Source organism: Mauremys mutica, chromosome 8 (genome assembly GCF_020497125.1).
Source record: "Mauremys mutica isolate MM-2020 ecotype Southern chromosome 8, ASM2049712v1, whole genome shotgun sequence".
Taxonomy (NCBI): Eukaryota; Metazoa; Chordata; order Testudines; family Geoemydidae; genus Mauremys; species Mauremys mutica.
The window spans coordinates 96,964,238-97,086,133 of record NC_059079.1 but is presented as its reverse complement, the minus strand read 5'-3'; the positions used below and the strand labels follow the sequence as shown (position 1 = coordinate 97,086,133).

Here is a 121,896-nt window from a genome sequence, read left to right as displayed (position 1 = left end):
CCCTTAGCCTGCACTGAGGAATCCTGCCTTGTCCAGCAGGGAGGGATCCTTTTGAAGAGAACAGTCTGGACAGCATCTCTGTTCCACTTCACTGTTCTTGGTTCATAAATTCATATGCATATAGGCTTAGCCTTGTAATTTCACTGCTTGGAATTCTTATGAGCCAGTTGAGTGCTACTTGAATCCAAGTTTTTATGTTACAATACTTTTCTGATCAAAATGTGTTAGTTTAACAGAGCACTCTGATTATATTTAGCTAGATACATTTCATTTTACTAACTTTTGCAACAATTTTTTTGAATTCTTTGAAGCTGTAATATTAAGTGTATACATGCACACAAAAATTGGAATGAGACTGAATAATTTTAAAATTTATTGTTTTAAGCACAAGTTCTGAAAAAATACTATGCATTCCCAATAGTTAATTCTATTAAACAAGCTTACACATTTGGTTATTTTATTGTTTGTTTTAAAACAACAGTGAGCTGAAACCATTACAGAAAGGCTGTTGTATGGCCATCTCTTGGAGAAATTTGAAACATCCAGTTCATTGAAGATTGCTAATATTTATCTCGGGTTCCAATATTCCCTTGCTCACTGTTTTTTCTTTCCTTCTGTATGTTTAGTATAGGCACACATTCTGAATGACTAGTTTCTGATCATGTGGACAGAGTGTTGGAATAAGATTTTATAAAAGATTTTATTGTAAGTCAATGCACAAGAATGTTTTATGAGCAATTTTGAGAAATGTGACAGTTTAGTTCTTTACAAAAGTTTACATAGATGCCTTTTATATTTTTGATATACATGCTATTATACCAAAACTGAAAAATCTTTCATTACAGTTAAGATGCCTTTTTACACATATTTATAAGTCATAGATTTTAATCCCTTCACTTCAGTTGAAAATTGAATAAGCAACATGTAAGAAAAAGTCTGATTTGTGTGTTTGTTGCAGTTATGTTTTTTAAACACATAACAAAATAGTATACTAAAGTGAAGGGGTTAAAGAGGCTCTGATGTCTCATGGAAAACATTCTGTTTGGGAACAGTTCCACTTAGGTACAATTTTCTGGTGTTCTCCCCTGACTGTTGAATGTTAAAGGCTTTTGCTTAAAGACAGGAATGAAATCCTGGCTTCACTGAAGTCAGTGTTAAAACTCCCATTGATTTCAGTGAGGCCAGAATTTCATCTGGGATTTTATTCCTTAAAAATTAATCTCTTCTTGTTAATTCCTCATTTTAAGATACAACGATCTGTGTGACATCATAATTATAGCAACTAATTGAGATTCACAGACATTCCCTTGGCTCAAATTACTGCTGGTGTAATGCACAATTTCACTGGAGTCAGTGGAGTTGTGCCCATTTATGCCAGTAATAATTTTTTAATTTAAGGAGCATGGGCCTGATAGAGCTTTAGTTCTTTAGTACCTTCTCCAAAATGAGTGGTGAGTGCCCTCAATTTCCAGACAGGAGCAAAGTCATCTTAGCAACTGACAGTAGATACTCTACTTCTTGCAAGAATGGAACCCTAGGAAAAGAGGAACAGAACTCCAAAAAGCAACAAAGATCCTGTTTTCATATATCTGTTCCCTTATAATAACAGAACAAGAGAACAAGAGAAATGCAGAATTTTGATAGAGTTGCCCCTCAAAATGTTTTTTTAAAGTTTTCTGTGAGACATCAACACATCTTTAAGTGGCCTGTTGTCATGCAAAAATAGTATATTCTTTCTGAGTTTACATTCATCTTATAGTAGTTTATTTACATATAGATCACAAGATTGTGCTTTTCACACATGGAAAAGAAATGAACTCAATTTGATTCATTCTAGAAGAATTATTAAAGACAAATTTCTTTGTTATATGCAGCAAAATCATACCCAAGGCAGTAATGACACTGGACCTTACTATTGCTGAGATAGTAGCAATTGCATAATGTACTGTAAAAGCCTACTTGAGCAGCAAAGGGATTACCACTTTTTCTCTATAATGTACACTATAGAATCAAATATTTTACCCTGAACATTTGCCTTTCAGTACCGCATTACTTAATTACACATATTGCCAGTTCTGTAAGGTTAGGACTCAATGCTGTGCGAGTTCTATCGTGTATCTTCTTTGATGGTTTCTGGGGCAGGGGAGGTATGTTGGCTATGAAATATACTGAGTGAAGATCATCATATATAACTATATATAACTATGCATCATTCTCTCAAGGGGATTGGGCTTGAAGGTATGTTTGAATCTGGTTTTCTCATATGAGCAAAGGAGGCAATCTTTTCAGTGGACATAGTATCAGGCCCAAGGAAACTTTTTTTTGACTATATAAAGGGGAAGAGCACATCATATTATGAAGGAAAATGAATTGTAGAACGACCTCAACATACTAGTCTGCTCAAAGAGATGCCATCTTTGGGGGACCAGACAATCGGCGCACCACAGGGGCCCTATTCTCATCTGACCCTGATTTCACACCAGTGTAACTCCATTGACTTCAGTGGAGTTAACTACTTTTTCTTCTCGCTGGTTTGTATAAGAATCAGCCCCTATACCTTCAAGTGATAAGATGAAAATACTTATTTTTAAGCCATCCAGAGGAGAAATGTTTCTGGAGAAGAGCAGTACATACTATCATTTATTTGATGGCACTTGAGTTTTTAAGGGGAATTCTCAAATAAGATAAAGATACACAACACACTGCGTAAATTATTACCCTGAGATACTATAAAGAGGTCACAGGGAACTCAAACCTAATGAACACTGGGATTTTCCTTGCAGTGAAAATAAATATTTTCACTTAAGGGAAAAACAAAACATGCAAAAGGAAGACAGGTGTGCCAGATATTTAAGGAAAGCATGTTAGTGCTTATCACGTTAAAGAACATATTTAGGCACATATTCATTTGAGGTTTTAATCCTTTCTAATGTTTCCGAGGTTATTGAGGCTGAGGGTGATCTGCAGAGGAAGTTCTAATTACGCAAGATAAAATTACCGGGGGGGTGAGGGTGGCTTTAGTTCATGTACCCAGGGTTTTCCCCAAGATTTAAAAATTGACACACTTTTGGGATGTGGCTGTAGAAAAATATTCATTTGAGCCAATTCTTTCCAAATTTGACATCACCTTGGTGTGGTCATGTACATATTTTTTTCTTCCAACTCCTACTCCCACCCCCTCTAGTATTAAAATTAACAAGCATAAATAAATTCAAATTAGGATCCTCAGTTGTCTGGACAGGTCAGATGGACTGAATCATTTTAGAGGAAAAGGCAAGTAAATTCAATTCATGCTGTAGAGAAAGGTTAGTGGAAAATAGCTTCTTTTACACATCTGTTTATTTAAGGAACTAGTCACTGGTTCCTAAAATAGCTCATATTTGCTTAAAGGAGAAAAAAGGTATTGCACCTGATGCTCTGATGCTTTGCACTGTGGATAGTCATTTATATCAGTGTAACATGAGTGTAAAACACTACCAGATCGCAATGGTAGTGTTTTACACCAATTTTCTACTGATGGAAATGACTACACAAGATGCAGGGCAATGAAGAATCAGGCCCATAGAATGCACATTTGATAAATCAAATAAACACGTGCTGTACAAGCGAGATTATGTAACAGACGCAGTCTCCTGTGTATTTTTAGCTGTTTGTTCTGAAATGACTTTAATAAAACAGACTGAATAAACCTACCTCATTAGTTCAATTCATTTCATTTCTTTTAAAGCATGCAATGGAATTTCAGAGGGAAGATATAGATTAATAGTTTAATTAATAGGCTTTTTAGTATGAAAACTATTGATGGACTCCAGTCTCATACAGAAAAATAAGTTTGTAGTCACAGCCCTAGCAAACCAGGTCATCTAGCAGCCTCATGCTAGTGTGTGGATTGGTATAACTAATAGCAGCTATTAAAAAAATAAGTTCAGCTGAAAGAAACCACCAAGGCTGTTGACTCATGGAGTGTCCTCAAGTTCCTTGAATTGTTTAGGCCTGCAGCTTTTAACACCATGCTGTTTGAGCATGTAGTTCCAGAGTCTGCTCCTATTCCACTGGGGAGATACTGCCTTTCTAGTGGCTTCCCCTTTGCCACAGTGAAGGCTAAGGCTTTATCCAGACTAACTGCTTTATATGGTAATTGGGGTCATGGACTTGTATTAGAGCTTTGCAAATGTCCAAAATACAGGGAAGGGTTCTTCTTTGATAGATCTTGATTCAGTCAAGGAAAAAAATTTAAGTGGTTGTAGCACAAAGATCAGTCTTTCCCTAGCTGTAAGCTCAATTTTAAAGACCCATCAGAAAGAAACCTGTGCCCCCTCCCACTAGGGTTACCACTTTTGAAACGCAAAAAAACGCAGTACCTTCCCTCTCCGCCCACCACCCCGCCCCAAGCCTGCTGCAACTCCAACCCCCAACCACAAGGTAACTTGATCAGTTGGCAAGAGCAATCAGGACAAATGCCCACTTTTGCAAAAGAGCAGGATGCGATGTGGAGGAAAGGGAAGCGAGTAGAGATGCCAGCCCTGTGCAAGAGGGAGGTAGGGCTGGGGCGGGGGAAGGAAACTTTCCAGCATGCAGAGATCCGGCAGGGTTCCAGCGACCGGCCAACAACCTTGTGGAGGTGGGCAGGGTTCAGGTGACCAGCAACAGCCTTGCATGGGGAGGGGAGGGGGAAGTGGCAGGGTTCCAGTGACTGAACGGCCTTGTACCGGGGGGGTGGCAGTTCGGGCGAGCAGCTGGGGGTATCCCATTTTCCCCTTGGGAAATATGGTCACCCAAGAGATAACACGTGATGGTATCACTCTCGCATGACTCAAACCCTCTCTCACACACACGCATGTTGCTACTGTATTTTCAAACACGTTTAAGCAGTTATCGCTTAAACTGCAGAAGTGGGAACACTGCAGCATCTTTAGCTGCACAGAGACTTTTGACATTAGATATCCAAGTGTATTATGATCATAATGCAAATCCTTAGGCAAATCCTTAAAAAAGATAACCTGGCAGACTAAATTATTTTTCTGGTAAATCCATAAAAAACCCAGCCAGGCTGGTCAAATACCTGCCAGGTGGTAACCGTACCTCACACCATGCCATCTCACAATGGTGGTGGGAAGGCAAATCATCAAGGAAGCTTCCCCCTCAGCAACATGGGCACTCAGGAGTAACATCTTCGGCAACACAAGAGAGGCCCTTCACTGTTGCGCTACAGCAATGGGAATATGATGTCACCATTTCTAGCAAGTAAATTTGTTTTACTGAACATTGTTCACCATTATAGTTCATACATTGGGGCAGAGCTCCATTCCTCTACCTGCAGCTGTGCCAGGGAGTTAATCTGATGGGACTGCACAGCACTAGCAGCATGTGAAGCAATAAATTAAGAATCAGGAGTGTATAGGATGGTGAGGGTTCATTTACACTAGTTATCCTCCTCTTGTGAAGCTTTTTATTTTGTAGCTCCCACAGAAAGTTGACCCTTATGAATAGATCAGTCTGCCAAAGAGCCACCAATCCTTCCACAGCCTTCCCAGCTTGTGCATGTATGAACCCATGGGCATATTGTGCTGAATCAGCATCTCAAGGAAGATCTATCTGCCATTCTATAAACTGAGTTCAGATGCACTGAAAAAAGAAATACAGGGAATTCTATAACTTCCTAAAATATTTTTGCAATTACGAAGTGGTATTAATCTGGGTTTTTCCATTAGGCCTAATATGCTGATGGGTATATTACATACAAATGAAATCAGGAGATTTATTTCCTCGTTCTCTGTTAGTCAGATCATTGATGATTACATAAAGTCAATGGAATTTGTCTTGCAGAGTATAAAAGCTGTCACTTAAAAAACCAAAACAAAACGACCAAAGATCTAGCTTGAAGTTCTAGGTTAGGGAAAACAGACTTAGTTGTGATTTTAATTATCAGTCTTTGAATGTTTGAGGTAGACCACATTATTGAATTATCCAGGATTTCAGTCACTAATCTATAATGTTATATACAATCATATCAACAGATATATCACATACCTTTTTCCTGATGTGTAATCAATAGTATTTGGGGACATTAATAATAATGTAACCTTCCATGATATACTTTAAGATGTGCTGGAATTTATGTATCTTTCTATGGATATGTAGTGTAGTTTTCAGTAGTCTCCTACAGCGTACATACTGTAAAAAGATAAGGTACTACAGCTGATGAAAAAGGAAGATTACTGTTATATCAGTGGTGAGGTCTTGGAACAACAAAAGGTTCAGACACAAGGTCAGGTGCTTATTCATTTCAACTGTGTCATTCTGGCTCTGTACTTTTGAGTACGTACTTTAATATTGCTACAAAGTCCATTATTCAGAAGAATTTCCTGCCGCTTCATACGGAGACACTTGAATAAAGCTCTTCTATTTGTTTTTTGAAGTAATCTCTTAGCTCTCGTCTCCTAGCCTTTAGTGTTGGTGTCAGCAAGCCATTTTGTATTGAGAACATATCAGAGTGGATGTAAATGGCTTTGACCTGAAATAGAAAATGAATATATTTATGGCAAAACTAAACTAACATCATCCACTATTAATTAATTGATTAATTAGTACTAATCAAATCTCCTGAAATCGTAACTATCCTGCTTAGGTTATCAGCAAAAATGACTTTGCTGGGTCCATCTTCATTCCTACTGGTTGTCTGTCCATATCACAAAGCATCCACACACTCTTCTTGTTTAACGGAACTCTCAGGACTGATACAATATTTGTGTTTCAGGTTGGAATTAAGAATCACTAACAGAGTGAAGTGGTGAAGTATGAACACCACCTGTCTATACTATAGCTGTATCTCACCACTTCTCAATCAGTCCCTCATATTTTTATTAGCACTAGCTTCTTCCTGCACCATAAACCTTTGTCCACATGCTCCCCTCAAAATATTACCCCGTCCCTAAAAGAAATACGCATCCAGTCTGCTGTGCTCTTGTTCCACTGTGTGGTCTGCAACGGAGCATATGCCCAAAAAACTCAAGAGTGGCTCAAGCAGAGGGGAAATGTAGCTATGCATGATGTTGCCCCATCCACAAAATTTCCACATAGCTGAAGGGTCACAGAGTCAGGAGAAGGAGAAATCATACTAAGGGCATAAAAGTCTTCTGATTCAAAGTTAACATGATGATGATCATGGAAAAAAAGAATGATGTTTTAGTGACCAGTTACAGTGATAAAAACCACTCAGCCCAGGCAAATAGAATTTTACAAGACTGTCCTTACTAATCCTCGGTGTCTGAGCACAGCAGAAAGCTTGGTGGCACAGATCGAGTGGGTTGTGTTTCCATTATAATTATTGTGGTGCTGGTGGTGGGAGACAGTAGAAAACTACTCTGTATGGTTGGCCACAATCCACATGGTTCAGACAGGACTCCTTAGCCATCTTTTGCTTTTTTTGGCCGGCACCAACCCACTTCACATTTTGACAGACTAGGAGGTGTAGGAAATGTGGTTTAAGAGTGACCTTTTTATTCCATGAAATCCTGTGGCTCTCTTTTCCCTGTGTGCATTTTATTCCAGGGGCAAAATGTAGGGACCACAAATAATTTCTTTATATACTGTGGCCAAGTGACTTTTAAAAGGGACTAGTGATTTTGAGTGCTGTAATTTTTGGGTGCTTAATTTAAGACGCACTAAGGGGACATGATTTTGGAACACCCATCCTCTAAATTGTCTCTGAGTTGAGCACTCAAAAACTGTGGCACCTTTTGAAAGTCTTGAATTATATGTAATTATATACAAAATGTTTACATAAAAGAACAACATAGAGGTACAGCAATTATTTTTAAAGTTATTAAAATGGTAAACTTTGTGCATTAATGTTATAGCTAGTTAAAAAATTATGAAAGAGTCTGATTAAAATTACAAGACCGCTCAAATTAACAGTGTCCTGTCTGGATCCAAGAAAAGCGTTAGAGGAAAATTAGACTGGGTGGCAAAGGGTTCTGCAGTACAGCATAATATATAGTCCCAAACCAAAAGGAAGAGTTTCTGGTAAATTCGCATCTACTTGTGATTGTCTTCTTAAAAAAAACCCAATCCTATGACAAACATCCAGAATATATTGGCCTGGATCCACTACAGATTTTTATATATCAGAAATTCAGGTCTTTTCTGCTCAGAAGTGCTTTGGGGTTACTGGAGAACTAGTGAAATGGTGACATCACAAGAATCAAGGTAGTGAAAGTGGAGCAATTGTGAGGAGAAAGGATTTTTAATTGGACTTGTTTAAAAACTCTTGGGTTTGCTTGTTTTAGTTAATGCCTATTTAAATAGTCATTAGACCAGAGACAGAGTGTGAGAATGACTCTATAGTTTAGGTCACTCACCTGGAGGTGACCAAAGGTCATGTCTAATTATTTATACTTAGTGGAACAGCTTAAATAGGAGAGAATGAGAAAGATCTACCCAAGAACATCCCATTGCTCAATGACTGGAGCAATCTCCAAATTTAAATGCCTTCTCCACATCAGGTAGAGGGGTCAAAGAGTGAATAGTTTTGGGTTGACTGAAACTACATTTTTTTGCAAATAAACTTATTAGTCTGAAAAAATTCATTCAACTCTATCTATGGGGAAGGTGGACCCATGCAAAGGGACATCTCTGTATGGTCCATACTGATCAGATAATCTGGCCCAATGTTAGGTCATAAGAATCACATACTGCTTTACACACGAGGCTTTACAAAACAGGTCCTTGTTTTCGAACTGCAATACATTCAGGTATTTCCATTTCATATTGTTTCTCCCTAGATTTTTAGCATTGCAGCAGAGTTCTCCTCATAACCTCACAGTTTATTTAATACATGTCAGTAGAACTGGTGAGTTAAAGGTATTCATATTGTGAAGATTAGGCAGGAACAACCCAGGGTAATTACTAGACAGCCAATTTCATGTATTATAATCCACGCTCCATGTGGAATTTCTTTTATCAATTATGGAACTGTCAGAAAAATGGAGACAAGGAGATTTAAAGTTTCTGGAGCTTCTGCAAACTCTTTAACACACTGGATTTTCATTGGACTTCTCAAGCAAAAACAAACAAATAAATGAAGACTATTAGTGATGTTTAAATAATGTCTTAGATATTCACTTTTATATTACTATTTTAAATAACAGATATGCAATAAAACATTAACTTTTAAAGAAACATTTCATGTCAGCCTTTTTATGTGTTTTGATCTATATTATTGCTACCATGAAATACTGCATCAGTTTCAGAATTTTCCTGCTTGAATGTTTGTAATTCTGTTGCAGAAAATATTTAGGCAAGCGTCAGAAAAGGATTAGTGCATGCACTGAAAATAAACAGAGCAGCTGTATTTTCTAGGTCAGTTACATGAATGGTACTGTAATTACAGACCTGATCCTACTTTGCAACATTGCTTTCAATGGGAGTAGGATCAGGCTCCTAAAAATACTGTTCTTGACCTCTGGTGATTATATCAAGGATTATATAGGGCCTGCTCTTGTATTCCCTATGCACCCATAACTCCCACTGAATCTGCTCTGACTCCTGCTGTGTGCAGAAAATGGGATCAGGGACTGTAGTCCTTATTTAATCAAAAACGATAAAAATAATTTTCAATGGTATAGTGGTGCTTTCACAAAATTCCTGCATGGAACCATCAAAATAATAATGAGGCTTTTATTGCTGTAGACTTTTGTGGCAATATTCATGCATTCTTAAGGGGCCAAAGAGTTTAAGAAAGACACAAATGCAAGCTATAATTACTTTCAGAAACAACATAATCAGACATTTAGGCTTTATATGATGCATACTAACAACTGCCTCTTCATCGTAAAGGGGCGAGTTATCTGGCCATAAGGAATAATGTTATCATACCTGCTCAAAAGAATGAAGTCCACCTTCCTTCCCTAGCCGCACCATATCTTCCATTATTGCTTGTGTCAGTTCCTGGGTTAGAACACATAATTTTCCGTTACCCTTCAAGAGACATCTTTACATCCAGTGATATTATTCAGCAGGAAATAAAGTTTACTGATCAAAGCACAAATACACTGTTGATTCTGGCAGTTCATACATCAGTTAGCAAATGTTGCTTTAAAATAAATTCCTTTATAAATAGAAAATTAATGAATGCTTTATAAATGAGTAATGTAATATTTTTATACAGCAGAAAATGTAAGGCTAACATTTTCAAACTTTGGTGGTGAAGGATAGACATTTAAAGCCTTAATCCTTCAAACTCTTAGGTAAACTCTTAAGTGCCCGAATAGTCCCATTGACTTCAGTGGTATTCATGTGCTTTTAAAGTTAAGTGTGGGTGTAAATGGATTGTGGCTTAAATCATCTATGTTTCATGACAGTAGTAGGTGCTCAGTACTTCTTAAAAACCACTCTGTTTATTAAGGTGCCTAAATATTAATATAAGTGCCACACTTTAGTCACCAAGGTAGAATATTCTCACTTAAACTTTGCATCTTGCCATTATTTATAACAACTACTATTAATTTTTTAGCTGAGTTAAACATTAATTGGAGAGAAAAAGTGTTACCTTCCATACGAGTCTAAAAAGAGATTGCATAGGTTTAATTATAGAAAAAGAACTGTATGATATATATTCACAGAAACATTCAGAAGAGTGATCATAATGACAGACAAATGATTCATCTAGTTCGGTTTTCTGTCTATGACAGCAGGCGATGCTCAATGCTTGGGGGAAAAAAGGTGGAATATGCAGGTGTAAGATTACTGAAGACCTTGTCTTCTTACATATTTGGAAAGTACCATTAGTAGTGCTACTAAATAAGAATGATGTTAAGGAGCTTAAGGGCTTGGTTTGCCTATTCTCTTTTATGTGAGCATACCTTTATTTCAGTGCTATCATTTCCTAGTGCTGCATATTACAGATCACTGTTAATTAAACGCACACACATATGTATTTTTAAGGACACACCGTATTTTTACAGAGCTCTGCATATGTTCCCTCAAACCCTCTTTTTCTTGCCCAGCCTGGCATGACTTCAGAATCAGGTACAACAATTCCCACCAAGAAGGCCTGTATCAGAAAAAAAAATGTATCAGCCAAGGAAAGAACCATATTTAAAATATAATATTCCAGTACATAAATAATCTCTCTTAGTTTGCCAGGTTTAATCATTTCAATACAGCACTGTATTTGGCTAACATTTCATGATGAAGTATTTGTGATAACTTTTATCTGAGGAGAAGAAATGTTCAATATATTTGCCAGAAAAATATAATACATTAGCCCAGATTCTGCAATTTGAATTCTACTTTGCACTAAAGCTAACAAAGTTACTTTGCTTTTACGCTGGTAGAAACGAGAGCAGAACTTGGTCCATTTTGTTTATCACTATTCCATTCATGGATCTCTGACCATCCAGGGAAATCATATTGATATCAAAGAGAAATATGTGTTTGGCTCCAGGGCACGATTAGTGGGTAAGAGTTAGTTGTTATGGTGTCTGAAATTGTACCTGTTGCTATGTAAAACACCAACCATTGCATATGTAAACTATATGCAATGTAAACTGGATGCTTACATATGCAGCTATCTCCACTGTGTGCGCAAAAGCAGATTTTTCACACATAAAACTTTAATGAGCAGAATTTTGTGGGCAGAATTTCAGAAGCCACTTTTGAAAACATGTCCCTAATTATTCTGTTTTAATACAGAGACTAGTTCTGCCCACCTGCGTAAGCACTTGGCAGACAGACCTCTGACATGCAGGTCCTATGCAGGACATAAGTGATGAAGGGTCCTGCACTTGTCCTCCACTTGTAAATTAAAGTGCAGCTCTAGCATCTGCTCTGCTGTTCTCTGTTTCTAAAAGTTGATGCCAATAGTCTCAGCGCCCCAGCAGCCTAACCTTTGTCGAGTTTTTTTGTAGGCATCATGGCACAGGAGAGTTTTAAGGAGGGATCTGAAGGAGGATAATGAGGTAGCTTCAAAGGCTAGATTGTCACCCATTCCCCAAGATGTAAATAGTCACTCGAGTGGTTGGGGGCCTAACTAGCTATGAGCCAATTCCAGAATTGAGGAGGAGGATGGTGAGGGGTAGAAAGGTCACCTTTACTGACCCCTTGGTGCCAGGCACAGAACCTGTCAAGCAGAGGGTCTGGCTCTAAAATTATTTTGAAGTGTTACATTTTACCTGTAAGCTGTCTCCATGCACATATATCTGGGCAATAGGCTCACTGCGGATGTAGATATTCTCAATCTTTTCAGGCGCAATATATTCTCCCTGAGCAAGTTTAAATATATGCTTTTTCCGATCAATAATTTTAAGTGTCCCAGTCTGTTGGGAAAGAGAGATGATGGTTACCAAAACTGTTATTTGAATATAGAGGCCCAATAAACAATGTATTTTTTGCACTTGACTCTACATTTCATTAAAGAGCGAACAGTAAAACTGGGAGGAGGTGCACAATCCCCTAGCTACCAGCAAGAGTGGACCATCCAGGCACAGCAAAGATCAGAGCATGAGTGTCTGAACCCAGGAAACTGGCTCTACCCAGGGTTTATTGGTGGTGAACTGCCCAGGAGAAAAGGTTGAATTTAATCAGTCTTGCAGTCCTCACTTGGAAAAGAGATTTTTCAGGATCAGGAGGACATTTTTGATAAATATAGTCTCTTAAACACAGGTTGTATTTTCAGCCCATCAGCCATGATAGAGTCTCTTTAAGGGCCTGTCCAAACTTCCATTATAATAAACTCAACCATCATCATGCAGGGAAGGAAAGTGCTATTCTGGTAGTCAGAAGAACTGTTTAAAAATACCAAAAAATACTTCATGACCATATTTGTCGTTTTGTCCCAGGCCATCATGCTGCCCAGAAATTTTGCATTTTGTGACATTTCTGCCAAATGCCTATTTATACATCGAAACCAACAAGTTTTTGATAGACATTGTCTTTCTTCTGAAAGACAGATTAAAATAAGAAATTTCATTAAAAACAAACAAACAAACAAAAAGGTCTTTTCTCCCCACTTTTCAGTCTGAAAAAATGCTCTGTGCACCTGCATTTGTATGTGTAAAACAGGGTCCAGAATAATGGTGTTTAAAAAACTCAAAAAATAATGGAAATGCTTTGGTATTCGGAGGTTTCCCCGTTCTGTTTTGAGTTTGTCCTCCCACCTCTTGTTCCAGGTAGGACATTTTTTTCACCTGATAATTTTTAAAAAGTATTTTTTAATGTAGATGTTGCTGTTTAGACAAATTCTTTATCAAATACTATTAGAGTTTAAATATGAAAAAAAATTGCAGAAAGTAGTAACTTTATTTTCAAAAGTGCTGAGAACTTGCAGTTCTCATGGACTTGAATGTTATTTGAGAGCATTCAGTACTTCTAAAAACAAAAATCAAGGTGTTTGATCTTCAAACAAGTGAGTTGATTTCAGCATGCCACTGTGGAGGTGGCTCGATTTCAGAAGCAGTTGAACTGATTTCTGTCTCCCCAGTGTCGTCTCTTCCAAAGATTAATTAAAGTTTGAGTGATTGGCTTTGGATATTAAAATAGCCTCTGGGGAGAGGCAAATCTGCTTGATACATTACATGAACTAATGAGATATCAAAGAAACTTTTCTTTATGCTTTGCTTAAAACTTGGGATGCTGAGGCATGAAGCGGACCCGTAACTGGGACCCAGGTGCATGGACATGACTCTGAGGACGCATGAACTTCTGGTGGTTGACATAGGGTTATTCCACAAAAAACAGTCAAACACAGATTTGCTTGAAAATACAAGTGTTCTACCTTAGAATTTACATAGGAATATACAATTTACACAAGAACTGAGAATCTGATCAGTACATACAGGTAACCATTTCCCAATGTCTCCAGTATGAAGCCATCCTTCTTTATCCAGAGCTTCAGCTGTCTTCTCGCCATCTTTTAGATAACCTTTAAAAACATTGGGTCCTTTCACACATATCTGCAAAAGAGTCATGGTTGCTGACAAAGTCTCGAGCTTTTGTTATGGAATCATACCAAAATGTTAATGGGTAGATGCTTTCCCATACGAGTGCTCCAATAAAATAAAATATTTCAAACTATGATACCACCAGCCATATATTTTTTAAACTAATGTAGGTGTAAAGTAGGAAAACAAGACTGTGCAAAACTTCGGTCAATTTGTGTGTGAAATTTTCTGGACTTTTCTTGTTTGTTTTTCTCAGCCCTAAAATGTCTTTTAACAATATTTCATGAGAACAGAAAAACTGACTGCTAATGCATGTGATATCACAGCCTTCCACATAGTTTTCATAAAGACAACAATTTTGCTGAAAAATGTGATCATTTTCACTAAAAATGAACTAGCTTTAGTGCAGATATTTTGCACTGAAAATTGGGTCATATTTTTCATTTACAGTGAAAATAGGAAAACACTTAGATTTTGAACATTTTGAATGTTGTTGTGAACATTTCACTCACCTCTAGTTTAAAACCTAAATGCACTAGCAAGAATAAAGTGTCAAAGCTTTCAGGGTAAGCTGTGAACATAATTAGGGAGTATAGAGTACACTGTGGTGAATCATATCACTGCATGCTGTACATCCAGATGCTGGATGAAATCTTGGCTCCACTGAAGTCAATGGGAGTGTTACCATTGACTTCAGTGGGGATGGGATTTCACCCATCAGGTTCGTGAGCTAAACTGTACATATGGGGCATTGGGGACAGAACTCAGGACTTGTCCTAAAATATGAACCCTTTACCTCTGGAGCCTAAGGAGTCCTCATTAGCTAAAGAGTCCTCATGAGCATTAAAAGTATTAGCAGGTATATTCTTTGAGAGGCTCCAGCTGCTAATTTAGGCCTCAGTCCTCCACTGTGATCCACTAGCACAACTACGTGTGCCTGCAAAGAGTCCTGCTAAAAATCAGTGGGACTCTGCAAGGATCCATGCTACCAGATCCCTATGTAGGCTCAGAGCCATAGACACAGACACGTGAGCACGGTGACATTCTATGGTATTAAGCACTCGCCAGTAAATTACAGTGTGCTGGGATTTTGTTGCTGAAGGAAAACTGGAAATGCAGAACTCTGGGATAATACAAAATTACATTTATTTCTCTTTAATGTAGCGTGCGTGATATTATGTTATGTTATGATATTATGTTATGAAATGGGCAGACAATCATTGACATTAAAGGGAAAATGTAAATATAATCCTCAGCTTTGATTTTATTCTGTGAATCAATGGCCTTTCATTGAACTTGAAAATATAAATGGAAAAAAGAAAAATAGTTATGTTAAAAAGTAAATAAATTCATTCCAGTGCATTATAAAAATAACTAAGCTTGATCCCACAAAGTTCTGAGTGCCTATTGCAAGCTGTTGAAAGCCCTCAGTGGGACAGGATAACAGTCAATATCTACCAGGACCAGAATTTAGGCCCTGATTCAACAAGCCATCCCTATTCAGCGAACTACATAAGCATCTGCTTAACTTTAATGTGACTTAAACACATGCTTAAAGTGAGGCTTGAGGTTAAATGCTTTGCTGAATTGGGACCTTAAACATGTAGATTCAAGTCTTACAATCCTAGTGCTGTTCTTACTCAGAGGAAAGTCCTATTGAGTTCATTGTTTATTTCAATAAGAGTTTTCACTGTACTAGGGATGCATAAGGACTGGATGAGTTGATCCTTATAACCCTAGGCCCTAATCTTGTGAAGGGGTCCGCTTAGGTGACCCCTTATGCCTCTATGGGATCCCATTGGAATCAATGGGATTCTCTGAGAGTGTAAGGTCTGCCTGTGTGGAACCCTCAGCCCCTTCAAAAGTAATTAGCTGTAGCACTTGCTGGAGGTTCTGTAATACCCTGTATTTGTAATTAACATTATGATGCTCTATTGCTGCCTGATGTGTTCCTCCATTCTGCTTTTTTCCTTTCATTTCTCAATCTATGACAAGGGGCACTTAAAAAGGATTCTCAGATACAAGCAGTAACAAATGGCTCACAGAGTTTTATAATGACAGCCTGCCTTAAAGGGTTAACTACCGAGGTGCTGTATATAATGTTTGAGATGATACCTCTCCTTCTCCTTTCGAAGCAAAATAATTCATCTCTTCCACATCCATCAGTTTGATTAAATTGCAGGGCAGAGGGGCTCCTACGTGACCTGCAAATTAAAGTCATTTGTCATTTCTTTCTATAAATGGTGCTCATTAGGTTATTATTAGCACATCACTCATTTCTAGCTGAACTTCTTGAAGTTCAGTGTTCTTGAAGCATATGTGTCTGTGTGCAGAATCCTTTAACCTGTCTGGATAGGATTCCTATTTTTAAGTGTAACAATACAGGACCCTTTTGCCTTACCATCTTCCTCTGACCAACAGGAAATTAAATCAACCCCTCTTTTAAAGACCTAACTCAGAGTAACTTGTTAATAACAGAGCCCAAAGTTCTGTTTTGTGTATCATCTAGAAAAGTCAAAGGCTTTGAGTTACAATGGCTTTAAATTCAACCTTTTTCCAATTTTTCCAAAGTAAACTATAACTGCTTAAACGACTCTGAATTATGTTAACTGTCAGTGACCCAAATGGAATGTTCTGGTAGACAGAGATCACAGGAGCACAAAGGTGTTCAGGAATGGCCACTCTGCAAGGCAAGGTACACTGGTTCTCTGCCACCCAGGGTTTTATCCACACTAGGGGAATCCTTCACAGATCTGCCCAGGTTTAAGTCTGCTTAGGGCCAGCAGATTTAACAAAGTGAGGATCCAGTCCTTAATATATATTTGTGAATGTGTGTTCAGTAATTATGTGCTGGGTAGGACACCAAAATGAAGACAGTGTGAGACAAACATAGTGAAAGTTTAACTGGAAAAATGTATTATGGCAGTACATCTCGTAGTAGGTAATTGGCCTTTTCTGCTGTGCAGAAAAACAAGCTGATATACAGCAATCTGTACTGGAAATCACATTCTGTGCCCTACTCCAATCACAGAAAATTAGTGTTGAAAAGGGAGGTTTGTAGATAATTAATGGGACTAATAAATTATGTCCAATTTTTGTACAGGTATTCATTTGAATGAATTTGATCATACCTGTTCCAAAGCTATTCTATAAATATTAATAATTAATACTGCATGACTCCTCTTATTTATTATTTGCTGAGCACTGATAACATGCTGGGTGCTGATTGAAATTTTCATCTGATTATATTAACCATCATAAGGTCTGAAAGGTTTGAAAGTGTAATAGTCTAGAATCCTTAAACCAGACTAACCTTAAACCTCTAAGCATTCCCTCCCCCCCCCCCCCATTATCTGGCATTGGATCTGTGCTCAAAGCCTGATTTTGGTCATAAGTGAATATGAATTTGTTAGCCTAATCTTTGTTCCAGTGTTACATCTGACAAACACAATTCAATAGCACTAGTAATCTCTGCCCAAGGCAGGCCAGAAGTGGAAAGGACAGGAGATTTTTGCAGATCAGGACCTAGGCATGGTTCTAGATCTCTCATGGGAAACTTGCATAGCATCTGATCAAATTCTACCTTTCTTTGGCTAGTGCCATTAATACCTCACTTTCATAAATACTGAATTCACCAAAATTATTCAGCACAATGATAAAGTGTTGCATAGTATCCTGTAGGTATTACAGCCCAAAAAAGTATTCCAAATACACTAAGAGTTCTGTCCTTTTTGGAGAGACTATCATATTTACCTGAAGTCCAGTCACCCGGAGTGGTAAAGGTACATCCTGCTGTGCACTCTGTTTGACCGTAACCTTCATAAACCTGACAAAGAGATATATAGCTTTGAACCTGATGATAGATTAACACTTACATATGATTTGAACATTGTTCAGTTTCCTTCTTGTTGCACAATGCTGTGAATTTAAACCATAATGCAGTACACTGATTAGAGAGACAAGCTGGGTGAAGTAATATTTAGATATGACCTCCTCACCCACCTTGTCGCTCTAATATCCTGGGACCAACATGGCTACAATTACACTATATATAGTGTACAGATTCACAGGGAAAGTTACTCTGGTCTTCATTGTATGGGAAACATGGTTATATATTATTCTGAATGAACATCACTGTAAGGATCTGAAAATAATGGGAAGAGAGGACAGTTGTACCGATCGCAGTTGGTTGAATAAAGTACTTCTGTGAGAGAAACCAGATTCTTTGCACTAATATGAAATACATTTTTGAAAGGGTCTTTTTGGAAACTTTTTGCTGGCAAGCTTCAGGCATCTGAGAAGGGTGAGGCTTGTTTGCCACTTACTTCTAGAGGCCACTAGCTTTGCCAACCACCTGAGCAGAATTCTAGGAGCATGCAAGCTATGTGTCCTCAGCCTCCCTGGATTCTACAGTAAGTGGTTTGGCCCACACCTTCTTCCCAGGGCACTAGGCAGGTCCCTTCACTATGTGTCTGGTCTTCAATGACCTAGGAAATAGGCATCTCCAAAGTCCCTCTCTATGCCTGGGTATTATGCTAGTTCTTAATCAATGTGACTTTTGAAAATTGACAAGTTGCACCATCTTATTGTTGCTGATCTTTTCCCCTCTCTAGATGTGGGTGCAAACCCTAGATCCAAATATTCCTGAACTTGCATCCAGATCTGAACTTTGTCATTGGCTGCCTCTCTCTATAAAGCACTGAAAGTCCTGGATCCAAACTCCTCTCAACTTTGGGAGAGTTTGGAGCCATGTCTGACCTATGTGGTTTGAGCCCACTATTTATATCTTTGACCATCAGAAAAAAACAATTTCTATTGTGATTTATGTTGGTAAATGTTATTTTAAATATAGGGTTCCCTAGATTTCCTAACAACTCGAATACCTAGTACAACAATGCATCTGAATAACTGTGTAGGTGAAGTGTACCTGACATCCAAGTGCTGCCCGAAGGAACCCCAGAACAGTTGGAGAAGCAGGGGCAGCTCCCGTTACAATCATCCTAACACACCCACCAAGGCTTGCCTGTTAGATAATAAGAGAAAATAAAACTCTTAGCCTCCCATATGAGCATACATATTCAGTCAAATCTTGAAAGAAAAAGCACTAACTGCATATAACTGAAGTAGCCCAAGAGAAACAGCCCTTCTTCCATTAGAAAATTATAATAATCACCACAGTGCCTATAATCAGCACCATAGGAGCCACATCATGGACCAGGAACCCATTGTACTAGGCATTGTACAAACAGAACAAAAAGTTCATGTGCTTTGGCTAGTCCCTGTTCATATAAATTCCATAGTTTTCCTTAAGATTATTACACTGTCTTGGATTCCAGTCCTGCAACTGACTCTGCATGGGCAGACCTTTCTGCCCAAATAGAGCCCCTTTGAAGTCAGCACTGCCTGGCACAGATGCAAGGGTGTGCCTGCATAGAATCACAGAAATGTAGGGCTGGAAGGGACCCCAAGAAGTCATCTAGTCCATTTTTCCATGCTGAGGCAGGCATGAATCCATCTGGCTCTATTGGACTTCATGGTTAGGACAAAAAAAAATCACCACCCTAATGTCCTGCCTCCATTCTTTTCTTGCTCATTTTCATCCCATTGCTTTGGTAATTCCTCCCTGAACAACCTCAAACAATTCTGCCTCCTTTTTAAGGTTGATGTCCTTCAAGTATCTGTAGATGATAACACATCAACCCCTTTGTCACCTTTCAGCTATGCTGTAAGTCAAAAAAAGGAAGACAAAGAATTTCTTGTAAGTTTTACGCTTTGAGGTTAGAAGGTCATGGTCACAGATCCTGAATCAATGCAGAGCCAGATCTGCCTTACATCTGTGAAGGACACATGCCTAGTCTGCATCATTTGAACTCATATCTTTGCAGACTGAGGATAAGCAGTTCACAAATGAAAGGAGCGATCAGTTTCGCTGGCTAAACATAAAGTGAGGTGACTGGATAAGTCATCCAGTTAAGAAAAGTAATTAACCAGACCTTGCTGGAGTGATACAGCATATCAGTGATTTAGTTGACCTAGGAATGGTTTACTGCGGGACCCTGTGGCACATAGCAGGACCATTCAGATTGCACCCAAGAGGCCCTCAGATATTCTGTTTTCCTTTCCCTCTTGTTCAATTGCATGTTAAATGCACAGGCTTTCCTTTATGGCCTTGTATGCTTTTTCCTAGGGATATGTACTGACTAAGGCCCTAATCCAAAAGCTACTGAAATCAATGGGAACATTTCAGTGGACTTTGGAACAGGCCTAAATGTCTTCAGCAAAAATACTTCTCCCCCCTTCTCTTTCTATCTTCCCCTCCACCTTCTTTTATTTATTTCAGCATGGCTGGTGGGGAGCCAGAGGAGTATTGCCACAAATACATATAGTACTTGCTGCTGGGGTTCAGTGGAAAAACCACAATTCTATCTGATTAACAGACCGAATTCACAGGAGCAAGACCCTGTAAACCTGAGAGAGGCTGGATGATTAAGGAGGCAGAAAGGCCCAAAGAAAATAAGTGTGTTAAACCCATTTGTGTGTGAGTTTAGCTACTATTTTTGTGCCATTCCTTCTTTCATGCTCAGTATTTTATTCATTGTTCTATAGTGGCCCACCTAGGACATTTAGATATATGGTGTATGTATTGTATTTCAATACAACTAAACTTCTGGGTGAAATTCTCTGCTGCCTTAACTCCTGTGAAGCAGAGAGTTTGGCCCTTATGCCCGATACCTAATAATACATAGAAATTTGCTCAGATTCCTGAGATTTTACATGAAACAGCAAAGTGTTCTGCTGCCTCTTCACCATCTTGGATTTCATGTTATGCACCCCTTAAGTCCATAAAACAGTGCTTAAGCAATACTTGAGTGATGCCTATACCTTGTGCTGACCCTCAGCACAGGGACGGATTGCACCCATATACCCAAAGTGAATAGCAAAAATAAGCAGATTGAACAAATGCCTCTATTAAAAGAGAAATAAAAATGGTGCTCTCTCCTCCCTAGGTTCCTTTTTTCAGTTCCACTGTTTCTAAATCAGCCAAGCTGACTTCACTGATTATTTCTCGAGCAACAGCTATACAGTCACTTTCCCCAAGTTCTTACCTGGATTTTATTAAAAAATAGTTTATCCCACAAACTGTCATTTCTAATGATTCCACTTTGAACTTCAGCCTTTTTACGCTTTGCAGCAAATTCCAGAAGCCAACGTTTCAATGGAGTATCTGCTTGGCTAAAGATCTAAGAGAATGCAGGATGGCATGAAAGATTACACAGCTAAGAAAGAAAACAGAGTGTATTACTATCCTTATGATAACAGTCACAGGATCAAATTTACCACTGGGCAAAGCAGACACCAATCTACTGAGGTCAATGAAGTTACTGTTATGTCGGCAGTATAATTAAGACTACTACACTACAGTTGTAGGTGTGCAAATTATGTTTTGTTGCAATCTGTTCTGAAATATACTTACTTTTCCCTTAGACAAAAGAGGGGAGGAGTCAAGAGAATAGAGTCATTGACTACATTTATTTGATCAGCGTTTCTGTATGATTCCTATTATATGCACCATTAGGTGAAACTATGATAAAGTTCTAGGGTTGAGCAACTTGAATGAGAGTATTTGGCAGCTATCACAAATATTGCTATTTGTTGAGGTGATGATGGCCATCTTTATCTATGTTTTATCAGAGAGCAACCCGAACTGGCTCTCCGTATCAGTACCCCCTAGTATCTGTCTCAATAATGAGGAACCAGATCCAAACAGACCTGAACTTGCAGAAAGTTTACATCAGTAGTTTGTGCCTTTAGATCCATCTCTTACTTTTAGGATAAATAGTCTACACATACTGAACATGGCTACTAAATATGCTATACTCTTAAATATCTTCCATGGAATTCTCACATGACCTTCTCTTAGTATGAAGGATCTTTAACCACTAAATCAGCCTTGATCTTTCAATATTTAAACCCTTTTAAGACTGCTCATCATATCTCTCCTGTCACTGCCAGCAGTGAGTAAGAACCAAGCTCCAGCACTGGCTCAAAAGCAGAGAAAGCATTAGCACATCCAAGTTTGATTCATGCTTCTCTTGGGTTCAGATCCTGGACTAATGAAATAACTGGGAATGTCACCACTGACTGTAGTGAGAGCAGGAACAGGACCTACACACACAGAAATTCACTTTAAGGTATTTAGGTATCAAGTGAGTGACCAGTTTTATTTATCTCTGAAATTGCTGAATTTTACATACATTTAACATACAACGGGCCAGGTCCTCAACTGGTATAAGCTGATATAACTCCATTGACTTCAGAAAGGCTACTCAGATTTACACTAGCCAAGGATCTGGTCTAATGTATTTGCAGTAAGGAAAAAGGTGTACGAGAGAGTTAGGGCTGGTCCACACTAAGAAGCGGGGTCGAACTAGGGTACGCAAATTCAGCTACGTGAATAGCGTAGCTGAATTCGAAGTACCCTAGTTCGAACTACTCACCCGTCCAGACGCTGCGGAATCGAAGTCCGCGGCTCCAAGGTCGACTCCGCCACCGCCTTTTGCAGTGGTGGAGTACTGGAGTCGACCGCGGCGCTTCCGGAGTTCGAACTATCGCGTCCAGATTAGACGCGATAGTTCGAACTCCGAGAAGTCGAACTCACCGCGTCGACCCGGCTGGTAAGTGTAGACTAGCCCTTAGTGAAAAAGGCCAAACCTACGGGAAGTCTCTAAGTTAACTTCTAGACAATTATTGACTTTATTACTAGAAACAGAATAAATGAAGCATACCTTATCATACATTCTATTTAATAATCGTGGTACAACAGGGAAAATGGTTGGACGCAGTGCTTTCATATCATCCGATAAGAGACGGATATCTCCTTGAAAGAATCCAATTCGCCCACCATGGCAATATACGACAGACTGTGATGGGGGGGAGAGGGGGAAGGAGAAACAGAATACTTATTTCCTTGCATTTAATCACTGTGGCAAAGCACCCCCATCCCTGTTTTAAAGACACATTCCTGAAATTTTATTTACCATTGTGGCTAATGGGTTTTTTAAAAAACAACTAAACCACATAGTAAATTGGGTAGAAACACACTGATTTTGTATGGACCTTGATCATAGATCCTTTACTTGGCATTCATGTTTAGAAAACAAAATTTAGTACAATTTGTGGGAGAAAAAGGAATCAAAGCTGAAAGGTGCAATTTTCAAAAGCACTTGAGTACCCTAGGAACACAAAGTCCCACTGAACTCCATGGAGCTTGTGCTCTTAAGCCACTTTTGAAATTCCCACCCTAAATTCCTAATTTCTACTTTATTTTTACCATATGACTCCTTATGCAACTTTTCTGACTTCACAATTAAATCTTTTTCGTAGGTTGTTGTGTAATCAGATCACACAGTTCTCTTACATGGTCACTACAGGACTACTATATCAGACTGGGGGCAAACTGTCTTGCAGTGGAGCATACTTCAGAGAGAGCTCTTTGCATGGCTGTGGGATTACACTGGATTCTGGAAAGACTGAGGTGAATGGTAGGTTGACCAGCCTGTGATTCCATGTTCTGTTTGACATCATTTTCTTTAGACTCACCTTTGATTCTGGGGACTAGGAAAACATTTAGTCTTTCATGTATAATTCCTCATGAAATCTCTATGCTAGCCCTTTTGTGGTTAACAGAGGTTTCTTCATGTCTTTTTATGTCTTCTGAGACAAGGGGTGAAAGTAACTCGAAGGACTTACAGGTACACCAGAGTCCTGAGCAGGGGGCGGGGCCTCAACTGGAAGAAGTGTGATCTCACCCGGAAGAGGCGAGGCTTTTAAATCCCTGGGCCCTTTAAATCACTGACGGAGCCCCAGGGGCTCCTGGCTGCTGTCGCTACCCCAGGCTCGGGGCTCTGGCGGAGATTTAAAGGGCCGGAGCCCCACTGCCACTACTCCCAATGCTCCGGCAGCGGGGTTTGGGCAGCGATTTAAAGGGCCTGGGGCTCCCCGCAGCAGCCGGAGTCCCAGGCCCTTTAAATCACTGCAGGAGCTCCTGGGGTAGCGGCAGCAGCCAGGGGCTCTGGCAGTGATTTAAAGAGCCCTTTAAATCACCACCTGAGCCACCTCCGCCACCCATGGGCTCTGGTAGCGGAGCTCTGGTGGCAATTTAAAGGGCCCAGGGCTTCAGCCACTGCTGGGAGCCCCAGGCCCTTTAAATAGCCAGCCTGGGGAAGCCGGTCCGGCATACCGTACCATACCGGTTTACTTTCACCTCTTCATGCAGCTGTTAGAACATCCTATAACCCAATATGCATTTCCTTTGAGGAGAGGATGTACCTGTTCTAAACCCAATGACAAATGGGAGATCCAAGTGTGATTTCCAGCACATGGACGTGCATTCCACTGTTGCTGAGGCTGGGAGCACTGTGAATGTATCTACTCTGCCCTGGGACGCAAGCATTAAGCCATTTTTGAGCCTTCTGGCCTACAAAAGATTCCTTGTCTGGGTGCAATTTGGAGCCATGAGGGCCTCAGGAGGGAAAAAGGGAGTTTCAGGTAGTGAGCAAAGAGGGAAAAATAATCTGAGCTCCCAGTGTGTCACATACCATATACACAGTTATTTGCATACTCTTGTTTTGGTGAAAAGAAGCATTCCTTTGTGAAAAACCTTAGAGCATATTTAAAATGAAATTATTGGCTAGCAATAAAGGCTGTTCTGAGTCAAGTGTGGAGAGTTAATTCTTAACTCCCCCGGTACATTTTAGGCATTGCAAAAAATTCAGTATCTAATATCAGAGCCCTGCCATATTTAGGTATCAGTGAGTGACCAGTTTTATTTATCTCTGAAATTGCTGAATTTTTGTTGGCATGGAGGGGAAATTTTCAGGACACAAAGGACAATAAGGAATAGGCACTCAACTCCCATTGGAAGTCATGGGGAGTTGACTACCTAACTCTCTTATGTACTTGTGAAAAATCTTCCCCCATCTTAAATCTTACATTTCCAAAGCCTTGAGGGAGTAGCCATATAACTCCTACTGAGTTAATGGGATTTATGCAGCTACACCACATTTAAGAGCTTGGCGTAAGCTTGTCTCTCATCAGCATTCGTTGGTTCAATCAAAGATGTTACCTCACCCACCTTGTCTCTCTAATATCCTGAGATGAGCATGGCTACAACAACATGGCTAATACTTACTCTCCAGGAACTGACTATAAAACCACAGGAATTTAATCAATAGACACTTGTGAATTTAAGAAATATCATCCTATCAAATCCACATACAGTACTTCACATATGTAGCAGGTTCCTGGCTAAATAATTAAAGATCCATATGGAAAAAAATAGTCACTGTATATGCACAGAGAGCATTTAAAAAAATTAAGTAGTCGAGATACTGAGGTTTAAAGAGTAATCCCAGGAGCCTGCAGGTTTCTTAACATGGTGAAAAGTAATTTAAGCCTGGTATAACTGTTACTAGAGTTAGGCCCAAAGCAGAACTCCAAATCTAAAATCCCACCCAAAAAAAAAAAAAAAAAGGAAAGCTTGGATTCTGATTAAAAAAAAAGCCATGGTGTCAGCCCAAATCTGACCACAGAATCTGAGCCCCCACTACATTTTGGGAAATCTGAGTCAGAACTGAATCCAGATCCAAACTTCACAGTTCTGGCCAATCTCTAGTTCATGGATTTTCAGACCGGCAGCTATCATCTGCCTTGTTTGGAAAGAAAGTGAAGTCACTTATATGGGCTGGCATGAGTCAGTACTTCTACTTGTCATTATTTCCAAGAGACGATGGCTTCCACTTATTGTGCATTATACACTGATCTTCCAGGAAGACTGCATGTGTCACCACTGTGGGGTTTTTTCCTGCTTTTCAGTTTTTGCAAATCTAATTTATTTACACCATAAAAAGTGTGGAGTTGATAAAGAATACGTGCAATGTTATTTTAACCACCATGATTGCTGGTCCTATAATACTTTGAAAAGCTGCCCCCCAAAATAATAGATATATTTTGCCCCCAAAAGATAATAATTTCTGTACATATGCCATTTTCTGATCTCAGTTACACTCCAGAGACTATGTTAGAGTTGCGCCAGATTTACCTGTGCAAATGAGATCAGAATCTGCACCCTGGAGCTGCACCCATGACACTTTTGGAGTACAATCTGTTTTAGCTCCACAGTATATTGTAGAGTATTTTGCCATGTTTACCATTTTACTTAGTTATTTTTTAGTGCGGAAACAGGACTTCCACTGACACCATGACCTTACCTGTACCATTCTCTCAAACATGTGTGCTAAAGGCAAATAGGAAATGTGTACATCCTCACAAGTAGGAGCCCACTGACTCTGGAAGAAAACACAAGGAGCCCGACAAGGCCTAGTCAGTTCAAACAGGTTTCTTACCTGTATAACTCTTTCAAACATGTGAGCCAGAGGCAGGAAGGAGATGAGCACATCGTCCTGTCTCGGAAAGATCACTTTCTGCAGGTGAAGGGCATGGGAGACAGAAAGGAAAGAAACACTGACAGGAAGACAACAAGAGAGTCATAAAACAATAAAAAGAAAAATGGCACCAGAGGAGCAAAAGGGTAAAGATTATCAAGAAAGAGCGAGCGAGCGAGAGAGAGAGAGAGCGAGCAGCATACGAAGCGAAGCGTTAGGCCACAACATCAATGAAACTAAGTTAGCAGGAGTAGTAAAGAGCGCAAGGATGTACATAGAGAGCAATGGAGAACTCTCCCCACTGCAAGAGTGTATTTTTCAAGAAACTCTGCAGTTCATATGGCAAACAGGTGCTGACACCGAGGAACCAAATTTTCCTACATAGGCTTTGGTGACCAAATAAAGATTTGCACACTCAAATTGGCATTTGCCTCAAAATGGGTGTCTGGGCATTTCAAGCGCTGAGATTCAGGAATTTGACTATTACGGCACGGTGTTCAGCTGCACTGAGTACACACACACTTCCACTCAGCCTCAGTGCAGCTGAGGTAGGGAGGAGCTCTGTCAATATTGGGACTGGCCAGGGGACAAAATGGCCCCCAATGTAAGTTTGAATGGTGCCCCAGGGCTGCTCTGCTGGCTGGGGATTGGTGGAATACATTCTGTTCTGTCTTCAACTTTCTTTTGCTCCTGGAATACCTCCTTCTTCATCCAACCGACCCCGACATGCCCCTGAACCAAGGGTTAGCAGGGGGATTGCATAAAGCTGGCCACCCCAGCTTTACACTAGCCCAGCATTCCTCCATCTTGGTGGGATCTTCAAGATGTCCCATTAGGGCAGCTTTAAAGTTGCTTTTTGCAACTCCGCCAGTGTGGAGTGAGTTTAACACAGCTGACAGTCTGGCTCCTAGCCATGAAGTCCAGGTTTGAAGATTTGGGCTTATTAAGCAGAAAATTTGTATCAAAAGTTTAATCCTGCACAGAGATGGGTTCTTTCCTCCTAATTATAACCCTGATCCTGCAATTGGATTCGAACAGATGGCCCCTTCAGCCCACGTGCATCCCCATTGAAGTCAGTGGAGCTCTGCAGAGGCACAAGGGTCCCCTATGCAGATCCAAGTGCAGATTCAGACCATTAGATTGAAAGATGCAGGATTTTTTTGCGGAGGTTAATTATTGATTTTAATCAGAATAATGTGTTGGATTATCGAGCTGCAAAATATTAATTCTTTTTGGTTAGTGTTTCTTCCATTTTTAAGCAACTACATTATTGGTGCCCCAGAGACAGATGTGGGGGAAGAAAGAGGCTAAATAAATAATAAAAAGAAAAAAAAACTGTTTGGTTTGCTAAGATTTCTTATTTTATCTTATTGGGCTGGAATTTAACAAAGGCCCCTGGCCTCACATATTCCATACATGGGAAGGAAAGCTAAAAAACAAAAAAGTAACTTCTCTACATAAAACAGTTTCCCGAGGTATAGAGATAGCCATATTATAGTGATTACAGAAACTGATGGCTTGATTATATCCATTACGCTGCACCTTGTAAACCAGTGCAAAACCCTGCTCAATCAGAATGGTATCACCCACTTTGCACTCCCATTACTCTGCTGTATCTGTCAAAATAATGGAGTGTAATAGAAGCCCTTGAGTTGCTTTCCCATGGAAAGGAATATTGAGATTGACTCTCTTTGGGGGATGTTTTCCTGTCATCTCCTGAGGTCAGGTGTGATCAGAATTTAGTGTTTTCAGTGTCTTGTTTTATCTGGCAGTCTGAATATTCTTGTTTACAGGAGACTTAAGATACTGAGATCCGCCAGTCTACCTGCAAGTGTCTCTTCAAACTGGTCTTATCCATAGGTACAGCTGCGAAAAACCAGTCTCACCACTGGAGAAAAAAGTAATATTTTTCCAGTTTTGATAAAAAGAAAATATTTTGTGCCTTTGATGCAATATTTTTCTATTTTTTCCAAAAAATGAAAATCTGTTTTTTCTCCCCCAAACCAGCAATTGGACAAATACTTTTTAGGAAAAAAAATTCAGTTCATTTTTAATTTGCAGCCAATGGGAGCTGCGGGGGGCGGTGCCTGCACGCGAAGGCAGAGCCTAACCCTAGGAGCTGAGGAACATGTCGCCACTTCCATGGAGCCCCCCAAACTAAACGCCGCCTGGAGCCCGCACCCCCTTCTGCATTCCAACCCCCTGCTCCAGCCTGGAGCTCCCTCCCAGAGCTCGCACTCCACATCCCCTCCCACACCTCTGCCTCAGCTTGAGCCCCTCCCGGTACCCAAACTCCCTCCTGGAGCCCACACCCCTTCCCACATCCCTGCCCCAGCCCTGACCCCCCCCTCCCACACCCAAACTCCCTCCCGGAGGCCACTCCCCCTGCTGCAACTTGAACTCCTTGTTTCTGACCCCAACTCAGAACCCGCACCCCCAGCCCAGGGCCGCACCCCCTGCTTCAGCCCGGAGCCCCTTCCCACACTCCGAACCCCTCGGCTCCACCCCTCAGCCCAGAGCCCCCTCCTGCATCCCAAACCCCTCATCCCCAGCCCCACCCCAGAGCCTGCACCCCAACCCCCTGCCTCAGCCTGGATCCCCCTCCCACACCCTGAACCCATTTCTAGCCCTTCCCCAGAGTCCGCACCCCCAGCCAGAGCCCTTGCCCCCTCCTGCACCCCAACCCCCTACCCCAGCCTGGTAAAAATGAGCAAGAGGGTGAGGATGGGGGAGAGCAAGCGACAGAGGGGGGGGATGGAGTGAGTAGGGGTGGGGCCTCAGAGATGGAGCAAGGCGGGGCGGGGCAACGGTGTTTGGTTTTGTGCGATTAGAAAGTTGGCAACTCTATTAATGGCAGTCTTAGGTCTTGAGCCAATACCCTTTGAAATCAATGGAAAAAATCCTATTTCCTGCAATGGACATTGGATCAGGCTTTTGGGGCTTGATTCTGCAAAATTCTGAGTAGCCTCAAACTCCCTTGATGCTGAGGGTGCTAAGCATCTTGCAGGGTCAAGCTCTTAGTGTTTACTACTGTGAACTGTCCCATTGACACTTTATGGTGATCATTAATGAGGCCCCAATCCTGCAGACACTTAACCAAGTTCAGTGGGATTACTCTCATCACATGCATGAGTATTTGCAGGATTGGGACCTACACCAGGGAACCTTTACAGATTCAAGCCCGAAAACAGGAATATTTACAGCATTGGCCAGGAATAGATATCAGATTTATTTTGATAAGGTGGGTGTTTTATCAGTACATTGTTCCTGTAACTGTAATGGTTCAGCCAAAGGTCCTTTCACTGTGTATCAGTTGATTCTTTCCACCACTTAAGTATTAGCAGTCTATTAACATGATTAATTTCTGCATCAGCAATGCTGTTTCCCAGACAGGAAGTATGGTCTCCAAATGCATGTTTATACATTCTTTTAAATGCACTGCACATATAAAATCTGGCCAGTTTTCTTTTATGTCACAGTATCACATATATCATATTCAAAATACAGGATGTAACAAGGTGTGTTTTAATATGAATACAATGATTTTGTAGTATTTTAAATATGTTGCGTAGGTTGTCGTATACTTTATATACATTGTGTGCAGAATGATGGCTATCAAACAAATAATGAACATGTCAGAAATGAATTTTCTCTAGGGGATTGGTTTATTGTATGGGCATCACTGGGAAGCTTCTGGTCATTTTTTTAAGTTCTAAGCACTGGTCACAATTTTACTGGGTTCTTTGGCCTTCACCTGGGACCCAGGACTGCAAGATCAACTCATTGATTTAATGAGAGTTGAGGGTGCTCCCCAAAAGGACTCAGCATCTTGCAGGAGCAGGACCCAAATGCATGTGCTGTAGTTGAGGGGGAAATCTACTGTCATTCACCACTAAGGGCTTAACCTTGCTCCCATTTCAATGACTTGCGCCCCAAGAGTGAGATTTCACTTATCTCCTTGAGCATATTTCCACATCTTGGATAGATGAAATAACCCACAAATTCAAACTGAAAAAGTCACAGTATGCGGTAACACTCTCTAGGTAGGGGTATTCACCTCTGTCACCTTCAGAAAGCCAGAAAAATCAGCAACCACGTTCCTGTGAGTCAGCATAGCACCTTTGGGGTTCCCTGAAAAAAAAGAAAAAAGAAACAGCACAGCGTTAATAAAAGACCCTGTAGTAAATTTTCAAAGGCTTCTAAGACCTGGAGATGTTAAAATTCTTTTCAATGTCCCTTCCTGAATTCTAAAATAGCAATTTTCACAAATGAGTTGTTTCTATGCAATAAAATATACAAAGACGTTTGAACTGTTTCAATATAAACACACAGAAGACCAATAGCATGATTTTATTGCCCATTCTCTGGGCCAGATACTGTGAATCAGCGGATTTAAGAATGATGGGCAACTTTTTACGAAGTATTACTGTAAAATGAGCATAGCGTGTTTTAACTGAAGGTTTTCCTCTCTGTTTGCAGCTACTCAAGATACCATTTGACATAGAGACCAGTCACCTAGATTTTGGCTAAGAATGAGCTCTAGAACTATTGTACTTAACTTGAAGGTTTCTTTGCCAGATCACTGATATTACCATCATTGTCTTTTTATTCTGAGTTTTGGCTTCCTCATGGCCACTTGAATAATGTTTTTGATGTTCACACCTTTCAATACACCGAAGTGTGGAGATTACTGGGTGACACACATGGCCACAGGGCTATTGATAAAACTGCAGCACTCTTACCCCTGGGCAAACAGAACACAGTCAGCACAGCACATTAAATACTTCTGAGCATGTAAACAATAGAAAACACCTAGCATCGATCCATTCTCAGGACCATGGTCAGTGCTAGTGACTAGGACTTGACATATCTTCCTTTGCCTCAGCACCAACCCTCTTCATCACTCTTAAAAGGGACTAGCCACAGAATAAGTTGCTACTCAGTGTGAGTACAATTGGCAGAAGTGGGCCCTATTCTCCCCAGCCCCCATAATGGCAAGTAGATTAGTTTTAAAATCAGACTGAGCCACTGTACTGTAGTTCCTGGGACTAGCTGGGTGGACCTGGCTCTCAAAGAAGCCTTCCTTCTTTAGTGTAAAGTAGATGGAGCTGTTTGTCATACTACAGGTGCATAATGAATGAAACCATGCCCTGTGGAACCCACCGAAGTAAATGGGCCTGCCCAAACTGTACATCCAGGCAGAATTTGCCCCCTGGATAGTCATGCCCCTGGACTTTGGAAGGGGTCACAGTGGCTTGGGGGGTTAATGTATAACTCTATCTTTTAGGGACTGAGGTTCAATTCCTCTTCAGTTCACAAACTTTGCAGGTACTATGCCAGTCCCTCTGTGAATACTGCTTCAGAACAAAGACCATGCGGAGGTCAGCACTATCAGCAGTTACTGCCCAGGAACAGGATGGGTGTTGAGCTCAGTTAGCAGAGCCGCATGGGCAAGACTGCGTGTTTTCTTAGTTCTCCCTTCATTGCATGAACACCAAATTCATCCAACCATTCAGACTAATTAAGTGAACCCTGAACACAAACATTTGCCACTGCACATATTTATTGGAACAAACGGGACATTTATAACATATAGAGTATTTTAGAACATGTCTTTAGAACATAAGAGTGGCTACTCTGGGTCAGACCAAAGGTCCATCCATCCCAGTATCCTGTCTACCGAAAGTGACCAATGCCAGGTGCCCCAGAGGGAGTGAACCTAGCAGGTAACGATCAAGTGATCTCTCTCCTGCCATCCATCTCTACCCTCTGACAAACAGAGACTAGGGACAGCATTCCTTACCCATTGTTGCTAGTAGCCATTAATGGACTTAACCTCCATGAATTTATCTAGTTCTCTTTTAAACCCTGTTATAGTCCTAGCCTTCACAATCTCCTCAGGCAAGGAGTTCCACAAGTTGACTGTGCGCTGTGTGAAGAACTTCCTTTTATTTGTTTTAAACCTGCTGCCTATTAATTTCATTTGATGGCCCCTATTTCTTATATTATGGGAACAAGTAAATAACTTTTCCTTATTCACTTTCTCCACATCATTAATGATTTTATATACCTCTATCACAGTGGTTCTCAAACTTGTTCCGTCGCTTGTGCAGGGAAAGCCACTGGCTGGCTGGGCCGGTTTGTTTACCTGCCGCGTCCACAGGTTCGGCCGATCGCAGCTCCCAGTGGCCATGGTTTGCTGCTTGGGAACCACTGCTTTATCATATCCCCCCCTTAGTCTCCTCTTTTCCAAGCTGAAAAGTCCTAGCCTCTTTAATCTCTCCTCATATGGGACCCGTTCCAAACCCCTAATCATTTTAGTTGCCCTTCTCTGAACCTTTTCTAATGCCAGTACAGTACAGACCCGTTTACGCGCAAATCCGCTTGACGGGCGGTAGCGCCATGCCTCCCAGTGCTACCTATATGGCTGTTAAAAAAGCTAATGCAGTTTTAGGATGCATCAGGCGAGATATTTCCAGTAGAGATAAGGAGGTGTTAGTACCGTTATATAAGGCACTGATGAGACCTCATCTGGAATACTGTGTGCAGTTCTGGTCTCCCATGTTTAAGAAGGATGAATTCAAACTGGAACAGGTTCAGAGACGGGCTACTAGGATGATCCGAGGAATGGAAAACCTGTCTTATGAAAGGAGACTCAGAGAGCTTGGCTTGTTTAGCCTAACCAAAAGAAGGTTGAGGGAGGATATGATTGCTCTTTATAAATATATCAGAGGGATTAATATTAGGGAGGGAGAGGAATTATTTAAGCTTAGTACCAATGTGGACACAAGAACAAATGGATATAAACTGGACATTAGGAAGTTTAGACTTGAAATTAGACGAAGGTTTCTAACCATCAGAGGAGTGAAGTTCTGGAACAGCCTTCCAAGGGGAGTAGTGGGGGCAAAAGACATATCTGGCTTTAAGACTAAGCTTGATAAGTTTATGGAGGGGATGGTATGATGGGATAGCCTAATTTTGGCAATTAATTTAGCAACTGATCTTTGATTATCAGCAGGTAAGTATGCCCAGTGGTCTGTGATGGGATGTTAGATGGGTTGGGATCTGAGTTACTATAGAGAATTCTTTCCTGGGTGCTGGCTGGTGAGTCTTGCCCACATGCTCAGGGTTTAACTGATCGCCATATTTGGGGTTGGGAAGGAATTTTCCTTCAGGGCAGATTGACAGAGGTCCTGGAGGTTTTTCGCCTTCCTCTGCAGCGTGGGGCATGAGTCACTTGCTGGAGGATTCTCTGCAGCTTGAGGTCTTCAAACCACAATTTGAAGACTTCAATAACTCAGACATAGGTTAGAGGTTTGTTATAGAAGTGGATGGATGAGATTCTGTGGCCTGCATTGTGCAGGAGGTCAGACTAGATGATCATAATGGTCCCTTCTGACCTTAAAGTCTATGAGTCTATTTAACACGCGAGACTCGTTAACACGCAGTATAGGAACTTGCTATGTAGCGCTACAGATTTGCTCACTAACTCACTGACATAGAAATTTACAGGCAGTGTGGAGCAGAAACACAAAGTGCCATTAACAGATAGGCCTGCAGTATTTGGGACGCTGTGAATACATATGTAATCCTAGATAATTATACATGTATATATAGATATCTTAAGATATTTCAGCATGGCCCTCTTAACCCATGGTCTGTTAACACGTGGTCGAGACAGCTTGACATCCACGCATAAACGGGTCTGTACTGTATATCTTTTTTGAGATGAGATCACCACATCTGTACGCAGTATTCAGGATGTGGGCGTACCATATATAAGGGCAATAATATATTCTGGGTCTTATTCTCTATCCGCTTTTTAATGATTCCTAATATCCTGTTTGCTTTTTTGACTGCCACTGCACACTGGATGGACGTCTTCAGAGAACTATCCACGATGACTCCAAGATCTCTTTCCTGATTAACTGTAGCTAAATTAGCCTCTATCATATTGTATGTATAGTTGGGGTTATTTTTTCAAATGTGCATTACTTTTCATTTATCCACATTAAATTTCATTTGCGATTTTGTTGCCCAATCACTTAGTTTTGTGAGATCTTCTTGAAATTCTTCACAGTCTACTTTGGTCTTAACTATCTTGAGCAGTTTAGTGTTATCTGCAAACTTTGCCACCTTACTATTTACCCCTTTCTCCAGATCATTTATGAATAAGTTGAATAGGATTGGTCCTAGGACTGACCCTTGGGGAACACCACTAATTACCCCTCTCCATTCTGAAAATTTACCATTTATTCCTTCCCTTTGTACCCTATCTTTTAACCAGTTCTCAATCCATGAAAGGATCTTCCCTCTTATCCCATGACAACTTAATTTATGTAAGAGCCTTTGGTGAGGGACCTTGTCAAAGGCTTTCTGGAAATCTAAGTACACTATGTTCACTGGATCCCCCTTGTCCACGTGTTTGTTGACCTCTTCAAAGAACTCTAATAGATTAGTAAGACATGATTTCCCTTTACAGAAACCATGTTGACTTTTGCCCAACAATTTATGTTCTTCTAGGTGTCTGACAATTTTATTCTTTACTGTTGTTTCAACTAATTTGCCCGGTACTGACGTTAGACTTACTGGTCTGTAATTGCAGGGATCCCCTCTAGAGCCCTTTTTAAATATTGGCGTTACGTTAGCTATCTTCTAGTCATTGGGTACAGAAGCTGTTTTAAAGGACAGGTTACAAACTATAGTTAATAGTTCTGCATTTTCACATTTGAGTTCTTTCAGAACTCTTGGGTGAATGCCATCTGGCTGGTGACTTGTTACTGTTAAGTTTATCAATTAATTCCAAAACCTCCTCTAGTGACACTTCAATCTGTGACAATTCCTCAGATTTGTCACCTACAAAGGATGGCTCAAGTTTGGGAATCTCCCTAACATCCTTAGTTGTGAAGACCAAAGCAAAGAATTCATTTAGTTTCTCTGCAATGACTTTATCGTCTTTAAGCGCTCCTTTTGTATCTCGATCATCCAGGGGCCCCACTGGTTGTTTATCAGGCTTCCTGCTTCTGATGTACTTAAAAAACATTTTGTTATTACCTTTGGAGTTTTTTGGCTAGGTGTTCAAACTCCTTTTTGGCTTTTCTTATTACATTTTTACACTTAATTTGGCAGTGTTTATGCTCCTTTCTATTTACCTCACTAGGATTTGACTTCCACTTTTTAAAGGATGCTTTTTTATCTCTCACTGCTTCTTTTACATGGTTGTTAAGCCACGGTGGCTCTTTTTTAGTTCGTTTACTGTGTTTTTTAATTTGGGATATACATTTGGGACTCTACTATGGTGTCTTTGAAAAGTGTCCATGCAGCTTGCAGGGATTTTCACTTTAAACAGTGTTCCAAGCACTTTAATCCCATCTTTAAAACCTTGGCAAAATCATTATATTACACAGAAAGAGTTCTAAAATGTTGCACTATTGCGGTGTAACGTACATGCATGCCGTTCTGTTTCATAACCCATAGTCAGGGAGAGAGCAACTGTTCTGCCGCCGGCAACAGTTTCAGTGCTACATGTGGTACAGGCCGACGGTCAGATGGTTGCTTGCTAAGGCAGGTTTTCTTATAAAGTACAAATGTATTCTTAGGTGAGGGAAAAAACAGCCTCACAGGCATGGGAATCCAGACAAAAAGAGAATTCTGTGAGCCAAGCTAAAAAGTAGATGTGCATAGGAGACCAAGAAATTTCTTATCTTTTATTGTGTGTCTTGCCAAAAAAAATTCTCAAATCAGCCTATACAATTCAGAGGGTAGCTGTACTTCTACAGAGTTGACTTCAGGAGAAACTTATGAATGCACCATTCACTTCATCAGATGCATAGAATGGAACATATAGTAAGAATATACACACACACACACACACGGAACATGAAAAGGTGGAAGTTGCCATACCAACTCTAAGAGGCTAATTAATTAAGATGAGCTATTATCAGCGGCTCATCTTTATTATTATTAGGCTCATCTTAATTAATTAGCCTCTTAGAGTTGGTATGGCAACTTCCACCTTTTCATGTTCTCTGTGTGTGTGTGTGTGTGTGTGTGTGTGTGTGTATATATTCTTACTATATATAAACACACACACACACACACATCTTACTATATGTTCCATTCTATGCATCTGATGAAGTGGGCTATAGCCCACAAAATCTTATGCTCAAATAAATTTGTTAGTCTCTAAGGTGCCACAAGTACTCCTGTTCTTTTTGCGGATACAGACTAACACGGCTGCTACTCTGAAACCTGGTGAATTCTGCTGAACCATGGAAAGCTTTCATCAACATCCAATTGTCTCTGCTGGAGATTAATCTTCCAAGGAAACCTGTCACTGGTCTGTACTTTGAAGGGTGTTTTTTCAGAGCAATCAGTACACAGATGCATAACAATGTTTCATGTACATTTCCACTCTTAGCAACCACCATTGCCTCATGCTCATTTAGGAGTTGTGTTGACAATCAGTTAAAAAAAATGAAGGTGAGTCCAAACATCTCAGAGTCAACCTCTCTCTTCCCTCTGTGTAGGCATTTTGTATATCTGATCCTATGAATCACATACAAAAATTAAAATCCATTCCTGAGTTTACTAATATACAGCCAAAAATAGATATAAATTTGCAAGTTATTAACCCAAATTTTCATTATAGAATTCAAGTCATAATAGATACTTTCAAAGCTTTAACCTACTGACATTGGCTCCATTTCAAAATAATTCTAAATCTGGTAATTCAAAATAAATGAATATGGGGCCCAATCCAGGCCAGGCACTTTCCGCCCCATTGGGTGGTGCACCTTAAAGCTGCAAAAGCCCAAGAGTGTCATGACAACCTCCACAAAAGCCCTCATGCAGATTAACCAGGCAAAGAAACCAGACTTATTCCAGCAGAGGAGGATACATAGGTGATAAGATGGTAGGTACTAAAACACAAGGACCATGCCCCTGGAAGAGCTCTGACTGTTGATGACCTGCAGAGTTTGAAATCTTATGTTTCGGGGGAACCAGAAGGTGGGCCGTGAACTTCACCTCCTAGCTGTGGTTTTTCAGGCATAGTCCTAAGCATAGCCCAACGCCTGACTCTAGCCCAAGCGCTATGTGAGCTTTCCACAAGTTTTCTTTTCCTTATCTGTCCTGAATAAAGAGCTATTTAGAAAAACAGAACACGCTGAAAGTAGTAAAGAAGAACAAAACTTTAAAGGAAACACTGACCCTAGATTTTCTATACATTTTAAAATCTCAAACAAACCAAAAGTGCAGCCAATTTTTGGACTAATTCTTCCCCATAAGAGACTTTTGAGAACCTCTCTGAGCATGGAGAGGCCACTTTTAGGTCTGTGATTGAGTGACCAGGGAGATTAACAGACCTAAAAGTGGCAATTCTTCAACAAAAAAACCTTCAAAAACAGACTCCAGCGTGAAAACATATACACAGAAGAATGAGGAAAAGAGATACACACAGAACATTTTCATACACTTGCAAAATCATATTGCCAAAATATATTATTTAAAGAGTTGCAGAAAAAGTATTATTTGTATTTTTATACCAGTGTAATCTAAGTTTTTAATTCGATTATAACTTTATATATGTGTGTATGTATCTCTCTCTCTCACACACATACACACGTGTATTTAATAGACATAAAACAAACACAATTGTTCTATATATGACAGTGCTAGATTGTGTTTATACACAGTGAGCCGTTATTCAGAGTGATTTTGGTAGTCTAATGTAATGCATTAAGTTTAAAATGCCTGTTCTGTTACCTGTAGTGCCACTAGTAAAACAGACAATCGACAGATCTTCTGGTTGAGGAGGCTAGAAATACACAAAGAAAACAGGAAAGTTATAGAGTCACAGGTTAGCATCATTAGCCTTTGTGCTCACTTCTTTATTGAACCAATCATGTCTCAACTCTGTCATTTCAATTTTTTCCTGGAGCATCATGTAATTCTTCCTCTAGTATGTTTGTCCATTTGGTCTAGTTTCCTTCTTTCCCCTTAGGTTTAGGTGCATTAAAGGAGTGTGCTTTAGAGTGACTGGTCCATCACTCAAGATCCTTGCCTATTTATAATATGCTATATTCCCTAATGAAAGAAAACCACAGCCTCAAGCTTCTGCATGACAGGCTGTTTGAACTACTTGTTAAAAATAATACTTAAGCATTTGGCCCCTTTGGGAGTTAGGAAATAATTTGCTAACAGATCCTGATTTTCTTCATCTGTATTTGTTATTCATGAGTGTCTCACATTTGGGATTAATAATAGATGAGTTGTTTGAAAACAGCTATTTTCTATTTGTTATTCATGTCATGTGTTGGGTCCCCTAAATCACATGGCATTTTTTTCCTGGTCCCTAACTGGATGATAAACTTTTTATTAAGAAGAACAAATATTGTTCTAATTTCTGGCTGAATGCTCATTCATTCTAAAAATTAGGGACATTTTTGGAATGCACAGGCATTTTCACGAATACTCACAAGCACCAAATAGATGCAAGTAACAAATAATAAGACTGTGGGAAATGAAACTCAGCATTTTTACTTGTAAAATATTTGGAAGTCAGGTTTCTGTCTATTATGCATTCAGCCTTAATCTGACAATGTAGGTAATATGTTTAAATGTTTGGGTGTCTTAGTTTTTGGAAGCCCAGTTTGAGACATCTTGGGCCTACCTTTCACTGCTGAGTGCTGCTATCTGCAACTGAAGTCAGTAAGATCCGTGAGTGCTCAGCAGTTATGAATATCAAGCCCTGTGTATGTCAAGTTGGGCCACCAAAAAGTAACACACCCAGAATTACAAGCCTCTTTTGAATAATTGGCAGTGAGTGCATCCCGCAGTACCACAGTCATTCTTAGTAAAACCATACCTAATTCAACAGCTTTCAAAAGGCTCCCAACTGGTGCTGCTGTGGTGCATTTTTCAGTTACAGAAACCCCAACAAGTCTCCAAAGGTGGCGGTAGTAGAGGAATCCACTCATATGCATTGGGTAAGCTTTGCTAATTACCATTTAAATAAATTTGACTTAATGTTATAATTGAATCAGGCTACACACAGCTGGCTCTGCAGGGATGAAGCACGTCATCTTCCACTTGATCAGAAGATAACTCATGACTGTGCCGTGGCCACCCATTGTGATTTGTCTTTTCTGGTTATTGTTTTGTTTCCTAAGGAACATTTACTGTGAGTTGACGTGCTATGGAGTTTAAAATTAGACACAGTGTCACCAAGACCATGAAGATGACTTGTGTCGGCACAGAATCCTATTCTGTAATTATGTAACTGCTGTTTTAGGGTCCAGTCCTACAATGTATCAAGTTCAATAGGGTAGACCTCTAAAAGAAATGTACACATGTAAGTGTTTGCAAGGCCTGTCTCCTTTTTACTCTATGAGAACATGCCCTCCTCCTCCCAACATGAATGAAACAGCTGTAATACAAACAAAGCCCTTTGGTTCCTAGCCTGGCTAGTGACAGTATGCTGAGCACTTTAAATGGTAGTATCAGGGAAACAGGGGGTTTCAGTGCAGTCAGCACATGTTTTCCTTGTGGGGAGATTGTCTTGGAAACAAGGACAGGAGGTGACTAAAGGGATTTCTGCTACTAGAGATTACATCAGAGTAATAGCTCTTAGTCTGATTTGCAGGACTGAGTGCTCAGGAACCATACAGGAACAAAATAAGGTAGGAAGAGAAAAAGGAAGATAAAAGGATTAGGTGATACAACTAATAAAGGGCTGTGGGTTTTGACCACTAGGCTCTGCTGTAAAGGGCCACTCTCATAAAAGAATGAAAGTTATCCCTTATCCTCAAATACATCACAAGTCTCCTCTGAAACAGAGAGAGGAGGTAATTCACAGATAACAGTAACTTGTCTTTTATAATTACAAGATTTAGAGATGTCCATATGCAAACCCCAAAGGCTGAGTTAATAATTTCAGGGTACAGTCCTGTTGTACACACAGGCAAAACCACTGGGAGTTTTGCCTGAGTAAGGATTGATGGTATGGACCCTTAATGTCCATCACAATTTTTTTTAACACCACAAAACTAATACCAGCCCCAGCTGTTATTCTGTTCTTTGCTTTAGAATGGAGTAAACGAACATGACAGATTGACCAATCCAAGTCCAGCTCTAAAAAGGTGGAATAATGAAAGGGGCAATGCTAATGGGGAACAGCTGGATTGCATTGTGCACATCTCATAAATAGTCTCTTCTCTAGTGAAAGGTGCTTAGGGTCCAATCCAAACTCAGTGAAGTCAACAGTAGAGCCTCTTGAAATTTTTTCCCTTCACAAAAGTTTTTTCCAGAGAAAATGCTTTTCAAATGAACCTAGAGTATACATTTCCAGCCACAAATTTAGCGTGAGGCAGCCACCCAGTTCCAATACTAAACTTATTCCAAACTAGCCAACTGGGATGCACCCTACCAAAGCTAGCAAACAAGCCTCAAAGCCAAAGGTAGATTTTGCTGGCCAGCGCATCTCAACCCTATCATAGCCAGAACCTGCCAGCTACCCCAAACACCAAATGTCACAACCTCAGCGCCTATAACCACCAAAAGCCAGGATGGCCAAAAGGCACAAACTCTAAAAACAGAATGTCAACCAGCCTCAAGCCTAACTCTGGTCAGAAGCCATTACCACACACCATCACTAGCTCTGCCTAGGAAAAGCAAGAAGGCCCAACCATAATATCCAACCAGACTTCTTGCCCCAAACAAGCTTTGATCAAGGTAGCTCACTAAAGACAGCAACATAGCCGTTGTAGCAAGGGCAGGAGCCCTGGATAGCGGGCTGAGTACATAACAAGAGACTGTACTTGGATTGTTAGACTTTAGCCCAGGGCCCCCTGGCGGGCCCAGCCCTAGCCTGGGCCTCCCTGCAGGCCTTTACTATTATAGCCTGCTCTCCCATTCCCATCACACCCAGTCCTACTCAGAGCCCTTTTGCTGCCCTACTCCTAATTGTCATCTGGGTCCATGTGCTGGTTCTGAACCCTCATCTGTGCCCGTATACCCAGCCCAGGCCAGCGTTTGAACCCCATTTGTGTAAAGTCAGACTCCAAAAATCCCGAGATTGGGTTAAAAATCCTGGGATTATAATTTTTAAAAGAGTGTGGTTTTTATTTGCTGCTGGGGTTTAAACCTTTAGGATACACTCAGGACATGTTTTGCATTCAGAAAGACTAAAATTTGCTTTTTAAAAAAAAGGAAAAATGGAGATGATGAAATAACATGACTCCAGGAGCTGAGGCTTTATTAAAATCACCAGAAATGAGATTTGCAATAAAAGCCATCTCTCCCCTAACATTAACCCACATTTAATTCCAATGCTGGCTCACCCCTTTATGTTTACCATAACCCATGACTCCCTACTAGCCCCAATCTTATGTCTGGAGCTATTTGGTGGGCAAAAGTGAGACAGAAGATTGAGGTGAGTCGGTGACCTGAGGTCCACGGCGCAGGATCACACTGCAGGTGAAGGTTTATGAGTTCATACCAGTTGACAGGCATCAGTTAGGTTAGGATAGAGGGCTGGTTGGAGAGCCTTGTCTAGTGTTATTGTTGGGATAGTACAGGGGTCGGCAACCTTCGGCACGCAGCCCATCAGGGTAAGCCATTGGCGGGCTGCCAGATATTTTGTTTACATTGACCGTCCACAGGCACGGCCCCCTGCAACTCCCAGTGGCCGCGGTTCACCATTCCCGGCCAATGGGAGCTGCAGGAAGCTGCGGGCCAAAGGGACAGGCTGGCTGCTGCTTCCTGCAGCTCCCACTGGCTGGAAATGGTAAACCGCAACCACTGGGAGTTGCAGGGGGCCGTGCCGGCGGACGGTCAACACAAACAAAATGTCTCGTGGCCTGCCAGCGGATTACCCTGATGGGCCGCATGCCAAAGGTTCCCAACCCCTGGGATAGTAGGTGGGTCCATATTATGATTAGGGTTTGAGTTAGGATTCCGGCTGGTTAGCAGGCTGGGGCAAGAGGTAAGGATGGGATCAGTTAGCAGATGTGAACAAGGATTAGGATTGGGGACGGATGGAGCTCTCAAACTAGGGTTAGGGATTGGGTTTGTATGTGGACCCAGATGAACCTACAGGAATCTAGTCTGAGATGTTTCCTGGGTTTTCTGACTGGTAATCGACATGTATTAACTGGAGCCATTAATTATTATTACATTGTTTTTATGCTGCCTTTTCATTGAATTGTAGCTCATTTGCCTTTCATAAAAGACACTATTAAGTTGATGTAGTTTGAAATCTATTCTAAAGTCAGGAATTTTCTTTAGCAGTTTTTTGAAGATGGTTCGTTTAATTTGTCCTACTTATTCTCAAACTTAGCATTCACAAAGCTCTTTAAAGAACACTGTAGAATCTCATCCTCTATCAGTCTTTCCTTGGGTTTATGTCCTGAAGTTCCATTTAAGGATTCAGGGGATATAATTTATGAAGCAAATAACATACATCTCAGCAAATGAGATCCACACTCAGACCATTAGTGGAAGATAATGGAGCATAGTTAGGATTCTTCATTGTCAGTCACCTCCTACTGAGAAATATACCAGACACCACATTTAATGAACACACAAACACAGTGCAGGCTTTGTGCACACTCTGGCAAATTATTTTCTCTTTCATTTGTGAAATTTGTTTAAAGTAACTACATGCGATTAAAGGTTGGAGGAAAAAAAATGATTGGACTCACCACAGGGACATGCCAACTCTCACGGCCACAAGCCTGAAAGAATATTAACAAAAATCATTTCCATTCTAACATATGCAGATTAACATGCTTGTTAATAAACTGCAAATGACCGAGGAAGCTGGAGATAGAAAGGAAGAGAAAGAAGAGCAGGAAAATCCTGCCCTGACATTGCTACAGGATCCAGTTTAAAACAAAGTTTAGTTGCAGTAAAACCTCTGAGAAAAATACATAAAACAGAAGAATCCAGCATAAAAGAGAAAAAGTAGCTGATCAATGTGCCTACTAATAATAATGTAACTTTATCCATGAGAAGCAGCTTCTTGCTTTAACTGAACAGCCATCTCCTGGAGTTCATCAAATAATATCTGAGCGGATTATTTCTGAGTCTAACATTAAACAAGGGGGATAGGAACATCACCTCTACTTCCTGCATGGACTGGACGTGAACACCACATCTTTTCCCTCTTTCCTGTAGGTCCTTCTCAAAAGGGTCCATCAGAATAACAGACTTTAAGCCTGGCGTTTCTCTTTTCTCCACATGATCCAGGAGGATTCTGGCCTTTTCTGGTTTGTCACAGATTACTGTGGAAATATCAGCTAAAAAACAAAAACAAAATAATTTTTTTTACTTAAAATGTAACACTAGCTGAAGCTTCACATTAATCTCTCTGAATCTCTGCTAATCAGTTTTTGACAGTGATTTTATATTTATACCATGAGATCCTGGAATATAATATATATTTTCTCTTAGGAAACAAGTACATTTTGGTATTTAACCTAGTGACCATAAATCAACACTGAACAGAGCACACTACTATATCTGAAACTGAATGAGTGGCAAGGCAAATGTTTGTTTGCAGCACAAAGTGCATCAGACCGACAGCTACAATTATTTTAGGATTCAATTAAAAATATTAAAACTGCAGAAAAAAAATAAACCTGAATGGTCTGAAGTAGTTGTTAGAAACTCAAAGCCAAAATGATAAAAGGACCAGCTAGTAGCACTGAGCTAATGCTCCTCACTGGAATGATCTTGTCAGTGGCTGGTTGCTATTATGATCCTGAGCTATCCTGCAGCCACAGAAATCACAGCAAAGCTCCCCTTGAGCCAAGTTGAAATGCACACTGAGCGAAATCCTGGTCCCACTGAAGTCAATAAAAAAAAGCTCTTGCTGTCCTCAATTGGAATTGGCCATCTGTGCAACATGTAAGATGCAGTGGAAAGAAAGGGCATAAAAAGAGAAAGGCCATTTAAAAAAAGGAATAAATACATCCTCAGCTTGTGTCTGCGGTTAATCGTAAATTGACAGTTTGCACCTGCTGAGGATCTGGCCCATTCTTTAAAAATATACATCAACCGAGTCTCCAGAAGTCTCGAGGAACGGGATTTTAGAACAAAGAAACCTCCCTTCTGAGAAAGCAGTGTGTGTTCAGGATTCTCATTTTCATATGAGATACAAAGTTAGATGCCACTAAAAATCTGCCCTGCTTTTGCATTAGTACAGCTCAGACCAGTCCCTGCAAAACAACTGTACAGCCTTGTGTTCGGCTTTTGGGCACAAGACAGAGTCTTTAGATTTTGCTCTTACAGTCCTAAGCCCTGATCTTGCAAAGTTTGAAGAAGGGGCTTAACTTGAAGCTTGTGAGTTGTCCCATTGACTCCGATGCTTAAAGTTAAGCATGTGCTTACGTGCTTTGCAGGACTGGGACCCTAGAACCTTAAAATTCTATTTGTAGGGAGAGAGTCTCATTTTTTATGGGAAGTCTATTACATAATAGAATTTACCCTGCCAGGCAGAAATCCCAGTAAGACAGGTGCAATGTTAAGGCTCAAGACTCATAATGTTCAAAGTAAAATACATGCATAAAGTGAGGTTACTAAATGATAGATTAATTGTTAGCACTTGTCATTGGAACAAAATAAGCAGTAATGGGCTAATGTTGTTGCAGGGAAAATGTATTACATATTAGGGAAAACTTATAAACACTACACTCAGTTCAGCAGTAGAACAAGCTACAAGACAATGCCTGGCTGGAAATATACAAAGCTTATCCATTAGGGGTAATTTCAGAATAATAAAGCCAATCCTGCCGTGATACATAGAGGTACACTATATAACCCAGCTAAGGTTACTTCCAGCCAAAACGATTCACTGAGCCAAAACATCTGCCTTTAGGAAAGCAGAAGAGAAATCAGTCATTCTGCATAACAAGAGTGATTTTTTGAGAACCTCCATGATATTTATGCATGTCTGTTTTTACCTGTGTTGATAATGTAACGAATGGCTCCATGACCTAATGTGTCATACAGGGGGACCACCACCATAGAATAGGTATAACAAGCCAGCTCAGAAATGATCCACTGGAAGGAGATTTTACAAAGAGAAAAGGGGTAAGAGAAGGGGAGTGATTAAAACACTTAATGAGATTAAAATTTAAAGTGAGATCAAAACTCAAGAATATTGTTAACACTGCATGAGGTTACAGCAACATCTCACCTCTGGACGGTTTTGTGCGAAGACCCCAATAAACTGACTTGTTGATGGTTTACATCCCTGTTGGAGTAACCCAGATCCTAAAGCTTCTGCTCTTTCAGAGACCTAGAAGTGGGAGAAAAATGGATAAGAGAGAGGAATGTAAGCAGCAGACACAAATGAAACCTAGTGGGCTCTAATATTAGTTTGTTGGATAACACATAAAACAGACTCCAGTCGCCTGTAGCCATTAAAGAATTCATGACACTTTTGGCATTCACCCTAGTGCCCTGGCTAAATTCCAACTTGAACAATTAAATTCTGCTTACTTAAAACTCCCCCATCACGTGAAATTGTTATTGTGCTCTTTATTTCTGGTCTTCGAGCTAATCGGTAGTTTATTTATTTCAGTGTGCATAATGCTTTGGTGCTATTACATGGCTGCCCCACCCAGAAGTGGCTGCGTTTCAGTGGTGAGTGAGGCAAAGTAATGATATTTGAATGAATCTGTACACCTTGCACATGAGAATGCCCAGTGAAGTCAGTGGAACTACTTCCACGAGTGAAGCCATCAGGATTAAAACCCAGGGTTTGTAATTCCCCAAAGCTTTGGCTTGAGAAAGATGCTCTGTAAATCAATACTACTAGTAGTAGTCAACACTAAGATCCCAATCCTGCTGAGACAGCTCAATGGAAGTGAACAGTGCTTATAGCAGCTGCCAGAAGGTGTGCAGCATCTGAGAGGATCCTGGCTCAAATGAAAACTAGCAGGTAATTGAAAGTGGTAAAATAATACATGATCATACCCCTCCACCCAGGATAGCACTAGGCGCTTTCTTTTAAAAACAGCTACGTTTAGACAGTAAGGATAAGAATTCTTTGCTGAAAGAAAGATTCATGATAACCTCACCTCTTTATACGACAACCATTGGTAAGGCTGCTTGGGCTTTCTGAATCCTAGACAGGGACCATTCTCTAAACGAAATAAACAGATTACAAAGTTACGGGGATCTTAGAGCCAAGTGCTAATGAATTATAGGACCCTGAGCACCTAAACAGTAGGAGGTTGCTCTAAAAGTACATCCATTGTTATTATCAAGGTCAATCCATGTTTCTCTGAGGCAGAGTTCACACAGAGTGCTACCAGATTAGAAAGGAAGACAGCCCTGTAAAATGGGGCACTGGATTATGGACCGTTTTGAGCCTTCATTCAAAATCGCAGAGGTGGTGGTGATGTTGAGCAGGCCCAGTGCCCTGTTAAACCAGCTTTTCCTTAAGACAGTGTGAACATCATTATCTGATAATGGCTTTCATCCTAAATGTCATCTCCCACAGGTCTGGCTGCCCTTTCATTGAAGCCCTAGGAAGTCAAAATTATTCCAAATAAAAATGCACTTCTCTGGAGGAGGAGTGAAGAACATAAGCATCTCACTGTAGAAAAGAGGACAGCAATACTTGGAATGTTAAATTGCCTTTTTTCCCATACCTCACCACACATAACCCATCTGTCCACCAAGGTACTCACATGTGCCTCATCACCAGAGTAGCATGCTGCATCATATAAAGCAGTTATTCTGTTGAGGGTTCTGGTGGCATTAAAACACCAACCATTTCAGAACAAAGCTCATGTGTTTTGTTCAAGTCCAAATAGGATCACGGCAAGGGCCCCAGTAAATCTGTGGCCAGGAGCCTAGATACTCAGACCGTAAGCTTTTTGTTCTGTGTTTGCACAGCACCTAGCACAAGGGGTCCCGGTCCATAACTAGGGCTCCTAAGGACTATGGAAATACAAATAATAATAAAAAATAATGACCCTTCAGGGTACCAGACAGGAAACGCCCAGAAAGCTTCAAATACATGCTAAATATGAAGGTTTTTACTGCATTTAATGTAGAACCGATACAGTATTCCAGGTGTCATTTAATTTTATACTGGATGTAATTAAATTTATCCTGTCTGTACATTTAATTTTCAATGTACTGCAAAATTTTGTATTAAAAACTCATAACTGCTTTGTAAAAATTGTCAAGGCTGGGGGGTTGGCATCTGGGAAGGCGTGGGAGGCAATTGAGAACTAAGGGACTCATTACTGGGTGTTCCTACTAAACAATCAGTTACCAATTTTGCCACTTAAACCGTCATCATTAGGTTTCAAAGTTAACATCTCACAGAGATGAGGGCAAGATCACACACCTCTCAAAGCTATTGTTTCAGGCTGTCTGCAGACTCAGGCAGGCATTGCTATGCTGGTTTATACTTGGTTCAAGTTTGGAAGGCCCCGCCTCCCCCCCAACCAGGAAAGCTAGAAACCTTTTTTCTTGATATTAGTGCTTAGATTCTGAGGCACAATTCTGCAACATGAGACAGAGTGTGAGGCAAATTCCATCGTGCAGTTCACAGGGCTCTGACTAGAACCTGTACTTGCATGCATTCCTCTCACTTAGTCCATACATTACATCCTCTTCACCTCCCTCTCTCTCACCCCTCTTCTCCTCAGCTTATCATTTCAAACGTTATTTATGTACACCTCTACCCCGATATAACGCGACCCGATATAACATAAATTAGGATATAACGCGGTAAACTCCGGGGGGGCGGGGCTGCGCACTCCAGTGGATCAAAGCAAGTTCGATATAATGCGGTTTCACCTATAACGCAGTAAGATTTTTTGGCTCCCGAGGACAGCGTTATATCGGGGTAGAGGTATATTTACATTTTTAAGATTTTTCACCTTAAACTTCAGGTGCAGTAAAAAAGAACAAAAAGGTGTCAAGACCAGTTTATTTATATAAAGACGGGGAAACTGAGAAACAGAATTTAAGAATTCCGGCTGCCTGTGGTCGATGTTATAGCTGGCATTAGGACTCTGGAATTCACTGCTTCCAGTTCAAGACCTCTCTGACTCAAAAAACCCATCTTATCAGGACCTGTGTTTGCAAAGTCGTCATTAATAAAAGGTCAAACCCTTTTCAGGGACTTTCCCTCTCCCTGCACCTTTTGTGCAAGGCTCTGATAGGAAAAGCTGGTACTTAGAAGGGACTTTAAGAGTCATCATCTTGGAGCTACTCAGACTCTCCCCTGCTCCTGGTTCCTCATGCCCTATCCACTGGACCAGTCCTGCCATACCAAAATCACAGTTCAAATAAATGAATGCAGACAAAAAATGTTTAATAATTCTATCCATCTAAACCAGCACTTGGCAGAGTCTGTATCAACTGTAATTTTTAATAGCACTAGCATGATGCTTTCTTGAGGACATTTCAAGCTACAAAATTAGTGTCAGCCTAGGCCAGAGAGAGATTTATTGCTTGCTCCCTTTAGTTTAATTACTGCAAGAGAAATATATTGTTTCTGCTTTCTGCTCCCTGTATGCTGTAGCCACTGTTTTATCCCTAGACAATGAAAACAGCACTTTTTACAGTGTGTCAGATGTAGGTCAACTGAGAAAGATCAGCTGTGGAAGGGGTGTAGTTCATTTGCTAAGCTATGCAGATGGGTCCTTGCAAAACTTCTGCCATTTACCCAAGCAGAGTCTAATGCAAGCCTGCATGTGGAACTCCACAGTCATTGCCAGGGTAGCTGCAGGTGCTCAGCAGCTCTGGAAACCAAACTACTTATTCAGGTGCTTAAATATGAATGTAGGTGCCCAAGATTAAAAATGATGGCCACAGGATAACATCTTCTAAAGTGCCAAAGTGATTTAAGTGGTTATGAAAGCCAATGGGATTTAGGGGCCTAAGCCATTTTGCCACTTTTGGAGATTCACCCACACGTCCCACTTCAGTAAAAATACCATGTCTTCCATGCTTGCTGTAGCCTGTGAAGCTCTTCCATGGCTGTATGCTGGTTTTTGCAGTTAAGAAGCTGACTATGGCCTGAATTTGCTTCACTTGTGCACTCAAAACTCCTACAGGCCCATATTTTTTGGGCCAGTTGTTCCCCTAGCCAGCAAGGCCCAATCTTGGTCAACTGCAGAGCTCTTATTGACTTCACTTGGAGCAGGGTTAAGCCCCAATCTGTACAGCTGTTTTCTCCAAAGACAACAGACTCAGTTCTGCTCTCTGACCAGCGCTGAGATAGCAGCATTGAAGCCCAGTGGGGTTTTAGTCAACATAATGATCTTTACATATCACCACCACTTACCAGATATGTTAAATCCCCTTCTAAATACTTCATACATTGTCCTTGCATCATCATAGTAGTGAGTTAACAATTCTGTGCTGTCACCTATCACGGACCGCCGAGCTCCTTCCCAGCCCTATGGAAACCAAAACAACATAGAATGATCGGATCAGAACCTTTTGAAAGAGAGAGACTATAAAACCAAACAAACCCAGCACAACCATCTTTGGAACTGTCCCATAGTGCAGTACTTAGGCTGTGACAGCCTGAGCATAACATGCAGGATCAGGCAAGGTGGCATCATAAACCTAGAGGCGGATAGAATTTAATCATGAATCTGCCATAAGCTTATATTATAACCTGCATGATGAATTAGCCTGCAAATTACAGGTGCTCTCATATTTTTTGTGGGAAAACACTGAATTATATTCCTGTGTTAGCCTTGACATAAATATTTGCTTTTGTCTAAAACTGTATAAAAGTCAGACAGGCAGGTTTGTTGTGATTTTCCTTAACCCACCAAAAAAATCCCCGCTCTTCTGTTTCTGTAAAAATAAAAAAGCAAAGCCAAGTCATAAGGGCTTTATAAAATGAAACACAAAACACAGCCTATGTGATTCACTTTGTAAGCACGTTTATGCTTCACTCATAAATGCATTTCTTTAAGTAAAAACAAAGGAAAACAACAACTGAGCCCCAAGCCTACTGACTAGTTAGACGACTGGGCTTTTGTGTTTACCCAGAGATATTAATGTAATTGCACCAGCTTCAGCGCTGATTTTGCTCTCTAGCCTCGCCCCAAGGATTTAGCCCATTCCTTCCCTTCAAGGCTCTAGACCAGGGGTTGGCAACCTTTCAGAAGTGGTGTGCTGAGTCTTCATTTATTCACTTTAAATTTAAGGTTTCGCGTGCCGGTAATACATTTTAATGTTTTTTAGAAGGTTACTCTCTATAAGTCTATATATTATATAACTAAACTATTGTTGTATTGTAAAATAAACAAGGTTTTCAAAATGTTTAAGAAGCTTCATTTAAAATTAAATTAAAATGTTGATCTTATGCCAGCCTGCTGCTGGACTGGGATTCTGTTCACCTAGGCTGGCAGCGGGCTGACCAGGGCCTGCGGCTGGGACCCCGGCTGGCAAAGGGCCGGCAGCCAGAACCCCAGACCGGCAGCGGGCTGTGCGGGGCCGGTGGCCAGAACCCCAGACCGGCAGCGGGCTGTGCGGGGCCGGTGGCCGGGACCCCAGACCTGGGGGGGTGTGGGGCTGCAGGGCTCAGGGCAGAGGGCTGGGTGTGTGTGGGAGGGGGGTCAGGTCAGAGGGCTGGGTGTGTGTGAGGGGGGTCAGGGCTCAGGGCGGAGGGCTGGGGCGTGTGTGTGTGGGGGTCAGGGCAGGGGGCTGGAGGGGATATGCCCCTATTCTACCACCCGCCTTCCCCAAGGCCCTGCTCCCACTTCTTCTCTGCCTCCGCCGGGAGCAGCGAGCACGCTTACTCTGCTCCTTCCCGACCCCCTCCCTCACAAGGGCCATCAGCTGATCAGCCAGCAGGGAGGGAGGGAGGGAGAGAGAGGCGGAGGAGGGGCAGGAACCCAGCACACTACGGGAAGAGGCAGGGGAGCCAGCAGGACCAAGCTTCTGCCCCCTGCCCCCGCGGGGAGAGGAGGCACAGGGGAGCAGAGGGCGGAGAAGAGTGAGCCGGGCCGGGCAGGATTTTTAATGGCACGCTGCTGCCTGCTGGGACTCCGGCAGGCAGCAGCGTGCCATTAAAAATTGGCTCGCGTGCCATCTTTGGCACGTGTGCGGCGTGTGCCATAGGTTGCCGACCCCTGCTCTAGACGATTGTATAGCTTTCTTACTCTCTCCTAGTACATGGAACAAGACTCTTTATATGCTCATCATTTAGAGCAGTCATAGGTTTTATTCACGGATTGAAATTAGAGACTAATGTTTCTAGTCTCAAATATCATTTAAATAGCTCTTACGTTAATGGAAATATTTTAGGCTGATTTAGAAGGAACAAACTAGAAAACAAATCCCCTCAAATTGCACTGAATCTCCCTTACACCTCCCAACCCCCAAAGAGAAATCTCCTGGTTTTTCATGATAGGGAGCAAATTTCCATTTCATGTCTCTCGTTGCTTTAAACAGAGTTTGATTCAAACTGATTTGACATGTTTTAGTTAGAGGATGAAAAAAATGTCATCACTTTGGTTGGTTTCAGCCTAGCTTTGCTCTCCTTTAAGAATGCTACATTTTTAAAATGACGAATTGAAGGCTTTCAGGACATTATTTATTTAAAAAAAATAATTCAGTAACATAAATGTTGTGCATTTATATTCCATCCATCAGTCAGAAGGCGTTCAGAATGCTTTTTTATGAACTTTACACCAGAATTCACCACTAACATGCAGCCATTTCTATTCAGCAGCTGCTGTATTCCATCCCAGAAACATTATACAAGAATTAATTATCCAAAACATCTTATCTATTTAAAAATGGAGAGGAAATGCAAGTAGGCAAAATGTAATTAATTAATCAGTCTAAAATCTGGTCAGCTCCCTGGCGTTATCATACCATACTCTTGTAAAAGTTGCCATGAGATTTTTTTTTTAAATGGTCTGACTTAATTGCACATCTTGGCCTTATGAAATTCAGTGGTAGTTTTGTGATTAGCTTCAGGAGGGCGAGGATTTCACCCTTTATCTAGAAGACTTCATTGGCATCAGCACTAGGGTGACCAGATAGCAAGTGTGAAAAATCGGGACAGGGATGGGGCATAATAGGCGGCTATATAAGAAAAAGCCTAAAATATCGGGACTGTCCCCATAAAATCGTGACATCTGGTCACCCTAATCAGCACAGCACCTGCTAATGCAATGGGTTGAGCACTGGCTCTAGGCTGACCAGATAGCAAGTATAAAAAAATTGAGGTGGAGGTGGGGGTTAATAGGTGCCTATATAAGAAAAAGTCCCAAATACTGGGACTGTCCCTATAAAATCGGGACATCTGGTCACCCTAACTGGCTCAGTACTGACTCAGAAAGAAAAATGACAGCTGCTGAATCAGCAACATCCTTACAGAAGACTGCTTTTACTTTGGGAGTTTCCTATCCAAGCACATTAGTCTTAACTCTGCTTAACTTGCACCATCTGGCTGTAGGTACAGTCATATCTTTAAAACCGGCTAGTCCATATTTTTGGAAACATTGCACCAGCTCTGTCCTAATGTATAGATATAATCAATCCACAGGAGCAACTCACAGATCTCTGGTTTGACACAGTTCTCTAAACATCAGTAGTAAAAATTCAACCCCTAGTCAGACTACTGGGACATACATTCGTTTACAGGGCAATGCTGTGATGTGTTTACTGTTTGAATAATTCATAGATTCATATACTTGAAGATCAGAAGGGACCATTTTGATGATCTAGTCTGACTCCCACTTAGCACAGGCCAAAGAACCTCACCCAATGATATCTGTGTCAAGCCCATAGCTTGTGTGTGAGCTATAAGCTATCGTTAAAATAAGATAGGATCTCTTTCTAAAAGTCTACAAGTGATGAAGAACCCGCCACACTCCTCAGTACATTGTTTTAGTGATTAATTACCCTCACTGGTAAAATGTTGTGCTATATTTCCAGTCTGAATTAGAAATTCTAAGTTCAGCTTTCAGCCATTGGATAGCGTTGAATTCAAGACCAACTCCCACAAGGAGCATTGCTATAGCTAGTGAACACACAAAGTACAAAATAGTAACTGACAAAATTAATAAAGCCAAACTGAAGTTTTGAGAGGTTCTATTTATCTATTCTACACTAATAAGCTATTCTAGTGTCGATGAAGCTTGCAGAAGAAAGAACATCTTTTTATTCTTGTACTTGATTTTGGACTTCAAAACAGCATTGATGGTAACTATGGGACAGAAAATAGTCCGGTCTTTCTGGAATAGGTATCTTTAAAAAAAAAATTAATAGAACTAAGGAACTGATTTTAGTGCTGATCAAAACAGGCTAGTTGTTTTTTGTGGGAAATTTTAATGATTTTGTTTGTTTTCAGGAAATTTCCCTCACGAAATTTCCGTTTTTCCATTAACAACCAAAAGTCAAATATTTTTTAGTTTACAGTAAAAATGTTCAGTTAGTAAAACCCAACTTTTCTTTATACAAAAACAAACAAAGCTCCCGACCCCCCATTTTTACAATTTTTTTCCATGAAAACTTTTCTTTTGGGCAAAAGCTGTTTTTCATTAAAAAAAATGTTTTGATCAACTCAAATAATTGACTATAAAGGCCTTGATTCTGCAAACACTTACAGATGTGCTTAGCTTTACTACCATGAGCAGTGCCACTGAAGTCAGTGGAACTACTCATGATAGTAACATTAAGTACACGCATAGGTGCCTGCAAGACCAGGGCCGTAGTTTGGACCTATCTGTCAAGTTCAGTCCCAGCATAAGAACACATAGCTCCTACTGACTCCAAATGGAGGTGCACCTGTTATCCCAAAACTGAATTTTATCCCAAAAGTTCAAAGAAACAGTCTGATTCAAATTCCACCCTCATACAAGAAAAAGGTACATCAGCATGCTATCACTGGCCACCTCTGCTTTTGTTTGCTTGGTTGTTTTAATTAGTGCAGTAAAAATGAATAGCTCTAGTAGAATCATTACCTTCCTATGACACCACTCAGAGGAGTTTAAAGTCCCAAAAGAAACTGTGTAATGAACTTTAGAATTCTTGTAATATAGTCATTATCTAAAGCCAGAAGGGATCATCTAGTCTGACCTCCTGTGTGAAAACTGCTTTCAGAACAACCTTGGGACAACTCCCACAAAAAATACATGACACTGCATGATTCTTGTGGAGGTAGTTTATGTTTCTCAAAGACTTTTGAAGATGGATTGCTATAAATCTGTAGATGGCATAGGGAAAAATATTTCTGAAAGCTCATTTTACTACTAATGAAAAAAAAAAGCAAAAAGGACACCTGCTTGTAGCCAAGAATTCATAGCTGGAGAGCCCAAGGGATATTGATAATACTGTAAAAGTGGAGTTTAATGCAGGTTCATCACCGTAGCTCTGTTCTGCAGCGGGAAAGGTGAAAAAACACAGTGGCGCTGAAGCTGAAGGGGCAAATGCTGACCCCAGACTTGGTGGGCACAGAGGTCAGTAGATGCAGCAGGGTTAGGAACAAGTTTTGGGGAGCCCAGGGAGACAGTGTTTATCCACCGGTGTACTGTGGCGTCTAGCTTCCTGGGAGTTGCCTGCATAGCATTACATGCAGGGAGAGGTAGTTAGAACAACATGGGAATAGTGGATTTGCTACTATGTGGCTCTACTTCACGCCCTCTTTCAGAGAGGCACTGACAAGGCAGCTTGTGGGTTTGGGCTCCACTGGAATCAGTGGAAGTTTTGCCATTGACTACAATGTGATCAGGAGCTAGGCCTTAGTATGGCTCATGCTTCTGTTACTCTAGGGAAGTTTACTAGCCTTCCTGATTCACAAAAAAATACCATCTCAGCTCCACAGACATGCCAAGCTCTTGGGAAGATAAGGCGGTTTCCCCATTAAATAACACACTTCCCAGAATGTTCAGCAAAAGTTTTGGACTCTGGATTTTTTTTGTCCCCCATCTCACCTTTTGGTCTTTCTAGCTTTCCTGTGCCTTTGCCTAATGATAGTCTTTGATAGAGAAAAGATGTTGCTGCATCAGTGATTAAGTTTCCACATGACTCAGATTCCTATTAAAGCCCTCAAGGACTCAGGTGATGCAAATCAGCTCAACACACATAGTGTCTTCAATGAGGTTGTTCCTCTCATCTGGTGATTACTAATGTGGATAACCCTGGATTAATCCTTACAACATCCAATTTCTCTCTCCTTACATCAGTGAGTACATATAAAAGAAAAATACACGGTAGCAGACATTTTAGATAGGGAATCTCATGGGAATATTATTAGTTTGCCATGTCAATTTCATAACAACTATAACCTGCTTTTTGCAAAGTACTTTCCAAATACTAATTATTCACACAACACCTTAGTACGTTAGGCAGGTTTTACTCACTATATGGTACAAGGGTTTAAACAAGGGATCTCAAACTCAAATCACCACGAGGGCCAAATGAGGACTAGTACATTGGCCCAAGGGCCGCATCACTGACACCTTTTCATATAAAGATACAAAAGCCCCTCCTCTGCCACCGGCCCTGCCACCACTCCACCCCTTCTATGAGGCCCTGTCCCTTCCCCGACCCCATTCCAACTCTTTCCCCAAAGTCCCCACCCCTCCCTGCCCCTATTCCAACCCCTTCCCCAAATCCCCACCCCGTTCCGCCTCTTCTCCACCTCCTCCCCTGAGCGCCGACTACCCGCTCTTCCCCCTCCCTCCTGGAAAGTGCTAAGTGCCGCCAAACAGCTGTTTGGCAGCAGGAAGCGCCTGGAGGTAGGCAGAGGAGTGAGGACACAGTGCGCTGGGGCGGCAGGTGAGGGGAGCTTGGCGGCTGCATGAAATAACTCCGGGGGTGCGGGGAGCTTGGCGGGCTGCAGCAAATAACTCAGCGGGCTGCGTGTTTGAGACCCCTGGATTAAACTGAAGCAGAGAGCAGTTAAGTGACTTGCCCAAGGTCATACAGTGAGTCAGAAACATGGCTGTGGAGAGAACCCCAGAGTCCTGATTCTAATCAGAAGAAAATGCTTCCATGGGAAATGTAAACTTTTGCCTATTTTTTTTAATAAGTAAGGACAGCAAAGTTCTCTTAAAGGGGAACCTGCTAGATGGACAAACCTGTCATTAACCTTTAGATTCTTATTATATGTCTCAATTTTGAATACAAGTTCGACTTGAGATGCTTTTCTTGCACTTTAACATGGGGTAGTTTCTTTAGCCCTCAAGGCTCTTTAACAGCATAGATGAATAAATACTCAGCCTCAGGTTTGGGTTAAAGCATAATTTTTTACAGTATCACTGAGCATACAGCAGCCACCGTTACAGAGTTAGCATTGCACAGTCGTATGTGAGATTATAATTACCATCTGTGGGAACAGTAAACCTTGGCTTTTTAGTGGCTTGTATGTAATTTTTCAGTGCTTCATGGTCAAGCCAGGCTAAAACTGGAGGAATTAAGTAGGGATTAAATTCATGGCTTGGATGTTAGTTTTCCAGGAGTTTAAAAGGAAGGAACAAAGTGGGTCAAATTAATTCATGGTGTAACAGACTGTGAACCATTGTTCAGGATGGAACAATACAGCACCCACAACAAATAGCTAGGGCCTGATTCTCAACAGCCTTGCAGCCATGTACACCCATGCAAAGGGGGCATAAAAAGGTAGGCTTCAGATTTAGTAGCCCTCTGCCTGGGTGTGAATTACTGTACAAGGGACCCGGCAGTGGAGACTCAGCCCATGGAATCTAGCCAGCCCAGCCAAACCTCTGCATTCATAAGGGTTAATTTTTTATTCGTTGAAGGGTATAAATAATGCTAGCCTTACCTCAACTTCTTCTGACTGCATCAAGAGGTCACATGGTGGCTTCAAAGCCTTTGGCCGGCTAGCAAACCAGTATGCGATCACAGCTGCAAAGGCACCAATGCCAACTAAGGTGGTAGCTGGCAAGCTGTGGAAAAACTGGCTGAAGTTGTCAAACTCAGGCAGCCGCAGGCTCCTCAGGATTTCCTGTGCTTGCATCTTTTCAAAGATTGAAAGGGCAAATTCTGCAGGATCCAAAGGAAAAGAATGAGTTAATGTGACAGGATTAACAGACATAGGCCATAACATTTGCCATACTTCTAAGGGAACGAAGGCAAGGAAAGGCCGTTCTCTCTTTACCTTTTATAAACATACTGCTATGCTGACCCAGAAACAGAGCTGTCTACAAAAAAAGAAGAAAAAAGTCACAGCTACAAAAGAATGGCACAGAGCAAAAAGCGTAATTAGCATCACAGCAAGAGGAACTGTGTATATTTAGAATGTTCTGTGTCTGAAACATGTATCGAAAGCCCCCTGGCTCTGCTTGAAACCAGACCCTTACTTACAGAGGCAGAGAGACTGAGGCCCGGTAGGCAGCTGACTGCTAGAAGAGATGCCTTTAACGTGCATGGATTTTTTCCATTTCAAATATGCTTAGCACTGGTGATAATCACATGATAACTTAAAGTGGCAGTGTACACTCTGCAAAAGGATGCGTCGCTTCCGTCAGCAAGAGGATCATTGAATATTCCACACTTCATAGTCATTACAGAGACGCAGAGTTTTTTAAAATGACTATCAGAATTTAGCAGCAGCAGCTATTTAAAGCTGCAGCTTTTTCTTTTACTTTGTGAGCCAACATCTTTCAGGAAGCCTGTAATTTTTCTCCCACCTCTAACCCAAGGTGCTGACATCTGTGGGCCCCTGATTACTGTGCTGTCATAAGTAAAATAGAAATAAAATTAGCAATCTCTCCATTTCTTCTTTCCCAGCCAGGCTGCAGGAGAAATGACCTGATTAGTTTGTGTGTTGGTTTTTGTATGTATCTGAAGAACAAATTGAAAGGAAGTTGAGTCGAAGAGAAGAGTTCTGCATTTAGTTTTGACGTGGTGCATTCTAATCTCTTGTAGGAGGGAGTTCCAGAGTCTAGCTCCAATTCCTGTGAAAGTTCTAGTTCCTGTGCTCTTGAGCTATCCCCTGATTGGTCAACACTTTCATTGTTTGGGTGGAAGATAGCGCCTGTCATGGGAGGTCCTGGCTGCAGTGGCGGAGGTGATTTCTCAGGTAGCTAGGGCTGATCTAACAGTGAGCTTTGAATATCAAGAGACAGACCTTGAACTGGACTCTGCATGCTTTGGGGAACAAGTGCAAGGAACAGAGCACCAAAGTTATGTGTTTATGCATCCCATGCTGCTCAGCCAATGGGCTATTGTGCTTTGTACCACCGGGAGCTTTTACGGGCTCTTTGGCTTCATTTCTATGTGTAATGAGATGCAATAATCAAGCCTGAAGGTCAGGAATGTGAACATAAGAACAGTCATAGTGGGTCAGACCAATGGTCCATCAAGCCCAGTATCCTGTCTTCTGACAGAGGCTGGTGCCAGATGCTTCAGAGAAAATGAACAGAATAGGGCAATGTATCGAGTGATCCATCCCCTGTTGTCCAGTCTTAGCTTCTGGTAGTCAGCGGTTTAGGGAAACCCAGAGCATAAAGTTGCATCCCTGACCATCCTGGCCATTGATAGACCTACCCTCCAAGAACTTGTCAAATTCTTTTTTGAACCTGGTTATAGTTTTGGCCTTCACAACATCCCCTGTGAATGAGTTCCAGAGGCTGACTGTGCGTTAAGTGAAGGACAACTTCCTTTTGTTTGTTTTAAACCTGCTGCCTATTAATTTCATTGGTGACTCCTGGTTCTTGTGTTCTGTGAAGGGATAAATAACACTCCTCTATTCTCTTGACCATTCAGGATTTTACAGACCTCTATCATATCCCCCCCTGCCAATCATCTCTTTTCTAAGCTGAATAATCTCAGTCTTTTTAACCTCTCCTCATTTAGAAGCTGTTCCATACCCTTAATCATTTTTTGTTGGCCTTCTCACTACTTTTCCCAATTCTAATATATCTTTTCTGAGATAGGGCGACAAGAACTGCATGCAGTATTCAAGGTGTGGGCATACCACAGATGAATATAGTGGCATTATCTATCCCTTTCCTAACTGTTCCTCCCATTGTTCACTTTTTCGACTGCCGCTGCACACTGAGCAGATGTTGTCAGAGAACTATCCACGATGACTCCAAGATCTCTTTCTCGAGTGTGGCTCATCATGGCCTGATCCGTGTCCGATAGGAGGGGGTACAATCTTTAGGTCACTGGCAGGTGAAAGTGCAGCTTCTATGCCCCCTTGACCATTTGGGCATTAATCAGCCCTCAGGAGCCTAAAAGGACACTATGGCTGCCTGCTGAATGAACGATGTGAAGGCAGAAGCCCTTGATAGTGGGGATGCTATAGAGGCGGCAATTTTTTTCAAAATCCTTCCTTATTCCTACCAGCATCCCTTTATATGAGTTCAGGTTTATCCAGCTGCAGATTTCAGCAAATCTTTGTGAACAGTGGGAAATAGTGCCTGCTAAATGGGTTTTTGATCTCAAGGAATTTAAAGTATTATCACAGGTTGGTGCAAACTTCCCCTGTTACATTTTACTAGTATTTGTATTTTAATATTTTGCATTAATTTAATTCCTTTGGTCCTAAAGGAGTTTATAGACTAACATACCTAGTGAGCACACTGTCCACCATTAAAATGCAGTGGCTGCTGAAGCAAAACACAGCAGCAATACCCAATCCTTCAGAACTGGTGTACCTCATCCAGCTGAAACTGACGGAGGGGGGAGGGGTTGGTAAATAGAATGAATTCACTCAAGTTGGTGTTTTGGCCAGGATGCCAAGACTAACATCTCTGGTCTTATGGATCGATCCATTAGAACTTTAATGCAAGATACTATGATCTAGTCAGGGCCGGCTCCAGGCACCAGCAAAGAAAGCAGGTGCTTGGGGCAGCCAATGGAAAGGGGCAGCACGTCCGGGTCTTCGGCAGCAATTTGGCGGCGGGTCCCTCAGTGCCTCTCAGAGTGAAGGACTTGCTGCTGAAGAATGAAGCGGCGCAGTAGAGCTGCCGCCCAAGTGCCACCGATCATGGCTTTATCTTTTTTTTTCCCCTCCACTTCGCTGCTTGGGGCACCAAAAGAGCTGGATTTATCAGCGTCCCATGGCCACTCTACACCCACTATGCTGTCAAAGTGGCTGCAAACCACCCGCACAACACCTCTCCCCCTGAAATAGCTACGTCAAAGTAGGCAACCCTAGTGCAGGAGGAGTTCCAGGGTGGACGGAGCCATGGCCAGGGCATTTCTGTAGCTTGGCTATTCCTTGGCTGCTGCAAAGCCCATGATGCTGAGGCAATGGGAGTGCAACCCTCAACTACTCTCTGACAGGGTAAGTGCAAGAGTAAGATGCCTCCCCCTGGTCCCACATCTCTGCACCAGTAGGAGGTGGAATCAGACTCCTAAAGTTTACATCTCATCTAAAAGACGGCACTTCCAGCAACGCATCTATGGCACATAACATCCTTCTGGTCTGGCTGCTGACAATTATCCATTCCATTCCTATGCATTTACATGTGTTGTTGTGACTAGTCCTGTGTGTGTTGCCATCCCTAGTGTAAGATATTTTACTTAATTAGTCCATTTAAATGTATCTAATTAATTATTTTTTGAAGATGTAAAGTGCCACATATGTGCTAAGTCTGAGGTTTACTTGTTTCCTGGAGGGTGGTGGTGGAGGTGGTGAAGGCATTTTCTTTAGTGAACTGTTGAGTCATTTGATCTTTATCAGGCCTTTCTTTAACTTACTGCTGGATCTTTACAGCCAAGCACTCCCACTGAGTCCCTGACCATATTATATGTCAACTTTGGGCACCTATGGGTATACTCTTTGCAGACAGCAGCAGAGCAGCTGCCGCCTGGGGCCTGATCCTGCAGCTCTTACACATGTGAGCAGTGCCAGTGAAGTCAATGGGATTATTCTTGTGAATACAGGCTGCAGAAGCAAAGAGGGGGCTGTCAAAGTGCTGATTCTATGCTAATGGAGGAACTGCTATGCAGGAGGGATCCTCAGCTGGCCATCAGGCCACCTTTAAGTCCACTGTCTTCTTGAGAGTTACAGAAGAACTGGGTTAAGGAGAAGAAACCTAAGACAGAGCCATAGACATGTAAATGGTCAGATCATGATAATGTACCAGTAGATGGTGCTCAAAAATATGCAGTATATGTACACTGCAACTGGCTCCTAGGACTCAGCTCTTTACGTTTCAACTCTTAACAGTGGGAGACAGATCAAGTACAGATGCTTTATGCTGCGTAACTGATCACAGTGTAATAGGTTTTAGCTGCAGAGGGAACGTGCTATTGTGTGGACTGGCCAGTACAATTCCAGCAAAGACGACTAGATCTGACTTCCCTCACTTTTACATGACTGATTTCAATGAAGTTACTCCTCATTTACACCATTGAGAGGAGAATCAGGCCAGAAGGGCATCATTTCATCACTGTGCTAGGACCCCTTGCCTCAAAGGAGCTACAGGGCAGGCCTATGTCCCCCTTGGAAATACGCCCGGTACAGGGAAGCCCAATGGCCATGTGCTATGCTCGCACGGCTATCTCTGCTCTACTTCTGCAGCACTCCCAGCTGCAAGGGGGGTTCAGGGGAGGAGCAGAAATGAACCAATGAAGGCAGAGGGTGCGAGACATATGCCTGGAGCATTCTCACAACTTGGCAGTTCTGAACCCCAGTAGGCTCCACAAGGGTCAGTGAAGCAGGGGCTCAACTTAGGGAAGCTCCGAGGACCGCCCTAGCCTGCTCCATCTGTGCAGTCCCTGAACAGGGGAAGTCCAAGGTACCGCTGCTGTGTCCTGTGCTGGCACCAGTGCAGGCATGACCCTGCTGCAGAGTGATTAGGACTCTTCCTCTGCAGAGGAAGAAGAACCTCTTCCAGAGCAAATGCTCACTCATTGGCCCAGTCCTGAACCGGGGTATCCTACATAATTATGCAATTCTCTGTTACCAGAGGAGCTGAATATTTTCCCCTGGAGTACAAATGGGGAGGGGAGACAAGAAAAAACGAGAGGAAAAATCCTTTTAGGTGTAGATCCTTAGCTACGTAAAGGGACGCTGTCAAAGTTGTTAGGCATTGACCTACCTTGGCAATTGCCACATGTTGTAGGTCTGGCCTCTACAGACTCTAGCAATGGAGTTTTTTTAAAAACTGATATTTCTTCAACACTAAAATCAAAGGAAAGAGAGGGGAAAAGAGACCCTCAACTTATCTGATTCCTTCTGTAAGGAAATATAGGGAGCCAGGAGAGTTGACATGTCACGTGACCCGTCACAGTAATAGCAAGTGACACCTAGCAGCCCCCGGATCACTCCCTTTCGAATTCAGGAATTGTTTTGTCTTTGGCAATATGAAGAGGCATATTATCTCCGTCCTCAGTGGATCAGTGCAGTGGGGCTCATTCATACACAAAACAGAGACAAGTCATTGAATTGGGATCTTTCTGAATACAAATTCTGTTGGAAGTGGTACACAGAGTGCCAGCCTCGTGTATAGAGACTATGAAGGCAGGTATGACAGGTAGTGAATGTGGAAGAGCTGCTGCATGGCTGCCACTGCTGTCTCAAGGCTGGAATAGCCCCCAAGGCTGCTGCTCCCACTTCATTCCACTCCTCAGGAATTTATTTTGGAGAACCCCATATATATTGCCTCTGGCCTCAGCCCCTCAAAATCCCTAGGTGCAGGGAACCCACAAGGAGCTGTGCCTTATGTGACACACGGGGCGTGTCCTGCTTCCTGTCCTGTACAGATGAAGCACCCTACCAGTTCAGCTCAGATCAGGAGTCTCAGGACTCTATCTGCCAGCAGCTGGAGGGATAGATCTTCAGTGGGTGTACGTCAGTGCATTTTCATTGCCTTCAATGGCGTAATGCCTACTTATAGCACTGAGGATCAGGCCCTATGGTTCTGCTGCACATTAGCAATGACGAATCTCCTTGCTTTTTTCTTTTATGTACAAAGCTGTGATCATTGGTACAAAGGCCATATCCCCCATCCCATAATCAATGGCTTGCTTGCCTCCAGAAATCTGGGCCTGATTCCTCGCCCACAGGGTGACAACCCGGAGCAACTCCATCGAAGTTGATGGAGCTGCACTGGTGTGAGGGAGATTTGTTTGTGTGTTGAATATACAAGAAGGCACAGCCTGTGTTTTAAATACCTGCCTCATATTTACTGAGGCAAGCAAGCTCACAAGGGAACCCCCATTAGCTTTGAAACTATGAGGGGAAAATACCCTGGGTAAATTAGTTGGGAGGGAGAAGATCTAAATGGTTAATGGTGTCCCTTTAAATTGCCAGAGCACACTTTAAGGCTGCACCAGCAGTTGGGCTTTGAGAGACAAATCTTTTATGTTCCGGGGGTGGTGGGAGCACAAGTATTTAACAAACAAACAATGTATGCACTGAAATTAATAGAAAACAATATGGTGTTTCTTCCTGGGAGTCATTGAACATGATGTATTCAAGGTCAGGCTCATTATCTCTCAAGTTTTCTGTCATTTCATGCCCAATATGCTCTAGAGAACATATTTAGCCGCTTTTAGTAAGTAATTTTTAATAGTACGTGTGCTGAAAGCTACACATATAATAAATAGCTAGACTCTGTCCCAAAGAAAGAGCTTGCAGCCTTAGCGTACAGTGAGAGAAAACAAACCAAGCAGGATGAGGGTAGGGAAGACAGGATGACAATGAAACAAATTATATTCGGTGAAATAAACGGTCTTGTCAGCCCAAAGCCCAGCCATTGTCTAGTGTTTTATAGGCATCAGAGCAGAGCTGACTTGGAGGACAATGGAGCGAGTGTACAGATTTTTAGGGAGAGCTCCTCCTATGGATAAGGGGTTTGTCAGTTTGTCAATAGTCCCTGAGTGTATTTAATAAAAATGATCCTTCATGAAAAAATACTAAAACCAAGTTATTTTCAGATCCCAGATTGGAGCCTTTAGGTTCTACTACAATAATTAAACATTCGCCCTGTGTTTCCATTTGGAAATATCTTCCTATCTAGGAATGAATCCCAGGCCTCTGGCCACCTTTACAGAGTTCTGATTATTTAACATAGTGTCTAATTACATTATTCTGACAATTTAGATCTATGTTACAAAACCACAGCATGTGCTGGATCAGTTAACAAAGTGGAGCAACAGGCTGAGGTTATATCCTAAAGTGTTGATTGTCCCTTTATCTCAAGCAGTATTTCTTCAACACCATATCGGCCATGGTTTTAAAATCAATGTGTAAATCAGCAGGTTTTCACTATCTGACCACAAAGAAAGGGGAGCTCATAGACTCATAGACTTTAAGGTCAGAAGGGACCATTATGATCATCTAGTCTGACCTCCTGCACAATGCAAGCCACACAATCTCACCCATACACTTCAGTAACAAACCTCTAACCTAAGCAATTCTTAAGGAGTAGAGATCGCGTTGCACAACTGTGTTACTTAAATTTTCTGATGCTTACAGAAGAGCAGTCAGTCTTAATAAGGTTATTTGGCCAAGTTTGCAAATTGGTGCCAGTAACTAAGCAGTGAATCTGACTCGCTTTCTGATTAAACTGTCTGTGGTCCCTGTAATTTTGAAACAACCCTCCCAATGCTGTAACCACCTATGCAAGCAAGCACTGGACAACACACTAGAAAAGGTGTTAAAGAGGTGGAGAAATGGAGGAGAGCTTTGCAACCTATGCAGTGGGGGAGGTCAAGCTTTCTCAGCTGCAGCCATTGCTTTTAATGTTTGCACCTAACATCAGAAACCATTCCTTGAGGGACATCTAAGGGAGGAATTAGTGATCAGGTTGAAGTTCAGCATTGGGATCACCACTAAGAGCAGGGTGTACTGGGGCACTAGACCTTGTTTTGGGTAAGGTAACAATAAGGGCAAGTCTTGACTTGGAAGCGAAGGGTGAAGCCTCCCGTGGCACAGGACAGAGGCCTGTAGGTTAAGGTACGGGTAGCATTTCTGGCGTGCTGTACAGGATGGAGAGAGCCTAACTGCCCCTTCAGACAGGTCTCAGGAGAGTGGATTATTATTGCACACATGATTGCTTTGTAGCCTAGTAACACACTTTAAGGCCAGAAGGGACCATCAGATCGTCCAGTGTGACCTGCATATCACAGGCCATTAAATTTCGCAAACAGCCCTCTGTTGAGTCCAATGACTGCAGCTGAATGAAAGCCAACTACGTCCTTAGGAGACTGAACTGTTACACTGTGCTCTTTGCTACGTTAGCATGGTGTAAATTGTGTGAAATGTCTAGATTTTGTAAGTTGTTGATTGGTTTTAAAAAACTCAAAGCTGTGGTGTGGGAGAAGGATAACTCAGTGGTTTGAGCATTGGCTTTGCTAAACCCAGAGTTGTGAGTTCAATCCTTGAAGGGGCCACTTAGGGATCTGGGGCAAAATCAGTACTTGGTCCTGCTAGTGAAGGCAGGGGGCTGGACTCAATAACCCTTCAGGGTCCCTTCCAGTTCTAGGAGATGGGTATATCTCCATTATTATTTTTAATATATTTTGTGTCCTTTACCTTCCAAAAGAGTATGGTGTTTTCATTTAAAATTTGACCTGTATGGCATTATTTATTCTTGCATATAATACATTCCCATTATATAAGAGCAATGTTAAGAGGTCCATGAGATTGCAAATACAGTAAGCAGAATGTCGTTGGTAGCATCTACCGATGAACAATACATTATAAAATATACAGCAATAGGCAAGGTTTCCACATGACTCCTAGGGGAAATTATTTTCAGTTGGACTCATTCCATCTGCTACAGTAAATACTCCAGGGAAAATCCAAATATTAAAATCATTTAAAGTATTAGGTACATGTAGGATTCTTGATTACTGGTGGTCATTCAAGATCCCATGACCCAACCTAACCCCAGTGTCCTGCTAAATTCCCACTTGGGCAATTACTTTCTGCTTACCTGAAAGTTTCCTCTGTAGTTTCATATAGCTAAAATAAATGCCTAGGTACTTCGACAAAAGGTACTTTACATATATTACATTCAAAAAGTAGGCTTGAGTGGAGGACAGTCCCCCTTCACCTCGGTTGCATCATGCTAATGAGCACTGTTAAACAGCTCCTGTATTCCTCCTCAGAAAGGACTATATTTCAGGGGCAAGTTTAGTGATTCCTGTCTTTGTGAAGTTTGTAAAGATTCTCAAATCCTTTGTGATGAAAGGAGTTATAACTATGTTATTATTATTAGTAACTCAGTCTAAAATATGCTGCAAAGCATCATGGAGGATTCCATATTGATGGAAATAACACAAACAAATGGGAAATCAGACCTGCACACTCTGCATTCCAACACATGAATCAACTCAGCCATCCGAACAATTCAATGGCAGGATTGCTGGAATTCTTGCATACACTAACTTGCAGCTGCAGTAAGTAAAATTTTACGGGGAGTGTTGCATAATATTTTCCTGGTTAAACTTACATGTTTTCATGGTTTAAAAGCCATGATTTGAATGGAGATTTTAGGTGTGTAATTTGAAATCACATTTCTTTCCCATCCTCACTAATGAGGATAAAGAATTTCTCAGTTTCTCATTTCTCATATTCAGAATCTATAGTTTCTTGGCTAACTCAGTCATTGGTCCCTATTTCTGATTACATATGATTTTAGTATTATTGTGCTGCAGATCTTATCTGGCTTGTCTCTTACAACAGTCAATCTTGATATTGCATCCAAAAGTGGCTTGGCAATGACCCTGTCCTTAACTACGTTTGAGTAAGCAGCCCTGCTTTTGGAACATAGCCCATACTTACAATGTTGAAATAACTCAGACAGCAGCAGCGTCTGGACATATGGGAAAGGCACGGGTTGCTCTGCGCTGACCACAGCAAGAAGGATTTTGTAATGGCCTGACTGCATAGTTTGTGTGTGTGTGTGTGTGTGTGTGTGTGTGTGTGTGTGTGTGTGTGTGTGTGTGTGTGTGTGTGTGTGTGTGTGTGTGTGTGTGTGTGTATAGAGAGAGATGGGTAATGTATCTTCTGTGGAAGATCTTCCACTTTTGCTCATACAACCAGGACAAACAGAACTCAAATCTCTCGTGTGTCCTTGTCCTTGTGAAAGGCACCATGCTCTCTCAACAAGTTACCTTGCTCTCACAACAAGATCAAACTGATGCTGTTCGAATCACTCCTCTGTGATTCTATTTTGTCCCCTGTTCCATTGCCTGCAATTGGCATAGTTTCATGGAACAAATTCCTGTCATATAAACCACTGACAGTAAGTTCCCTCTAAGCTGTACAGCTGCCCACTAAGCCCCATGCAGGGGCTCAGGACTGCAGTGGGGAGAGATGCCTCTCCCCCAGTGTGGACCTGCCCCAAACTTCCTGCTACTGGGGGGAGAGGAGCCCCTCTCCCAGCCTGGCCCAGGCCCATTGGAACTGCCAGGGAGAGGAGCCCCTCCCTCAGCCCAGCTCAGCCCTGCCGGAGCTGCCACCAGGCGGAAGCACCTCTCCCCTGGCCCCAAGCTTCGGTGATGAGAGAGGGCTCGAGGAGTCCTCTCTCCCCGCTGCAGCCCTGGGACAACCTGCACCCCCAAACCCCTCATCCCTAGCCACACTCCAGAGCCTGCACCCCTCTCACCCCCTCTGCGCCAGTCCTGAGCTCCCTCCCACTCCCCAAACCCCTTATTCCTGGCCCCACCCCTGAGGCTTCACCCCTAGCCTGACCCCTCACCCCCTCCCATACTCCAAACACCTCGACCCCACCCCCACCACATGAATGTTGTTATGTGCACCAATATGGAGGTGCTGTGTCACACATTACCTCCATATTGGTGCACATAACAAATTTCATTCTGCACACGGACATAAGAAAATGGGAGGGAACACTGCCTATAGTAAATGAAAGTTTTCTGGTGTGTGCCTACTGCAATAAATACCTTCCTGGCATTCAGTGGACTCTGTCTACCTTGCCTTCACCATTCAGGTATGCAAGACTCTACTAATATGAAAACGTTGACGTTACAATTTATTGTATATTGAAGTTGAAGCTTCAACGTTTTCACTTGATTTCTAAATTATTCTTATGAAGGGAGAGATGAGGCAGGAGAAAGGAAGCAGGAAAGGGGTGGGGGTGAGAGTAAAAATATGTGCAAGTAAGAAGAGAAGAGAAATGGACCAGAGAAAAGGCTGGTTAACTATCAGGAGGGAATAAATATAGATCAGATGTCCTGAGGTGGCCAGAACTGAGCACAATGTCTCAAGTCTCTGGAGCATGTGCTGGTTTAGGGTGAAGATGCCTTCTGCAGTAGTGTACATTTACTCTCCATCTATAGATGGTTCGGTGGCTTGAATTACCTGCCAGGCTCTCGTAATAACTAATACTCACTTCGATTATTCTAATATTCCAAATGTTCCGTACTTGAACTCAGGACATGAAAAAGGTGTTGAAAAGGGCAGGGAGATAATCCCTTTTATAGTTCTTATAAGGGGCGATAATCCATTCATGTAACTTTGAACATATTCACTATTTTCACTTGTGGTAAGAACACCTTAGCTTAATACTCTAAACCATTTTATACAGTTAGCTGCATAGAAGATGCCCTATTACCATCTTTAACAGATCAATTACAGCTAAAAAATTCCAGTAAGCATATCTTAAAGTAGCACCACATGAAAGCAAAACTATATCAATGAGCCAACATTATTCTGACAATCACTCAAATATGCTTCACATTTTTAAATCTCTAATTTATCATTCTCATTTCCAGTGTCACAAATACAGTCTATAAAAAGGCATATCCCAGAGGTTTTTTCTGGACCTGGATTCGCACACTGTGCTGGACAATAACTTAATACTCAACAGTGCCATCAGTTGGTGGATCACTATAATGCTTAATTTAAAGTAAGCTACTATAAGTATGCCCTTTTGAAGCTTTTTTTTTAAAATAGTTTATACTGTGCTGGAAGTATAAAATTATACTGCAACTGGATAGCATCATGCTACACCACAGTGATCTCCGACACACAGAATCTCCTCTTGGTTGCTGTAGGTAGCTGGCATAAGTTAGAGCAACCCATACACTCCTCTAGTTTACACTGTGGTTCTGGACCACCAAATATTGCTCCCCCACCTCACACCCAGAGGCTACAAAGATAGTGTAAAGCTATTTCCAATCTTGCATTGAGCATAGCTTGGCCAGACCAGAGGATCTGCCTTCTAGTTTACATACATCATTAATCAAAATGTAGACTATAACTGCACTATTAGTTTATATTTAGGTATATCATTCAAGGAGACTGATTGATCTTACACTGGTATAAACTGTAACTCCAGTGAAGTCAATGGAGTTAATGGGTGTAACTCCAGTGTGAGAGCAGAATCAGTCCCATGGTATGTCTATGATGCAATTTAAACTTTACTGAATGTCCAATTTGGTTACACGATGACAATATTCCTATAATTACTTTATAGATTTAATCCCTGTTCTGGAGGTCAGAAGTCCCACAGAGTTCAGGAGACTAAAATTTGCATGTCTAGCATCCATGTAAAACTTCTCATCATTATATCTATATCCAAGCACAAAAGAGTATCTGAAATCAGATGCCCAATTTTCTGAGGTGCACTAAAGACTGTTAGTTATAGCTATGAACTAGCAAATGTAAGTAAGCTCTTATTTGGATTAACGCTGTGAAGCAATAAAAAAAATTAATTGCACAATAAAAAAAATAATCGCAATTAATTGCACTGTTAAACTATAATAGAATACCATTTAAATATTTTTGATGTTTTCTACATTTTTCAAATATATTGATTTCAATTACAACATGGAATACAAAATGTATAGTGCTCACTTTATATTTAATGTTGATTACAAATATTTGCACTGTAAAAAAAAAAAATAGTATTTTTCAATTCACCTAATACAAGTACTGTAGTGCAATCTCTTTATTATAAAAATTGGACTTACAAATGTAGAATTATGTAAAATAAAAACTGCATTAAAAAATAAAACAAAATTTTAGAGCCTACAAGTCCACTCAGTCCTACTTCTTGTTCAGCCAATTGCTTAAACCAACCTGTTTACATTTTCAGGAGATAATGCTGCTTGCTTCTTGTTTATGTCACCTGAAAGTGAGAACAGGCATTCGCATGGCACGGTTGTAGCTGGCGTTGCAAGATATTTACATGCCAGATGCTCTAAAGATTCATATGTCCCTTCATGATTTAAACACCAATCGAGGGGACAGGTGTCCATGCTGATGACAGGTTCTTCTCAACAACAATCCAAAGCAGTGCAGACCGATGCATGTTCTCTTTCATCATTTGAGTCAGATGCCAAAAGCAGAAGGTTGATTTTCTTTTTTGGTGGTTCGGGTTCTGTAGTTTCTGCATCGGAGTGTTGCTCTTTTAAGATTCCTGAAAGCATGCTCCACACCTTATCCCTCTCAGATTTTGGAAGACACTTCAGATTCTTAAACCTTGAGTCGAATGCTGTAGCTATCTTTAGAAATATCACATTGGTACTTTCTTTGTGTTGTCAAATCTGCAGCGAAAGTGTTCTTAAATCAAACAACAAGTGCTTGGTCATTATCTGAGATTGCCATAACATGAAATATGTGGTAGAATGTGGGTAAAACAGAGCAGGAGACATACAATTCTCCCCCCAAGGAGTTTAGTCAAATTTAATTAATGCATTATTTTTTTAATGAGCCTCATCAGCATGAAACATGTCCTCTGGAATGGTGGCTGAAGCATGAAGGGGCATACGACTGTTTAGCATATCTGGCACGTAAATACCTTGCAATGCCTGTTCTCACTTTCAGGTGACATTGTAAATAAAAAGCAAGCAGCAGTATCTCTGGGAAATGTGAACAAACTTGTTTGTCTTAGCGAAGAAGTAGGACTGAGTGGACGGGAAGCTCTAAAGATTTACAATGTTTTGTTTTTGAGTGCAGTTATATAACACCCCCCCCCATCTACATTTGTAAATTGCACTTTCACGATAAAGAGATTGAACTACGGTACCTGTATGAGGGGAATAGGAAAATACTATTTCTTTTGTTTATCATTTTTACAGTGTAAATATTTGTAATAAAAATAATATAAAGTGAGCAATGTACACTTTGTATTCTGTGTTATAACTGAAATCAATATATTTGAAAATGTAGAAAAACATCCAAAAATATTTAATACATTTCAATTGGTATTCTATTGTTTAACAGTGCGATTAAAACTGCAATTAATCATGATTAATTTTTTTGAGTTAATCACGTGAGTTAATGGCGATTAATCAATTAAATTGGCTAGAATGACCCTCAGGCTACACTCTTTAAAGATTCTCAACAGTTGCCCAGATTCTTTAGCACTACTGTCTCCTCAGTCATAATAAGGCAAACTCCCCTTGCCATACAGTATTTGCTGCAGAAGCAACATACTCCTCCTCCATAAAGGTGCCCTTGACCACAATACTGTTTTTTCATTCGTATTTGAATTGACAAGAGATGGGGAAACAAAGCTTATTGGACCTGAAACATCTCATTCTAAAGGGTGAGATGCAGAGGTATGTCACTCAATGAAAAAATTATTCTACAGTATAAGCTTTTGGAGCCTTTAAAGCTGCATCTTAATACCCTTTTGCTAAATATTGATTGCCCCAACCTCATAAGCCCACAAAATATTATTTGGGCTTGTGGCTACATTGGTGAGTAACATTGTAGAGTTTCAGAGTAGCAGCCGTGTTAGTCTGTATCCGCAAAAAGAACAGGAGTACTTGTGGCACCTTAAAGACTAACAAATTTATTGAAGCATGAGCTTTCGTGAGCTACAGCTCACTTCTTCGGATGCATAGAATGGAACACACAGACAGGAGATATTTATACATACAGAGAACATGAAATGGTGGAAGTATGCATACCAACAGGAAGAGTCTAATCAATTGAGATGAGCTATCGTCAGCAGGAGGAAAAAAACTGTTTGAAGTGATAATTAAGATGGCCCATAGAAGGTGTGAGGAGAACTTAACATAGGGAAATAGATTCAATTAATGTAATGACCCAACCATTCCCAGTCTTTGTTTAGACCACAGGTAATTGTGTCTAGTTTGCATATTAATTCGAGTTCAGCAGTTTCTCTTTGGAGTCTGTTTTTGAAGTTTTACAACCTATCCTTAAAGATGATCCCTCACTCTCACAGATCTTGGGAGACAGGCCAGTCCTCGCTTATAGACAGCCTCCCAACCTGAAGCAAATACTCACCAGCAACCGCACACCATACAACATAAACACTAACCCAGGAACCTATCCTTGCAACAAAGCCCGATGCCAGCTCTGTCCACATATCCATTCCAGTGACACCATCATAGGACCTAATCACATCAGGCACGCCATCAGGGGCTCGTACACCTGCACATCTACCAACGTGATATATGCCATCATGTGCCAGCAATGCCCCTCTGCCATGTACATTGGCCAAACTGGACAGTCTCTACGCAAAAGAATAAATGGACACAAATCTGACATCAGGAATCATAACATTCAAAAACCAGTGGGAGAACACTTCAACCTCTCTAACCACTCAGTGACAGACTTGAAGGTGGCAATTTTGCAACAAAAAAACTTCAAAAACAGACTCCAAAGAGAAACTGCTGAACTCGAATTAATATGCAAACTAGACACAATTACCTGTGGTCTAAACAAAGACTGGGAATGGTTGGGTCATTACATTAATTGAATCTATTTCCCTATGTTAAGTTCTCCTCACACCTTCTATGGGCCATCTTAATTATCACTTCAAACAGTTTTTTTCCTCCTGCTGACGATAGCTCATCTCAATTGATTAGACTCTTCCTGTTGGTATGCATACTTCCACCATTTCATGTTCTCTGTATGTATAAATATCTCCTGTCTGTGTGTTCCATTCTATGCATCCGAAGAAGTGAGCTGTAGCTCACGAAAGCTCATGCTTCAATAAATTTGTTAGTCTTTAAGGTGCCACAAGTACTCCTGTTCTTATTGTAGAGTTTGCAACTCTACTGACCTCAGCAGAATCACACCAATGTGCAACGAGCAGAATTTGTTGTGATAATTTCAGCTCACCCTCCCTGCCCTGCCCTGCCCCCGGCCCAAGTGGAAGTAAAGTCTTCCTGCATGTATATTTCTTTACACTTAAATTAGTGCAAATTAAAGTTACTAGTTAGTTTAATTAATACCTGTTGCAGTGCTGGAAGATCTTATTTTAGACCTGAGTACTTTAGACTGTATCTTTTTCCTTCAGGACAAATACCAGGTATTTAAAAATCAAATATACTGTATATCATTGAAATTCAAATGATTTCCATTAGACGGTATAACATTTGACAGTCAGCAGGAGATGTCTAGTTATCCAGTTATTGTTTTTAACACCCTGGCCCCAGTATTTGTGAACAACAAGCACAATCCTGTGTTTAGTACAAGAACTCCACATCATCTCCTAGGGATTAACACAGGTTTTTCTGGTAAAAAAAAAAAAGTTTATGTATTGCAAAAAAGAGAACAGACTTTTTATTTACTATCTTTCGCTAACAGTTTACTACATTTCTTGCCTCCAATGAGGTTTCTAGGTTTTTTTTTGCAAAGCAGCATCTGAGGCATTCAAGTGCAGACTTTCCCTAGTTTGAGCATTTGATAAGGGGGGGCTTCCTCTGCCCGAGCACTGAATCAAAGTTTAGTTACTTACTTGGTCCATGTGAGGATTCTAAGATTCTCATGCGAACACACCCTTTGATTCAGGATTGTCTGTCTGTCCCTTCCCTTCCCTTCCCTTCCAGGAGCAGCAGCTGACAGGCAACCTCCTCCAAGATGGGGAAGTCATTCCAAACCAGCTGCCAGGATTCAAAAGCACAATGCAAGCTCCACCCTCTCTGAGAAACCAACTGGATCAACTCCTTTATACTTCCAGTTCTCGCTAGATGCAGGAGTCATGAGACCCCTCTCAAAACCACAGCTCCCTTGAGACACAGCACTGTGCTAACCCCTCATGATCTGATTCAAAGCCCAATGAAATCAATTAAAAGACTTCACTGGGCTTTGCAGCAGATTCTGAATCTTTAGGCAGGGGAGTGGAGTGTTATTTACCATGCACACCCCTGCCCCCCATATACGGCTCATAACCATAGAAATGTGTGTTATCAACTTTGTTGTGGTTGAATTGTTATTTATATGACCCTTTAAAGAGAGGCTCGCAAATTCCTCACTCTAAATTACAGTAGGTATTCTAGTGTGTATGACACTGTGGACAAGATCATTACTTTGGTGTCACATAATGAGAAAACAAACAGGAGAAAGTTGTTTTTAGAGTCTGACTAAGTATTTTTGACTTACTAATATTTCCCAGGGACCCAGCAGGCTAGTCATTTGGTATTAAAGCCTCACTGCTTTCAGGAACAGCAATTAATAGAGACCACACTGGGGAAATAATCATGTCAGATACCACTGAGTCCTTTTTCCAAATCTTAAAATGGCATAATTCAGAAAGCATTTCTATAGAGACAGAGTGTATTTCCACTGCTGCACTAGTGTATAAAAATTCGGTTATTCACTATATATTTGAAGACTTATTATCATTGCTTATAATTGATATTAATTTCTCTGAGACTCATAACAGCAGAAAGAGTTACTGTGTAGCAATACTGACAGTAAACATTTGTAAATTTTGTCTGTAGCCAGCACGATATAATCATACATGGCTGATGAAAGCACACATAGGGAAAGCAATTCTAGTAACAACTAGTGTCATTAAATGCTGTTTAGCTATTGTTGACTTACAATAACTCAGATGAAGGAACCTGGACCGTAGGAGATTACAGCCCATGAATTCATAATAATTGCTGTAATTAAAAAATTAGAGATAGTCCAAAATAGACTTTTGATCGTGAACCTCTCTAACAAATTTCAGGTAGGGGGAACTAAATGTCAATCAGTTCAGAAGCTGCTTCTGTGGATTTAGTTTGGTTCAGATCCCAACTAGAAGAGTTTTGCAATTCTGGTTTGGATGCAGCTCAAGTCTCACCAGGCCAGTCACTCATAAGATTTTAGCCCTAACTGGCAAAAACTCTGAGAATAGCTGATCTCCTGGCATGCCCACCACTTTCGGCCAATAACTTGGGAGATTTCAGAGCTGGACCTGAACCCCAGCTCTGATTTGGCCTCAAATACAATACCTGAACCCTAGAGTAATCAGAATCTGAACATGTTCTCCTTGGCTCACCTCTAATTAATGAAATAAATGGGGCGGCATCAGAGCATTCAAAATGCCACATTTTTATCTGCAGCTAATTGAAAACTGATGCAACCTCATCCTTTGTTTTGATTTATGTAAAATCCTCGCAGTTAAGGAAATGACACTATGATACCTTCCAGTAGGCACAGAACCATTTGTAATGCCATTAATATGGAGGAGGAAATCTATGGCAACACTTAGACGTCAACTGTAAAACGCAGTAGCAAAACTCCTAGGAGACTGAAGATACTGAAAAGGATTACCTGCAACAAGACAGTAGGTAACAAAACCAGCAAGTCCCGTGAAGGGTAAGAAAAGTAGCATGTCTTAACTGACATTGGAGCAGGGAGATTGGACTCTGTCATCTCCCATTAGGATAGCTGCCCTAATCACCAGGCTATAGAGTAATTCTTACACTCGCGCTCTTTTTCTCTGGCCCAGTGACTCGAAGTGCTTATCAAAGGAGAGACTGGGGGAGCTCTCACATCAGACTATCCCATAGCCCACTGGTCAGAGCAGTCTCCTGGGAGGATCCTGTTCAAATCCTTCCTCTGAACCTGGGAGAGGGGCTCCCAACTGTGGATCGCAAGCACCTCCCTGCAGCCTGGAGGTAGGCACCTAACTCTGAGGACTCACCTCTTTTGTTAGCATCTCTCATTGGCTAGGTTAGGTGGCTCCCTGTCTAGCATGCTGGCTTTTGCAGATCCCAGTCTTAGGCCTATCTTTCCCCATGCATCATATAGAGACTCTAGAAACTTAACTTAATCTTTGTGGATCCAATGGTTGTTCCAGTGATTTTCTAGGAACCCAAAAGTTAAGTGTCCCTATGTGGATCTGCGCCCTAAATCCTTTTACACTTGCATATGAACATAAATTTCAATGGAATTTAGTACCTAATTCCTCAAGGCTCCTTTGAAAATCCCAGCGTTGCTCTTCTATTTGGTGAGACACCAACAAGCAATGTAGCCACTAAGGGATGGATGCATCATTTAGTTTCCTGCTCATGGCCAGTTATCAACTGGCATCCAATTCTCTATGTAGGCTAGGGTGACCAGATGTCCCGAATTTTGGGTCTTTTTCTCACATAGGCACATATTACCCGCCACCTCCTGTCCCAATTTTTAACACTTGCTATCTGGTCAGCCTAATGTAGTCATTTACGGTATGCAAATCTATTACATTTCGCCCACTGCTGGTGAATAAGGAGAAGCAGAATTAATTTCCCCTGTAGGAAGAGGGTGATTAAAATGTGGTATGGAAAAAAAAAGTTCCCTTTTGCATGCATGCTCAACTAGAGCCCACCTACACATCCATATTGTTATCTGACTAACCTTTGCTTTAGGTATCATATTTGGGCAACTAGTAAATTGTAACTTGGCTGATTAATGAGGGACACTCTGTACCTCAAAGTAGCACCCTGGAACCCCCACATTCACCACTGTGATATGATTCGGATATATTTTGTACAAAGTATACCTTGTGAGGTATCATTTTGTAAGTCGTGATCTGTTGATCAATAATATCCTGTTGAATTATAGGTACTGTCATTGTATGTGAAGTTATGAAGGATTGCTATATGAGCGTTACTGAAATATATTATGAGGTTGGGAACGCCCACGACTAGTCTTTCAATCGCAACAAAGGAGTAGCCAACACCAGCCAGATGGTCGTTAATGGCTCATCAGTACACAATCTATTATCCCAGAGGCTTCTTTGAGAAGGCAGTCTGCCCCCATGGCGTATGTAACACACATCACAGCAATGATCTTTCTAGCAGCTGGAAAAAAGTGTAAGAGAGGGAGAATGACATCACTTGACCTGACCCCCTTTCCCTCCCTGCACCCATCTCGACACCTGGAAGAACATCTGGAAGAAAAAGGACTTTGAACTGGGGAAGAGTGGTCCCAGGGTATCATAACATTCAAAAACCAGTGGGAAAACACTTCAACCTCTCTAACCACTCAGTGACAGACTTGAGGCTGGCAATTTTGCAACAAAAAAAATTCAAAAACAGACTCCAAAGAGAGACTGGTGAACTTGAATTAATATGCAAATTTGATACAATTAACTTAGGTTTAAACAGAGACTGGGAATGGTTGGGTCATTACACTAATTGAATCTATTTCTCTATGTTAAGTTCTCCTCACACCTTCTATGGGTCATCTCAATTATCACTTCAAAGGTTTTTTTTTTCTCCTGCTGACGATAGCTCATCTCAATTGATTGGACTCTTCCAGTTGGTATGCATACTTCCACCTTTTCATATTCTCTGTATGTATAAATATCTCCTGTCTGTGTGTTCCAGTCTATGCATCCGATGAAGTGGGCTGTAGCCCACGAAAGCTTAAGCTGAAATAAATTTGTTAGTCTCTAAGGTGCCACAGGTACTCCTGTTCTTTTTGCAGATACAGACTAACACAGTTGCTATTCTGAAACCAGTCTGTATAGTAATAATTGGAGCTATACCAATCTCCTAGAACTGGAAGGGACCTCAAAAGGTCATTCAGTCCAGCCCCCTGCCTTCACTAGCAGGACCAATTTTTGCCCCAGATCCCTAAGTGGCCTCCTCAAGGATTGAACTCACAACCCTGGGTTTAGCAGGCCAATGCTCAAACCACTGAGCTATCCCTCCCCCCATTCCTGTATTGAGGAACTGTAATCTGCTTGTACCATGTGTTAGGGTGAGCTACTACTTGATTCAAATCTTGCTTAGTCTGTTGAAGTTAGAATTTAGATTTTATTTCGTAGGTAACCAACTTTGATCTGTATGCCTGCTACTTATAATCACTTAAAATCGGTCTTTCTGTAGTTAATAAATGCTTTCTATTTTACCTAAAACATCGTGTTTTGGTGCAAGTGCATGGGGAATCTTAGCTCAGATAACAAAGGCTGGTGCATGTCCACTTTCCTATGAAGAAGTGGCGAACTAACACTGGTCAGGCTTCTGACCAGTGCAAGATGGTACATTTAAGGGGTGCAAGGCTGGAGAGGGGGAATTGGCTGGAGCCTCTCTATTGATGGTTCTTGAGTGGCTGGGAGATTATTCATGTAACTCAGTTAGGAATGTCCCTGCCTGTGGATGGCTGTGTAAGTGCAGTGCCTGTCAGAGGCTTAGGGCTTGGCTACACTTACGGTTTGCAGCACTGGTAGTTTGCAGCGCTGGTCATCCAGCTGTGTAGGAACAGCGCTGGTGTGTGGCCACACTCACAGCTACCAGCGCTGGTGTGTGGCCACATTTGCAGCATTTCCAGCGCTGTTGGGAGTGATGCATTATGGGCAGCTATCCCAGCATTCAAGTGGCCGCAACGTGCTTTTCAAAAGAGGGGGGTGGAGTGGGGTCTAGTGTGACAGGGAGCGGGGGGAAAGAGAGAGGGGATTTTTGGAGCCAACACTGTGTGTTAGCTTCCTGACTTGAAAAATCAGAACATTTTTCCGACCCCTTAGTCTTAACTCTTAATTGCAAACAGCCTGCAGGCAACACGACTCCCCACTGTTTCCCTGCCTGCCTCTCATTTGATTGTTTACAGCCAGGTACAGATGATCACAGCAAACAGGAGCTTTGTTTGTTTTTTAGATAGCAGCAGCGGCAACGGAGGAGCTCCACAGAGCTCGTTCACAACAGGGAGGAGGATCTCATTTGATTGTTCACAGATTGATCACAGCAAACAGGAGCTGATAACCAGCTCCGGTAGAAACGGGAGCTCCGGAGGTTCACAACAAAACAAAGAGAGGCTGCATAACAAAACAAAGGGAGTAATTTAGTTAAAAGCATTCTGGGATATCTCCTTATTCCCTGGAGGCCAATAAAAGCGCTGGTGTGTGTCCACACTTGATGAGCAGCGCTGGATCACCAGCGCTGCAATCGCTACACCCCAACCCGGCCAGGTGTACAGCCAGCGCTGCAGCCAGGGAGTTGCAGCGCTGGATGTGCCTTGCAGGTGTGGACGGTTACTAATTGCAGCGCTGGAAAGCCTCTACCAGCGCTGCAACTTGCAAGTGTAGCCAAGCCCTTAGAGTTTAACTCTCACAGACTGGAGGGAATTATGTTCATCACGCAGCTTCAGAGGATAACAATTAGGGCCTCATTCCTGCAAAGAATTCACACGTGCTTAATTTTATGCACTGTGAGTACTCTCACTGACTGGAATGCGAGCGTTCACAGTACATAAAATTAAGCACATGCATAAATATTTGCAAGATCAGAATCTAATATAGTTCTTATAGGACACAAAAGAAAGCACTAGTGCTGCTTGAGTCTGGGGCTGGGATATTTCTAGGAGACAGTAAAGAGGGATAAAAATGAAAATAAAGCTCAGAATGGAAGTTGCTTGTTTTGATTACTATACAGTAAATGAAGATTTAAACAATGTAAGAAGCTGCCGCATGTGACCAAGGGAGAATTTAGAACCACAGGTCTTGCAGATTCACACAGAACCTGGGGGTGGGGGGAACTATGCAGTTATAGTGACCAAGAATGGAGATGAACATAGCAGCTGGAATGGCTTTGAAATATCAAGAAGCAGGTATGTTTTTTATTTTTAATTATCAGTGCTCAAAAACAAAACACCCCCCCCCCCTTTTCCCTTTAGAAATTAAACCAGCTGAATCTGGTAAGCTGGCTACAGGCCTGGGGGACTATTCAAGAACTAGCTTTCAACAAGTACATAAGCCTCTTTAGCATGAATCTCTTTTGTGCCCCCAGAGCTGGATCTCAATTCAGTGAGCCTTGAACTGAATGTTTGGAACTCAAGAAGTAAAACCAGAACTCTGGTGAAGCAGCCAGTTACTGTTCCCCTCCACTGCCATTGTTCCCAGCATCCTATATTGCATCCTTAGCAATGTTCTGCAGTGGTGATCTATGAGGACCTAGTATCAGAGGGGTAGCCGTGTTAGTCTGGATCTGTAAAAGCAGCAAAGAGGCTTGTGGCACCTTATAGACTAACAGACGTTTTGGAGCATGAGCTTTCGTGGGTGAATACATCCGACGAAGTGGGTATTCACCCACGAAAGCTCATGCTCCAAAACATCTGTTAGTCTATAAGGTGCCACAAGACTCTTTGCTGCTTCTATGAGGACCTAACTTCAGTGGAAAAGGGGTTACATCCAGTTCAAACCTCTCTGAGCAGGAGATCTGCTAAAGAGGAATAAGGCAAGTAGTGTTCATATTGAGTAAGCCTTCGATATTTTCTTATGACCTTTAGTTACCTTCTGGAGGGAGGAGGAAAACAGATCATGTGAGTTCCACCGGGCCACATTTACCCCTAGTATCAATAAATTTGGCCCACTGATGTAGATGGACCGATTTGGATGAGAGAAGCAAGAGGATCTGGCCCCAAATGGAGAAAAAACTGTCTTGTAGTGAAGAGGAATGTAAGAGAAACGAATCAGGAAGATTATATAGATGTATTTTCCTTATGTACAAAATTATTGACAGATACTCTTTCTGTACATGGCAGTTCCTCACAGAGAAGATAGGGTGAAAATACTGATCAGCGCTCTCTGGAGATATTTTTATTACAGTGAAGCATTAATCAATTTAATTTATACAGCACTCAATTTTCCCAGCCCCAAGAGCCAAAACGCTTGTGCCTTGATATTCAGAGTCCCTGACCACCACAAATCCTATTGCAGTTAATAGAGGCTAGAAGTGCTTCGCATCTTTGAAAAAAAAAATAGGCCATTAGTGCACAGTACAACAGTTGTAAACAATTATAAGCCACACTAAAATTGCCACCCTGTTAATATAGATGGCTTGTTAACTCGTCACCAGCTGTGCTGATCGCTCCTCAAACATTTTGCTAAGAAGGTGAGACCAAAGGAAATTCATAAACCAAAGATGTGGATCTCTAAGCAATCCATAAGGAATGGGACTGGCCTCCACCCAGCTGCACTGAGAGATGCATTTATAAAACTGAAAGATTTTTGCAATATATAAACAAATAACAATGGATCTGAATGTCCTAGAAGTCCCAACTGTACTGAAAAGAGCATGAAGATCTCACTATACCCACCTTACAAGGATGTTTTCCAATCACATCTAAAAACCAAGTACAGTATATCAATTATTTGCCATGTTAAATGATTAAAAATATTCAATGGCTGTATAGAAATCTTACTGTTTTGACCCTTGTAACATTTCAAGGAGAACCCCAGTACCCTGATTTGCATCAGCTAAGGATCTCTATCTTCACTTACCCAGAGCAATGCCAATTTACACCAGCTGAGGATCTGGCTCATTACGTTTTATATATATATATTCAGTTATTCATTTCAAAACCCACGATGAACGCATTCTCTCCCCCTCTCCCTGAAAGCAATCAATAAGTAGCCTATAGACGTACATTAATCTAAAAATACCTGTCCCACAACCGAGTACAGCAGACACACAGAGGAGTTGATGACTCATCTTAGAAGGAAAATGTGATTTGTATGCTCAATTGAACTATTGAAGACCTGCCTTTGACCTGGATAAGGAAGGTGAAGTAAATGTATAACCAAGTATTTTAAGAATTCTACTTGTGGGAGAAACTGTACTGGTCAGTGCTGTGCTATCTCTCAAATGCATCACTGAGTCCTGTCAGTGACTGACTCATCCAACTGCAGACAAGCCCATTAAACACTTGTTACCATGGGTAGTGGTGTGAATGCATCAAAGTTTTATTGACAGGGCCTAACAAAGTCTCAAGCCTGATTTTTCGCTGTCCTGCACCTTGTGTGCTCCCTTACACCTGTGCAAGGTGGGTGTAAAAGGCTATCATTCTGATTCCCCACTTTGTACAGGCGTAAGGCAGCAGAAAAGCAGGCCCTTAGTCCAACACAGGGAGAACTCTCCCCGGTCTGTATTCGGTGGAGTTCATACCCCAAGTGCCACGGGCGCTGCACATCCCATGCATTTTCATAAGCCTGCCTCCCTCCTTTTCCTTTCCATCCTTCTTAGGACTTGGGTGTTTTGAGTGATGACGTTTTCTACTGTACGATTCATAGATGCCTGGTGACAGGCACTCTATAAATAGCTTGAATACATACATACACATAGTTACCTGGGACAGAGTATAAAAAGAAGCAGTAAATTGAGAGGAAAAAGGTGCACACACACCCGTTACAGCTAGGTTTTACAGGCAGAGTAAGATGCAGGTACACATAGCTTGATGGCATGTGGCGAGGCAGCATTCAACTTTGGCCTGTAAAACGTTTAAGCCTCCCTCCCAATGTATTTGAAGGTTACGTACCAGCTAGAGATCTCAGTTATCTGATTATGCAGTCTTCAAGAAATGGGACTCTACGCCTGGCATCGCTCATAAAAATCTTAGCCGACACGTGCTCAGGGCTTTGACGACATAAAGCAGAACTATGTTATTGTATTATTAGAGGTGGGCCTGGACCATGCCTCAGGACTGGCACACTGATGAAGTTCGGATCCAAATCTGAACTCCGCTGCTTGGGCCCATTTTTACTATACTATTATTATTCACTTTGATGATGATGCTGTAAGAAAACAAGGATTTTTGTAGCTGTAATAACTCAGCAATATTGTCCCTTCTCTATACAAGCCCTCATTTGTTAGTCTGTCTTTTCATTCATATTAAGACTGTTCAAACCTTGCAGCATTCACTTTATAAAGGAGTCTGATAACTACACTCCGCAATTTGAATTGCAAAGGTTGTAAGTGACCTGATCGCTGCAGGTTGCTTGAAGGTATCCCCAGATCCAGTCCCTCCCAAGCCCACCAATCACCCGTCTCCAAAACACACACTGCCTCTTCTACCTTGTGGTGTTCCTTGAGCTTGTTTGGGGAGCGAGGCCGGTCTGTTTGAGGGAGGAGACTCACTATTGGCTCAGCTGTGTCAATACACTCAACATGCTGACCCAACTATCCTGAACATGGGCTGAGGTTCGCAGGGGCATCAAGTGTTTCAGTTTAAGTAGGTTTGAAGTTCAAGGCATGCATTTTACATAGCTGCACCTCACATGTTATGCACATAAATTTAGTTAGGCGTTGATCAGTATGGAAGCAAAAGCTAAACCAAGGCTTTACCCTCTAAAGACTCCAGCTTAGTTTGCCAGGTCTTCTGTAAAGTTCTGTGGTGCTCCGTTTGTGGCTACATTTTTCTGGGGTTGGGGGCAGGGGGGAGTTTAAAAAAAACAAAAGCTTTTTGTATCATGTTTTCCAGTTATATGGCTTGAGATAGACGTTTATATTTAGGCCCGCATAAAGCAGGCTGGAGGCTATACTGCCCTGAGAGAGACAGTGCCCAGGCAAACTCAAATGTACATGCCCTCTATAAAAGGGTTTCTCAAAGGGTCGGGACCCGTCAGGAGGTCATGAGTCTATTACATGGGGGGAGGGAGGAAGCTGTCAGCCTCCACCTCAAAGCCCGCTTTGCCTCCAGCATTTATAATGGTGTTAAATATATTTTAAAATGTTTTTAATTTATAAGGGGAGGTCACACTCAGAGGCTTGCTATGTGAAAGGAGTCACCAGTACAAAAGTTTGAAAACCACTGCTCTATAATATTAACCACGAAGCTCAACAGTACACCTAGAACTGATCTAGCAAAGGAAAAGAATGGTGCAAAGTTTGTACGCTATTTTCCTATTTATCTTTTTCTTCACAATTCTTTTTATTAGCCTGAAACACCTGATTGAAAACCCAATGACTGGACGGATGTTTGGAGGAAGCCCTTATTCAGTCAAGTCTTAATTTAGTGATGCCTTCTGGGAGTTTTAAAAATCACTTGGGTCCAAACACCTACCTCCAGATGTCTTTAATGCGAGTTAGGCACCTAACTACCTTTGAGGATCTGGGCGTTAGGGAGCACCTGTAGCTCCCACCAACTTCAGCTGGGGCAGTATGTGTGCTGAGCAGGTCTGAAAGTCAGGCCCTTTGTGATTTGCAGGCTGCTAAAACTCTTGATATTATGGCTCTTCGTCTACAATTGCATGAGCTACGGATGGAGGGTCAGATCTTCCTTTCCGATCCATTAGCCAAGCACCTCTACTTGCTAGCATTAAGATCAATGTACAGCTTTTACTACTCAGGAATTATTAACAAATTGTAGACCAGTAGGAACATTTCAGTTGTGATAATTTTATACTGAATGACTCCTCATCATGGGATAATTACTGATGAAGCCAGCTAAGAACAAAAACTTTAGGCATTCAGAAGTGGAACATAGCGAACTGTAGCCAGCCATGGTGGCATGTCTGCTGGCCTTTCCTGCCCATTTTAGTTTTCATTCAAATGATGTTTGCTATAAGACTGCCAAAGTTCTAAGCCACTAATTTTACTAGTGGTCTTTTACCACTTTCACTAGAGATACAATGACTTACAAAGCCATGTACACAAATATAGTGGAACAGATAAGAAATTAACTGCAACTTACATTTAGCGTGTGGGGGATTATATTTGTGAAATGTTTGCTTAGCAAAGTGCCTGTGGGTTCACTTAATCAGGCCAAGTATCCGTATACAACCAGACTGCATAGTGACAAGCATTAAACAAATAAGAGAGAGAGAGAGAGAGAGAGAGAGTGTGTGTGTGCGCGCGTGCATGCGTTAGGTCTGTGTTGAACCTACAACATTTTAATTTGCAAACTAAATCCTGCAGTTTGCTTTGGAGGGGTTAGAAGGAAATCAAACCCCACAAGTCCACTTGGGCATTCAAGTTCAGCATATTTAAATCTCCAAAGTGACAGGAGATATTCATATCAAACATAGTCAATAAGAGTTTGGGATTTGATATCCAATGTGCCTGTGACCATCGTCCTCTGCTTGTGAATCTTTGGCCAACACAGACTGGTTATTAGCACTGCTGGGAAGCCAGTGAACCTTCCTCCCCTTAACTGGCCTCCTGTGCTCCATCATCCCCTCAGCGGTGGGGAAATATCTGTGGGGCATGAGGGGGCTAAGAAGGGAGGACATCCTGGGACCGCTTCGGGGAGGGATAGGTCTAGGAGCATGTGTACGTGCGCGTACACAAACACACACACACACACACACTTTCCCATAGGCAAGAAGCAGGTTTTGAACCTAGGTGGACATGTCTCATAAAATGCCATTTAAATAGTTAGCCAGTCTCCGGTTCTATAAAACACCCTCATGCTTAATCCCAAGTAAGAACCATGGTTAAAACCAGAATGCAAGATGCTAGGGCCAAAACTTGAGATCCTTGCTTCATTTTTTTACACTGTCATTATCCAGGAAAACTCCAACTCATTTCTATGTGCGTTTGCCTAAGGGCTAAATAAAATCAGAGTAGTGAGGACCTCAGGATTTGGCCCTTAGAAAATAAAGTTCAATCATCATGGGCTGGGTTCTCACAGTGACACAATTAGCATTAGTAAGTTTGCACTGATCAAATATCCTGGGTAAGCAGAAGAAAACTCTACCTACATCTGGAGGCTTCTATCATCTCAGCCTGACAAACACGTCTCAGAAAGGCTGTTTCAGAAGAATTCTGCACAGCCTTACACTGGGGAACCGACTACTTTTATATACCTATTCCCAATGCAACTCATTCAAAAGCCTTGCTGGGCTGCTCTGTATATGCAACCTAGAGCTCTAGCAATAGCCGGAACCATTTTATGCAGAAGGATTTTAGAATCACAACTAGACAATTCTTACATGAAGAGCAAATGCCTTAAATTTGATAAAACTCTCATTGTTTTTGCAGCTGAGCTTCTCATCCCTTTGCATAGCCATATTCACATCGTCAGCCACCTGTGGAATTACTGCCTTCAGGAATTTGAGCCTTCATCACAGCATGATGTTAGAAGACATCTGAAAAAACAGGAACACTTCACAACCCACAAACAATTTTTGTGGCTAATATTTTATCCTTATAAAGCTACCGTATGAAGGTTTTTAAAGGGTTCCTCCCTCCCACCCCTAATTAAAAATTAACAGAAATGCATTAGAAATTATTCTTTTTTACAGTGAAAAAAGGTCTCGAGTTACATTATATATAAGCTTCCATTCACTATTATGCAGTCCCTCTTCTTGCTCAGCTTGCGCCCTGCCTTTCGTCAAACAGGATGTGCCTAGAAGGTTGTAAAACGTATGCCCTACCTTTCCGGAGCCACTTAGAGAGCCTACTGCTTGTGCGATTTCACAGCTAGTAACTAGCTAAAGCTTTCCTCCTTTTATAAGAGACCTACCGCCAATGCAAGAGTCCTTGCTCTGTTCTGCAGTAGGGCAGAAATTACAACACTTGAGTACTGAAGCAATCAACAGATTCTGCAACAAGTCCTACCTCTATGCAAGTCCAAGATAAACAGACTTTCAGTGCTGGGGTGAACTGATTAGGCTCTTAGAACATATATTTTGCCTTTGATCCAATTAGCTCATTGTTGAGAATAAATATGCCAAGATCTTGGGCAGAAATACTTGTTAGGGAACTGCTGCTAACTCCTGAATGTCTCACCCCCTCCCCATCTGCAAACTGTGGAAAGTAGTTAAGCTAGGCTAATATCAGCTTAGTCTGCATTAGAGACATCACCACTATTCAGAAAGTAACCCTTGATGTACCAAATATTTTAGTTCATGAAGGCAGATTGCTCTATTTCAGTATAGCTTTCAGTGACTTATAACACTATGCTTAAGTCTAGACAATACGCAACATTGATCGCTTAATGATTCTGACACAAATGTATGTGAAACAGATTTTGAAAGCTTTGTAACTCCTGGCCATATGAAATGAGGACAAAGGTTTTTGGTTGTAAATCTGTAACAATAAACAGAGTTTTTAGAAGGCAGAAGGGAGGGTCCTTTTTTGCTAGGTAATGACCAGAAAATGAAGACAAACTGAAGCTTCTGACACTAAGTAAATCAGTGGAGTTTTTGTATGTTGAAAAAATTGTTGTACTTTGATTAGAATGAACACAAACTAAAAACTTATTCCAAAAATATCTTAATAAAATGCTTCAAGAACAAACCTACTTACGCAGACTATTGCCAACACAGTTATTACGTTCAAAGGGCTGCAGATAAACATTGTGTTAGCCAGAGTGGCTTTTTGTCAAGGGTACGCTTGTCACCAATAACATCTCTACAAAAGCTTTTGCAATTCATTAATGCTACTTCTCCAAAGAATTCTACAGTAAGAGTCTCTATGGAGGCAGAGTGGTAGAGACATAATAGTAACAAATATATGCAAAAATTTGAGTCAACAGTCACTAATTTGACTCAAATATAGATAGTGTGCAATCAAACTTAAAGAATTGCCTTGGCAACAATGATGTAAGTAGAACATTTTATTTTCAAGGACCGTCGGGCCAGATCCTCTGCTGGTGTACATCAGCATCACTCTAGTGATTTAAATGAGGCTATGTCAATTTACATAAGCTAAGGATCTGGCCCCTTATTTCAAACTGGCTATAAAATGGCAGATGCTCTTAAAGCTAGTTTAAAAATATATTTATCAGGTGTCCTCAGGGTCAAACCCAACTCTAGGAAAGGATACTCCAATAGTATGAGACAGTTGCTTTTTCCTAATTGAGGTGTTGGCTTGCACAGCAGAATCTTCATAGTCAGAGAGGCAGACAAAAGCAGCATGTGGGGCATTGCACAAGAGCAGTAGCTCAAAGGAGAGGTACAAATATATATTTTTAAACTTGTCTCTGTTTAAAAAGAAATTTACTTTCCAATAATACATGGTCGCCATCTTTTTCAGCAGGGTTTTATGGGTGAATATATTTATGGGTAAATATATTTATTTACTGGGGTACCTCTTGAAGAGAGCACTCTCAGTTACTGTCTGGGCAGCTCACCTGCACTTTGCAGTACTTGGTATTGCCTACACAGAGCAAGAAAGTGCTTTAGAATTTATTATTAGAAATCCCGTGCCACTTTGTGGTGAAGTGTTCTGCCTTTTAGAAGGGTAGTAGTGCCTAGTGGTCTGCCCACCCCTTCACATAGCAGGCTCTTTAAGCATCTGAAAGGTCTGATTATATATAAGAGGACTTGGGAGAGAGGAAGTGATCCCAGCAGTAAATAGAGTACAGGAGGAAATCCCATTACTATTGCTTAATGGGCCCGAGGCCAGGAGCCTTGCAGAATGGGAGGGGAAAGGTTTTCCTCTCCCCAGCCAATTGAGGATGAGCTGGGAGAAGGGGATCAGCACAAAGGCTGCCTCCTCCCACTCCTGGCAGTGTAGCTACCAGTAGGAGAAAGTTGCCAACCCTCTGAGCCTAGAGAATAAGTGGGGACAGCTGAGAGAGAAACTGGCTAAGGCCCTACTGCAGACTAACTCACAACCCCGCTCCAGGAGGAGAGCTGGGTATTCCTGCTTTAAAGAGAGGGATAGAAAGTGCTTGAATTACCCAGATCCAGGAAGAGGGCTGGTGCTCCTGCCACAGAGAGAGACAGTGCCTGAAAGGTAGTCCTGAGAATACTGGGAACAGGACTCTGACTACAGGCTTCAGAGGAAACCCAAAAACCAGAGAAGCTTTTGTTTATTTGGGACTTTTGTTATGGACTGTTTTGCATGAGGTTTAATAATAAACCAACCCCAAGTAGGGTATTATTGAATCAGGAGGGCCTTGAGTGGAGTTATTGGGTTTCTAAGTGGGGGAACTGAGGCAGAGTGTAGCTATACCAGCAAATCCTCCTAGTATAGATGTAGCTTATACCAGCAAAAAGTGCCAGAATAGCTTATACTTGTTACCTGAGCAAAATAAGCTATATCAGCAAACTCACTTTAATGCCCATATGGCTGAATCTACACTAGGGCTTTTACCAGTATAAGATTGCTGTACCCCCCCATCCTCTCCCCAAACACTAACCAACATTGCTATACCAGTAAAAGCTTCTAATGCAGACCTGACCTTAACAAGCAAGACAGACAAAGGGTGGGAGAAAAGAATTATCACCCTCATTTCACAAATGGTAACCAACATACAGAGAAAGGGCAAGTCATTTTGGCCAGTGTCACATTAGAAGTCTCTAGCAAAACCAGGAATTTAACTCTGACCTTTTCAATCCTCACCCATTGCCTTAATCATAACACCAATCTTTCTTCACTGAAATATGACACTGCCCAAACCAGGGTTTCTCAAACAGGGGTCGCCGCTTGTGTAGGGAAAGCCCCTGGTGGGCCAGACCAGTGTATTTACCTGTCCCGTCCGCAGGTCCGGCCGATCATGGCTCCCACTGGCCGCGGATCGCTGCTCTGGGACAATGGGGGCGGCGGGAAGCGGCACGGGCCGAAGGATGTACTGGCCACCCTTCCTGCAGCCCCCATTGGCCTGGAGCAGTGAACCGCGGCCAGTGGGAGCCGTGATCGGCCGAACCTGTGGACGTGGCAGGTAAACGAACCGGCCTGGCCCGCTAGGGGCTTTTCCTGAACAAGCGGCAGCCCTAGTTTGAGAACCACTGATCTAGGGAACAGCACTAGCCCTCTTACTCTCTGTTACAGTAGCTACAGACTTGCCAACCTTCTAAATCCAGAAAGAGGTTTACATGCAGATACTGAAAAATGTTTAGGCTATCTATGGGCACCCTCAGAGAGGGCAAATTCTTTTGCACGACTTCAAGGGGTTTGAAAGCACGGCAAGTAACATAAATAATAACAGTTTTCTATAAGAGCACTTAGCTTCAGACCTCAAAGGGTGTTTCAAGTACCAATAATATAAATGAAGTAAATAATGTGAAATTGAGGTATGGAAAAGACAAAGGCCTTATTTTTGGAAGTGCTGAGCACCCAAAACTCCAGCTGAAGTCAATGGGAGTTGCAGATGCTCAGCACCTCAGACAGGTTCTAAGGCCCAGATTTTTAAAAGTATTTAGGCATTGTGGTGCTCAACACTGCAACACCTAAATGATTTAGGAGCCTAAATCTCATTTTCAGAAGGGATGTAGGCACTTAGGAGTCTAAATCCCATTTACTGCTCCTAAATACCTTTAAAATTCTGGTCCTAACTTTAATATAAATACGTACTGAGGCCTAAGCATGTTAAATGAGCTAGAATTTATCTTAATACAGTCCACAAATACAAAGAATGCTACCTCTACATTTTGTGCTGACTATTCCTCATTAAAGGCCTGATGCAAAGCCCAGAGGTCAATGGAAAGCCGCCAATTTTTCTTCACTGGGCTTTGATTTAAGCCATAATTCTCCAGACAGAAAACAGTTATATCAGTAAGTGAAAATATTTTTTAAATTTCTCCAGTCAAACAAAAAACTTTTTGACAGAAATACATAAATATACCAACTGGGCTTCTCTTATGTACATCCCACCTTATTATGCCATACCAAGTTGTATGCAGAACACCAAGTTTGCTTTGAAATTAAATTTAAATGGTCTCACTCAAACCTATGGGGATAAGTATCTTGTCCCAACAATAAAGTGATACTAGACTCCAGGGGACTGATCTTAAGCTTCTGGTAGTCAGCAGAAAGACACCTAGTGACTTCAGTGTGTACTGGATTGGGTCCTTGGTGTCATTTCATTCTTCCCCTATTTTACAATCCCATATTAAGTTAAACATTAGGATTAGCACTTTTAGGTTATGCAGCTGATTTAGAGAATGGTTGCTCATACTGCTTTTTACAACACTGCTTTTCAACCTAGCAAAGTGGCTATAATCACTGACTAGAAACCTCAAAGCAACAACCCTATTAATAAGTGGCTTAATAATCATATTGAAAAACCTGTCACTATTAGAAATGATAAATATGGAAAACATCCATTTCTTACATTAATGGAAGTCACACAAAAACTATGTAAGCATTAAATCTTAACTTTTCCCTTATAATAAGGCCATCTTTGTCTGTATTACTCTTATTTATTATTATTTTATATTTGTATTGATTATGCTGTATATATTTTTGACCATTTATGAAAAATGGCAGAAGGAAATGTGTGTTATGAATGGAGTGTTAACTTAATAAACGGATACTAATGTGAGACCTGCAGATTATCATTCCCCTCCAGATTTCCTTATTCTGCAAATACATGAGAGAATGAGGGAATAGATCTTCAAAGTGCTTTACAAAGGAGGTAAGGTGAATGAGGTAATAGCTTTTAATGGACCAACTTCTTTCACCAGCAGAAGTTGGTCCAATAAACGATACAACCTCACCCATTTGTCTCTCTCATGTTTTAATTGATATTTCAAAATAGTCATGAGAACTTTTCTATTCATATCAGGTTTGGTAAATTTTCCTCATACCTCTATGTGAGCACACACACACATACACTTTTAGTTTCTACAAAACTTCATTTTGCAGCTTATATTTCTTCCATTATTTCTTTGTTCAGAAAAGTCCCTATAACTAGGCTACAGCTCACATAAAAGATCTTCCCTTTTCCTGTTGCAAAAGGCAGCCCCTAAAATCTACTCTCTAGATATTTTTCATGGTCTCTAAAGCATTCTGCTTGCTCAGATCTCTTCTTGGCAAAATAAGTAAAGTTTTCAAAGTGTTAAAGTACAGAGCTAAGTGCTCAGACAGCTTATTCTTCAGTCTCAATGGCTGAGAACTTTGCCTTTTCAATCGTGTTTGAGCAAATAAAGCGAATAGAGAATATGCAAATAGCCTTTCCTAAATGAAACACAAGACTGAATTGTTGTTGGCAGGTCACAGTATCACACCACCCTCACCAGCCTGTCAACTGAAAGGATTTTTTAAAACATTATCATCATCATTCAGATAGCTGGCTGGAAAGTCCAGTCAGAATAAGGCTGTTCTTAATACACAACAAAAAAATCCTTTCAGGCAAAATAAAATTAGGACACAAGCATTACACTGAACTGCAGTTGGAAGGTTATTTTTGTTCACTCAGCCTGGATATGGAGGCTTTGGGGTTTTTTTGTTTTTTTTTTACTGGAAGACTATTCCAGGCCATTCCCAATCTGCTGTCTTGTCAGAGCAAACTGGGAAGGCCAATTACAAAACTCCAACCATTATCAAAGGGACAAAATGTGCCAAATAGCTGACAAGTTGCATTGCTGCTATCTTCTAAAACGAAAGGAAAGCCAGTTCATACTGAAAGCCCTTATGGAAAAGTCAGGGATAAAACCAATAGGTAAAAATTAAAAGGATTCGTGGATATTACTCTAAAACTCCCCCAGTAATATAATAGGGAATGAGGTCATTTGGACAGAATTTGTGAGCCAATCTACAGAATTCAACAGACAGCTACAATCCAAGCTGTACAATTCTAAAGGCTGGTCTAAATATTCTGTAAAGTGCTGATAATTATCAACTGAGTTCTGTAGGACTTTTCCATAATTACTGAATAGAGAAGTTCACCTAAAAGTTATCTCCTTGGTGTAGCATTGAATCCTGTTTTGTACAGGAACAATTAGCCAGGGCCGGCTCTAGGTTTTTTGTGGCCCCAAGCAAAAAATCCTGCCTCGCCGCCCTGGGCTCTCTCTCTCCCCCACCACCCATACCCTCTGCCACCCCAGCGCTGGGCTCTCTCTTCCCCTCCCACCGCACCCCCTGCCACCCCAGCCCTGGGCTCCCCACTCCCCACTCTGACTCTGCCCACTCCCCCCTTGCCTCCAGCTGGTCTGGCGCTGGCAGGGTCAGGGTAAGCAGCAGGGATCCGGGGCTGCACCTCAGCCCAGGGTCCCTCCAGCCAGGGCTCCAGCCTCTAGGACTGGCCAGGACCCGGGAGGGCAGAGCTGGGGGACCGCCCCAGCAGGGGGCTGAGGAGCCGGGGCAGGGTAGCCCCAGAGGGAGCGGAGCCCCGGAGAGCAGGACACGGGCCCTGCAGGGCAGAGCCCCGCCCTCTATGGCCCTGCTGCTGCTGCTGTTTCTGGCTGCCCTGCTGCACCCCCTGGGCGGCTCAGGCCGCTTTGCCCAGCCCCGGCTGCGGCGCTAGGGGGGCGGCCATGCTGCAGCACCTGCAAGTAGCTCCATGTGCCTCGTGGGGCGGCCCCCAGCCCGAGTGTCCCCCGCAAGGAGCCTGCCCGGCCCAGCCACCAGGTGCGGTGCTGCTCCCCCGCGGTGCGAACCACAGCGGCCCCAGGGCACTCCCTGCTCAAGACGTGCTGCTGCTGCCAGGGCCGGCTCTAGGCTTTTGCCGCCATAAGCAAAAACATAAAAAGATGGCCAGAATGCCGTCCTTGAAAATGTGCCGCCCCAAGCACGTGCTTGGTTTGCGGGTGCCTAGAGCCGGCCCTGCACTTAGCTCCCAGTATAGCACATTTCAGATGTCTAAAATTTGGGAGAGATGTATTAGTGTTTTTGTTTTCTTTTTTCTTTACTAATTTAAGATGGGATTTTTTTTAAAGTGTCAATGATTTAAGAGCACAAATCCCATTGACTTTCAATGAGATTTTCACTCCGAAGGGCTGGTCTCCACCATTAACTTGCACTGAAATGACTAAATCAGTTATTATTTTATTATTTCAGTGCAAGTCTGTTTGTGGACAGTTATTTCAGATTCAGATTAGCTGAAATTGTTAAGCAATTGATTTAGTCTACATCAAAATAGGATACTTTTATTCTGAAATGAGTGTCCACACGCAGACTTGCACCAAAAAACCCAAAAGGGGTGAATTAAAATTGATTTAGTTATGTCAGTACCAGTTTGTATGTACACTCGCCCTTAGGTGCTTTTGGAAAATCCCATCCCAGGAAGACAAATTGCGGCAATGAATACTCTCATTCAAATTTTCTGATGCAGTCTGTCAGGAGGACTTAAGGAAACCAGTCCTAACTTAGAAAGACTGCCCTCTAGCTTCAAAATAAGTTATTTTAATTCACATTGTGTATAGCATCAGACACAAGTATTGGAAGTAACTGGAAGATATTAAAAATCGACAACAAGGAGGCAGACTGGGTACTGGCTTGTTTAATTATTGGATTACAGCTGGATTTTGCTATTTTTGGGGTTAGCCTAATTTGCGCGTATTTTCTTGTACTGCATAATTTTGTGGGGGATTTTAAGTAATTGCTGGCAGCACAGAACAAGTGGCTTTTTGTTTCGGATGTCAAAATAAACATGGCTCTAATCCTGCCCAGGCAGAGTCATTTGCAAGACTGAGCCTAAATAAACAAAAACACAATAAACAATGACCCCAAATGATAATAAACGAATAACAATATATTTAGCCAGAACTGGAGGAAGAAATGAAATGAATATTTAGTGTAATTATAAATTCTCAAAGCAAACCCAGATGGCAACTAGTCCATCATTCAGAAAACAACTCAAGTGTCAAGAATCTCAGATGGCACCAGTAAAAACCTAAATGAAATAACACAGTAGACTAAAAATATTACTCCAAAGGGGATACACTCTTTTACTACTCTAACTCGTGCCATTGTCTTGAGACATTTGCAATAGTTTGTACTGTGGGGTAGAGTGCACTGAGCGGAAAGCTGCCATACCCAGTCCTAATTTGGAAATCTTGCCTCTTTCCAGCATTTCTAGCGTCTGTGTGAGCTGAGTGGTTATTTCTTGAGGGAAAAGGCCATTAGCATTGCCAGAGACTCCCCAAGGGATCCTTACCAGCCAGCACACAGCAGAGCAGCCCTGAGGCTACAACAAGTTGCAGTGAGGACCTGTGTGGTCCCCATTTGCCTCCAGGATTGTTTTGGGAGGGAAAGGCGGTGTATCACCACCTGGAGCTCTCTTCCTTGGTCAATTGCTAGGGCCCTCCCATATTCATGTTCCATTTTGGTCAATTTCACGGGCATAGGATTTTAAAAAATCATAAATTTCATGATTTCAGCTACTTAAATCTGAAATTTCATGGTGGTGTAATTGTAGGGGTCCTGACCCAAAAAGGAGTTGTGGGGGTGGGGGGGAAGTCCCATTACTGCTGCCCGTACTTCTGCGCTGCTGATGGTGGGGCACTGCCTTCAGAGCTGGGCACCTGGCCAACAGCTGTTGCTCTCCGGCCGCCAGCTCTGAAGACAGTGCAGAAGTAAGGGTGGCCATAGGCACCAACTCCATGGCTGCTTCCGGGCTGGAGCACCCCCGGGGAAAAAAAAAAGGTGGGGGCTGAGCACCCACTGGCAACCCCCCTATCAACGCCTCTCCCTCCCCCCAGCACCTCCTGCTTGCCGGTGGGCCCCGTCGATCAGCACCTCCCCCTCCCTGCCAGCGCCTACTGCCTGCCATGGATCAGCTGTTTTGCAGCATCAGGAGGCTCTTGGGGGGGGATAGGGGAGGAGTGAGGGTGCCGCGCACTCGGGGGAGAGGGCGGAACTGGCTGGGAAAGAGGCAAGGCAGGGGCGGGAAGAGGCAGGGAAGAGGTGGGGCGGGGGCAGGGCAGGGATGGGAAGAAGCAGGGCAGGAGTGGGGCATTGGGGAAGGGGTGGAGTGGGGGAGGGGCCTGGGTGAAGCTAGGGAGGGGCATTCTTCAGCAGATTAGAAACTTGGCGCCTATGAGGGTGGCGACCCCCTTTAAATAATATTGTGACCCCTCCTGCAACTCCCTTTTGGATCAGGACCCCCAATTTGAGAAAGACTCGTCTCCCCCGTGAAATATGTATAATATAGTATACATACAAAAGAGCAGATTGGGGGAAGACCAGTTTTCACGGTCCGTGACACGTTCTTCATGGCTGTGAATTTGGTAGGGCCCTATCAATTGCCAAGCCCAGCTTGCCTGGACCCAACGGTCTGGCCCATAAAGTGAAGACAGTCTGATGATTGCTGATGGACTAGCAGCTCTAAAGACCGAACTCCATGATTTCTGAAAGCACAGTCCTGGTCTAACTTGGGTCATTCTGGCAGCTGAGGATTGTCAGAAAGTAGAGGTACTTTGGACACACCCCTCTCTGCCAGCGACACTCCCTACACTGGGGCTGGGTGGACAGCGGTGGCACAGTGCCACCCTATATCTATGCTGGGGGAATCCTCAGGTGGCCATGTAAGCTACCTTTGGGTTGCATTGCACCCAGGGACAGGCTCAGAGAGGCTGCAGTGGGTGCCAGGATAGGGCCCAATTAATTGCAATAATCAAGCCTGTTGATCTGCATGGCTCGCCTTGGCTGGGCCTGTGTCTGATAGGATGGGGAGCAACCTCCTGACCAGTCACAGAAAATGAAGAGGAACTTTTCTGCTGACAAGGTATTTGTGCATCTGAAGACTGATTTACCATTGTGAAGACAGATGCTCTTGATGGTGGGACATGCTATAAAGAAGGCAAATTCTTCAAAGTGCTTCCCTCTACCTACCAGCATCCCTCAAGTCCTGCTTGGGCTCAGCTCTGGTCAGCTGCAAGTCATCCAGGTGTTGGTTTCAGCAAAGCATCGAGAAAGGGAAGAGATGATGCTGTTTGCTGCAGAGGCTCTCTCAACGACATCATACAGCTGCTCAATAGTATGAAGAATGGTTTAAAGCTTGTGATGCAGGGTTTGGAAGAGGAGGATTAATAATCAATGGTAATACTTTTACTGTTACATGGTTGTAGTTCTGTGTTCCTGGCTTGAGCCCAAGTCAGCTTTGAGCTTTCAGTGGTATTCAGTTAATTCAGTTTCCCATCTGTCTCCTAATCTCTTCCCCTCTTTTCATTACTTGAACAGATTTATAATATCAATAGAAGAGGCAAAAACATTGAAACATCCATCAAATCTGTCGAGAAATCGGCACCTCCCACATATGCAGTGAGAACACCTTGGATCTTTCACAATGTTTCTTCCTCAGATGATCCTTCCACTCCCAGAGAATAACCAGAGAATAAACCTTAATTTGTAACAGCGGCTTGACAACACTGGGATGGGTCTGCACATTTTCTAACGCTTGTCCCAGAGCCGAGGCCAACACATCAGAAGAGGCTGCAGCCCTCAGGATTGGGGCTGCTGGGTTAAGGCCCAACAAACCCAGCATATCAGCTAGAGTCTTTCCCTCTGTCCTTAAGAAAGCCAACATTTTCTTTAAAACTCTTTATTGGGTGCAGGAGGTGGTGAGGGCTGGCTCCCAGAGGCTACTGATTTCCACTGCCATCCACCCACTGCTTATCTCACTTGGAACTTGTGAGGGTTCCGGTGCCACTGGCAGCTCGCACAGTTCTGCACATCTTGCTCATAAACATGCGGCCAGAAACTCTGCACTTGCTCAAGCATTCTGTGGCTGCAGAGTCAATAGACCCCTCATCAAATGCTTGAGCTGCCTCTGTTACTAGAAGGCATTTCTTAGGGTCAATATTCATCCTCTCGCACCACTGCTCCAACATGGGTATAGCCTTTATACAAACTGTAATTTCCTCCATATATAGCAAAATTGCTTTCCCAAATTAATGGTTTTACTCAAGATGTTCTAGGGAGGGGTGCTGACCCAGGATCTCAGACGAGCCCCTCCAAATGTAATCCTTCTGCCCGGTGATGTAGGCAGCATCAAGGGCCAGTTTCTATATCCAGGGGTCCTCTTAAAATTACAAAACAAAGCCTGCTCAAGCTCCCACCCAGAAATCAGGGAAAATTAAACACTACTTCTGGCAGTAATATTCCCCTCTTGCAAACACTGAGTCTGTGTATAACAATTGAAAATTTTCCTTAAGGAGGGAGGAACACTGAATTTGTTGGGAAATCACAGCGGCAATGACTGAAAAGTATGAAAACAATAAGTAAACACCTACCCCACAGTGCAGTGTCCTTTCCCTCAGTTTCCCGCTTTGTGGTGTGAAAGTCCAATGGACGACTGCCCCTTTCACATGCCACTCCCATTTTCCCTCTGCTGCACCCCACTTACGGGTTGTTGTTCCAGGTCAGTGAAGGCCCAGAGGCTAGAGGCGTGTTCAGGTGGGTTCACCTCTAGCTCCTGGGGATGGGGAGGTGAGTGCATGCTGCCTCCACCACTGCTGCTGTCCTCCTGTTGGTTCTGTTGCTTTTCAGCACTGTCATTGCCATCTCTTCTGCTGCCTGCCATGGCCTTTGCTCACTGCTGCCTGCTATCACCTCTGCTGTATCTTGGTCTGGTCCAGACCTACAGCCCAGCTATTTGTAACCACACCTCAAGGATTTGCTGGGAAGGGAGGGGCACCTTTGATGCTGCTGCTACATCTCTCACCATGCTGCCTCTAGCTGCGATGCCGTGTTCTGAGGTTCCACCACCTAGCCCAATTCTTAGTGATTTCAGTGGGTAGCGGAGAACCTCACTACTGCTGCTGCCTCCTTTACAGTAGCTTTTACCAGCACAGACAAGACAGAAAAGACAAGGACTCTTAACTGAATCTAACCAGCCCTATCTTTAAACTCTGGAGGGGAAGAGTCAAATAGCATCTAGGAGCCTTAAAACACCTATCCCGCCCCCTCTGACCTTCGCTTGGATTTACTTTACTACCCCTCCTTCAGTTAGGTCCTCGGAAGTACAGATTAGTCACGCAGTAAGGGTAACTACATTTCATTACCCCAGCATCCACAACTTAAGAGAATTTTAACCCAAAGCAGCCAAATTTGATCACTTTGATAAAGCAGATATGCCAATTGATCACCGTAGGCAGATTAGGTGTGTTTATGCAAATACTGTTTGCTTATGCGGTCTCTTCCCCCAGGTCAATAGACGGCTGGAGAGAATTCATTCAGACCGATGGCTTACATACAGAGGCGGCTAAATAATCTAAAGCAAGTGAGGCATACAGTGATATTAACCCTTTTTTCTGCTTTCCAGTTTTTCCATGAAGAACCATCTAATTAACCCAAATGCATTCATTATTCAGTTACCCAATAATTTCAATACATATTGGACTATAGATGGTCCATGAGCAACCTAGGTTTATTACATTTCTGTTCAGTATGGGTCAGTTTTTCTAAAGCGCCTAAGTGCTTTAGGAGGCTAATCCAGGAATAACTAGCACAAATAGCAAGAAGCTCCAACCCCACAAATTCAAATTCAAAATTAGGCAGTTATTTTTTTAAAACAGTGATGGTGATTCGGCATTGGAACAAACTACCAAGTGTTGGGTTCTCTTTCTCTTGGTATCTTCAGATCTAGACTGGAAGCCTTTCTGGAGGGTATGAGTTCATGAAACATACATTATTGGACTTGATACAGGGGTGATTGGGTGAAATTTAATTGCCTGTGAGACACAGAAGGTCAGACTAGATGACCTATTGTCCTGTGTGGCCTTAAAATCTATGACCCCATGTGATCTTCACGCATCACCTGTGACAGAGAAATTCTAAGAGAATGTTTGTGTGTGTTTTGTTTCCCAACTAAATGAGGTTTTTCTGATGAATTGTCTGACATAGCTATTTCATGTGAAGATGCTGTAAATTGCTTGCTCACACATCAACGTCTGAAATGTGGTTTTACTGTGAATGATGACTCTACAAAAAAATGGAGCAGCTTTCCCCAACCCCTCTGCCCTTATCCGGTATCCATTCTACAGTCAGCTTTGCTCCCTTAAGTGATACAAGTGCAACTGTCATCAGTAGTGGGTTTACAGGGGTGCCATGGCACCGGGCCCACACTCAAAAAGGGCCCCAGCCTGGCCCACTCCAGTTGTGCTGCGCCCCAAGCCACTGGCTCCTCTCCATCCCCCATCCACCCCCACCACTCGCTCCTCTCTGTAGGGCTTCTCTCTGCCGCCTGGCTCCACTCACCGGCTCCCGCTCACTCCTCTTGGCTGGCGGCCAGCTGGCTGCATGTCAGTGCCGGGGCAGAGAGGAGCCCTCAGCCACTGCTGCTCCAGGCCAGTGACCTGAACGTCTGCTTCAAGCTCCCTGGGGGCAGGACTCACCTCTCCCTGCCACTTAGGATGACCAGATGTCCCGATTTTATAGGGACAGTTCCAATTTTTGGGTCTTTTTCTTATATAGGCTCCTATTACCCCCCACCCCCGTCCCGATTTTTCACATTTGCTGTCTGGTCACCCTACAGCCACTCTGCGGAAGTGGCGGACTGGGGAAGTTGGTGGCTGTCCCTCCTCCCACCAGCCTCTGCAAGGAAACTCCTCCTCCGCTGCAGGCACCAGCACCAATTGGGTAAGGCTGGGTGGGGCTCCGGGAGATGGGGCTGCTCTCTGCTCCCAGGCTTCAGCTGTCCTGCCCCCTAGCACTGTGCTGGGCTGGAGGATCCCTGCTCTGCGCTGGCTCAGCAGGGCTGATGAGTAAGGCTATGTTTCAGTGACAGGTATTTTTAGTAAAAGTCATGGACAGGTCACGGACAGTAAACAAAAAGTCATGGCCTGTGACCTGTCCATGACTTGTACTATATACCCCGACTGAATCTTGGGGGTGAGTGGCCCAGGGGGCATTGTGGGTGCTCTGGGGGGGCCGTGGGCAGTGCGCAGCCTGGGACCGCCGCTGGTGCTTGGAGCAGATGTTGGCAGGGCTGGCAGGCTCCCTACCCTAACCCAGCTCCGCATGGCTTCCCAGAAATGGCAATATGTGTCCCTCCCTCTGGTCCTGGTGGAGGCACGGCCAGATGGCTCCGTGCGCTGCCTCCGCCTGGAGCACCAGCTCCGCAGCTCCCCTTGGCTGGGAACCTCAGTCAATGGGATCTGCAGGGGCAGTACCTGCCAGTGGAGGCCGCATGCAGCCTCTGCCTATGAGCTGAGGGAGGGAGCCCCCCACGGTAAGCGCTGCCCACAGCCTTCATCCCCTCCCTTGCCCCAACCCCCAGGCCCCACCCCCACCCAAACTCACTCCCCCACGCCATGCTCCAATGCCCTATGGAGGCCCACTAGTATGTTTGGCATTGGGTCCACGAATCCGGCCCTGACTGTCATTACTGTTTGCCCTGCAGTGCCAAGGGAGGATTTGTGGCATAAACCCCGCACCTGATAGGAGAGAATATTGGAGTACAGGCAAATAGCATTAAGGGGGGTTGTTTTGTATTCCTCTAAATTATAATCTTATTTTTTTTAAATATCCGCCCCTCCCCCAGATAAAGAGAAAATAGCAAAAAGAACAAAAATGTAAAGGAGCTGGATGGATTTAATCAAAGGTTTCTAAAAAGTTACACCGAATCTTTTCAAATTTGTTTGAGGTCCCTCTTCTGAGAAATGTTATTTGCTCTCTGAGTCTATTTTCAAGACCTGAAGAAGAGCTCTGAGTTAGCTTGAAAGCTTGTCTCTCTCACCCACAGAAGTTGGTCCCATAAATGCATTGCCTCACCCACCCTGTCTCACCTGTTCTCTAGGTCAGTCAAGCTGAGCAAAGCTTCTGTCTCTGGAGCCAGTCTGCTATTCCATCTAAGCAATATGAGTCGTTTGGCTACAAGCTCTGCTCTAGAGGACCAAGCTTCCCGTGAGTTTCCCAAATGATGGGATAGATCCCAAAACACAGTTCTGAGGAGTACTTTTTAAGGAGGCATCCATTATCATATTAATCCTCCTGCCTACTTCAAGCCAAAAGGATTGTCTCTTGGGACAGTCCCAAAACAGGTGAGCCAGCGTGGCTCCATATTTCCAGCAGCAGTCTCTTTTGTAGGATGATAGGGAGCCAAGAGCCTGGAAGTCCTGGGAGCCCTGGTTCTCAGGCTCATGGCTCCTCAGTGGCCCAGGCTTTCAGACTCCAGCTCCTCAGCATCCCACCACGCAGGCTTCCCTGGATCCAGGGAAAGCATGCTGCTCCAGAACAAGGCTCCACTCCCTTTCATGGAGAATTTTGAAATTGGGAGAGGGAGGGTTATGCTGAATCAGAACACCACCAAATTGTGAAATATCAGAATCCTCTGCCAGACAGAATTCCCTTTCTCCACCCGGCTCCAGAAACTGCAGGAAGTCCACTGCAGGGTGGATGGGATGGGAGATGTTTGCTGAGAGTAGATTTCTGCACACAGGGTAGTTCAGTGTGTGGGAGATGGTTCACGTGAGGCTTGTTCCAAAGTAAAGAGTGCCAGCAAAAAAGGCAGTATCACAGTTATGGGGAAAACTGTACCTCTTTTCCCATGCTGGTCTCTTGGAGAGCATCTACCTCACGTTCTGGGCTTCTGTTCTTGGAGTGGAATCTCATGCATGAGCAATTCTTCCCCTCTTAGACCAGAAGCAGATACACTACCCTGTGTGCAGAAATCACTGATCACCCTGCAGGCTGTTGAGGATCCAAGGGGTAGATTCACAAATGGTTTAGGCACCTAACTGCCACTTCAATAGGCGAAGTCTCTGATTTAGACACCATTGGTATTCACAAAAGCCCCACTCAGATGCTACCGAATGCTGTAGGCGCCCATCCTTACTTGGCACCCAAGTTTTTGCAGCGAAAGTTCCCTATGTGCCTAAGTGTTAGCCTCTGGGCATGAGCACTGCTGCCTCACTCTAGCTGTCTGGATGCCTAAGCCACAGTGTGAGTCACAAAATGGTGGACGATAGGTGTTCCTTTGCCTAACTCACCAGCAGGGCCTGATCCAGCAGGGAAGCTCGGAGTATGCCTATATTCACACAAAATACCCATGTGGGGGAGGGGGATGACCTCCCTTGCAACTTTTAGCCCAATGGTTAGGGTCCTCACCTGGGATGTGGGAAATCCCCAGTTCAAGTGCCTGCTCTGCCTGAGAGGGAGAAGGGATTTGAACAGGGCTAAGGGATATTCTGATGTGGGGCTCCCTCAGTCTCGCCTGTTGAAGGCGTTCCTCCATTAGCTCTGTAGTTTGAACACTCACCTGTGAAATGGCAGAGATCTGTTCATATCCCCTATCATCCAGTAGAGGGGGGACATGAACGGGGGTCTCCCACAAGCCAGGTGAGTACCCCAGCATTGGGGCTAAAAGTGCTAAGGGAGGTCCTCCCCGCACTCCATTGGATTGTTGCAAGAAATGCCTTAGGTGCCTAACTCCAGGAGAGGATTTCACAGCTGAGAATTCCAAGCAGAGGCAGGCACCACCCTCCATCTTGGATTTAGGTGTCAAACTCCCTCACAGGGGCGCTGGGGCGGGACTTAGCATACACCCCTTTTCTGGGCATCTACCATTGGCTATCTTAGGTGGGAAGCAACCTTGCATACTGGCTTTTGTGAATCCCATTCTTCGGGCCTATCTCCCCTCAGCTTCCCCTAGCTCAGGCTTTGTGAATGCCAGTGGTGTGGTAGGTGCCTAGAGTTAGGTGTTGCAACGCTGACCATGGGAATGCCCAAGTCCCTTTGTGAATCTAACTCCAGGAAACTGAAGGCCCAAGCTCCACAGCAGCCAACCAGGCAGACTGTTGAGGAACCACACCCACCTCAAATGACAAGAGAGTTTTCTTTAAAAAGCAGCATAAGTTTAAAAAAATTGCCAACAGAAGTGATCATACAAGGTATCATTTCATCACTTAATCTGAACGACCTCAGGCGGCCACCAAGCTTCAATCCCAAAGGTATATCAGAAAATATTTCTTAACCAGGGGACTAAGCTTTAAGGCGTCATCATGGCTCATCCCCACAAGCTACTCTATTCTGGTAAGCTGGGCGATTTCCAAACTGTGCTACAGAGCTTAATTGCAGCATTAACCTTCTGACTCCTTTGCAAATAAGAACTGAAAAATATTTTAGGACATCTTGTGGCTGGCTTTGGAAGAGAGGGACAAGCCACAGGAAGAATTCCATCTATCTTGTGCCCCTGCACAGGGGCTAGCCATAATCCCAGTCCTTATGCTCAGTGACTCCCAAGGAGCAGAGAATATAATACTGTAATGCTAAATTCTTCAAAGGGGGTAGGGACATGGACTTATCCCCATTCTCCAATGGCTCACAAAGCTGGGCCGGTATAGAGAGAGTACATGTGCTACCGGTTTTTTTGGAGGAAGTTGTGGCCCAGTTATGGTGATTGATTGACCATCACCCCCATGGTATTCTGGCAGGGCAGCCCCAACCCCACCAACCCAACAACTAAAACATATGTCCAAGCTCTGGCTATTCTCATTGATTTATTTTCCTCCTATCTAGTCTCCTCAAATCTCACGGTACCATTCAAAACACAAATGATAAAATTAGCATCTTGCCCATGTCAATTCTTTATCCTCGCTTCCAAGGCCCTACATAACCCACCTGGGCCTCCAAAACCAATCTTAATTCTTATGAGCCCCTTGCCCTCCTTCTCTCGATCTTTGATGCCAGGCTTGCAATCTGTTTGGTTTCCTTCCCCCACTCTCATCTTTGTGACTTCTTCTAGGCGTGGACTGACTCTAGATTTATTCCCAAGATGCCCCTGGACACTAACCCACATTAAGCAAAGGCTTTCGCTACCCAAATATGACTTAGGATTTTGCTGTTACGGAAGAGTCAGCATTTCCTCAGAGTCTGCCAGAATGTCTGGATTTATGCATCTGTCTTTCTGACAGCGAACTCCTCCGAGTCAGGTACTGCTCTTAATTTTTGTCTTGTACAGCACCGAGCACTTTCTTGCTGCCCAACCGTAAATGACATCAACACAATGGGCTGAAAAAGGCACAAGATAGGCCGTGTAATCTTTATGCTCCCCCATACGTACACACAGTTACTATTATTCACATATCTGTGATAGTCTTTTTTATTAAACTCATTCTGACTTAATTTTTCTTTAAAAAAAAATACTAGAACTCAGAGTTATTCACCTTAAATGAGCCTTTTAAACACAAAAACAAATCAGAGATGCTGCCCTGCCTATGGGAGAGGACTTGCAGGACAGGAGTTGATAGTTATGCCTGGTAGAAGCTCAGGAAGATCTTGTTGGCACTGGACAGAGGTACCGGCACAGCAGCTTTTGTTGATCTCTTTGGTAGAGAGCCACCTGTATTAAGATCTTGTCAGGCAATCCACCAGCATGGACACCAGCATAGGTGTGGGGTCCCAACACAAACATTGGATACCAGATCTCCATGTGGTCACAGGTGTTTCTTCCTGTTAGTTTGATTTTATGTGCACACCTCTTTCTTTGATGGGCTATTATAGAAAGGTGTGTGAGACATCATACTTTAAGAAGGGAAGTTATAGCAGTATATGCTAAAGGGGAAGGTAACTGAATGTCCTTAGCTGCTGAGTTATTGAGACCACGTCTGAAACATGGAAACATCTGCCAGGAATAACATGGATAAACAGAGACCACTTAAAGGGGAGGGGGAGCATAGTTTTTTCAGAATCATATACCTTGTGTACAGAAGCCCCACTACAGCTGAATGTGAGAATAAGATGTTGACAGGATAGCCCTAACCACTGTCCTGTTGTTAAAGTGAAAACCTCTTCAGATGAGCACATGGTTTATTTTGGAGTAATATGGGGAATTGTCAAGTATCTATTTACAACACTTCTCTTACAGTGGGAGTACTATGGCTAGAATAGCCATTAAGACAATGGAAAGCTTGTACTAATTATAGGAAACCATTTGTAACTTAACATTGCATTGTAAAATAACATTGCTTTTTTTTCTTGGATCACTTTCTCCAGTATTTAAAATAGCTTTAACTTTGCTTCATTCGTACAATTGTTCTTAGAAGTTTAACATTATAGATTAAAAAGCCTACATAGCTCAGCAGATTAGTCCTAACCAAGTGGTGACAATTCTTATCGGATTGGAAGTCTTAAGTGAAATAAATTTGAGCATTTGCTTTGGGCTGCAGTGGATGGGAATAGGCAGCATTTTACGTAAATCAGCACAGCTGCTAATCCTGCCTTTTTCTGAAAGTGGTGTCTTAGAGGGTGGATCCATGCTACAAAAATGAGTATATGAATTACAGAACGTCAAGCAACGGTGCAGCTGTGCTATGCTAAGCCACTATGGTTGATGCAGTTTAGACATTCATACCTATTTTTCCATCTGTAGTTACATACGTTTTCAACAAATGAGCTTACTAGTGATTCCTATGAATCTCCACTTCTGCTACTTCTCCGTAGCGGTATCAGCGAAGGGGCAACAAAACTACCTCATCCTTTCAAAGGCAACGTATTCATTTGAGGTCAAAATGTTGGATAAAAATCAACCTACACATGGTAAAGTAAAATAGGCCGGGGATTACAAGGCATAGTGAGTTCAGGCAGCAGCCTTTTGCCTCCATGGACACAGGCTCAAATCGAACGGCTCACAAGTGAAATGCATTTGGACATGAGCCTGCACTGAGCAAAATAAATACCCAAACTAATGGAGCACAACCCCCAGTTTCTGATCAATACATGAGGTGATGCAGAGAACAGGGTGGAGACGCTTGCACAGCATGTGCTTTCACCGCACAGGCCAAATTCTGTTCTACGCCAGTGAATTCAGGAGTGTAACTCAGGGCAGTCTTTGGGCCAGGGCCGCCCAGAGGATTCCGGGGGCCCGGGGTCTTCGGTGGCGGGGGGCCCTTCCGTTCCTGGACCCTCCGCCGAAGTGCCCCGAAGACCCGCGGCGGGGGCCTCCCCGCCGCCGAATTACCGCCGAAGCGGGACCCGCCGCCAAAGCGCAGCCCGGTCTTCAGTGGTAATTCGGCGGAGGGGGGGCCCGCCGCGGGTCTTCGGGGCACTTCGGCGGCGGGTCCTGGAACAGAAGGGCCCCCCGCCGCCGAATTACCGCTGAAGACCGAGCTGAACTTCGGCGGCAGGTCCCGCTCCGTCTTCGGCGGTAATTCGCCAGCGGGGGGTCCTTCCGCCCCGGAGCGGAAGGACCCGCCGCCGGCGAAGACCGGGAGCGGCAGAAGCTCCTGCGCCCGGCCGCACAAGAGTTTGCCGGGCACCCCGGAGCGAGTGAGGGACCCCGCTCCAGGGGCCCCGAAAAACTCTGGTGGGGGCCCCCGTGGGGCTCGGGGCAAATTGGCCCTCTTGCCCCCCCCTCTGGGCGGCCCTGCTTTGGGCCTATGAAACAAGGGCAGCCCTAGCATGGCCTTATATATTTACCTGATGTCACTGTGCCATATTCTGCCTTCGGATATGCAAATGCAATTTCCACTGGGTCAAATTCAGCACTGGGCCAGTTTTGCCATTGATTTCAATGGGAGCGGTTAAGGGCCCTGGTATAAGCAGATGCAAGCTCACTAATTAAAATGGAAGTAGCCAATATATATATGAGAGCAAAATTTAGGCTAGTGATATTAGGCACTTACTGGTTTCAGCATTAAAATATTCCCTTTCCTAAAATGAAACCACAGAAGCAGAGTAAATATGAGCACTAACAACTACTGCACGCTGTGCCGTTTCTGGTGCCTTTTGCTCGAACATCTAACTCAATGCTGCAGAGAGAGGCTACATTCCCTCTTTGCATTTCTTCCTAATGGATGACTTGTACTTGTCTAGAGAAAAGTATATTATTAGTAAGAAAAATAAAGCACAAATATTAGAAGTTACCTTTCCTTTGAAAAATCTTCTTCCCCTCACCCCCACCCGCACATTTGAAGTACTTAATATTGAATCTATGCAGCAGATTACAACCATTTAAAACTGAGCCTTTAAGTACCAAAGAGAAGAACACCTATTACACGAATGCAGTAATTCTTCCGGCCTAATCAGACACTCTTTAAGTCATCGCTCATTCAAACAAAGCAATATGGCATATATTCTCTCTAGATATGTACCTATATAGATATGTACACACCCCCATTACACATACACACATAATAAGGAGAAAAAGCCCTATCTGAACAATATTACATAGGATGGACCTAGTTGAATAAGTCAGTGAGATCAGAGGAGAGGAATTATGTAATCTTTTCAATTGAGCACACAGCTATAATTACTTTATCAAGCTGCATTAATATTTCACTGCAGTTTTCAGATTATGTGTACGCAGCATAATATTAAATATTCATCTATGGATTAAACCACCGCAGCTTTTAACTGCATGTTTCTCTCTGCCTCTTTTTTCGCTAAAGATATCTGAAATAACCTTACTGTACTGCTGTGGGAGGGGGAAGGGTAGAGAGAAGAAATGAATGTGCTGAGTAGCCGAAATAGAGTAAAGACAAATGCACAGAGGTCATTTCATAAAGGTCCTGAGCTGTCATTTCTCTCTTGCTGGACCGGAGCAGCATCCCCTCTGCTGATGTAACATTCATGCAGCCTAATTCTGATTATGTTAAAAAGGAGAGGATGAAAAATAATACAGAACAGGGGGGGAGGGAATAGTAGTAAATACCAAGAAAGGGATTGAAAAGGCAACATCAAGGGGGAATGGCGAGAGCTAGAGAAGCACTTACCCATAAACAGCCAGATGGAGCCACCAGACACTAGGAAGAAGGTGAGCATGCCTGCTGGATCCGGCTGCAGCATGGGCAGCCTGAAGAGACTGAGTGGAGGGTGTATGTGAAGGGGGGAGGGGGGACTGCAGCACATTCACTGCAGTGACTGAGGCAGTAGCAGCAGCAGGGACTCGACCACTCCGCTTGCTCCAAGGCGCAGCATGCTTGTCAATTACTCCCACCGCATAGGATGATATTTTTAGCAATCCCCCTTCCTCGGGGACCTCTAGCTTCTTCTTAAAGAGGGCAATGCATCCCACTTGGGTAGGGCTCACTGATCTGCACGGGAGCAATTCCCCTCCCTCTCCTGGAAATCCAGCAGCCCAGGCAGCAAGGGGGACTGGGAGGGGAAAGAAGGGATGGGAAGGGGAGAAACTTTATTTGGTGGTTTCTGATATCTTAACCTGTGTCCAAAGAAATTGCCCAAATATGTGCCCTGCAGCAGCAATGCACCGGAATGCTCCCAGAGGCCCCAATTGTCAGAGATGCTGAGCGCTTCAACTCCATCTGAAGTCGATGGGAGCTGCAGGCACTCAGCGCCTCTGGAAATGTTCAGGTCTTCACATACAGCGAAGGACTATGCAAGAGGACAGAGAGCCAAGTTGATTTTTATGGTCTGTGGTGAACATTTGGACAAAGCAGATTGGGGGAATTAGTTATTCCATCCTTTCCTGAACACACTGGTCTCAGAAAATTAATCTCTCAGCTGCTGGGTATGAGAAGGGCTTTGCAGAAAGAGCAGAGGCATAGACCAATCTAGGGATGGGTCAGTGGTGAAGTCATATGTGCTGTTCCTTTGTAGGATGACCAGACAGCAAATGTGAAAAATCAGGAAGGGGGTGGGAGGTAATAAGAGCCTATATAAGAAAAAGACCCAAAAATCAGGGCTGTCCCTGTAAAATCGGGACATCTGGTCACCCTATTCCTTTGCTAGTGCAAGTGTGGGAGTTGGTAGCAGTGACAATAGAATAAAATATCTCCGTTAGACAGAGGATTTCAACCTTTGATGTAGCTTCATTAGTGCAAACCTGTATAGCAGACAGGCTAAACTGCAATAAGCTGTGATTTGTACCAGTGCAGTTGATCCCTCCTTGAAATCAGGGTTAACTGCATTGGTGCACATCATGTCTTATAACAGCTTTACTTGTCTACATTAGGAACTAGCACAGAGGTGGACAAACTATGGCCCACGGGCCGCATCTAGCCTGCAGGACTGTCCTGCCCGGCCCCTGAGCTCCCGGCCAGGGAAGCCCCTCCCCTGCTGTTCCCCCTCCCCCGCAGCCTCAGCTTGCCACGCTGCCAGAGCTCTGGGTGGCGGGACTGCTTAGTGGCGTGGCTGGCTCCGGCCGGGCAGTGTAGCTGCCAGTCCTGCTGCTCCGAGCAGCATGGTAAGGGGGTGGGGAGGTTGGATAAGGGGCTGGGGATTCCGGGGGGGAAGTCAGGGGACAGGGAGCAGAGGGCAATTGGATGGGGCGGAGGTTCGGGGAGGGGCGGTCAGGGGATGGGGAACAGGGGAGGTTGGATAGGGGGTGGGGTGGTCAGTGGATAAGGAGCGGGGAGGGTTGGATGGGTTGGGAGTTTTGAGGGGAGCAGTCAGGGTTTGGGAAGTAGGAGGGGGCAGATAGGGGGTGGGGGCCAGGCTGTTTGGGGGAGGCACAGCCTTCCCTACCCAGCCCTCCATACAGTTTTGCAACCTCGATGTGGCCCTCGGGCCAAAAAGTTTGCCCACCCCTGGACTAGCACCAGTGCAGCTATGCCAGCTGTAACTGGTGCAGAATTCCCAATGTAGACAAAGGCCCATGTTTTTCTTTAAGGTGGAAGGAATGAGAGTGATTGGTACTTTCCAGCAAGAGAAACTGATTCTCCTTAAGTAATTCTTGCACTTCTAAAATTGTGATAGTACAGCACTGTTATTGGGGTTTCAGAACCGGGGGATGGGGTGCTCAGAGCAAGGTGATTTAGCCCATCAGCACAGTTACTCCGCAGTGCTAGCATGCAAACTGCTCCCTGCTCTCCAGACTCAGTGCAGGGAGCAGGCACCATGGCTGCCGGGGAAGCATCTCAGCCACCAAGAGATCTGGAGTAGAGCTGTGAGAGAACCACATTTTTCATTTTGGGGGGAAGTTTCACAACTTTGAAATGTCTTTCATTCCAAAATGAAAAAACAATGTCGTAATTTCCTGTAAACAGAAATTCAGTTAAAAACTTTGTTTAGGGTAGATCAAAACATTTTGTTTGATAAGATCAAAATATTTTGTTCCAGTTTTGACTTATACAATTTTTTATATTTTATTCTCTAAAATTAAAGAATGAAACAGACGTTTTGAATGGGAAAATCAAAACTTTTCTTTGATTTTTGTTTCTAACCAAATTTTTGTTGAATGTGACATATTTCCGCAAAATGGCACTACCTCTCCCTAGTTATCTCCGTAAAGGCTTTATCACCTTGACCGAGAGGTTAGAAAATATTTTCTATGACAGATTATGGCTCAACGCAAAGTGACTCAGAGCTTCCCTACATTTCAAAGTCAATGCTGTCTGCCACATGCACACTCATAAAGATCTCACCATCTCATCTTCCATTTCACTATAAAAAAAAATTTAAATCCATCACTCATCTCTGGAACAAATGCAACCTACCTGCTCAGTATCAATTATAACGACCTGGAAAGCTATATCTATTTTCAAATTGTGCTCATCACCAGGATATCTAAACCACTCCAACCTCCTATCTGTCTAAATGAGTGGACTCTGCACCTCTCCCCTTTAAACTACTCACTGAAATGAGTAACAAACCACATGATTTTCAAGTTGTCTCCTGAAAAACTAACTTACCACCCTGTTGACTGTAAAGAGGAAAAAACCCACCAGTTTGGTGTTCAGCCCTGCTCTCTGCTCACTGGGTGTGCTGTCTATATGGGATTCTCCCCTCTCTGTCTCCCAAGGAGCTACTCTGCTAGCCTCTCCCCTGCACACCAGTACAAGACCAGGGGGAATCTAAGCAGGGAACTGCTAAACTGTACATATGGGGGACAGGCATTGTCTCCAATATGCTTCTCCTTCCCTCAATTCTCCTCCAGTCTGATCAATAACCACATGCCAATTAGGGCAGACTGTGTCTACACCAACCATCTTTTTCACCCAACTTTCCAGCAATCTCCACCTTTAATTTTTCTGTGCAGTTGATGTAAACGCCAACCTCTAAATTCTAATACTGTGTGACGTCTCATCAGTTGAGTCCTATAGGTGACTGGCAATATTACACAGAATATTCCTTTAAGTTAAACTACCAGCACTGCCAGACCAAACATGAGGCACAAAATACATTAAAATAGCCTTCCATGTTATCACTTAGTCTCACCAGATAATCTCATAGACTTTAAGGTCAGAAGGGACCATTATGATCATCTAGTCCGACCTTGGTGAAGCACTGGAATGGGTTACCTAGGGAGGTGGTGGAATCTCCTTCCTTAGAGGTTTTTAAGGTCAGGCTTGACAAAGCCCTGGCTGGGATGATTTAGTTGGGAATTGGTCCTGCTTTGAGCAGGGGGTTGGACTAGATGACCTCCTGAGGTCCCTTCCAACCCTGATATTCTATGATTCTATGATGGGAGCTGGGTGCCTAGCTCCATTAGGCACTTGTGAAAAATCTACCCATTACTAAATTAACCTGGGTCCTACATGATATCCTATCTTTTGGAGGTGAACTGCTGAGCCCAAACTACAGTTCCCATCACTGCTTACTTTAGTATGCAGTTAGTAGACTGCATAGCATCACTTAAATCACTACCAATATTTGGAATCAGAAGTCCATGGAAGTCATCCAAAATGCAACATTTAAAGCATGGGTAGATTTTGATAAGCCATCAAGTCAGGAGAAAAAACAGGCCTTATCCAAGTGAACAATGATTAAAATGGGTTTAACTATTGTTGAAACCTCAGCTTAACAGAGGGCTACTTAATTGCTAAGACTCACAGAGAGTTATGTTATGATCATGCAGCATTTGTTTGTGGGTAGAACCTCCATTTTGCTAGTATGATGCAGATTATGGAGAAATCTAATTTACCTGATATTTTGTTTCAAAGACACATTTAAAAAAAGAGGAACTGTAGCTTTAGGCACAATTTGCTGTTTTATATCTTCTAAACTTGTCTGTGGTAAGGTTATGGGAAACTTGCTGAAATACACCTGAGGAAAGGTTTTTCTGTAACATTTTGAGAACTTTATTAAAGTGAGATTTGTAGAACTACACTTGATTAAAATTAATGCATATTAAGTTGGCCTCTATGATGCAGAAAATGTATCCAGGGAGCTATAATTTACCTTCCATTGGGCACCAGAGTTCTTTTCCACTCTCATACCACCTGAGCTGAACATTTAAAATTCTTACCTTACACTGGCTGTGATGATTCACAGTTTTTAAGGGCAGAAAAGACCACTGTGATAATCTAGTCTAACACCCTGCATAACATAGGTCATAGAACTTCCCCGTAATAATATCTGTTTGAACTAGAGAATATCATTTAGAAAAACATCCAATCTTGACTTAAAAATGTGTAATGATGGAGAATACATTTAAATGATGGTAATTTTTTTCTATGGTTAATTAACCTCACTGTTAAAAATGTGTGCCTTACTTTCAGTCTGAATTTGTTTAACTTCAATTTCCAGTCACTGGATCTTGTTACACATTTGCCTGCAAGACTTAAGAGCCCATTAGCAAATTTTTGTTCCCTATATAGGTATACAAACTGTGATCAAATCATCCCTTAACCATTTCTAGTGAAGCTAAACAGATTGAGCTCATTGAGTATGTTACTATAAGGCATGTTTTCCAATCCTTTAATCATTCTCGCGGCTTTTCTCTGAATCCTCTCCAATTTATCAACAGCCTTCTTAAATTGTGGGCATAGAACTGGACACAGTATTCCAGGAGTGGCCACACCAACGTTAAATACAGAGCTAATATAACCTCTCTATTCCAACTCTAAATTCCCCTGTTCTTACATCCAAGGAGAGCATTAGTCCTTTTGGCTATGGCATCACATTGGGAACTCATTTTTTCATCCACCATGACCCCCAAATCTTTTTCAGAGTCACTGCTTTCCAGGATAGAATCTCCCATCCTGTAAGTATGGCTTACATTCTTTATTCCTAGATGTATAACTTTACATCTGGGTATATTAAAAGGCACATTGTTTGCTTGTGCCCATCATACTAAGCAAACCAAATAACTCTGTACCAGTGATCTGTCCTCTTCATTATTTACCACTTCCTCAATCTTTGTGTCATCTGCAAAATGTATCAGTGATGAATTGGTATTTTCTTCCAGGACATTGATAAAAACATTAAATGGCATAAGGACAAGAACTGATCCTTGTAAGATCCCACTAGAAACATACCTGCTCAGTGATAAATATTTTGTACTACCATGACACCTTCTGTCTGATGATCTCAAAGTGCTTCACAAACAATAAAAAATAAAACCTTCCAAAATTACAATAAATAATAATATCCTCAGATACAGATGGGGAAACCTGAGATTAAGTAACCTGTTCAAGATCCCTCAGAACCCAATGGCAGAGTTGTAAAAAGGATCTAGATCTCCTGGTCCATGGTCTTGGGATGCAAACACTAAACCACTCTTCCATTATTCACTGAACAGAAGAGTAGCAATGTTTGCAATTTCTTGCTTGATTTCTTGAGTGCCTTGGGTAGGATGGCAGGGAATTAGTAGAAGTGGCTTTTTTTAAACCAAAAAGAGAGGTCTAATGGGATCATCTCCTACAGGGGGGAAGATTCCTACTCAGCTTACTTCATTCTTCCATTTCCCACCACTGCCCTTGGTCCTTCTTCTGGCCATATCTGAAATACTATATAGGGGTAGTGTATGTAGGTGAGATTTATTGGATGGGTAAGCATTTTGCAGACCAAACCAAGACTGAATTGTACTCACCATTGTGTCCTCCAGTACCAAGGACAGAGGTTCAAGAGAAAACAGTTGTTTCATGTAGTATGTCCTCCTTCCCAAATATATTAGTTCATGGTGCAGGGGAATGAAAATGAACTTTCATATATTGTGCTTCAAGGAGGTAGTTCCTCTGCTTGTGGCAGTCAAGCACCAACAGTCTGGTTCATCATCTCATTTTTCATCTAATATTCTAGGATACAAGATGAGTCAAAGACGATCTTCACTGTTGTAGGTAAGAGAACCCTGGAAGACAGAACCCTTAATTAGTATAGAAATCCCCCAAAGCGATAAGAGAACCCTACAATGCAGAGAACTCTATAGCACAGAGAATCTGGAGAGAAAGGACATTCTGTGTAGACTAGAGCTGTGCAAACTATTCATATCAAACTTCAAATTCATTCAAAAGACAGGATTTAGCCCTCTGTTGCTGCATGAAATGTGTATGGCAAACTTTTCTTCCTCCCCCTGAACATTAGGGACATCCAGATTGGAATTTCATAGCATGGTTTGGAGCAGATGCTACTGCTGGGAGAGGGGGCCAGCATCAGATTTATTTTTTTTAATAATTCCTCAGTAATGCTTTTTTGTTTATAAGTAATTTAAAAAAAATTAATGAGCTAAATCTTTGCCCCATTAAAGTCACTGGAAGTTTTGCCATTGACTTAGGGCATGGCTACACTTGCAGATGTAGAGCGCTTTGAGTTAAACCAGCCTTTGGAGAGCGCAGTAGGGAAAGCGCTGCGGTCTGTCCACACTGACAGCTTCAAGTGCACTAGCATGGCCACATTTGTGGCACTTGCAGTGGCATTGGGAGCGGTGCATTATGGGCAGCTATCCCAGCATGCAAGTGACTGCAACGTGCTTTTCAAATGGAGGTGGGATGGGGTGGAGTATGACAGGGAGCATGTTGTGTGTACATGGGGGAGAGAGAGAGTGGGATTTTGGGGGGCTGAGAGCATGTCAGCATGCTGTCTTGTAAGTTGACCCCTCTTTCCCCCGTCCTGCCTCTCTCTCTCTCTCTCTCTCTCTGTCTCTCTCTCTCACACACACACACAGTATTCCACAGTAATGGTTGCTTTGTCTTGGAGAAGATAAGCAGCTGGCTATCAGAAATGGAGCTTTGAAAGGGCATATCCGCATTCCTGCAGCGATTCAAAAACAATGACAAGAGTGGCCACTTGACTTAAGGGGATTATGGGACGTTTCCAGAGGCCGATCAGAGTGCAGTAATGCAACACCTCGTTCACACTGCTGCTCGGGTGTTGTAGCCAAAGTGCAGCAAACATTATTCCACTCACCAAGGTGGAGTACCAGCAGCGCTGTAGCTGCGGAGTCAGAGCGCTCTATGTGCCTTGTCAGTGTAGATGGGTAGTGAGCTAGGGTGCCCAGGGCTGCTTTAATGCACTCTAACTTGCAAGTGTAGCCAAGCCCTTAATTCAGGAACAAAAATTCCAATTCCAGTCTGCGAGTCAGCCCAAAAGAGGTCTTATGTGATGGGGTCAGGACTTTACTTTGAAATCTAAATTCCTTTGCCATATTCACAAATCTTCACTGGTGGAGGAGGAGCTGGTGTGGGGGAAAGGAAGACTCTGGTGAAACCCAAAATTCTATCGCAAGCTAACAAACAGGTCTATATACTAACAGCGCCCACTAGTGAATTTTTGAAGATTTCTAAATATTTTGGAGCTACGAGGTGCCAACGTCTGCCCTGCTGTAAGCATGTGTAAAACTTGGCTTTAGCTGATGAAACTGCAACCACTAACACCAGAACAGAATTGGGCAGCTTGCGTGTTTGAGATTGTTCCTTCCTACTTTGCTACTTTCTGCAGCTTCCATTCTCTTCCTCTTTTAGGGCTTTTGCAGCCCAGATTGTACATCTGGCAAGTTTCCCTGGCAGTTTAAGATGGAAAATACTAGATAGTTGCACAGCTCAACTCGGACCTGTGGTGGAAATAAAAGCAAAACAAATTAGACCCATTACCATGGTAATGAGCAGTTCAGCTCCCACATATCAGCATGCAGGGTCAGGCCCTAAGGAATCACCAAAGGCCTGGTCTACACTGGGGGGGGATTGATCTAAGTTACACAACTTCAGCTATGTGAATAACGTAGCTGAAGTTGACGTACTTAGATCTACTTACCGCGGTGTCTTCACTGTGGTGAGTCAACTGCTGCCGCACCCCCATTGACTCTGCCTGCGCCTCTTGCCCTGGTGGAGTACCAGAGTCAACGGGAGAGCGCTCAGTGGTCGATTTATCACGTCTAGATGTCTAGACACGATAAATCGACCCCCGCTGGATCGATCGCTGCTGTCGATCCAGCAGGTAATGTAGACAAGCCTGAGTAATACAATTTGTAGAATGAAGAACATTACAATGGGCTAGCTAGTCCGTGCTAAAACATGCTTTTATTATTGGTATCTTGTTCTCCTCTCCCCACACACTCGTTGTTTATTTCACCCACCTTGGATGTCTTGTCTTATAAACCCCAAAACAAGAATAGGCGTCAGTGTGGCTACTACTAAGCTTCGAGTTACAACATGTGCTGGATTGTGGCCTTTGAGCTAAAGCTTTTGGGGGTAGGAACTGTCTTACTATATGCCTGTTCAGTGCCTGGCCCAATGAGGCCCTAAGCTGGTTGGGTTTCTGGGTGCTACTGCAACAATGGCATTAATAATTTCACTTTTAAGGCAAGAGAAATGCCAACAAGCCGGAGAGTGGGAATGCTATAGGAGCACTTTTTATTGTTTTGTTTTCATTTTCATGTCTTTTCCAATCTCCATAGTGAACTCTTTCAACATTGGCAGGTCAAGTGAGGACAGAGCTGATTAATGTCAGGCTTCCCTGCTGCTACTGCTAAACCATCCAGGACTCCAGATGGTTTTGGTTTGAAGGCCAGGCAAGAAAATTTTGGGGTGAGTTTTTACTGTATCTTCCTGAGACCAACTGAACCCTGGTCAAGCTCTCCTCAAACTGTACTAAGACATAAGGCAATAAGTAGCTGTATTAAAGCTGTTCTAAAGCAAATCAAGACCATAGAGCAGAGCAGGACAGAACAGCTGTTTAACTGAGTAACCTTTCATGCTTACACACTGCAATCATCGTAAGACAAACAGTAGACAGTCACTTTAATCCTTTATGGCTTAGCAGGCATACGTAGATTATGATTTCAAAAGAGCCCCTGATTCTGATCGTGCTTCATTGGTGTAAATCAGGAGTAACTATTGAAATGAGTGAAATTACACCAGTGTAAAACTTGGGTAAGTGAGAAGAGGATCAAGTCTATTATATATTTATACACAGAAAAATTATAACATTCTTTGTGCTCTCTTTTAATTAGACAAAAGCTCTGCTGGATGATATAGTGACACAGATAGACAATGCTACCAGAAGGGTTCTGGATGGGATATTCATAAGTGCCTTAGGAGCGCAAGTCCTTGTACCTACCAAACAAGTCAATGGGAAAGTCAAAGAGATTTAGGCACTTTTGAAAATTCCACTGTCAGCATCTCTGATATTAACACCTCAGTTATAAGAAGTTACTAACTCATGCATCCTAATTCACCTCAGAACAAGATTTGGTAGGTCTGAGGTATTTTTATATATGTAGGTACCCAGGCTGACCATGTAAAGCAGACCATATTTTATACATGGGCAGCTAAATGTTAGAAACTGACTTACTACTCATAGAAACCTGTTCATATGGACTTGTCTCTGTGAATTAAGACGGCTTGTACGTGGTGGTAGTATTTATGTTAACAACACTGAGTAAAAGACACTGTGTCTTAACTAGAGCCATCCTAGCATTATAAGTTTAAAGCTGATGCATAAAATAATCCATTTAGCTTTACATTTTTGTGCACTACACTGATCTATAGGTTTATAGTACAGCCATTCTTGAGAACTGCTAAGCCTTAATTGGGCAACACAGCTCTGGAAGCGCTGCAGGAAATTAAAATACCATGCCTGGTGGGGAAAAGGCTATTCAGTAGGGTAGGTGAATGAAGACCAGCAGGGAATGAATTGCCTGAGGAGTTTTCCCTTTCAGGGATATTTATAGCATTAAGACAGAATATAGTCTCAGCAGTTTCTGCTGGTGTGATGCAGATTCACCCAGAAGCACACTCTGGAAGGAAAAGCGAACTTTTAGGATGGTTGAAGGTCAAAAAACCCACCCAAATCCATCCTCTCTTTTGAATTAGAGGGAAAAGATAGTCTTGTGGTTAAAGTACTACACAGGGATCCAGGAAATATAAATTCAGTTCCTGGCCTTGCCACAGACTTCCTGAGTAACCTTGGGAAAGTTACTTAATCTCTCTGTAGCTCGATTCCCCATCTATAAAATAAGGGGAAGTAATAATACTTCTGTTCTCCCATCTGTCTAGTCTATTTAGATTGTATGTTGTTTGGAATAAAGACCGTCTCTTACTTCTATCAGTTAACTTTTTATTAGTTATTTAATCTCATTTTAATTTTCCCGCTTATTTTGTTTTTCTCTTCTACCCAAGCACATGAATTCACTAGCTGCAGCTCTTGACATGACATGGCACTGAACAATCATCAGCATTCATGTTATTCCTTTGCAAAGCTTTGGTATGATGGCGAAGTTCAGTAGTATACCTTGAAAGACTAGCACTGATCATCTGTAAAGTCTCTTTGATACCATGGAAAGGTCATGATCATCCTTTAAGTACCTGATCCAATGCTCATTGAGATCAGTGGGAATCTTTCCATTTACTTCAACAGGCTCTGGGATCAGGCCCTAAATGAATGAATGCAGGCTAGAAATAGCCAAAAACACTCAGCCTGGACACAATACTCTGGACTAATTCTACTACACCAATGAGGGTCTCTGAGTTTATAATAACCTCAAAATTTCACCTAACGAGGAGCACGTAGACCAGCTCTCTGACCAGGCATCCATAAGTCTACCTATCTGTTTCTTCTACTTCTTTCCTCTGATTAATCGCTAAGTGCTTGAGTAACCCCCAAACAGAACAAAAAATACATAAAGACAACTGTGTGGTACATAATCATCATGTTTATTGTATTAAAGAAATGTATTTTATAGGCTTGTATCAATGAGATTTCATTCCCTTTCCAGAAGTTTGCAGGTATATCATCTAGTCAGAATTAGTTTTTTGATCCGTTTGTGACCATTTTCTTTTTCTAAAATTAAATATTGGGTATTTTTAAAATCAGATTCTTTGGTTATCGTTTTTCTTATGTGGTATTATTCTTAACCACCTCCTTTTCTGTGACAAGAAAATGAATGGAAGTACTTCTTTAGTGTGCTCACGTGCACCTTACTTTCTTCTGGCTAGACTGAATTAAAAATCTATTTAAATGTGTGCTTGCCCATAACTGATGTAATGCAGTGCACAAAGACTGTCTAGGACTTAAAAGATTGCTAGCTTTGCTAAAACACCAGCTCAAAGAAAAGAAAATTATATTTTATGGAACACTTTCTTTGATTAAGCAGAATGCCCTTTTATTTGGATTTAATTTGATAACAAGATAAACACTGATGAGTATAGTTCTCTTAGATAATTAGAGTAAGCTCCTAAAACATTTTATTTTGTAAACTAGTATAGTTCCCCCATGATGCATATGTGTTAACCTGCATCCATAGTAAAAGAAGTTACTTATGTGTAAGAAAGATAATTATACCCTATAGTTTGTTCCTGGGTATGTCAATTTCACTTCCACTTTTTAAAATCTATAATAGAAGTGAGAACTAAGTGGCCCTGACCAATGACACAATTAATCGAGTCTTGGTCTCCCTTCTTCATCAGGGGGGTATGGATCTGCGTTCATGTTGCACTCCCCATCAGTACCTGGCCCAAGCTGGAGAAGTTAATGATCCAACCAGCGGACCAAATGAATCCTGGTCATATGCCACCTGAGGCATGTTATGCATGCGCTAAGAAGCTCAGCATAGGAGGAGCGGTCAGGATAAAGATGGGCTGGGGGAAGTGTTGATCTGTTAACTGCATTTTAATAGAGTTATGTGTGGGGCAGGACTGAATTATGAGTGTAAGTTCTTTATAGTGGATTTTAGCAATTTAGTGTAATTGTGGATCATGTTATTTTAAATATTGGAGAAGAGAAGCAGAGAGAGCATACAGCTCTCCTTGTGTGTGTGTGTGTAGATTTTATAAATAAAAATAAACAATTACTACTCTCCAAGTGTATCTGCATATCAAGATTCCATTATGTTGCAGCTCTGCCAGTCTATCAGTTAAGCAACCTCATCAACAGTCATATGAATGCAGCATAATGAGCTGAGAATGATCTAATAAATTTATATTTTGTTTTATTCTTCACACATCCTTTTTTCATTCTGGTTCTATAAACTTGAGTAAGGTGCCATCTGTTGTTAGAAGCTGGCACTGAGATAATGCATTTGTGGCTTGATCCAAAGCCCAGTGAAGGCAATAGGAGTCTACTGATTGTAAAGGGTTTTACTAGACCCCTATGGACTGCAAAATGAAAAGGTACGTCTCCAACTTGGCATTAATCTCTGTTACACACATAAACCCATTATTCAGGAGAGAATATACGTAGTTCCCTGAAGTGGAACATCTTTTGAACAGGAACACATGTATATGGTCATCTCAGGGACACGTAATGGGCTATTGAAGCCTCTCTAACAGCATGCGTCTCAGTCTGTGTTGCTCATTATGCTTAACACATTGTGAGTGTCTGCAGACTGATCAGAGCCAGGTTCAAGGCAGATGATTTGTGCTGGTCTTGCTAAAAGATAGGAACTACAGTCATGTTGTTTTTGATTACAGCCATATTACGAAGCATTGATCTCAAGCATGGGACTCCATCTGATGTGGAGCAATAGTCGGTAGTGTCTCATAAATCTATTAGTTTGTCTACTAATTGGGAGGAGATCCCTGAGAACTAAGCACTGTAGCAGTTAGTATGGCAACTGAGTTAGTAGTTTGTTGGGAAAAATGTTCCAAATTAAAAATAAATTGGAAATAAATATCCAGGCCTATATATAAGTTGATGGGCACTTTAGAAATAGCTTAGAGAAATCAAATTAAAATCAATGTGTTCTATATATAAAGAATGCAAATGTTTTTTAAAAATTGGAAACATGCAAAGAAAAATCATGTCTAAATAGTAGAATCTCTAATTATATCTGAAGGCAGCTAATACACCTCTGCTGGAGTTAGATGTATCTTAAGATCACAAGCATTTTGATCTTTGTTCACAGACACCACAGGGATAGTGTATTAAAACAGTATTCATATTCATTTTAAAATGAATCCACAACTTTATAAAAGTTATATTTATATGTTTTTATGGCAATTAACTTAATAGACATTAACGGGCATCAATATAATAGAACTGAATCTTTAGAA

The 121,896-nt window shown here is 42.4% G+C and overlaps 1 protein-coding gene and 1 long non-coding RNA gene across 2 annotated transcripts; one reads left to right on the top strand and one right to left on the bottom strand.

Annotated features, from left to right (window-relative positions):
* Positions 1-357: 357 nt before the first annotated feature.
* Positions 358-86,632, bottom strand: ACSL6 (acyl-CoA synthetase long chain family member 6). The gene is made up of 23 exons (XM_045027861.1): positions 86,617-86,632; positions 86,173-86,328; positions 57,513-57,555; positions 57,177-57,397; positions 49,704-49,818; positions 46,471-46,535; positions 45,585-45,686; positions 45,349-45,448; positions 43,505-43,683; positions 43,087-43,119; positions 38,150-38,201; positions 30,441-30,514; positions 26,345-26,422; positions 22,727-22,861; positions 21,047-21,181; positions 18,868-18,963; positions 17,694-17,766; positions 16,056-16,144; positions 13,836-13,952; positions 12,174-12,317; positions 10,952-11,053; positions 9,877-9,948; positions 358-6,514 (listed from the first exon to the last, which is right to left on the bottom strand). Exons 2-23 carry the CDS (start codon positions 86,248-86,250, stop codon positions 6,374-6,376), a joined length of 2,244 nt encoding a protein of 747 aa, XP_044883796.1. The 5' UTR covers positions 86,251-86,328; positions 86,617-86,632; the 3' UTR covers positions 358-6,373.
* On the top strand, positions 16,585-26,667 carry LOC123376114. The gene is made up of 3 exons (XR_006581689.1): positions 16,585-16,635; positions 23,325-23,482; positions 26,242-26,667. It is a non-coding gene; the product is annotated as an uncharacterized LOC123376114 (long non-coding RNA).
* Positions 86,633-121,896: the final 35,264 nt, after the last annotated feature.

Bases quoted from the DNA above. Each gene is read 5' to 3' on its own strand.
- ACSL6 (XM_045027861.1), bottom strand. From the start codon at position 86,250: ATGGCTATGCAAAGGGATGAGAAGCTCAGCTGCAAAAACAATGAGAGT. The intron at 30,515-38,149 runs GTAACAGAACAG...CTTTTTTTTCAG, and splicing joins TTTTACTAGTGGCACTACAG to GGAACCCCAAAGGTGCTATG. The intron at 26,423-30,440 runs GTGAATACCCCT...CTTCACCTGCAG, and splicing joins GCTTTCTGAAGGTGACAGAG to AAAGTGATCTTTCCGAGACA.